Below are 144,179 nucleotides of genomic sequence, written 5' to 3' on the forward strand. Positions count from 1 at the left end.
GAGTTCAGACTGGCCTGGAAGCTAATAGTCGGGTTCACCTGGTGGTGGTGTTTCTCCATTCCTTAAGCGTGGGGACATTTTCTTCTGTCTTCTACTCGTGCTTCAAAGGTTAGCCAATAAACATTAATGCCCCACAAACCCTGACTCCACACCATCTCAAGGGTAGGTTACTAGATTTAATCTTATGGATCAGCAAGACAGGGCCCATTTCAAAGGGCTCTGGAAGAGGCTTGACAGACACTCCATCCTGTAATATCAAACTTGGGTATCGGTGGTACTCACATTGAGGAACGCACTGCCAGCCCTCAGTGAATGCACCGCCCATGGAATGTGCTCAGTGCAATGCCCAGGTCTTAGAAAGCACAGCAACAGCATTATCTACCAAAGGGAGCCCCTTTGAAATCTGAGGTTACTGAGTCAGACACCCCATGACTTGAAAACAAGCATCAGCTCTTAAGTTGTCTTTTTTTTTTTTTTTTTTTTTTTTTGTGGTGTCAGAACAGCACCACTATCCTTACTGATTTTTTTTTTAAAGACGAAAATTACCTAATCAGAGAACCAGTGATAGGACTGAACATGTAGCAGAGAAATCTGGGGCTAGTTATCCCTGCCTTTGCTTTATTTGCACAGTAAGACAGGGAAGGAAAGCAAGCACCAGAACTTTAAATGGCTTGTCTGTTAGCGACAGTGGCAAGACCTGGGCTGAATCTTAACTCATGCCTACAGACAAGAGGCAGCCACGGCCTGGAGATACTTACATTTTAAAACATAAGAGCTGGCAATCAGAGCTGCTTAGGGGAATGTCTTAACTCCATTCTTAGCCCAAATACAGCTGCATTGTACACCAGGAGTGGGGTCTCAACAATGGTCTCAGTGTGATGGGGACATTCGTGTCTGGCTACTGACAGCACACCAGACCTTTGAATTGCAACATACCCTGCAGTCACTGAGATTTTAACTGAAGCAAAAAAAATATATCACTTACAAAATCTATTTAATTAGCTTTCGGATCCTACATCGATTGAACATGAAATTCCATAACCATTGTGGCACTCAATAATACAGAATTTTCTGAAATGGGAGTCATTTCTTAAAATGGCTATAACTATCCCACACAGAATATGTACCCTAACACAAGTTGTACTTATTGGCATTTACCCTGATCCTCTCAAAAGCCTCACTTTTTCTTACATGTGTTCAAGATTTTATTTATTAATTAGGTAAATCATTAGTATTAAAAAGACAATATAATAGTTAGGTAACTTCACAGACTAGCTGCATATTTAATCAACTGCTTCTAAATTTTTAATCATTTGAGTCCAGGTTCTTGTCTTGCAGCTTAACTTGATAACAAACCTACCAACTGGTAGAACTAATTGGTGCAGAGCCAGTCAATAATTTATAAGGGAAGGGAAAAAACATATTGGATGTTACGAGGTACAAGACCACCAGCCAGTTAATCCTGAGAGGTAACAGGGAAAACAACACTTGGTTGCACAAATCCATGGCGCACTGGTGACATCCACTGGCTGTCCACTAACATCGCCTGGATTCTACTACAAGGACTGTAAAGAGAGCTGGTATGTTTTGCGTTGTGCTTTTATTTCTTCCCTTGATTTTAATTAACCACAGTTGCACCACCTGTGTATCCATTGCATTTAACGCACAAAATGTCTCATTTCAAATCCTTGCAATTCAGTCATAGATGGTGACTTTTCCGTGTAAAGTGGATCTGATAAAATGTCTCACTGTACTGAGTTTGAAGTAAGAAAACTTGAGTGAGCAGAGAAAGTATTTTCAGTTTTATGCAATGAACAGTAATATTATAATTTCACACCTGGGAGTTTGGTGAACTTCCTTGCTACTATAATTTGGATAAAACCAATAGGCCAGGAAACATCAGGTAAATTAAAATTCTCAACGTTTAGAACTCATTCTAAAGTTTAGTTTGACTCTCAATTGAACCAGAATGATCTGGAAAGCTCATTTCCAGTGGAAACTTGGAGTGGAGGGGCACACCTGTGGAAATATAGTAGAAATTTCTGAGGAATTTCTCCAGTATGTAGTTCACAAAGCACACCTCAAGGAACACTGCATTAGCACTGAGACTGTCGTCATCAGTGTTCCACCATCAGACTTTCATACGGAGTTGAGAACACAAATTTTCCATTAGAGGCTGCACAGAATAGAGATTTAACTTCATTTTGGAACCAAACTCTTCCATAACGACATATTTTATACTGTTCAATTTCCTAAAACTTCATGCACTATCAATCAAAAGTTATTAAAGGAGTTGAAGAGGAAATAAAATGCTTGCTACAGAAGCCTGGGTACCTGAGCCCTGATCCCCAGCACCAACGCAGTCCTTGTCTACACATTAGAGGAAAGCTACTGAGGGAGATAGCACAACACTGACTACTGGGTTCCATATGCATACACACACATGTGCACCAACACACACATGACCATCTCCACACATAAGACCCAGAGACAAGTACACTTAGACACAAGGATAATCTTCAAAAACTATTTCCAAATCTTTCAGGTTGTGCATAAAGCAGAGAGAGAGAGAGAGAGAGAGAGAGAGAGAGAGAGAGAGAGAGAGAGAGGAATCATTTATGACAACTTGTGAAAACAAGACATGTGCCACACATGAACTTAGCTTCTCTAGAACAAGGCTAACTAGTATGAAATGTCTAGGATTGATGAACCAGTCAGTCTCATTGCAAATACCAGTGCTTGCAGTATTGTGTCACCTGCAACTTATAAACCTCCAGGTGATTTGGCTCTGCTAACGTTATCTAATTTTTCACTCATGAAGGTATTTCTTTTTGTGTGACTTGTTTTAAATACACACCTTACAGCTCTCAGGGGACTGATGAGTGTGCGGGAGAATTTGGTGGTGTATTCAGCAATCTTGAGTTAACTGTTAGTTAGCTCATGAGTGGCAGCAGCATTCGCCCTCCAAACCCAGTGACTAAGATCCTAGTTATTCTGAAGCTTCACGTATGACTGCAGCAAATGCACAGGGTTCCGGAACTTACATGAAAGCAATTTAATAAAGTTAAGTTCATAATTGTGGCATGGAGTATAGGACAGTTTTGAAAGGTACCAAAGATAAGGCACACAAGGGCAAGCAAGCACAAAGGCTAGGATAAATCCCTGATTGTTTCATGGTTCTTCTTGCTGTATGTAATTTTTTATTTATGTGTAATAATATACCAAAAAAATGAAATGAAATCTTTAGAAGAAAAAAAGACTAGGCTATTTTCTATAAGAAACTAAGGGAAAAAACAAGACAAAGGGAAAAAAAGAAACTAAGGAAAGGCATCAGAAGACTAGTTCAGCAAGATGAAAGGAGACCACATCTCTAGAATTTAGAGCAACTTTTATTTTTCATTTTCTGAAGGAACTGAAAATTATCCCCATTGATTACTTATTCCAGTAAGTTGTCTTTCTTTAATATTGGTAAAATATTGTAACAGTGTGCTGTCCACCAATGAGACATTACTGTCCTTTCAGGAAGGTGTGTTGAAACAATCTTCAGACTCCCTGATCTTATTCATGTGTGCTCAAGATGCTATAGCTGAAATAGGCCTGGGGAGCTTCCTGTTGACGCACTTTGTAATCTTTACCAGTCTTCCAAGAAGAAAAGCTGGAAGCTACACTAGCCTCGGAAGTTAAAAGAAAGTCCTTTTAGTGACAATTCTCTAGCTCCTCTCGGTTATAAAGACCACACAGCTCAGAGGCTAAGAGCACTGACCGCTCTTCCCGAGGTCCTGAGTTCAATTCCCAGCAACTACATGGTGGCTCACAGCCATCTGTAATGTGATCTGCTCATGACAATCTATGGGAATAAATGAGTCTATGTGTTTTGTAAGAGTCCAGATTGGAAAACTAGACTGTTGGATTAAAAAAAAAAATATTCGAAATGTATACTTTAGAGAAAACAGTACAAGGTCAAACCTAGTAATGATGAACAAATATAATCAAATTCAGGAAGGTATCAATAATATTATTTGAATAATATTTTTATGCATAATATGTTCTCTATATGTAAATTTTTCAGATATTAAAAGTATAGTCATTCATTTAAAAACTATAAAATGACAAAACAAAATACCTTAACATCCCAGTGCTTTTAGGTGATAAGAACGGAGGTTTAACTGTTTCTGCTACTATAGTCATAAACATGCTAACACTGATGCACACTCACACAGAGATAAATATTTCTGCAAAGTTGGAGAAAATTTTCCACCCCAGTATAAGCATATATAGGATTATCCATTGTGACTATAGCCAATCACCTGTTTCTATGACTCAATTTTTTACTATTATACATGGCGCTGTTGAAGGCATCTACTCTTGCCTGCTCCCCATGCATGATCTGTGAAGCATCAAGAGGGGTCCTATCCTGACATAAATCTGATCTTGGTTCTTTAAAATCTATACACAGCCTTTCTGTGTTCCTCAGAACGGAGCCCAAATCACATTCCATGGTCTATAAGAACCTATGTCATCTGATGTCACCTGCAACTTCACCTTCATCATTCTCATGCACCATGCCAATGAGGCTGGCATACTTTCTCTCATCAGCATCTTTGCCCTCAGAACCCAACTACTCTGCCATTGTGCCCTCCCCCCTTTCTTCATGTTTGTCCTCTTATTCTGATCATCCAGTGAGAAACAAGTTCTCTATATGTCACTACTCCAAGACTTTGCCTTCCTGTGTGACGAGATCTACATGAAACCAATTTTTGTTCTAGGAATCTTTGATGTTATCTGTTAAAATCACTTAGCTCTCATCAGCATCAACATTCATTCCCCTAGTGTCCCTAGTTCTTTCTTCCTCACCACTCTCATGTGATCATTTACAACATCCTCCATACAATTCATTTTTCATGTGATAGCTCTTAAGCAAGCTTTTCTAATTATCATATATCCCATCATCCCTCTCATTTCTCTTCTCTTCTCTTTAGTCACCCTAACAATGATTCCTTTTCTAACTCTAGGCCATTAAGCCAACTTTAAGGTAGCTGTAGAATGTTTGTCTGCATATTTATTTTAGTAGATGCAGAAGAGAAATTAAAAGATGAACAAAAGAATCGCGCTTATTTATAGTGTCTAAAACTGAGCTGCCTTACTATGCTTTTACCTAACTAAGGCAAAAACTTGCTTTGCTTCACAGTGAAAGGCTTTCAAGTCCTATTTTTCCACAACTCTGTTATCTGTTGTCATAGCCTGTGCACTTCAGCTATATTGCAGCTATTATCATTTTTTGAAAAACTCTTAACTTCTATCTATAGTATTTCTATGCTGCCTGGCACTCTCCTTCAGCCCTCTGACAGCACGGCACAGTTCTTTGCCAGAGGCTTTGTATTCCTAACTGCTGCTGGCCTTCTGGGATCCAACTCTACTTTCCCCCTCTTTTCTTTAAGCAGAGTTAATGCCCCCTATTATTTAGAGTACAGCACTTGCTCTGCCTTCTAGGACAGATGTTTATAGCTCAATAATCAACTTTGTATGCCTAAAAATAGCCTTCATTTAACAGGCACTCAGTGCACCCAGGAGTGAATATAGCAAGCACATACATAAGGCAATAACAGCAACTTCTGTTCATAATTGCAAGAGCTTCTAAGGTTGGCAAGGCCCAAGCTGAGTATAGAACCAGGCAAAGCAAGGGTACTTATATACAGTTTCCTAATTTCTCAGTGCAAAACGAGGCAGTTAGGAAGAGTTCTTTTAACTTCCCCACCTAGCTTTGCATTCTCTTTCTTTACACAGTCCATGTAATATCTCCAAAATGAGATTACATCCTCTGTATTTTCCATTGTATCAGGCACTATGATTTGGAAAGAGGATGCAACAACTGAGAATGCCATTGTAGAAGGTGAAAGCTGTTATGGATTGCTGTAGGATCAGGTACAAATGGATACAGTCTAGCTGTCCTCACTGGCCCTATAGAAGGCAGGGGCAGGACCAGCAGAAGTGCTCATGGCTACTTCTATATAGGCTAGGCGGATGCCTACACCAGACATAGAGGCATACCATACAAAAAGCAATCCATTGCCCATGTCATGAAGGGAAAAATAAAAGTAACATAGCAACAGTACTGTTCAGAAAGAGGGATGTCTGGGAGGCAGTGGATCTAACGGTGGAGCCATTAATACACTATCAATTCTGTGTTGAGATTCTAAAGAATTTGGTAAGCATTTTACATGATGGATTTTAATTTACGGTCAAGAAAACTTAGGTGCTGGTGATGATAAGGATGACAATGCTGGTAGCATTGGTGGTATACTCTACAGAGTTGAAAAAACTTATTTGGACAAAGCTACATAGCCACTAGAAATGGGAACTTTGAAAGCTCAGTTCCTCACAAAGAACTGATCACATGGTTTTACAACAACACAAATGTACATTTATACTGGTAAGAAACACACCTGGGGACTTTCTGCAATATATTTTAAGATGATTATTTTTGCACACTCAGCCAATAGTGTGGTCTTTTTTAAAGGCAAATATCAAAGTTATAGGCAAAGGAACATTCAGGTGGAAACATTACTAGCAATACCCCAGTTATGTGCATTCCTAAACGTCACAGATGGTGAAAGTGGGAGCTAAGTTTGGCAAAGATGATACATGCCAAACAGAGTAGGCATGGACCTGTTAATGAACATTCAGGAGATAGGATCTTGCACCTAAAGGAACCTATTCTTCCTCCCCGCCCCCCCCCCCCCACTGGGAGCATGAGTGGAAGTGTGAGCCACTCACTGAACTTCCAGAGACCACAAGATAGAAGCCTTGAGCACACAGACTTGAGAAATAGACACCACAATGCTAGAGGTAGACACAGCAAGAGACTGCACATCAGGGTTTGCAGTGGGTGTCACCTAGATGCAGAAGTGTACAGAACTGTGTCTCTGCTTAATTAGCTCAAAGGCTGTCTCTTTTACACATTGCAACACATCCTATGAAAGTTGACCATAAGCATCACCTGGCTTCTGGATGGATCAAAAGCACCCTGAAGCTTACAAATGCCTGGCAATAGAGAGAACAGCTTTTTCAATAATGAGGCCAGCTCTGAGACCTGCTCTCAGTAACAACCTTTCCTCCACAAGAATACTATAATCTGAGGACTAAACATACAAATAAAATGTCTACAGTTATCACTGCTGGTGTTCAGAAGCCAGAGGCCATGGTGCAGTCCGATTAACTAACAGTAAGCACCCTGAAAGAGGGCTAAACCAAAATGCCGATCTAGTCCACTCATGCTTGCCAAGGCCTATACCCTAAGACAAACAAGCAATTAATTTTAGACAAAGCACTCCTAATAATTGTTAACTTGTTTTCTTGGATATTTTTAAACATTTCACAATAATGCCCTTCGGCATAAGGGGATACAAAAGACCAGGGAACAGATGGTCTACCCCATCCCCTCCTTTCTGAGAGAGTGGAGCACACTGCAACATGTGAACAGAGAAGAATGCAACCAATCCATCCTCACACTTATCCCAAACTGTACAAATTAAATGAACATAGGTAAATCAAAGAGGAAAATAATCCAAAAGTAATTCATATTTTCTGGGGAATATGTTGAAATTCTCTGTTATCTAGCTGTGTCTGATATCATCAGACTTAAGGCCACATTAAATTCACAGCCCACCACACACTTTTTCAGAAGGAATAAAACTAACGATTTCCCTTCACCAACCTTTCCTCAGTCATTTTTTGACTTACACTGTCTGTAGATTATGAATGCAGTCAGAGTACATAAATAACAAAGACAAACACAAATTGGTCAATTGATTAGAGTTTAGTATTGCAAACAACATACTTGGCTGTGTTCAAAATGGTAAAAGGCACTCTAACTCAAAACACAAAGTGTCTTTATAAATTGGAAATAAATCAGATCTCCTCAGACCTGTTCTGGAAAGTGAAGAGGGACTGATAGGCTTGAAGATCCTGTCCTGTATCTCTAAGTCTTCATAGAGACCAGATGGGATTTTTTTTAAAAAGATGAATAGCCTGTGTTTTAGGTAGTTCAAGAGTTAAGCTTGCAATGCTGCAGTAAGTTGGACATTTTAAAATTCAACCAATAATTATTTCTCAGTAATGATTGATTTTATTACCATCTTGGAAATATTTTCTATGCTCCATTACCAAAATACATCACTATTGTCTAAGATTAAAGTAGGCACTTCTGACATATTTTTAAAGAAAAATTTTAACTTTCCCATGGTGATGTTACAAAGGTCACTTAGGGGAAAAAAGATTTATTAATATTTCCTGGTGTTTTGTTTCTCTTCATTTAAAAAAAAAACAAGTATTATCATTCCTGCAAAAGGGGAATAATAGTTACAGAAACAGAAAGAAACAAAGGAGACAGAAGACAGGGGAGGAGGAAAGGGAGGAGGAAGGGGAAGGGGAGGAGGAAGGGCTGTCTTCTTTCCAGAAAGTTCCCCAAGATGATGATGCTATGGAGCTACTGTCTTGGTGTCTTAAGTTTGCAAACTGATTAGCTACCACAGTAAGAAGCTAAAGGAAAACACACTGAGAAGGAAACAGGTTTATCTATAGAGATATAGAGCTCTCTGCAAACCAGAACATGAGAGAAGTGTGAAAGCCTGAGGTGGTCATTCACAGAACCATAGATTATATGTCTTGAGGCACATGGTAATTTTGGCGACCTTTCATACATTTTGATTAGATTCTTAAAGATAAATCTTTCCACCCAAGCAAAAAGAATGAATGACAACACTTCAATAGTATGCAACTAAGGAAACACTACTGGAAGAGAGTGTGTAACTGGGTGACTTTAAAACATCATAAATTATCACAAAAGTAAATTTTCCTAAAAATAATTTAGCTACTACTTAGCAATGTGATTTGGTTGTTTTTGTTTGTTTTGTTTTGTTGTTGTTGTTATGTTATACTCAGATATACACGTAGTTCAAAATTAGTTTATATCAACAAGGTGTAGGCAGTTTCATTTAACTCAAGCTTTTACCATACTTTTTAATATTTTTAAGTAGCACAGCTGAAATACAGTGTGGAAAGGATCTTTCTGAATCAGTTTTTGTTTTTTTGCTTTTGGCTGTGTTGAGGACCAAACTCTGACTTTCAGTCAAAGGCAGAACCACTTGGCTACATCCAATGCCTTATTCTCTGAGACAGTGTCTCACTACATAGCACAGTTGGGCCTTGAACTCATGACCATTGTGTCTTTGCTGATCTGTGCTGATGCTATACGTATGTCCTCCCAAGGCCTGTGTATCTACCCCCAGTTTCTCTTTCATATTTCATGGTGTGAATTCTGTAGCCACTAAAGACTAGTCAGTGCTAAAGTTTCACATTAAACAAAATATTGTATTAGTGTAAAGTTACACAAGAATACAAGCAAGTCTGTTTTTTTAAACTAAGGTTTAATTTTAACTAATAAATTTTGAGCAATGAGTATAATATGAATCCAAGTCTTCGCTAATTTGCAATGCATGACCTCTTTTTGTAACCCACAGGTGAAATATTCTTTTCACCACGATTCATTTTCAGCCTTGTGATCTCTTTCTTTAAAGATTCTTCTTTGCATCCTTTTTCTTCTATAGTTTAAAGAGTCACAGTCAATTTGGCTAGAGAGCCATCCTAGTGCAGTAATGCTTCAGCTTGCAAGGAAGGACTCCCTTGTTGAGCTGGTAGAACTCCACCAGCTGGATGAGGTCTGTGAACTTTGTATGGCCTTCATCCAGAGTGTGGAACATCTCACCATCATCTTCCACCTTCAAGAGGAAAAGCAATAAACCAGTAAAAGGAAAAACTAAAGAACAAATAAGCAAAAAGTTAGAATAATAATAATAATAAAGGGATAAACTGCCCAGAACAGCAAGTACAGTCTTCTATATACTATGTTTTTATAAGCTTAAATCAACAAGTATATAAAACTAAAGACAATGGAAACAGCATCATGGTTACTCGCCCTAGTAATATCACTTGCACCTAAAAGCAGTATCTACTCTTTGATTAAGCAATCTGGCTCTTTCTCTCTTAATTTTCCCAGTTTTCTGCAGAGTTAGGATAGCACAGCTACTGCCTACCTGCAGTGAGGATTCTGTACTCTTTACCAAGTGGAAAACTGCAATGTTTTCACTTAGAGTTGTTTCCACTTAAAATAAAATAATCACTTCCTACTTGCTGGGGTCACTGACCACATAATAAAAATAGTTAAAGAAGCAAGGAGGACACTTTAGACAGCTGTTGGAATAATCCAGAAAGAGGCCTCTCAAGAGCAATCGCGGGCACTCTGGCAGTCCAACGAAACACCTTCCTAAAGATGAACCACACCTCTGCTACTCTGTAGGATTCCAGTGTTCACACAGAAACATGAACACAGACAGACACACAGCAGCAATGCAAGAGAAACATCGAAGCAACCTATGCTAAATATTTTTAAAAGATTATTTAAGTGCCCACTAGTTATGCAGCTCCTGTGATTCCATCGCAGCTATAGAGAACGTAGCAGGAAACATCAGCAGAAGCATATATTTTTTTTGAGAGGAGGGAGAAGGCACAAGGGGCTTTTAAGCATTGATTTTTAAAATCTGTTAGTGGCATTCAGGAGAAGGCCTTTTTAGTGGCCTTTAACAATAGGTGGCATGAGGTCTATGCAATATTGCTAAATCATATTTCGTGGAAAGGGGGGAAATTTAATTTTTACAATTCCTGTATTTCTTATATTAATTCAGGCTCATAAAGCCATTTCTGCCAAAGTTAACTCTAGTCAAAGCACAAGCTCCCAAATTCTATTTAATAAAAGGAACAAAAGAAAACCAATGTTTTCCAAAGCATATGCATTAAGAACATCTCCAATACACAAACCTGAAGTCACAGTTACTTACGGGTATAATTTGAAAGTGTTTTATCTTTTGTCCATGACTCATTGACAGTACAAAAGTTCTGGGGTTACTCTGACTATCCCGTACCAAGAAAACTCTAAAAAGAAAGAAGGAGTTTTATCTTGTTTCTCTATATACTGAGATTTAATAGAAATATACATAGAGTACAAATGCAAGAAAGCATACATACAAATGGTATAGTCAGGGCCTCCTTAATTAAGTGGCCAATGGGTAAGACTAGCTAGCTTGGCAAACAGCAGGTAATAAATTTATACTGTAAACCCAAAACTATCATTACACTAATGGAATGTAGAATGGTGAATACACAACCTTTCGTCAGGTTGTGTACTCACAACTGCCAATATAATGTTAAAGTGACATCAATAATTACTGCTTTGTCCTTTTCTCACTGAGAAAAACTAGGTACTTTCCCATAGCTATCCATCACAGAGAATGAACATCGCTATTTTCACTGACGGGGCACGACAGGCCCCTGAAAGGAGGAAATTATTTGGAATGAAATAGTTTTAGCTTTCTTCGGTAGTGGGTCCTCTTGTTTCTACCACTATGGACTTAAGTAATAGGAAATGATTATAGTATAACAAATAAATCTCGAAATTGTTTGTGAAACGTTTAGATAAAGATGCCTTAAGTAAAAGAAACACCCAAAACAATGTGCACTTTAACCTTGAAGAGTCCAGCAGAAAACCTTTATAATGTCAGGCTAGACAAGGAAGATGAGGCCTAATGACCTAAGGAGAAAACACTACCAGGCAGGGATCTGAATTTACTGGCAGTGCTGTGCAAAACCTGGTTTGTATTAATTATTGGCAAGCACACTGTGTAAATGTCCCTATGCTGACTCCAATACTAATCTCACTGTGCCTGGGCAAAGAGGCAGCCAGTGTCTGCTGAGAGCATCCATTTCATGTGTCCTGTGTGAGAATCAGTGATTACATCACTGGGGGATGGGGCAAAAGGGCATTTCAGTGGTGAAGAAAGATGTAGTTCTCTTCTCATCCCAAGAAGATCAGCACTACCACCTAGTGGGCTGCTTGGCGCCATCGCATCTTTGCAAAGAAATAAAGAAGAACAAAAATGTTTAAAGAAACATGCGTTATTCCTTATTCAATTATTTCCCTTAATTTACAAATGCTGGACACCAAAAGTCAGGGAATTGTAATCCTCTAAAACACTTATGTAAGTACTTATCATTTATTTTATTTCTTGGTCTCTTTTAAGTAAGTCTACAATTCATCAAATTTATAACCACAAGGACTTTGCTTGATGTAGAGAAACAGTCACATGTCTACATGGAGCCTAATGGATTGTGCAAATGTGCATCTTTATCTAAGCATCAGTATCAAAAAGAGCTCAATGTCGTTAACATCTTAAGCCAATCTTTGCAGATACAACATGTGAACAGCACTTGTTTAAACGGGCCTGCTTTCTTTCTTCTTCAAATACCAACACAACCCCCTCACTTATTCTGCATTTGATGAGGAAATCTGGCTGGAATTTATACTAAGTGGATGAAATATACCAAATGAAACAGAAAAGGCTGATTATAAATGTTCCATAATTCATTTTATACTCTAATATACCTATCAGAAATGATCACCAAAAAGTAATTTTATAGGTACACATTATTTCAGAGAAATAGCAATGAAGATATTAAATGAGGCAAGAATTCAAAATATACAAGAAAAAGTTTCTCAATTAATATATGTTGCAAGGAGCTGGAGACATGGCTCAGAGGTTAAGAGCACTGAGTGCTCTTCCAGAGGTCCTGAATTCAATTCCCAGCAACCAGATGGTGGCTCACAAGAATCTGTAATGTGATCTAATGCCCTCTTCTGACATACAGGTATACATGTATGTAGGCAGAGCACTGTAAACATAATACATAAATAAATCATTGGGGAAAACCAATTTAGGGCAACATCATGCTATGAAATATATTTGGATCATATCTATTATATATGCAAACCAAAGCGCTGAAACCTCAAACAGATTTGGCTATCCTCATTCATACATTGGTGTCAGAGATGATAGAATTCATACAAACAAAATGGCTATTAATGCTCATTGGTCCAAAATAAAGTATCCTGTTGTTTGGTTATTTATGTACCAATAGTAAACACTGATAGAATACACTGACGACCACGCATGTAGCACATAGGTAAGCCAACATTAAAATATTGCTAAGTAATTATCATTCATAGGGGAGAAAATCCAAACATGATCACTCAAAGTGCAAATACCAAACTTACCCATCCACAGGCCCCTGCCGGGCAATCAGCTGCTGAGCTTCATCGCGAGAGATTCTGTGGTGAAACCACGGCTGGGACCGATGGATAGCTGTAGAAGGACAAAGGTTTCTCTGATGTAATCACGGCTCTTCACTGTATGCAATCCCCATCCTGTCCCATGTGACCACAGACGAGGGAACTGATTTTCCATCACCTGGTTAATGTGAGAGCACACGTACCCATGTTCACAGCAGAGCTCTGAGACGGGGCAGTGGGGCTACCGTGATTCCCCAGGCGTAAACATCCTTTTTTCTGAGCAAGGAAAGGAACAAAAATAAAACTCAACCTCTTGGGTAAAAATGACTCAAATCATCAACACTTGAGGAAAAAAACGAAGCTATTGGTACCCTCCACGCGAGTCCCTCCTCAACAGCAACCGAAAGAGCTTCAGTGGGGTTGTCTATGACTCTGCTCTCCTGTCCTGAGAAGTCCATGGCTACGAGAGAATTCTCCGATATGCTTCTCTGAAAAAAAATACACACAATAGAGAAAGAAACATTTGCACGATCAATATATATTTTACCAATGAGATTCAATGTTTTCCCGGCCATATGTGTCAACTCTAGATGGGGATCCTATCAGGGACACTTCAAGTGTCATGCCCAGCAGGGAGGCAATACATGCAAGGTGGAGAATAAAACCCAAGTCAGTACCACTTTAGCAGGCACTGGGTCAAAACTGGCAGGGTCTGACCTCATGGTTTATTTCTCTTACACAGCTAAGCACGGTAACACTTTGGAAAGAGGTTACCAAATGACAATCAACCATCACAGCAAAGCTTTAGGCATGGCTACGTGGAAACGCCCTTGCAAAGTAGCAAAGCATCTGTGACCGTTTCAACAAAAATCGGTTCTATTGAGTTGATCAACAGTGCAAAGAACATGGGACTCTTTCATAAGGGTGGGTTCTGTTCCCTGAGAGACTAAGCTCAGGATATTGGGGGATTCAGGAGGGTTGGCTCCATAGGACAGCAGAAAGATCACAGGTCACTAGACAACATCCATTCCAGCCTTCCGGGTGACCAGGCGTCAGTCATTTTCTTTCTTTGGAGAAAATAGGCCCACGTGTTTAGTAAGTCTGCTTCCTCCAACGCTTTCTCTAAGAAATGCCTCCTACAGGATTCCAAGTGTGGCTAATCAGAATCTTAAAAGTTAAAACCTGCAGAAGAGGTGAAATGGTGAGTTAACACTCATTGGTCCAGTGGTTATCTGTCAAGAAAACTGAAGGAAATGCCGAATGGATGGGTTTCTTTATGCTTTCTAGGAAGATGGCAAAATGACTCCTGAGCAAAGAATAACTGTCTTTGTTAAGAATGATCCACTAGTTCACCTTTCTAAGCTTTAAGATTTGTCAATTAAATGTCCAGTGCAACTACTTATGAAATAGCCTATTGTTTTGTGTGTTTTGTCTGCATTTATGTCTTTGCAACACACATGTAGTGCCTGAGAAGGTCAGAAGAGGAGACTGGCTTCCTCAGAACTGGAGTTAGGATTTGGGGCGGGGGGGGGGGGGGGTCATCATCGTGCAGGTTTTAAGAATCAAACCTAGGCCCGATTGAAAGCAGACAGTGCTCTTAATGCCTGAGGCATCTCTCTGGCCTGGAATAGCTCTTTCTAAAAGTCATAGCTGTCCCACAGGTTGCCCTTTTCTCCACACATCTTTATTTGCAAATGTTCATTGCAATGAGTCATTGGTGTGATTCGAGGTCTCTGGCTTCTGCTACACTGTCAGTACTGGATTCTGACCAGGACTCCTCTCAGATGGCCTCTTGTTGCCCTGAGTCAGGGAGCTCCTTCTCCTGCACACACTCCAACAGTTCATAGATGGGGTAGATGCTGGGGTAGGCCAGCCCAAAGCCCTGGACCTGGGTAGTAGCTGAGTTGATCAGCCCACTAGCTCCCCTGCATCCACACCACCAGGACAAGCTCTCCAGCAGTGCCCCAGCTAGCTCATTCAATGCTGCAGTCAGCAAGAGACAGGGCGAGCTCTCCCACTCTCGTGCCCATCAGGCCAGCTCACCTGCATCCATGCCACCACAGCCAGCTCTATTGTGATGTCCAGTCAAGGTGTGGGGCCCACAAAAGGGTACACTGAGGGTCACACTGACACACAATACAGCTTCCACAATGAGATGTTTTCTATGCTTTGGTTGGTTTATTGTTTGCGGGAAGGAAGGTTGCAAGGGAGGAGGGCAAATATGAAGAGATGGGGAGATGAGTAGGACTGGGGTGCATTATGTGAAATTCACAAAGAATCAATAAAAAGCTATCTTAAAAACCCCATAGCTATGTAAGATGTAATTAGGTCAAGGCATATATACTTAGAATTGGTATTCATATTTTATTTTTACTACTAATTTTTAATGGAAATATTCTTTAACCATAAATTTAGCTATTAAAATATAATAGTGTAATGATTATTAGAAATACCCTTAAAATAAACACAATTTTGAAACTTGTGGGAATTCCAGGAAATAGTGATTTACTGTCCCCCAAGCCCATAGAGTACAACATCATGAATTTTAACGTACTGAGATACTTGTTTTTTATCATTGTGTGTTAAATTTCTAAAAATATATCATAGTTGTTCAATAAAAGTACTTGTGTTTTACAATGGAAAAAACCTTTAACATCTTTGCTTTTGAACATCTATTTTTAAGATTTAGTGCCTTGATTCTGGTTTTACTCAGAAAGTAAAAATTTAGTGGAATAGTAATTCAGATATTTCCATAAGACAGAAATGTTTATGTTTAATGCATCATCATTTTCTCTTGTGAGAAGACACATGGAAAAGTGGAAACTATGAACATGAGACTGAAGTACATACAGATGGCGCCACAGAATGAAGACTCTGCCATAAATGAATGAAAAGGCCATTGGGTTTTTTTGTTAATTCTTCTTTTTTTCATATTCTCTGAAATAAATCAACCAATGCTTTTATCTTAGTTTCATGTTGGGAGGTTTTTTTTTATTTTGCACTAAATCTCTTAAAAGTATGTCGCCCCTCAAAGTCAAGAATCCAGAAAAGAGAAATAGTTGTCAAACTCTCTAGTCAAGAGTTTGCATAAGTCGAGAAAATGATATAAAACTTTCCCAAAGAAAACAGCACAAAATGGAAATACTTAAGTTATTCTCCATTAACTATTGGAAGGATGAAAGCCAGAGTGGGGTGATGACGGTAAAGTCCAGCCAGGCTGCATGTGGGGACCTTCGGAGACTGCCATTTCTTACTCCTCTAAGGAGTCAGCCAACTGACGGTGATCACATGTGAGCTTCAAGCAAAGCTTTTATCCACAGGAAAAAAATTTAGGGTTCCTTTATCACTGCATCACATACCCCTACTTATTAGCATCTGATATTTTCTCTTCAAGACATGTGAGAGGAGCTGCAGTCTTATTACGGCTCGCCTCTACTCCTGAGGCCCGCATGCAATCTCCGGTTTGTTGCAGGACTTTTGATTACTGACAGCTGCTCTTTTCTGCCAGATGCTGTCTCTGTAATCTCTATTTGCTGTCACACTTTAGTTTGCCCTTCTCACCCGGTGATCTTCTGTGCTGGGCTGTGGACCCGACCTTAATGAAAATCATCCACCTGCCCCAACCACAGAGTAACTGGCCTCGATCCTGATGATAGCTTGATCCTTATAATATCTCTACCTCCACATGCCAAGATGGGTTCTGCCCTCTCAAGTTCCTGATAACATAAAAATGATGTTAGGCAAGAGACAGAAACACAATCAGGTTGTTTTTTTTTTTTTTCTTCCCCCACAATATGGCAGGCAAGGATGTAAAACAAGATCCCATGTTCTTAATTATCTGGCAAATGCAAGGAGACTGTAAGACACGCGGGGAACACTTTTATTTGCTATGGTAACTACACCGTGGGAGAACAGTAATACAGCAAATGGTTTCTACTGAATGGCAGTTGGTGGATGAAAAATTAATAGTTTACCTTTAGTGGACAAAGAAATAGAGGCAAAGCAGAGTTTGACAGACTGGAAAGGTCATTTTCAGCTCGATTTCCCTCACACAGGAAAGCAATGCTGATAACGTTCAGAACTGGTTGGGTTTCTCAAATAGTTGCCTCCTTTTCTCACACACTCCTCTTGGGCGATGCATGAGACGTTCCCCCCCCCCCCCAAGAAACAGTCCACGACTGCAACAGCCTTGCTTTCATTCCAAAGAACGAGAGGCCTGGGACTAACACGGGTTTTACAACTCACATTTTGAAATCAGATGCACCCTCTCATAGTGCAGTTTGCATACTGTGCCTGTCACTCTAGGAGTTTTAACTACCAGGCACATCGTAGCCACAATCCACCATCTCATCCGAAGGAGCTGGGTAATTTTGTAGGCCCCTCGTTGCAAAGAGGGCACAGAATTTCTCCTGTGTTGTCACTTCAGCTCCTTCCTACAGAGCCACAGGACAGTAGAGATATGAGAGTCCTCAAAGACTTATACAGTAATCCCTTTATCTAGCACAGTAGGAAACCAGTGAGTAGCCAAAGTCATGCAGACAGCTTATGGTGAAAGGGGGAACTGGCGTGCTGTGTCTCCTCTAAGATTCTTTTATTGACCACAAAGTAGGAAGTACAGGGAAGAATGTGTAGAATGTGCAGGTCAGGGTCAGAAGTGGAGAACAGAAGGGACACAGGTGGATTTCCCCTGTCTCCTCATTTCAGCTAGGGCCCTATCAACAGGCCCTACTCACAGGAATCCTTACTTTGGCCCTGTAAAGAACCAGGTATGTTTGGCCTCTGAAATGGCTGCTGCAGATTCTCATCTCAGAGCCAATGAGGGGTAGCTATATGCAGCTTTACAGCAATGATGTTCATTACGGTGAATGAAATGTTCACGTTTCATAATGTGAAAAGAATTATAGCATATGCCTTTAAATGTGTATCTTTTACACAAGACTTCCTATAAGTAGCCCCTGAATGAAAAGCAGCTAAGACTGGGCACAGGGCCTGGCATCTATTAAGCCTCTAATGTTTCCATAAAAATGTAGAAAGGTGGGATGCACCACAGCTGCCTATAAATAAACAAAACGCCTTCCACATCTTCTAAGTTTCCACCACAGGAATTAAAAACCACATACATAAAAGCCTTAAACACTGCCCTTTCTGATCATAACCCCACCCCACCCCCCACCTCATGAACAGGGGGTCCTTTCCACACCTGAGGACCTGAACCTCTCTCCTTCCTTAGTCACCATGCTGAACAAGAGTAATTTATGGGGTTTGCCTTCCTATATATAGTGATCAATTAGCACTGTAACTAAAATCTCACAGACACCTTAACCACCAGCTGTAGGTCCCCATAGTGTGCAAATTCCCGTATTACACCATTTCAACAGACAAAGGTAGCAGTGACCCCCATAGTTGAATGCTAATGACAGTGATGAAACTGCAAAAGGAGTTTGACTACAGCATTGTCCTATGACTAAAAGGATATTAAACAATAATTGCTTCCAAATACTTAGTTGCTGTTAACACACTCGTCCTAATCACTTCAGACTTTAAAAGAAATTTGGAGGGATTTAGGAAAGGATTAAGATAATAAAATTCATTATGCTTTTTATATACATGTGGATTGAAAGATAAAAGAAAGCTGACAAACTGTGAAAACATCCACGTTAAAGAGATTGTGTCTATAAAATTCATTATATTGCTTATTTTCTTATTTTAAGGCTTGTAAGAATATGAAAAGTTATTTATTTATTTTTTTTTAGCAGTCAAAGGAACATAACTACAGAATTGGGGTGGCTTTTCTCTGCAGTTCTACCAGGCACCACAATCAGCATCATTTCATGCCTCATTCCTAGAATGGGGCATTTCATCTGCTACCTGACATGGGAGACACCTGTACCCTTTTTTGGTCACAGCCATGAAAAATGTATTTTAACCTCAGTGGAAATGCATATTTCAAAATGTACACTGGCTAATTCGTACCATGGGCACATATGTTTGAATTTTGAACGCACTCAACATCAGGGAGCACAGCAAAAGGAGCAGAACGCAAACTTTATATGAGAAATAAAGAGTTTGTGTTCATGTACAGGAAACTGAAATTAAGTTCTAGAGAAAGCACAAAACATGTGTCTGTGTGTATCTGCAAACAAGTATCCAAGGGACAGTTGGAGAAGCAGTTCTGTCCTGATGTCATGCATGGCCTAGACTTTAGCTTCCAGTTTTGTGGTTTCCTGAAAGGCATCTGGCTTTTTAAGGGCCTAAAACCTACAAAAAAATTATTAATAAAAAGTCAAAACACAGAAAAGCCTAGATATTTATAATGTACCTTCAAATTTCTAAGTAACTATGTTACTTGGCAATAACAATATTAAATTAATATTGAAAGAAGTTTATAACTGTACAACCCAAACCAATAGTTGTTTAGGCATAACCCACATAGCGCCAAGAAAAAAATATTTTGCACATTATCTTATTATGACCTAATCTTCACATGTCATAATGGCATTAATAGGGTCACATGAGTCTTTCAATTCTTTTTACATTAACACATAAACATATTGGCTTTCATTGAATGCTTCCTGTTTTTTCTGTGTTTTATTTTTTAATTACAGAAACTGAACCAATACAAAACACAACTTCTTTATAACATTACATGAAAATGTTGCAGAATTACTGTACTTGACCACAAGGCAAAGTATAAAGGCATTATATGTTTAGTGTAATTCAGCAGTAAATAATGTAATTATAGAGACCAGATTGAAAACCTTGGTCCTTACCATGGGTGACATGCTCTGGGAACTGTAGCCACTTCTACCTTGATATGGGTGCATATAATTCTGGTAGAGCTGCATGCCATACTACAGAACAGACAGAAAAAAAAAATACTCTCAAGATACCAACTCATTGAATATTAACACTTTTATTACTTATATATTATCAGTATAAAAATTAAAATTATTTTTTCTTTCTAACTTTCATTTATTCTTCCCTTATACATACATCCCCTCCTTCCTCCTCCCAGTTTCCCACCACTTCCCCGCTCCCCAAAATCCACCCACCACCCCCCCCTCCCAGAAAAGAACAGGCCTCTCAGGGACGTCAGCTTAACACAGTACAAGATACGGTAAGACCAGGCACAAAGCCTCATATTAAGGCTGGGCAAGGCAGCCCAGTAGGAGAAAAAGGGTCCTGAGGACAGGGGAAAGAGTCAGAGACACCCACACTCCAACTTTTTAGGAATTCCTCTCAAAGCAACAAGCTGACAACTACAGTACAGAGGATCTAGGGTAGACTCAGGCAGGCTCTACAATTGTCACTTCAGTCTCTGTGAGCTGCCATAAGCCCTGCTTTATTCAGTCCTTGGGACATGCTCTCCTGGTGTCCTCTGGCTTTCACAATCCCTACTCCCCCTCTTCCAGAGGGTTCACTCCTCCATTGCTGATGGAAGCACAAACCTGTACAGCCACTATGGGCATCAATACTAAAGTTGCTCAGAAAATTGGGAATGGATCTTCCCCAAGACAAAGCTATATTAATTACTCTTGAATATATGCCCATAAGATACTCCATCCTACCACAAGGATACTCGATCAATTATGTTCATAGCAGCTTTATTCATAATAGCCAGAAACTGGAAACAATCTATATATCTCTCAACTAAAGAGTAGATAAAGAAAATGTGGTACATTTATACAATGGCGTATTACCCAAAAGTTTAAGAAAGTGACATTATGAAATTTATAGGCAAGTAGATGGAACTAGAAAAAAAAATCATCCTGGATGAGGTAATGCGGACCAAGAAAGTCATACATGGCACATACTCACTTAAGTGGTTATTAGCCATGTAGTACAGGAGAACCATGTGACAACTCACAGACCCAGAAGGGCTGAGTAACCAGGAAGGCTAATGTGTGGATAACATTTCCTTGAAACAAGCAACAACCAAGTTTTTAAAATATTAATTTTAGAGCCTTAAAAAGATACATTTATAAAGGCAGTGTTTTCTTTTTTTATTTATTAATTCACTCATATTACATCTCAATTGTTATCCCATCCCTTTTATCCTCCCATTCCTCCCTCCCTCCCACTTTTACCCTATTCCCCTCCCTTATGACTGTGACTGAGGGGGACCTCCTCCCCGTGTATATGATCATAGGGTATCAAGTCTCTTCTTGGTAGCCTGCTGAGTGCCACCAGGCCTCCCCATCAAGGGGACATGGTCAAATATGGGGCACCAGAGTTCATGTGAAAGTCAGTCCCCACTCTCCACTCAACTGTGGAGAATGTCCTGGCCATTGGCTAGATCTGGGTAGGGGTTCGTTGCTTACTGCAAGGCAGTGTTTTCATTTTGACCCAAAGCTTTTAGTAAACCTCACCGGAACAGAGATCTAAAATTCACATTTCTCATTGGTGCCTAATTGTAGTAGGATAAGCATTCTGAGTGATACACTGCCTAGTTATATAGCTGAGTTGGAAAAGATGTTATCCTTTGGGGAATAATGATACTTTTAAAACATTACACATCCTAAGCAGCACTGAGAAACTCAGTCCCTCTGATGTCTGACTGGTAGGCTGTTTTGTTGATTAAGCAAATTATAAATTTGGCCTTCTGTGGAAGAACCCTTAGGAGTGCGTTGTCCGTATGTGCATGCAGGCCTATGTCTGACCCATTCTCCGGTATGTGGGGGGGGGGGGGATCCAGAGATCTATCAACTTAAGGTGTCATTCCCAAGTTACCTTCTTTTATTTATTTATTTATTTATTTAATTCATTAACTTTAGCAAAGGGTCACATTCTGTCTAAGGACCTGCAGGCTTACCAGCGAGCCCCAAGTCTGCCTCTGTCTTCCTAGCGCTGGACCTACGAGTGCAAGTCCTCAAGCCAGCATCCTTTCACATGAGTTCTGGGGATACCATGAGTCTAAGTAACTCAGGTCCTCCCACTTGTAAATTCACTTCATCAACTGAGGCATCTCCCTAGTCCATTTTTCTGTTTGTTTTATTTCATTTTCAACGTTTCGGCTTTGTTCTTGTTTTCGTTTTCGATATTCTTAAGGTATTTCGTTTTGACTCCATGCGGCAAAGCAGTAGGGAGTCAACTGGATTTCAGACAGAGGGTCTCAATTTCCCAGAAGGTAAGTGATAGCAGTGTCTTTACTTTCAGGAGACAGTTTCGCATAGATTAAACGGGAAGGCCACCGTGAGAAAGTAGGCCAGGCTTATGAGCTCAGCAAACAAGCACACCAACTATGAGCAAGCCCACTCTAGAGATGTCTGCATAAGAATCTGCATGTTCGCCCCTTACATTTGTCACGTCACTGGAGAAAAGAAAGCACGCTAACCTCTCTTGCCTTCTCTTACCTCTCTTACCTCTTTCTCCTCTCTTGCTATCTCTATCTCTTTATCTCTCTTCCTGTCTCTCTCTTTCTTCCTCTCTGGGGTGCCCTTCCCACTTCCATGTTCTTCCATGTTCATATAATAAACTTCTCCATAACATAAAAATGAAAAGAAAAGAGAGCAATAGGATGGGCAGCTCTATTTAATTATCTTGCCACACTCTTCCAATATGGTGATTGCAAGGAGCTGTAATGAAGACCCGCTAGGGCCTAGCCCCTGGATGCTAGTGTAGGCCTCTACTTTCTTCCCGGCCTCAGCTTTCGTCACAGTAATCCCCACCTCTTACCAGCTCTTGCAGCATCTGAGGCCGCAGTGCTGGGCAGCGAGTGAGGATGTGGACAAGAAGGTGTAGACAGGCGTGAAATGTACAGACAACAGCTTTGGGGAAGTAGGATAAGCCCCCATCAGCTCCAAGGTAATGATCATCATTTCGTGTCGAAGAATGACCGACACCACATCCGCCTCCAAGAGAGGCTGAAGCATCAGATACACGACACCTGCCTCTTCAGCCTGGGAAGCCTTGACCAGGCCTCACCTTCACACCCCAGGGTCAGAGCACAGCTTCGGCTGTGGAAAAACCAGCAGGGGCCACTTTCTTTCACATACTTTGCCTGCCTAGGCCAGCTCCTGTGCCTTGTGCTGCCTCCTAAGGGCAAGTGTAGGCTTATGACACACTTGTCCGCCTGCACAATCCTTAGACACCTCTATCCTGCCCAGGTCACAGGGGTCACATGCATTAGATTGTTTTTTGAACTAATGGAAAAACAAGGGGGTGCTGTCATGTCCAATACGAAGATTGAATAGAAAACACGGGATCAAGGAATCAACTATTACTCTCAGGGTGAATCTATTTAAACATTCCAGAACAGCTATTTTTACACTAAAAACTATTTCCTTAAAGTAATTCTCACAAAGTGAATATATTTGGTAATTAGAAAAAAATGTCAGAGAGGAATAGGAGAATTACTGCTCTCAAGATTTTTATTTTAACATGAATATAAACCCATAATTGTGTAATAATCCTCTATGCTGACTCCTTTATCCAATTATTTCTCAATTCCTAAAATTTGGGTTTTTTTTATTTAAAGTTTGATTGACATTAATAGGACCTAATGAAACTTAACTTTAAGCCAACAGTAACTTTATAAAGAAAGCAGAGGAGCTTAATTCCTAGACACACTCGTTTTAGAGAACAGATTGTAACCTCAAACCAACACTTTCCCAAGAAACACGCTGCTTGGCCACCTCTTATTCATCAACATTGAAAAGCCAGCTACCCACTAATAAGACAGCTTTCTTCAAAGATGTATTGTCCTTTATCCTGTCAGTGCCTCTGTGCTGCTGGGGGTCTTTAGAAAGCATTTAACTCTGGCCGAGAGGTAGGGCATGGGTCACTTCAACATTTGCCTGTCCCATGGAGGGGCAGATGGGCACCAAAGTAGGCTAGAAAGAAGCTGGCCGAGTTCTAATTGCTGGGACCGGGAATGGAAAGAGCTGACACAACCAGGATACAGCACAATAACGGAAGCAATTGTTCTCTTTTCTAAGCCTCAGATTTTCTACGATCCTTTAAGGAACTAGAGTATTTTTCCAAAGAGAAAAAGAATATCACCTATGCAGTTTAGGTTAGGTGTAGGTGTATGTTCTTGTCTGCATGTGATTTGTTATGTCGATGAGTGCACATATGTGGGCACGCATGTGTTTGGAAGCCAGGGGTCCATGTCCGGTGTCTTCCTCAATTACTTTCCATTTTATTTTTTTGAGACATGGTCTCTCATTGGACCGGAAGCATGTAGACTGTGTAGGTCAGCCGGCCAGCATATTCTTATATGTCCTGTCCCTCCAGTGGTGCAAACACACTACCAGTCACAATATAGAAACAACCAAAATGTCCACCAGTGAAGAAGCAAATGTCAAGGTAGAGGGGTACATATATCCTTCCAATCACAGAATAGGCAGATTCATAAAGACAGCTCAGATCAGTGGCTACCAGGGCCCGGGAGAAACTATTTATTGAAAATATTATCTCCTTTTAGACCTACATGGAAGACATGGTTGTACAACAAACGGAATGTGACAAACATAAATTGTTCATATTAAGATAAACTTGATGAATTTGAACTCAAGGAAAGCATTTAAAACTACAAAATAACTAAGTGTATACTAAAGCCACCTCTTTGGTGTATTTAGAAATGAAAAATGAGAGAAAACTAAGTCTTGTTTGGAATATTCATGTATCTCCATTTTCCTTTTCTGAGGCAGAGGAGGAAGTAGGCTTCTTTCTTGGTTTATAGCTGATGCTCTGGGTCCTGTTTTCCTTCCTGTCTTTGTTATTCTGTTTTTACTGTCTTTACAATGTGTTAACATTATCCTGGCACCCAGGGTATGAGTGAGATCAGAATAAACACAGCAGAGTAGAGAGAACCGGACGGGTGTCATGTTAGGTGAAGGAGAAAGCTTTATTTTGTAATTTTCAATATTTTAATTGAATTCAAATTCATCAAGTTATCTTAATATGAATAATTTATGTTTATCACATTTAGTGTGTTATGCAACCATACCTTCCATATAGATGATAATTAGTATAACACATGGTACATGATATAATATAATATAATATGCATCATTTATGTATTGGCAAATCATACCAGTTCTCAGGTATGAATTATGAAGAGTATCTCAGAAATTGCTGAAACTTCCATTTCATAAGAAAGATTTAAGAAGGCGGTAAACCATGTATTTGTGAACTTCAGTCACAATGGGAAACTGACTAATACGGGCAAGCACATTCTTTGGGTTGTGCCCCTTTGAGTGAAAAGTATTTCTTGTAATTTCCAAAATTATTAATAAGAAATCAGTGTCTTAAAAAGAAAATGGTTGATCATTTTTATAATTAGACAATTAAGGTTGTAACAAATTTACTGGCATAAACACTTTAAAAATAAAAGTGCTTTTTAAGATTATTGCATGCATTCTATCATATATATATGATAGAATATATATATCCATTGTATGTTTGTCTATGCATTAGCCCATGCATGTGTTCTCATATGCATGTGGAGGTCATAGGACAACTTGTGGGACTAGGTTTGGTCCTTCTGCCACACAGGTCTCTAGAGTCAAACTCAGGTCATAATGTTTGGGACAAATTCTTTTAATTTTCAGTCATTTCAATGGCTTCCAACTATGTCTTTTCAACACAATTTGAAACAAGTCAGTTCTGTGTCTTCTGTGTTCTCGATCTACCTTTAGAACATTCTGACTCTTTTCAAATGGTTTGTCAACAAATTACACTTCCAGAGTTTTCAGTTCAACATGAAACGCAAGGGAGGCTTCAAAAACATATTCAACGTAAAATGCATGCAATGATTTCAATTGGACTTGTTGAACTAGAAAGCAGTTGATAGAGGAGGAGCTGCTGGGAGAGGCAGATCAGTGGTATTTAAGAGTGTCAACCTGACTCTGGTGGAAAGCCAAACATCTAAGAATACTTGGACAGCACAAATTAGCCTTTAGAAAGAGCGGGGGGGGGGGGGAGAGGAAGCATACAAAGTTGGGTTGGAAGAGAAGCAGGTTGGATCCAGAGTTGGGGGAAAGATGATGAATGAGCAAGAGATGTTTTAGGAAATTCACAAAGAACACACACACATACACATTGAACATGAAATAATTCCAATTGCAATATCTAAGAGGAAAACTTTTAAAAACAAAATTCCCTGTGGCTTTGGAGTCATTGTACAAACCCAGGCTAGATTGTATACAGGAGACATGCTACACAGGCTAACCACATATATAAGACTCCCAACAATAAAGATGAGTCGTTTCTAGAAACAGAATACTTCCTGCTCCACACACAAAAGACACAGAGATTAGGGTAAGCCACTCTGTTCTGAATGTTTATCTCTTGAACTAAAGATGGCCATGATTCTTCCTCTTCTTCTTCTTTCTCCTATAGCCACACAGATTAGCACAGCATCTTCACATTTGGAAATCAAAGTGTCTTTAGACACTTAGGGATGTCAGAGCATTTCCTAGGCACCCGTCCCGCCACCCCTGCCTGAGAGATTACCTTGAGCAATCTAATGGCCGTCACCCAGCACGTCCTGCTCCGCTCTTCTTCCGCACAGAGCATTTTCAGGTCCCGGGGCCCTCCTGCTTTGTTAGGCTAGAAGGCCACAGCACATTGTTTATTGTTAATGTTTATCTCGAAGGTAACACCTGTTGAAATAGAAGCCACTAAAATTCTCCTATACATAAGAGAACTCTATCTCTTTTCAAACGAAACGGAGGGAAACTCAAGCTTACCTAAAAGGCTGAGGCTTGCTTTACTCATCTATCAGAACATTAAGCCTGTACCTTAAAGCAGAATCCATAGGTAGTTGGCGCTCCATGTTTTTTTTTGCCAGCCAGTGACATGTAAACATTACTAGTGCTGAATTCGCTGAAAAACTGCAAATGCCGTGGTTCCTTTAAAAAACATATATGTGAACATTGAAACTAATGCATGGCTTCACAATATCTTTTGCATTTCTCAAACTACACAATTTATACCTCAGACCCAAAAAAAAAAAAAATTTACCTCAAACAATATTCCAGAGCAACATCACAAAAAAAAAAAAAAAAAAAAAAAGAAAGGAAATAGCCATATCATTAAATAACCAGGAGCTGCATACAGTTTCATTTAAATTGATATGTGGCAACTTGTCCATAATTTTACTTCTGGTAATGGACAAATTCCTGTTTTAAGTTCCCTGTTCTCCTTAGCCATCATGTCAAGAAGAGAAAAGTGAAAGCCTTTAAGGCCTTTCAAAGTGTCTCCCTGATCTCAGTGTCAAGTGCAGGTTCTGCCACAGCAAGACGTGTTTGGCTTCCTGAGACAGAAATGGGGGAAAGAGTAAGCAAGCGCCTGCTCCTTTCTGACACACCCATCCCTCGCATCTGTGTGCTGACAGCAGGCTGTGTGGCCATCTCGTTTCACAGAAGGAAAGGAGCCTGCACAGAGAGAAGACTGGGGCACGGATATTACCTGGGATGGAATGTGTCTGATTGTCAGGGCAAAGGGAGATCGTGAGCAGCTATTTCCTCTCTGGAAAATCTGAGAGATTGGGAGCTGGCCATAGGAAATCGGCAGGTCGTAGGACTCTGTGATAGGTTAATAACTCAGAGAAGTGCTTAATTCTGGGGTTGCCTATAATCAAAACTGGCCAAAAGTGCATTTGTTCACCAAATCCTTGCTACCAGCAGTGTGGTCACTGAACCACAGAACCTGTCTCACCTGGGAGCTTGTTAGAAATGCAAAATCTCAGGGCCCGCGCCAGGCCCCTTGAATCAATATCTGTATTTTAACAAGATCCCAGGTGTTTAGCAGGGGAGCATAGAGCCCGCGCATGGGTGTGCACACGCACACCTGTCAGTTCAAACGTCTTGAGCTCAGGTTGTTAGGCAGGCAGCGCCTTTACTCACTGAGACATTTCTCCTGCCTGCTATGTGGATTAGAAAAACAGCATGCTGTCAATTGACACCCAACACTTAAAATACTATTATCTTCAAGTCTTAAGGCAGATTTTGCCTGCCTTTGGAGACTGGTTATATAAAAGTGACTTTTAAAAAAAAAGTGTAGGTGCTGGAGAGATTGCCTCAGTAGTTAAGAGCACTTACTGCTCTTGTAGAGGACCTGGGTTCAGTTCCTAGCACCTATCCGGTGGCCCACGACTTTCTATAGCACCTGTTCCAGGAGACCCGACACGTCTGACCTCCACAGGGTCCTGCATGCATGTGGTGCACAGACACGCACTCAGGGACGGAACATACATACACGTCAAATGAAATGTTTTTTCAAAAGAAAAAGTGTAAATCACATTAAGTTTCGAATCTGAAGCCTCAGATGAGGAAGAAGTGGGAGGAATTTGTGATGGGAGTGAGAGCACCCGGAGTCCGGGAATGCTGTACAGAGTAGGCAGACTCCGTGTAAAGCAAGGTTGAAGACCTCTAAAAAGTCTAAGAGCAGACGACTGGGGTTCAAACAAACTTCTAACTCGACATCAGCTACAAGAGTAGTCACCATACCAAAGCTGAGCCTGCTATCTTACAGCTAATAGAGAGTTCCTAGCAAAGCCGGGGCACCTTGCCTTACCTTGGATGTGCCTTTAGTAGAAAAATATAAACCAGATCTTCTGAGAAAAAAGTAAGCTTTCTTCCAAGACTTCTTTCCCTGCTCCTTCGCGTGTAAGAATCCGTGGATCTCGGGATATGTGCTTGAGCTTAAAAACATCTGGAAGACACATGAGATGCAATGCTAATATTACGGAAGCAATGATACCTGGTGTCTTTTACCCGTCAGACACAAACACAAATAGTATCAATGGCATTTGCACTGCACAGAGATTACAATGCGTGTTTGATATAACTGTATCAAAAACCTGGTACGAGTGCCAGATTAAAGTTGTTCAGAAAATACACACTCAGGGTAACCAATAAATGAGTGACAACCAAAAATCACACCTACTTGAATTTATACTTAAAAGTGGACATTATCTAGAGCATTAAGTCCTGATATGTTTCATCTTTTTCTATAGGGTCCCACACAAGTAGTTGGTCTGTAAGGGACATTATGTAATGCAGTATACTGTAGGACCACCATCCTGATTGCCACCACTAGACAGACAGTTGAGTCAAGTTTACCTTCCCAGTGAGAGCAATGCCTGCAATCTCCCCTTGTCTCCTATGACTTTAGTTTTAGGTGGGCAGAGGAGGCTGGTGTTTTAAGGAGAATTTTAACAGCATCTTCTATGCCCCATGCTCTTTGGCATTGGGATCATGTGATCTTGGCACTGAGCCATGAAGAGGTGGAGTCTTCACAAGTATCTCACCCTTAGAAATTTTTACCAGGAGTAGCACCACCAGTTCTAGATGGAGACCTGGCTTGATGGTTTCCAGGAACTGACTCATGGAAGCCAGATGTCAGATTTAAAAAACAAACAAACCAACAAAAACCCTGTGGTTACCCAAGACAACCAAGGGCCAGAAGCCTAATAAAAGTGGGGAAGGGCCTGGAGAGAGACCATATGGAAAGACAGGATGAAAAGCCAGCTTTGAAGGGGATTCTCAGCCCCCCAGCCACTGAGCCAAACGGCAAGAGAAATATAGCCCAGGTAGCAAACTCCTCCCCAACTTATGCTTCAGAAAAATCACTGGTAAAACGTGAAGGTACTTAAGCCATCAAGACTGGGAAGAGCTTGCTACAAAGCAGAGGTGATTAGCTGAGACCGTGGGCATGTGATGGTAGGGAAAGGAAAAGGAAAAAAACAGCCGTACATTAGTGGCCACGCTGGGTCCTTATTATTAAGACAGTGAAAATGCATTAGTGCCTCCTTCTAAAAGAAAACAGAAATCCTTATGAGTACACAAATGCAAAAATGGAAAAACTTAAAGTAGCAGAAATCATTAACTAAAATGGGGTAAAAATATCCTGAGGCCTGTAATACATCCAGGGAAATGCTGAGAGGAGATATTTACATTTTTAAGTAAATCACTAAAAAAAAAAAAATTTTGATGCAATGAGCCATTAATTAATTGATATGCAAAGCAGGCAAGTAGGGCTTTAGTTTGAGTGCTTTCCAAGTTATTAAACCAAACCAATTAAATTTTTAAAGAAGAGTCATAGGGGTCACGCTTAGAGAGAGAAGAAACCTTTTAAAAAGTAGAAACATTGCCTCAGTGGAGAGGAGAGGTCAGGGTGTGTGCTGGGCTATCTGAATCTAAAGCCTGTGATTTTCCTTTTTTATTATAATTTATTAAAGCAAGACAGTTTAGGAAACGAGGTGGAAGAAAAACTCCTTCTCACTACAAATCAGTAAAGCACCCACAGGCAAAGCTTTCGGGTTCTACCCCTCTTAAGGGTGCCTCTGTGAGATGCTGCAGCATTATAGTCATTAAAAAAAATAAGATGTACCCTATTTAAAAATCCACAGGAAACATATCTGTGACAAACAGCCTTGTCTATACTGGGCCAAGGACTATTACTATGATTTGATCTTGTGGACACCCAGGTTTAGCCTAAATGGCACCAACGAACCTGTGCAAAACAACTGAGGATGCCAGGTTTGTTAATCTATCGAAAAGAACATCACCCAAAGCAGTTCACTGACTGCAAGCCAAGACAATGCCTTGGGAAATGACCATCCCAAATAACAGCCAGGGTGACAGAAATGAGCCCAGTAGTCGTAAGGTTAACTTCACGGAGACGCTAAGACTCTTTTAGGATTTCCCCCACAGCCACTGGAAGTGTGGCTTTCGGAATGGATCTATCGCATACCCCTTCTCTTCCATTCATTTAACTGCTATGTGTTTTTTTCTAAATTATTTTAAAGCTATTTCTTACAAAAGCTATACTAAGTATCTGCCAGTAAAATACCTGCAGTACACTGGGAAGTTGGAATTTCCCAAAAGATGTACACTATTTTTTAAAAGATTTATTTATTTATTTATTTATTTACTTACTTATTATTTATACAGTATTGTGCCTGCATATAGGACAGCAGACCAAGGAGGGTACCAATACCTCACTATAGATGGTTACGAGCCACCATGTGGCTGCTAGGAACCGAACTCATGACCCTTGAAAGAACATCCTGTGCTCTCAACCTCTGAGCCATGTCTCCAGTCCAACACTGTTTTGTTTTGTTTTGTTTTTAACACAAATCACATGCACGTTTTTTTCCTTACATAAAACCCCTTTAAATGTTGAAATTTATTTACAATCAGGAGGAAAAATGTTATTAATTACTTTAATAAATTATTTATTTACCCAGTATTTTTTTTTTTTTATCTTCTGGAAAAATTAATCAGGCATTTAAACCTCTGACCAAAAAAAAAAATTTTTTTTAAACTTTTGAAGTGCACAAAAGTTTTCATTTTTGTGTCCTTGCATATTTTAATGAATATATCTTACCTGCAGGATTTGTGTAGGGGATCTGTCACCATTGGTTTCGGTTGCAAAAGACACCATGTGCTCTGGAAAGAAATACTGGCCAAAGATACAAGTTAAATTAATCTCAAACCAATGCCAGGAAAGGCTCCGCAATGACCAATACAGCACCCTAAAGTGAAATATCTTTAAACCATGTCCTAAACCCCTAAAAAATGATTTGGAAAATGCTATTCCTAAGCCTAAACTATGTGGCCTACAAGGAACCTAGGTGGCAGTGCGTCCTAAGAGAAGACGACATTCCAACAATCACACTCACAGAGAATCTCTAGCCCTGGAGTTTAGAGTTTGCTCTTAGCACTTCAGTCCTGCCTTCAACCACGTCAGCAGGTACTGCAAGAGTCCTGACCCACCTCAGCACATCAAGACTTGCAGGAGTAAGGGGCAAAGGCTGGCTCAAAAGCCAAAGCACAGCACCTGTAACAGCCGGGGCTCAGCTGGGAAGCCAAGAGGCAGCTCATTTCTACCTACTGTCTTTCCAAACATATTCAATCATAAAATTCACCCCCAGGAAGCTGTTTAAAATAGAAATCCCCAAGCTTCGTTCTTGACTTTTCTGATTCAGTAGGTTTGGACAGTAGGTTTGAAGTCTGTGTTTTTAATAAGTCCCGGGGTTCCCCAAGGTAAATTTCAAGATAAGAAAAGTTTGGAAGCATATAGTCTCCTCTATTTCCTTCAGGAGAGGGGATGAAACAGCCATCTACTGGCACCGCGGTGGGAAAATTCTGCATTGTTGGGCTGACCTGTGTGTTAGAGATGTTTAGCAGCTAGCTTCCCAGCCTCACCCCGCAGCTGCTCTCCCATTCATCCTGTGCTGTGATGATTTAAAAAAAAAAATGCCACAACATACCCAAGTCAAGACACACTACTCAGATCTACAGAAATGAATGTCAAACTTAGATAAAAATAGATTTAAAAAAATTAGATAAAAATAAATAAACTAAGGACTGTAAACTAAGCCATCTTTCCTTAAATATAACTTTTAAATGTATTCCTTGATAAAGACTCTCAACAAGAAAATGCTTTTCCTTCTAATCTAATTCTATTTCATTTTTATTAGAACTCTCATTTTCTTTGTCAAAGCTCAACCCATTATGTTTCCATTAATAAGTTACAATAAAAGAGAACCTAAGAGGTCTTCCAGGGTTTGAAAATATTCTATTATGGTGTGTATCATATATTTTTCATAACGGATTGTTTCAATCCAATTATCCAAAACTTAGTGTAAAAATACACCACAGCTGCAGAGACAAAAAACAATTTAAAATAATGAGCTCAGAGGCGATTCTGACTTCTCCAGATCCGCACACTTCATTAGGGTAATAGGCATTTACTTTCTTTTAAAGAGAGCTGTAATGAATGTAGTGTTTACCAGGTAGTGCGCTGTTCTTTACCTCGTTTCTACTTAGTTCAGAAGTTACTGCACTGAAAATAAAAGAACTTAAAGAAAGATAAATATCGCTCTTAAATGTCTGGCAAAGCTACAGCACTCGCAACAGTTACCAACTTACTTCAGAAAACGCCTTACCTTCCCTAATTCTATGAAGTGTATTAAACTGTAATGTTCTGGAAAACACTTAGGGACCTACAGCAATTCATTTTCTAAAGCAAATCCAGAATTTCTCTGGCTTTCTGTCTTAAAGAGCAGAGAAGAGAAGCAACAGTAAGCATCTCCAAACTGGTTTACCAAATGTTCTGAAATTAAATAACCAAGTTCATCTCCATTCATGTTTTGTCAACAATGTTGAAGCACTTTATCTTTGAATATGAACGACCATGCATCATGTTAGCTCATCATCGTTAGAATAAGAAATCAGAGCCTCTATTTTCACTTATTGTGATGCTTTTCGGCACAGCAAAGCTAAGTGACTCAGTCATTTCCATAACCGTTAGAGGAGCGTCCACTCACCATTGGGTTCTTAAAACATTCATATTTGGCATAGTTTTTTCTAAGATACAGCTTATTTTCTTCTTCCATGCCCCAATGAGAGAGCACTTCAATCACCAGCTCATGGTCTTCTATTGTTCTTTCTGTGAGAATGTTTCAGTGAATGTGTTGACAGACGCATAAATAGTTCAACAGACAAACGTAAAGATACTCACAAATAACATCGGCATACAAACATATAAAGTAAATTATGTATCATTCACAATGCATTATTAAACAGCAAGTTTCATCACAGTTCTTAAGTATCTACACTGGCAAGGTTTCTATTCAGTTCTGAATTATTACATCAACTTCTATACCAAAGCAGTCAACTAAAAAGAGAATTACCATAAAATATCACAAACGGCATTTTTGCTAATTCTCAGACTCCTTTTATTGCTATGCAAATTGCAGTATAAGTTTGATAACAAATCTGTGGTAAGACATGAGAGCTATTCTTCCTTTAACTCATCATGGTGCCAAAATTAAAATATTTGCTCCAGGTTTGAACAATTCACCTCATTAAGAGATGAAGAATTTTGACAGGTTCACTATGCATTTAAGACACATAATCTGGGTAGCTGAAAAACTTAAATAGATGCTTTAAAAAGGAAATTTCCACTCAAGCGGATACAGGTTTTTTTTTTTTATGAAGCTCAAGTCCTCGTGGCACTTTAGACTTTCATACCTAATTTAAGAAAAATAGATTCTGTATTAACAATGAAGATAATTAAGTAAGGTAGGAAGGTACTTAGTAGAAAAGATATTAAATGAAGCAAGCAATGGCAACATTAAAGAATTCAAACATAACTTGTAAAATGCCTATTGTAATGGAAACAGTGATAGTGTTTGTGACTGTATTATTCATAATAGCCCCAAACTAGAAAATACCCATATACTTCTTGACATGAGAATGATTTTTATAAGAGCAAACAACAAGTATATTCTACAATAATCTCAAACAGAAGTATCTTAAGTGAAAGAAGATGTATACTACAAGATTCCTCTCACATAGGTTCAAAGGGCAGAAACTTCATCTATGTGTCTAGGAATAATAAAAATACAAGACGAGTGGGCCAAGTGGAAAGCAACTGGGGGAGCTCACAATTCTGTTTATTCCTGTAGATGTTCATTAGTTACTCAGGAACAGGCAGTGTCTGAAAAGTCACCATGTGGCCACCATGGGATGTTCAGCTTTCTTCAATAAAGAGTCAGGAAATTTTAATTAGGAATCCATCAATGCAGAAGAGAAAGTGAAGACTAACTAAAAATATAAATATAAATAAATAAATAAAAAGGAATGTGAACTATTCTGTTCTTTACATGTTCCTGGGACCTTTTGACAAAAATTAACATCTCAGAAATTCAACCCACAGACGTAAATAATCACACTGACACAGAAGCCTATTCTTCTGAATAATTTCATCTCAACGGCTATGGATGAGGTACAGCAAGGGCTCATGGGTAAGCAGACGTCTGCTCTTAGCTGGGTCAGTCACCTTTGCTTCTGTCTCACTGACTCGTTCCTTTTACTTCTTCCCTTCCCTAAAACTCAGTGCCTGGATTTGCTCTTTCCTTTCACTCTTGTTGCCACATCTGTCAAGTTCCCTGAAGTGAAATCTCTGCCCAATATGGCTTTCCCTGATGCTAGTAGATTCTTTGCCTCCTTGAACACAATTTGTTGAAAGCCAAGCTTCACACCCTAAGTTTTCAAAGCAGTACCCATGAAATGATCATTCAATGCCACTCCATTTTCCATAACTGGCTTAAAGTCCTGCGGAAGAGAAAGTTGAGATTCCAGAAGATATTTGTACCTAAAGGCAAAAACAACACCATGTCCATGCAGTAGGAGGTGAATATATACACAATTTAGAAAATCAACCTTAAAAGAAGTGAAGGTTTGACTAACGATGAACCCTAAAGACTCAGTGCTAAGTGAAATCAGACAGACACAAAAAGACAAAGATGATGAGGCCCCCTAGAAGGTACCAAGAACATCCAATGCACAGCAACAGAGAGGAGAAGGGCAGTTTCCAGGCTGGATGCGAGGAGACATAAAGCATCAATGTTTAACTAGTAAAGAGTTTCATTGTGGAAGAGAGAGTGTTCTGCAGAAAAATGTTGGTTTGGCGGGGCTATGGTTCTACGGGTCATAGGCTGCACATAAGCCCACTTAACTGCATAGCTACATTGGTTAAGATGATCAATTTTATTTATGCTATTCCACCACTATTTTATGGTATGGCTCATTGTCCTTACCCTTCTCCTTCTTCCAATCCTAGAAGTACCTATCCTTAGAATCTTATTTTTCTGACTGTTAATATCATTTGGCCAGACTCTCTCAAATAAATATAAAATTCGAAGTCCCTTCTGCATCTCTTTCTACCTCCCACTCTGTATCCTTTACTCCCTATATTCCCACAATGAATAAGAAGCTTTAAAAAAATAACATGGTGTGTGTAGTCACCAAGTAGAATGTAGCATGGTACTTTGTGGCCATGGGAGAGAGAGAGAGAGAGATGGGGGGGAGGGAGGGGGGAGGGAGAGACACCACCTCCAGGATATAACTCTGTAAAGAAAAGATAAGTAAGAAAGAAATACTTCAGGAAATTTCACAGATCTATAGTATTGAATGTTTGAATAATGCAAACAATGAAGTTGGAAAAATATCCTACAATATTAGGAAGAAAAATATTATTAAAGAGCTATCAAAATCTAGACTGTATTTAAAAAAGCAAAATACATTTGCTTTATTCATTTAAAAACAAAGATCTGGCTCCAGCCTACGGATAATTCAGATAATATAGACAAAACCAGTAAGACTTCATGGGGCTGAATGGGGCTGTGTTTTTTGTTAGTTTCTTTGTTTGTTTGTTTGTTTTTGTTTTGTTTTGTTTTTACTTCATATGTAAGTTTGACAATAAAGATGAAGTTTTATTAGCATGGGAATTGACTTTTAATAATAATATCACACTAGATATTCTTTATACATTTATAAATCATCACCTCAATTTAGATGCACCATTTCGCATACCATCCCCCCCCAAGTCAATTTCATCCCATTCAGGACTACAGTTACAGAGAGCAAAATAATCCCGGTGGAGACCACTGATGATCAGCTAATCACAGCTTCCAGTATTTGTTTTCTTTTTGGTAAAGATAGCTCACTAAATACAGACATGAATCGACATAACATTCAACAGAAAGATATAAGATGCTAAGGCAGATTCTTCTGAGAGGAAGACAGGTAATGAATGTGTAAAGGGAATGAAAAGTTGCAGAACACCAATATGGAAGCCTAGGCATTGCCAAGACCCATGTTAGCAAGACCTAAAATACAAAGAGAAAACCAGCAGCTTTTTTTTTTTGTCACCTAATGAATTCTTCCCATGACTGTCCTCCTTTAACTGAGCCCTAAAATCAAGCACATTTTAGTCAACTAAGTAATCTACGAACTCTATATTTTTCAAGTTAAAAAACACAACAACATTAATTCTCCAAAACATAGTTCTTTGATATTGTGTTCAAAACCCACAATGAACTCCAACCTTTGAGTAGCCATTCAAGGAACAGCCATAGGTGCTGTTCATATGAATCCATCTCGGGTATTTTAAAGACTTTGGTTTTGTTCCTTAACTTCATAAAATCAACCTCAATACTCTGTTAAAATGTTACTGAAAATGTACAGTTACAGCCATGCTTTGAATTATGAAAGGATCGCCACCGGTTCTGTTAGGATCTAGGTGATCTGCTGAAGAAAGACCGCAAGGCAGTATGCAAAAACAGTGTTTTTATTCTAGCATGCTAGGATCGCCTCTCTCCTCTAGAGGGGGATCCTGAAATGAGCACTCAGGCTCAATTTGTACACAGTTGGAGAGATTTGGGACAAGCTTTAATTGGTTGGGCCAGAATTGAGTCAGAGTGTACGAAGGGGATTCAGGATTGGCTGTTTGGTTACAGGGGACTTTTTGAGTCACTGAGGTTTTGGCTCTTACTCAGGAGTTGACCTTAAATTTGATTGGATGGGGCCAGCTGTGCTCTTCATCAAGGCCATGAAGTATAAAAACATAGTATCTAGTCATTTTGTTCTATAAGCTGATTAGCTGCCCATGAGCTGCCCATAACTTGTGGTTTTTCCAGGAATTGTTAGAAACTTGGCCTAGTTAGGCAGAGTGAAAACCTGAAGCCTGTCATGGAGTCGGTCTAGTCGAGCAAACTGGCGTCTTTGGGGGTCTGGGGTCCCTGAGTGACGTTCCCCTCAGTTTACAAGTTGAACACTTGATCGTCCAGGTGGTGGTGCTATTCTGGGAGACTTTGTAAGTATGTGTTAGAAAGTGGGACACAGTGGGAAGAAACAGGTCACTGGAAACAAGTGGACTCATCTTGTCTCTAGTTGCTTTCTGCCTCCCTTCCTTCTCAACATGCTCGTGTAACCATGAAGGTCCCCTCACTACAGCACAGAAACCTGGGAGAAAAGGATCATCAATGAAACCCTCCAAAGCTGTGAGCCAAAATAAAGGCCTCCTGCTTGAACTGGTTCTGTTGGGCATTTGGTCAGAGTCACACAAAAGCAATCAACGTGAACACATTTTTAAAAATCATTTCACTCCCAAAGGCCATATTGCCAACCTTATATGCCTAATCAACAATTGGTTAAGCCTATTTCAAAAACACAAAACAATAACAACAAAAAGCAAGACAAAACAAAAAAAACTTTCTAAAGTTAATTGTTAGACATTGGAAAGTGAATTGTATACATAAGTAAAAAAATAGCAGGTATGCCTCCTTAAATTATTTCAAAACAGCCACTAAGAAGGTGAAAAGGGATAGGAAGCTTTGAAGAGTTTTAAATGTTTACAACAAAAATGAGAACTTCATACTACTTTATTTTATTTTTGTTTGTTTCTAATATATCTTCAGGGTCTTGGAGATAGATGAAAAGCGTTACCAAATAATTCTGTTTTCTGTCTAATTTTCAAGAACTCTTTTCTTTAAGAGAAAAAGAAGAAAAGAAAAGTTTCTTCTGAAACTGTTGATTTAAGTTCAAAGTCTTTTAAGAAACTTCAATCCGCCAAGAATGGAAGTGCTCACCTGTGACCTTCTGCCTGGATTTGTTCCCTGAATCCACTAAAAGCTCCACATTGGGCTCAAATAGAAGCCAAGCCCCTGCTCTTCTCATCACTTGATAAGAGAAGAAACAAAGTGGCTTTTACCTCTAATGCACCCAGGAAACAGTCCTTCCTACACCATTGTTACAGGAAACTCCAGGCAACAAATGCCCCTTGTATTTCCCAGAGCTGGGTTGAAACCACCTGTATTTTGTCAATCTTATTTTCTAGATCAAAATGAACAGCTTCTGACCAAGCAAAACAAAACCTGAATCTGAGAAGCAAAGAATAAACCAGGGCTCAATTTCTAAAGGAGTCCTTAAACTGAGAACGCTACTTAAAACCACCAAGAACCCCCGGAAACCACCCCCCCAGGCAGAAGAACTCCCCGAGGAAAATCAGAGGAAGATTACGGCACTTTGCCTTGAAGGCTTACAGGGCCTTTAAACTCATGTGTTAGCAAACCACAATATTCTATGCATTAACTCAGATCCATAATGGCAACTTACACTCACAGAAAGACTCGTTTTTCTATAAAGGCTTGCAGCTATGCTATCTCCAGCAAACTGGGAAAGCATGCAAAGTGCTTACAAACAGCCTCCATAAACTGCAAGGCACCAGGTGCATCTTCAGAGACAGAGTGCCCTTCCCAAGCCTCTCTCTTTACCGGACTTTGTAAGGCACACTTTAAATTACTGGATATAAACACCTCACAATTCAATGCTACTGAATTCAAAACACATTTGCTTGACTTTGACCCTGGGTTACGAAGACATAGGCAGGAGGCAGCGCTATCTAATTTTAACAAGATTATTACTAAGATGGTTGCTTTTTTTTTTTTTAAATTGTTACAACAGCTAAGAAAGTGGTTATTCCCCACTGCTCGAGACTCCAGGAAGATGCTATAGGATATTGGTTACCATAATCAGTTTCTAAATATGCCAACTAAGGATAAGCAAAAACCATTCCTTCCTTGCTTTTTCCCAGGTCTATATGAGAGTGCATATACATTATATATATGTATATGTGTATGTATATATGTATATAAACATTTCTCATAAAATTTAGGGAATATTGCATTTGTACACGTTTTCTTCAAGCATCACTTAATCCTGTATTTGTTGAAATCAGTCAGTTTTAAGATTTATTTTTTAATTGTGTCAGAGAGAGAAAGACAGACAGACAGACAGACAGACAGACAGACCCTGAAGTCTAAAAGACAGGCAGGCTGGGCATGTGGAAAAAGCTGTTGTGACAACCTGCTCCTTCTCAGACACAAAGGATGTCTCATACCACACAGGACTGGGTGTATGGTGGCAGCTGCCTTCCTTAATCAGCTCTCCATCCTGGAGTGCGGTACTGGATTAGCTGCCCGCGTGCCCCCCCCCTCCCCCACCCCCCACCCCCCCCTTGCCCCCCCCTCCCCCACCCCCCACCCCCCTCCCCCCCCTCCCACCCCACCCTCCCCCACCCCCCCACCCCCCCACCCCCCCCATCCACCCACCCCCCCCACCCCCCCACCCCCCCCACCCCCCCACCCCCCCCACCCCATGGGCACAGAAGGTGAAGTCCCATGGTGCTGTGGAGAGGACACTTCTTGTGGGCTTCACTGAGGTTCTGGAGGGTAACCATGGTAGTTATAACTCTGAAACCTGCTCAATTATAAGCAGCGCAAAAAGTGCGACAGCATATCTGCTCCAGACGAGAGGAGAAATGCAGAGGCTCTTTTGTTTGAAACAAAAGGGGAAGAAAACGTGTGCAGTTGCAGCTTCAGAGCAGGTAGCCGGAAGCTGCCCTCTCTGCACAACTCCTCCTGGCTTTGAGAGATGGTATGGACACGGCTGCACGTGTTAAAAAAAACAAACAAACCAGTTTCATTAAAAGCCTCTGGTCATTCATTCTGCTTATTAAAGCCACTACACAGTAATATTGACAATGAGAATCTCAGCCACTGTAGCAATAATACTAAAACACAATTAATCCTTTTTCCTGAAGAGTGTGTAAGTAGGAATGCGCTCGAGGTATCATGTTAATTGCCACTGCCTTGTACCAGGGCTTCAATTAGGAATCCAAATGGGAGCAAGACAAACATGGCTCCCATTAAGTTCCTGAGGAGTTGAAACTGAAGCCACACCCAACACACACACACACACACACACACACACACACACACACACACACACACACACACCAGCTCCACTGAATTGTGACAACAGAGGGCTCCATCTGGGGAACTATAGTGACACCCAGTGGCTGTCAAGGAAACTACAGAGCTGGGACCACTATTACAGTGTGTTGATACCCTGACCATTTTAAACTTAATGACTGTAAAACTGCACTATCACAATCATGCCATACTATATTCCACCACTGGACAAATCAAAGACTTAAAAGCTAATGAGAGCGTGTGCTTTCTATCAATGATTTAGCCAATTAAAATTCTCAGGAGTATATATTTTGGGCACAGGATATTGAGGCCATGGTCCCTAGGGTGGAAGAACCTGACGCAGCAACAAACACAGCATCCCTTTCTTTGTGGCATGGCTCTTTTGTCCCCAAAATGAATTTCTATTCCTCCTGCATGTGGCAGGTCTCTCTGTAGCTGTGACCTGCCGAGAATCCTGAGAGCACCCAGTCTCAACCGAGCCAATCAGCAGCTGCCTAGAGAGAGTCACTCCCTGCCCCCCAAACAATGTTAAATGCTAGAGAAAGGGGTAGGAAATCAAGTGATGGGCCACTCTGAGTCCATAAGTCCAGATAAAATCCCAAGCCCCTTTAGACTCGGTAGTCCTCAGCTCTGTCTTTCAATTCTTTAACTGACAGAAAACGAGCCCACCTGTGACCCAGCACCAGCATGAGGCACGGATGCTGGGTTCAAAGTTGCAAGGCACAAACCACCCATGAATAGCTAGCTGGAGAGTGGTCAGGAGAAGAAATCAGGGGCAGGGTGAGAGTTCCTGACTGACAAGTGAAGGGAAGGCCTAAAAACTCCACAAAGCGCATTTCAGTGGACTAAAAGTAGTTTATGCAACTGAATACCAATAACAACTGTGCTAAATAACACAAATGTGGAGGAAGACCCTAACCCTAACCCTAACCTTAACCCCTAACCCCTAACCCCTAACCCCTAACCCTAACCCTAACCCCTAACCCCTAACCCCTAACCCTAACCTGGGTTAAGTAGTGAAAATGAGGGGATGCAGAGAAAAAATACCTACAGTCTTAAAATGTTAGTAGAAGCCCTCTTGATGCTGTGACAGTCTTTATATTTAATTCAGAATCTCTTTCTTTGTCGATTATGTACAGGGAAGCTGATTACTCATGTGTTTAATAATATTTTTCAGGATTGGGGTGACTTCTCTGGGTACAGGATTTGCCTAGTGAGTATCAGGTCCTGGTTTCCTCAAGAGAAGCACAGATTTGTTTGTTTGGTTGATTGGTTTGGTTTGTTTAATGACAGATACCTACCTCCTTCCTTTTACGGCCTTTTCAGGGAACAAACATAAACATCTTTCACCAACCACTATTCGATGCATGGAATACATCTCAAACATGACCAAGAAATATCCGCCTGCCTTGTATGCTGAGGAAGACCACAGTGCTGCCCCGCCTCATCAACAGCTAAGTCATGTGGTGCTCAGGTAAAAATCAGTGTTTACAACTGCTTCATTTGGATATATAACCTGAGCACAAAGCCAAAGGAAAATCAACACAGGGAAGGACCAAAAGGGAATGTCTTTTTCATGGTCTTTGGCCTGACATGTGGCTGATGCCATGTGGAGATGAAATTCATGTGTTCTGACTTTACTTCAGATATATCTAGAAAATGCATGAAGTCATGAAGAAATACATTCATAACAATATGCAAAAGTTTGAATTTAGTGAGGTGTTCACAATTATTTCAAAGGTTCTATCTTAAGTTTTTGCATTTAAAATGTGTTTTATTTCTCAGCATAAATACTGAATAAGTTTTCTCTGAGTATGGCCCCCTTTGTTTACAGAATAGATTTTATTTCTGAATTTTGAAGTTGTTTGTCAGGTATAAATTGTTTTGACTGTAATACAAAATGTTTCCAAAGTTCCCTAAGACGAAAGACAAAGACGATAAGAATATAAAACACAAAATTTATATGTTATGTTAATTAAGAGCTAAATAAGTAATGAAATTGTCTGAAATATGGCAAGTATCTACTGAGACTTAACATTGGGCTTCTTGGGGATTAATTATCAGGAGCCGAAGCCAAGCTCTTCATAAGTGGTAATGGACAAAGGCAATGTTCAGGGGAGGAAGGAGATGCCGCTGGCCAGCCTAGCCCACTTCGCAATCCAGGCCTCCTCAGGAGGTGTTTCATGTTCCACACTCGGTTGTTACAAAGTGAAAATGAAGCAACAATGCAGGTGTCTGTCCTCAGAGAGGCCTCAGGGACACTGTCGTGCATTCTTTGAAGTTTGGGCACATGCCACAACTGTCTTCACCTCCAGAAAGTCTACCAACACTTTCTAAGCAGGTGAACTGAAGCAAACCAACTTTTTCAGAAGTGGTGAGGAAGCACCTGTTGTCTGTCTGTTTGCCTGCCTGTCTGGGCCAGTGTGTTGTTGCACAGCAATTTCTTCCAGATCGAAAGCTCCCCTCCTGGAGAGAGGCGCTGGAGACTTAGGAAGTAAACAACTGACAAGTAAACGTCTGGGGAAGTTCCTAAAGTGTCCAAGATGCACACCCTGCCCCACCTCTTGCCCTGCCCCAAGGTCTGAGAAGCAGTAAACAACTGAAGAGAGCCAGAGCAGCTAGGATGACAGGAAGAGACTGACCAGCTTAGCTGCCTAGACCGTACTCTCTGATCTGTCAAGTTCCTTGCAAGTCACAGAGAGAACGTCATGGCTGGAGGCTTTTTTGGTTATGCATCTGCCCATGATTTACTCACATTTCTGCCCCTGTAAGTAACCCCTGACCCATAGTGCTGTAAGCAATCACAACTCTTTGGACCTCCCAGTGCAACTTTGGTGGAACTGTTACTTTGTGCCTGTCTCCCCAGAAAAGACACACAACAGAGGATGTGTATAACCACACTGCACACATGTGGAGGCAAGAGGTCAGGATCTGTTCCTTTTTTTTTTTTTTTTTTTTTTAATGATCTCTTCTTGGTACCTAAAGCTGACAAAATAAACTAGGCCTGTAGGCCATCAAGCTTCGGGGATTTGCTGTCTTCACAAAGTCAGGAATGGGGGTTACAAATGCAAGCGACCACATCTGGATTTCTAAGTGGGTGCTTGGATCACACTCAGATCCTCATATTTATACCCCAAGCACTTTAGAAACTTAGCCATCTCCCTAACCCCAGAATCTTTTATTTTATTTTATTTTATTAATTTATTCATATTACATCTCAATGGTTATCCTATCCCTTGTATCCTCCCATTCCTCCCTCACTCCCATTTTCTTTTACAAGCAAGCCTAACAAGGAATTCTGTTGTCATCATCATTAATTTTTTCCTCCAATTCCATCTCATGAAGGAAAGGCGAAGCTCACTTCAGAACTGGACCTGACTCTGGAATGCTGCTTTGGTATATAAACCCCAGAACAAATGAAACAAGGGTAAAATTTTATACTTTGGCAGCTATGCCGGAAAGCACAAACTGTCCTGATTGATATACAATTCCTCTACTGTTCTCTAAATCATTGGAAGCAATTTGGCTGTTCATAGTAAGCTATGAGAAATCATTTTGATGATTGCTTAGTAACAGTTATATGATAAAAAGAAAAGCAATTTGTGGCACACTGAACACCTGCCCTCAAAAGACAGCCGTGAGACTTTGCAGGTGCGATTAAGTAAGGAATCTGCAATGATCTCACTGCTGCAGATGATGTAGGAGGTCCTAAACATTGCTAGGACAAAAAAAAAAAAGGGATGCGACACACACAGAAGAGAGCTAGGGCATCTGACCAAGGATGTTGAGCAGAATGATGTACCTTCAAGCCAAGGAATGCTAGGAGCCCGTGAGGAGCTAGAAAGAAGAAAACAGAGAATATTCTATCCTAGAGCCTTCTGAGGAAGCACCCAAACCTCAATTTCAACCAAAGGTATTGAAGTGTGAAACAGTAAACTGCATTGTTTAAGCATCTTACTTCATGATAGCTTATTATGGGAACCACATGAAACTAATGCAAAGTTGGATGAATGAAATAGCTTGTCATAACTCCCTCCTTTCTTTCTCATCTACTTAAAGACAAAAGCATATTTTTCCCACCTTAGTACCTACAAGAAGAAAGTAGGGAATAAAATTGTTGTCAAAGTCAATTCCCACTCTAAGGTCTAATAAATTAGTTATATTTAATTAAAAGAAGGCTTTAAAACTCGCTCCACAACTCACGACCCAGAGATGCATCCCATTAAATATTTTGAAAAAGATTACTATTTTTTAAGTCTTGAAAATGTGAAGGAGCCACTTTATTTCTTCAGCCACAGTTTAGACCAACCAAGTCACAAGCAAACCCAACAAAACCTACTTCTACTAACTTCTCAAAAGGTTTTCCTGCTATTATGAAATTTGTCTATGAAATTTAGCTCCATGTTTTGGTTTCAAAACGGATGCATCTCCACCATTATTTAAATAATGGTGACAAATTTATAGCATTTTTTGTTTCAATCTCGTGCTTTCTTTGTCTGCAACCAATGGCCCTCAAATAAAAATAATTTGTCTGGTTTTGTGCACGAGAAGAATGGCTTCGCCATCTGGTAGGTGTGTAGCCTGGAAACTACTAGACAGTGATCCTGTGTCCTTACCTACACCTGTGTGAGACAGGTACTCAAAGAGGGTCCAGCTGTTGTCGTCCACATAGTGGTTCTTCAGGATCAACAGCTGGCAGACATCTCGGGCCGTTATGTCACTGGGCACTTCTAGCGCCCTGCTGGTCTCATCCTCGCTGTAGACTTTAATCACCTGCGTTTGTGAGAAACAAGAGAAGGTGCTCAGATCTTCATGCTTACATACCTTGGTTACTTTTGTGTGTGTGTGTGTGTGTGTGTGACTAAGCCCCTCGCAAAAGCAACTTAAAGAATGAGGGGTTTAGTTTTGGTTCATCGTTTGAAGCGATTTGCACCATCGTGCTGGGATGTCATGGCAACAAGAGCTTGAAGCAGCTGGTCACACTGCATCCACATTCAGGAAGCAGAGAGAGAGGGATGCTCATGACCGGTTCACATCTTATATACTGAATCCAGGGCCCAGCCCAGGTAATGTTGCCGCTCACATTTGCATAACTCTAACCATGCCAGTTATCACATTAATAATTCCTCAGACATACCAAAACTTTTTTTAAAAATTATATTTTTATTAATTTATTCAGATTACATCTAAATTATTATCCCTTTATTTGTATCCTCTCGTTCCTCCCTCCCTCCTTCCCTCTTTCACCCTATTTCCTCCCCTAGGTCTGTGACAGAAGGGGACATCCTCCTCCACCATATGGTCACAGCCTATCAGGTCTCATCTTGGTAGCCTGCTTATCTTTTCTCTGAGTGCCACTTTTGTTTCCGTGGTGATCCTAAATATCTGAGGTATTAGGCATAAAGTTATGAGGTAGCCATAACTAATAAAATGGTTACTGTAGAAGCAAACTACTGTGTCAACCTTCACCTGATTAGCCACACCCTGCTTGCTGCAAGAGTGTTGAGAGCAACAGCTCCGTTGCGCCCCACGTAACATCATCCTACAGGCCTGGTGATGGACTTTATAGCTGAAGACTTTCTCCTCTCAGTCATCTGCTAATTTGTATATTTAGCTACACCTCCCCATGTCCCTCCTAGATGTCACCCTTGTGACCTGTGACAACTGCCTCATCCTGTATAACTAAAGATTTGACAAATTTTCCTTAATAAATGAGATTATGGAATTTCTCCATCTGTATCTGCTATTTCACTTAACAAAATGTCCTCCAGGTTAAGACATGAGGCAAAGAGGATATTTTTTCCTTTTGGCAAAAGGTCTTACTCTGTAGCCTGGGCTAGCTCAAACTCATTTATTTAACCGAGGCCAGCCTGGAGTTTGCAACAGTCCTCCTCCTTTACTCTTCCAAATGCTGAGATTACAGACAGAAGTTACTATAATCAACTCAGGATCCCCTCCTTTTAAAGAGTTAATAATATTCCATTCTGATCATATATACACATAAACACCACAGCTTCTTTAAACATCTGTCCATCAGAGAGACACACTTAGGCTCCAAGTCATGGAATTATTAATAACTTTACAATGTGCATGATGTTACAAATCTCTACATGAGGTAGTGACTTCAGTTCCTTTGAGTATCTGTCCACTGGGTCATGTGGTAGTTCAGTGTTTAATTTCTTTAGAAACATCTGTGCCAATCTTCATAATGCTTACTAGCATGACCTTCCTCCTGCATCAGAATGGAAGCCTTTCTCCCTTCATCTACATCAACTCTGGTGCAGCATCTTCTGGTCTCCAGGAGATGGCACCTCATAGTGTTCTTGATTTATACTTCTCAGTGCTCAGTGCCTTCTCACATGCCTGCAAGGTGACCATGTGCCTTTAGAGAAATGTATGTTTGATACATCTTATTTCTTACTTTCTGCTTTTGAGTTGTAAAAAATAGATAGTAGCCAGGTGATAGCGGCACATGCCCTTAATCTCAGCTCTCAGGAGGCAGAGGCAAGTGGATATGAATTCAAGGTTAGCCTGGCCTAGAGAATGGGTCCCAGGACAGCCAGGGCTACATGGAGAAACCATGTCTTGAAAAAAACAACAACAATAACAACACACACACACACAGAGAGAGAGAGAGAGAGAGAGAGAGAGAGAGAGAGAGAGAGAGAGAGACAGAGAGACAGAGAGAGAGAGAGAGAGAGAGAGAGAGAGAGAGAGAGAGAGAGAGCACCAATGTCAGATCATGGCCTTCAAATATTTTCCATTCTATAGGCAGACTTTTCATTCAAATGTCATTCTTTTTAGTCATCAAATTTGTGGGTTGAGCATAAATTCCCTGTACAATCCCTTGTGTATTTCATCTTCATTTCTGCTGGCTGAATGCTGTGCAGCCACACCTTCCTTGGATGCCAAAGTTACTTTATTCAACAACTTCTATCTTTTCTGCAGTATCTAAACTAAGTTCCATTTGATTACTACTTTTTCTTTTTTAAAAAAAACATGTATTTATTTACTATGTATACAACATTGTGCCTGCATGTGAGCCTGCCTGTCCGAAGAGGGTAGTAGATCTCCTTATGATGGTTATTAGCCATCATGTGGTTGCTGGGAATTGAACTCAGGACCTCTGGGAGAGCAGACAGTGCCCTTACCCTCTGATCCATCTCTCCAGCCCCTTGATTACTACTTCTTCATTTCTTCAATTTTCTGATATTTTTAAAAGCTATCAGCTTCTTATTAATATTCTACATTTCCCTTTCCTTATTACAGTTTTATAAATAATATAAGATATATGGGTGCTCTATATCAAATTATGATCATGAAGCCCAGAGTACCATCGGACTATCTGGAAAGATATTCCCATTTCAGATATGGAAGTTTGGTTAAGGTACCTTAACCAATGGTAGTTTGGTTACTCCTTTATTTATAGAGTAATAAGGAAGTTTGGATAAGGAAGTTTGTCTAGGTATTCACATGTCCTCCAACTCTCTTTCTCTCTCTTGCCATCAGTGTGGCCATGGAATTGAGTTTTAGTCAGCAGAACACAAGCCCCTGGAACAAGGAGCCTTCAGATCTGTCCCATAAAATTCTACCACATGCCCTGATTGTCTTTCACCACCCTCCCACAGAATGAAAACAACCACACAGGCCTTGAGGACAGGAAGGTCATAGACAGAAGGAGTCCTTGTCCCTAAATGACTTCAAGGACAATGCCCCACTAGGAACATCCATGGGAACAAGAAGCAGATTTACACACTGCAAACGCTCACCCAATGTCCACCTTAAATAAAACAAGTGAGAAGTTTCCACAAAGCAGCCACTCAAACTCGCCAAGCTGTGCTCTGGATGAGAATGTCCAGTATCGATTATTATCGGTATTGAGTTAATAATAAGATAAGCAGACACATGGCGATGCAGGCAGAGTGTAGAATACCATACATACGCATACTGAAGTGAGAAGCAGGACGATGCTGTATAGAAAACACGCCTAGCACAGGAACATCAGCATTCACATGTGGCCAGTAATTCAAACAAATGCAGCAGAGAACAATGCACCAACTCTGTCTTATCACTCTATGAAGTACTATTTATTACATCAAATGAGGCTGTTTCTCTCTTCCATGGGGAGGTAACATAGAGTGAAATTTTATTCTGTGCACTGTTGGGAGGATATTATTTTTTTTTTAAAAAAAGTCCATTCCTTTGACCCAGCAATTTCACTTCAAAGCTAAAATTCTCAACAACAACAACAAAAAAGTTTCGTTTTTTGCCAACTTTAGAAAATGGTTCTTAGGAAGAGACATGGCCAACAAAGCATTAATATGCGGGCCTTAAAAACATTACCAAAAGAAATTATATAAGAATATTTAGATCCAGGCATGGTAGCACAAGGCTGTAATCCCAGCACTTGAGAAGTAGAGACAGGCGGATGCAATTTCCAAGGCCAACCTTAGATACAGAGTGTGTTTGAGGCCAACCTGAGCTGAGAGGGGAAGAGATGGAGGGAGGGAGGGAGGGAGGGAGGGAGGGAGGGAGAGAGGGAGAGAGAGAGAGAGAGAGAGAGAGAGAGAGAGAGAGAGAGAGAGAGAGAGAGAGGGAGAGAAAGGCAGAGACAGAGAGACAAAGACAGAGACAGAGTGCAACTTCCTTACTTCCTTAGCCTTGGCTTCCAGCTCCCTGCTCCTCTTCTTCAGGCCTTACTGTTTATTTCAGAAGCACTCTCTCCCTCCCCAGTCACCAGCTATCTTTGTAATATGGCAACTCCCCCTCCAGCTCAGTGATAATGTGCTGGAGTTCTGGTCCTGGCTTTGGTGGAACCCTAGAAGCTTGCAAGCCAGGCATCTTGAAATCAACCATGACAAAAGTAGTTATTCAGAGGCCAGTGTCTTAAGAGCCAACAGAACTCATAGAGATATCTGTTCAATAGTTGCCTGGATGGGATCTCTTTTCTTCAGAGCTGTGGATGAGGAGATGTAGGGCAGAGCTGGGATTGGTCACAAAGACACTGGCCTTGGGCAGATGCAACCCATATCGAGGAAGGCACATGGCAATATACTGAATGTTTGTGCCCAACACAACTCACACATTGAAACCCTAATTCCAGAGTGATGGGATTACCTGTGCTGCAGACTTTTGTGGGTGGGGTAGTGGTGATCAGAGTATCCCAGATGCAATTATGGTTTTATAGAATGGTTCACTCTATGAGCCTAGAAAAAACATGACATTCGCTCTTGCAATCCATCCTTCCTGTCACATGTGAATCTCAACCTGGAAATATCATCTGTGTTCTACCCTCAAAAAAGAATGTTTATTTTGAAAAACCTGTACTTATATTCCACCTGAATTCCAATGAGATCCGTTTCAGAAGGCCATCTTGATGCTCAGGGCTTCATGATCTCTCCTCCCCACTTGTGCTAGCATACACCCCCTGCCCAGGGAAAATTTCTATTTCTATATATTCAGTATTTACACTTATGTCCCAGAAACCCTGCTTTGGTCATCCTGGATTAACCCACCAGGGCATTCAGCACACAGTAAATATTCAATACATCTTCCTGACATTTCATTTGCAACTATTTTCTACCATGGTAAATATAATTACTCCATAATATCTCTGTTTAAGAAAGTTATTTGTACATATAATTTCTCACTGGGGGAAAAATCCAAGTACAAACTGATTCCATATGACCACCTTGAGTAAGAAGCCATTGAGGCAATCATGGAGTGTCTGACAGCACATGCTCAAAGCCAGTCAGGACTGTTGCAGAAATTCCCTTCGTATCATCTATCTGCTAGCAGTTCCCTATAGAGTAATTGGTGTGGAGTCTCACTGTGCCATGTTATCATCTAGAAAGACTGCAGCTCATAAGGCCATGCCTCCTACATCTGAGTCTGAGAAAGACCGGGGCTGACTTTCTAAGGATGCTTTCACTGTGCCCATGCTACTCTGGTTACAATGGACTAGACCAAACTCTATAGGGCATGCCTGCCAACAGCCATTTGAGTATACCGTTAGGTGAGCATCACAGTACCAGACTCAGTAGAGCAATGGTGTATCCTGGAGCCAAAAAATACAGCTAGAGTGACTGTGAGATGGAAAGGCCCCACTACCTCCTAACTACTATATGTGTTTTCTTATAGCAAACTCTTATCACTGTGTCAAAGAAAACTGCTTCTTACTTTTCATGGCCCTCTTTTATTTCAAAGAAGCTACAAAAATGCAAAAGTTACAGATACTCAGGAGCTTTGCCAGATTGCAAATGAGAGCAAGGACTGTACAGAGCTGGAGGAAGGCTGGGAAGGAAAATTTTAACCACGCATGCAGGAAACACCACTGTTTCACACAACCTCTGTTGTTACAAATTTTGAAGATTATCAAGACTTGAAACATGTACAATTATATCTATCCTTAGCACATAAGTACCAGAAAATTAAATTTCAAAAGCAAAGTCAACAGAAACTTTCCTTGAACAAAGCCATAAAGCCAGTCGAGGAAGGATAGCAGGCTACCAAGAAGAGACTTGGTACCCTATGAGCATACACAGGGGGAGGAAGTCCCCCTCAGTCACAGTCATAGGGGAAGGGAGTAAGGGGAAAATGGGAGGGGGAGGAATTGGAGGATACAAGGGAGGGGATAACAGTTGAGATTTAATATGAATAAGTTAATAAAATATATTTTTAAAAGGCAATTGAGATTTATGGAATGCTATTGATTTTTAAAAATAATATGTACTGAAAAGAAACAGTACTTTGATTTGAACTTCATTTTAAGAACTGATTTTATAAAAACATTATTTAATGCTGATGTTTTTGTAACACACACTTCTGTATATGTGTTTATGTGCATACATGTGTGTGAAGTGTATGGGATAGCATTCATGCATGTGTGGGATATATGTCCCTATATGTACATCAGTGGTGTGTGTGTGTGTGTGTGTGTGTGTGTGTGTGTGTGTGTGTGTGTGGTATGTGTGTGTGCATGGACAGTGTGTATGTGTGAAATATGTGTTGGGTGTTCATGTGTGTATGTGTATGTACGTGCGCAGGGCATATGTTGGTATGTGTATGTGTGTATGCTCATGTATGTTTGTGTAGTGTGTATGCAATGTGGTGTGTGTGTGTATGTGTGTGTGTGTGTCAGAGAGAGAGAGAGAGAGAGAGAGAGAGAGAGAGAGAGAGATTTATGGGTTGTGTGTATGTTTGTGTGTGATGACATTTTACTTAGGTTAGCATTCCTTTGCAGCACACGCCTGGGATCTCTGGGACGCACTCAATAAGAGAACGTCTTTATGCCACTGGCACAGAAAGGCCGTTAGGACCTCTGTTCTGTCTATTTAGCTCCTTTAAATATTTGAAGACAGAGAGGATAATCTAAGTTTCAGCTCTCAAGTAGAGTTAGGCCTCTGGGGAAAAAAAGCACTGTGGCACTAAAGCCTTCCTATAGAAGAAGAAAGGAGGAGGAGGAGGAGGAAGAGGAGGAGGAGGAGGAAAAGGAGAAGATGTCAGCTCCCCTCAGAAGCCACAGGGCTGGGGTGGGTAAACCTCAAACTGGGACTGTTAAAGATCGTGGGAAAACAAATAGCACACTGTTCTTCAGAACCCTTAGAACATAATATTAGTATCCTGTTTCCTCTACAGCATGAAAGATAAAAAGGGCTGAAGTTTATATGACCATGCTATTTATTAAATCGATAGTATACGTTTCTAGCTAAGTGCCCCCCTAATTCTCAGCTTGCCTTATAGTGTGAAGAAAATAGATGAGAAGACTAATATCATTTGAAGTTGTCCACCAAAAGAAAGAAGTTTCGCTTGAGTCCAAGACTTTGCTTAGCAGTGGATTGGACAACAGAGTAACAAGTGAAACACAGCTCCGATAAGGTCTGTTTACGCCATCTCCCTCGCATAAACCGGCTGCCCAATGGTTCATACAATGGCTCTGATGAGAAAGTCTCCTATTTCTTTGTGTGGGTGGATGACTGAGAAACTGAGTAAACTGAACCGTCTTGGCCTTCAGAGCAGTTTACAGCTTCCAAATCTGCTCTGACAACACAAGCTAGAAGCCTGAGAATCACTGGTCACGGTGGCATAGTCCTTGAGGGGGCACAGTCTGGAGTGCGGACGAGTGTATCCATTTACAGGGGTATACTAGAACAACTTTAGACCCTCTATCCATCAACTCCTGTTCTGACATATAAAGTGTGTGGAGGAAAGAGATTTCAAAATCCACCTTTCAAAAAAAATAATGAAAAAAAAATGAAACAAGAAAAGAGAGGAAACAAAAAAAAATGGTTGATCTCAGGAAAACATTTGAGGGCCCTATAACCTCTAGACATAAAGAGACAAAATACGCCAAGTGTAAGCTGAAGGTTGTGTCTAAAAGAACCAAAATAAGAAGAAAGATGCAGAGCGTGGGCAATACACGCTGCCTTCCTCTCAGAGCGCTCTGCTGATTTCTGGGAAATGACCTGGAATTTGATTCTAAGGATAGATCATTATATGGAGAAGCCCGGGAAAACAGAGCACACACTAAGTAAGGCCCTCTCTCAGCAGCTGAGCACGGTAGTGGATGCCTGACGCACTGAGAGCAGTGGGAATGAGTCAGGATTGTGCACTGAGTGTTCGGCGAGGGCTTTCCAAACTGCCAAGGTGGGAAACTGATAAAAGCACCACCACCACCACCACCACCGTGCTGCCATCGTTGTCCATTGTCCTCTGCCTCCTCAGAAGACAGTAGAAAGAGCATGGCTTGTTATGGCGGGGGAGGAGGGAGGGGCCGTGTGAGCTTAATCATTAAAACCAAAAATCCACAGAATGGAGTGAGAGGGGGGGAAAGGCAGGGCAAACATGGAGGAATGGTGTTGGGGGGTGGGGGCAGGGGTGTACCTAGCTTTCTCCTGTGCTGAAGTTTCTATTTAAGGAAAGTACTGAGCTCAATTAATATTAGCTAATATTGAATTTTAAATAATTTGATAAGCATACATTAAATGGATCTTACTACAATTATAAAAAATGTTTGGCTCATTATCACTAACATATACTCATTAAGAGATTGAAGGTGAGGGGGAAAGTCCACGGAAGATTTCCCTGAACTGAGACCCAAAGTGGAGCTCAGTTTCTTTCTATGACTCTCTCAAAGTTATTAGCAACTGAAGTCAGACTATAAAACATCTTCTAATGGCTCAAGATTTCTTGTTGATTTTCAGCAGATAGGAAATGAACTTAAGTCATACGAATATTTTTATAGCAAGGTCAGAGCGGCCTTGGATCGTCACATTCTTCTAAATAAGGAATGTTATGGCCTGAGATAGGAGGAGACAGTGTGGGGATTTTGAGTTAAAACAAGCCTGTGTGCTTGCTTAAGGGAATGGAAATAATGCATTCATTAGTTCTTACTTCATATCTCTGCTTTTCAAACAATGAATCTCAAAAACAACTCCTGCTCCAGAAACTCCACCCCACCCCACCCCCGCCACAGTAACTCAAAAAAACTCCACTCCCTTCCTGTGTCCGTACTATACTCATTTCTAGTGTGAAGTACTGAAAGCAAAAGAGGACACGGCTTACAGACACCATGTAATAACGTCTTAAATTGGAGGGAAATATTTAACAGTCACTGTACCTGAGCACAAACTGTGCATTTTTAATTGGTTACAGTAATTCAAACCATGCTAATGTCACCAATATTGACTTTCAGGAGCTGACATGACAAGGACCATTCCTTATCCTTAGTCTGCTTTTCAGCTTCCTTCCGCACAGCCTGCTCCTTCCTCTGTGACCCCAGCCACCTGCCACCAACACCCCTCAGTTGCTTACAAGTCTCAGGCTCTTTCCAGAACACAGAACCATTGCACTAGTGCACTTACTCCTGGTGCTATCTGAACCATCACCCTGAAAACTGCTTTTCTTCCCTAAAGTCTCAGATGCTCCATTATTTCTATGAAGAAAATGCCAATGACCTTTCCAGTGTGAGGTCAGAATACCTATTCCGTGTGTGGCATACCTGTCCCATCGAGTTCCAAGGCCAGGGCTACTCAGAACGCCACATGACATCAGTTGTAGCTGCTTCCCATCCCTCCAGCAGCTAGCAGAACACGGAGCTAGCTCACAGTGGACAATTGAAACCGTTATGCCATGGTGAATAGAGTCATTGTCTGTAGCCCCATGTGAGACATTAGGGATTCCACAGCGGCAGCATTGAGCCCTCAAGTCTGAAACCACAGCACACATGCAGAACAAAGAGAAAATACTAGCAAGCTTTCATGGAACTTCTCAGCTGAGCAAAGATCAATCAGGGACTTGAGGAGGCCTGTCGTCATATTTGGGTTTGCATAAAAAGTTCAAACATATCATAAGGAAAAACCTGAGAAGAACATATATTATGAGAAAATGGTATGGAGGAAGAAAAAGATAATAATAATAATAATAATAATAATAATAATAATAATAATAATAATAATAATAATAATAATGATGCCAGGCATGGTGGCACACACCTTTAATGCCAGCACATGCAAGGCAACACTAGGCAGATCTCTGTGAGTTCAAGGCCAGCCTGGTCTACAAAGTAAGTCCTGAACAGCCAGGGTCTGTTATACAGAAAAATCCTGTCTTGAAAAAAAAATAATAAATGATATAATAATATTTTTGTAGAAAAAAATCCGAATAGCAGAGACTGGGGCTGCCTTAGCAGGACTAGGGAAGCTCTTCAGCAGCTAGCTGACCACGGAGGAGGGTGGCCTCACTCAGACCTGCTGAGCACCTGGTTCCCTTGGGACCACCACAATGGAGAACCAAATCTACAAAGTACCTCTCAAAACTGTCTGGGAGTATAGTAATATGACTTAAAATAGAAGTTTGGCTTTTCTCAGTAGGAGCAAAAGGCTGGACTGTTGAACAACCCCGTGGTGATGGAACCGTCCGGGAAAGCGTTTAACTACTGATAGCAGAAGATCAGGCCCAGGTCTTCTTCTTCCTCTTAAGTCTGGAAGATCAGGATTTGAGTACGCAGGTCCCTCAAGTTCCTACTAACCCAGAGTCTCTCAGTTCATCCCTAATGTTTTTTTACTTTGAAGACTAGGGATGAATGGTTACCAGCTTCCTGGCTTAGCACTCATTTGCTTGCTGTTCTTCATTTGGACAGTTATAAGGAGTGCCTGGTCAAAGAGAGCAGACTCAAGATTCAAAGACCTGAATAATCAGGGATCTAGGTCTGCATACAGATCCAGAATGTAATAGGAAAGGACTTAGGATGTTACAAATTAATCTGTATTCCTGAATTGGGCGAAAATAGCCCCATGCAGCCTCACTAGTGGATATGTCCTAACGTTGACCTAGAAAGAGATTTCTAATTGCCATGTATGAGAACCTGCCGCATATATAGCCTTCCATCCTAAGCTACCCCCACATACATACGTGCATGTGTGCACAGACACACATGCACGTATGTGCACATACACTCTCTCTCTCTCTCTCTCTCTCTCTCTCTCTCTCTCTCTCTCTCTCTCTCTCTCTCTCACACACACACACACACACACACAGTACATTTCTATGCCTTTGAATCCAATGTGTGTTATAGAGGATCAAGTGACAAATCCCACACTAAGTTCCCAATGACCTCATCCAAGGCATGTCTCCGGATGGTCAGTTTTAAGATGCATGTAACTCATCTTGGGCTAATTCCCCTCAGCACAGTTCTTACCTTCTCAAGTGCTAACGCTCATACTTAAGGCAGAAAAACCACTGGCACAATGTTATCCTGATGCCTCCTTTCAGCTTGGAAGTAATCATTTATTCCCAGAATAACCACTACACACGTCTAAGTGAAGAAATCCAAAATCGGTCCGCACGGTGAGAAAGAAGAACAAGTGGAGAGAGGCAGAGGGAAAAGAGTATAGAGAGAAGGAGACACACAAGATGAGTGCAGATATGACACCTCTGGCTCCAGCACATGTGTTGAGACATATGGCCTGAAGCCATGCTCTGTTAGGGACTCTTTGTCATCATTGAATTTTTTTTTTTAAATTTTGTTCATAATTTAATGTTTCAGAAACTCACATGAAGCATGCCATAAACAGCCTGTTGTAGTTTAATCAGAGGTGCATACAATAGCATCATTACGTAATATATAGTGCCAAACAGCCAATGATATAGTTATATATCATTGTGATATTTCTGTGATAAGTCTTTCTGTGATATTTGATTAGTACTCTACAGACTTTAAGTAGCACCAAGAAAATCACTTTCCAGATCCTAACATCCACGTGCTGCGGCAGTTCTAGTGACAACCAATTTATATTCCACGCTATAATTCTGGGGTTTGTTGTTGTTGTTGTTGCTGTTGTTGTTGTTGAACCTTTAAATATTTCTTATGTATCAGTATGCACATTCCTTTTTTTTAAAGTAATGTTGTCAGAATAATAATATAATAGAAGTTAGAATAATTCAAGCTAAATTGTGAAAGGAAGAAGTCAAGGAAGCAAGGAAGATGTGCCCTGGCAGAAGCCACGGAGCCTGCATAGGTTCCAACCAGGTGGTGTCTGAACCCCTCCCCCAGTGCTAGTCCAGTGTCTTTGAACTGCTACTGCTACAGGACACATTGTACAAAAAACATTAGCTAGCTAAACATTATGCCAGCATGTAAAGGCAATGTCTGTCCCAAAGCACATAGCCTTGGAAGTGCCAAAGAGTTGTTTGCTTTTAATCTTTTTTTTTTTTTTCCTGAGTATGTCAGAAAGTATGCAAATATAGAAACAGCCAGCAGAGGGAGTCTTTATTCTGAGTTGGTACAAATACAGACCCTGAAATAGGTTTCTCTGTCTGGGGCAGTGGCTGGGCCTTGCTGCCAAGTCTGCATGTCTAAGTGAAACCATTTGGTCCCAGAGTAGAAGAAGAGAACCAACTCCCACCAGTTACTCTCTGGCCTCCACCAAGATGTGCATCCCACCTCAGGCACACACAGACAGTAAAGAACGAAGGGAGGGAAATACATATCTTGAAAGTTACAACCAAAAGATTGTTAACTGCATGAAATTCCTTCCTGATATATTTATAATCTTGTATCAAAGCAGGTTTTTTTTTTAATTCTTAACCATTCGAGCTTTTAAGGTTAGTTATTTTTAGATTAATTTTGATAAAATGTTCTGTGATCATCTATACAGGCATATACACACGTGTGTACACACAAACACATGTGTGTGAGAGAACATTTTGTGAGGCCTTGTGATTTAGAATACTGATATCAAAATTTCTCTTCAAATATTAACTTGGCTGCAGGGGCTAATTTGATTTCAAAAGCTACAATGTTCTTGATATTTTCGAAAATATGGAGACACAGGACGGATCTTGAAGTTATAATCACTTTCCGACAATGTTATGATTACCAACACGATTTTTTAATTTCTCTTTTGGAACTGTCTGAAGACTGAGCATTTTTAATACCCTGCTGGCATGGAAATCTTTATATTTTCTGGGGGAGGTAGTATCTGAAATTACCAAAAGCCCTACTTATTTCCTTGCCAACAAGAGATTATTATTTTTAAATTCTGGCTCAGGGGACTGGGCCACAGCCAAGAGAACCAGCCCTTCAGACTGCCCCAAGCAGGAGTCTGAGACTGTCCATCACCCCAGCTATTTTTAATCATCCTTCTCTGCCAGGCATGAACCAGGCATTGTGGTTTACAAAATAACGTGCGGCTCGGTGCCTGTTCCCATGGAGTTACAGCCCAGGTGTCTACAGTGATGAGAATACTGGAATTTGATCTGGGTCAAACTGGTGACCATCAACTGACCATCTTCTAAAGCTTAGACTTCTCGTTCTTTAAAATTTACAAAGAGCTATCAACACTCAATGTTTTCTGTTGCATAGTAGCGGCAGTACTATAAATTTTAAAGGAAAATAAGCCTCTGTGTCTACAACCCAAGATTAACCCTTATTTCCCCGGTGTATTCTAAGGTGTTCTGACATGCTAGCTTAGTCACTGACTTGGAAGTTAGACTGAGGACACAGCACGGAACACTAAGTCAGAGGGCAAAAGCAGATTGGCAAAAGAGGTGAGAATTGTCCCATGTGAAGAGTACAGGTAAGAGGAGAAAAGTATCACATGCTGTTCTGTGGAGCACGGCCATGCAGTGTGTGTACACGGTGTTCTGTGGAGCAGGGCCATGCAGTGTGTGCACAGGCTGTTCTGTGGAGCAGGGCCATGCAGTGTGTGCACAGGCTGTTCTGTGGAGCGGGGTCATGCAGTGTGTACACAGGCTGTTCTGTGGAGCGGGGTCATGCAGTGTGTACACAGGCTGTTCTGTGGAGCAGGGCCATGCAGTGTGTACACAGGCTGTTCTGTGGAGCGGGGTCATGCAGTGTGTACACAGGCTGTTCTGTGGAGCGGGGTCATGCAGTGTGTACACAGGCTGTTCTGTGGAGCAGGGCCATGCAGTGTGTACACAGGCTGTTCTGTGGAGCAGGGCCATGCAGTGTGTGCACAGGCTGTTCTGTGGAGCAGGGCCATGCAGTGTGTGCACATAGTGTTTTGTGGAGCAGGGCCATGCAGTGTGTGCACATAGTGTTTTGTGGAGCAGGGCCATGCAGTGTGTACACAGGCTGTTCTGTGGAGCAGGGCCATGCAGTGTGTACATAGGCTGTTCTGTGGAGCAGGGCCATGCAGTGTGTGTACATGGTGTTCTGTGGAGCAGGGCCATGCAGTGTGTACACAGGCTGTTCTGTGGAGCAGAACCACGCAGTGTGTGCACAGGCTGTTCTATACAGCAGGGCCATGCAGTGTGTACACAGGCTGTTCTGTAGAGCAGGGCCATGCAATGTGTGCACAGGCTGTTCTGTGGAGCAGGGCCATGCAGTGTGTACACAGGCTGTTCTGTAGAGCGGGGCCATGCAGTGTGTGCATAGGCCGTTCTGTGGAGCGGGGCCATGCAGTGTGTGCACAGGCTGTTCTGTGGAGATGCACAGTAAAACCCATGCACAGGGGTTTACAGTATCTGCTCAGGATGTTGTGCAGAGCAGGGGTGTGCAGTGTGTGTGCCCAGGTTATTTTGTGGAGCAGGGTCATGCAGTATGCATTTCTCAGCTGGAGTGTGCAAACATGTGTGTCCAGGTTCCTCTGTGACCATTTTCTGTCAGGGAAGACAGGCATCATTTATTAGTAAGAGCTTTAGGGTGACCTTTCTCCAACCATTTTTCCTCATCCAAAATGGCTTTGACCATCAACCTTGTGAGGCTCTTATGAACACTAAAGAGCATGTGTACTCGATGCTAAGCAGATCACAGGTGCTTTGATTTCTACTGGTCCATGGGTGGGGATTGGGGGGAGTCTTCCAACTTGCCAAAGCCCCAAGTTGGAGCAGGATAAAAATAATGAAAAGGCCGGGGACTATGGCTTCTCGTCCTATGGGATAAAACTCTTAAGAAGAATACAGAGAAACAATAATGTTGAGAAATACCAATAGTAGGCCAGTATCTTCCCCAAAACACATTTACACAAATAATAGTAATTGTCAGCTGAGTAGCCTCTGTTTGAAGTGCTTAAGTGGAAAATGCATCCGATTTCTTTTCTCCTCGCCCCACTTGCCTCTTTCTTTGTGGAGTATTGCGTATACAATGAGCTGTCCTAAAGAAAGAACCCATCTGTAAACACAGAATTCATTTGTGGTTCATCTACACCTAAGACAGAGACTATGGACAATTCTATTTAGTGTCTTTGTGGCATCATATGGTTTCACATAAAAGCTTTAAATTTAGGAGCATTTCACATTTGAGATTTTCAAATTAAATATGCCCCTGATTTGATCTAGAGGAGGGGAATAGGGCAGAAGAGAGAGAGGGAAGGAGGGAATGGGAAGATACAAGAGGGGATTAAAAATCAGGATGTAATCTGAATAAATTATAATAAATTAAAATTTAAAAAATAAATAAACAAAATTAGGTTACTTCTTTCATTTCCAAAAAAAAAAAAAAAAAAAGTATGCTCACCTTGAATAAACTAAAACTATGCCTTTGCTGTCTATGTCATGATCAAAGGTGACACAGCCCCACTGTCATACAGCTAATTTGCAAACATTGCCAACATTTTTGGTCTTCGTACAGTTTTACATCTCACAAATATGCAGCCTGCCAGTCAATGACTAACAACTCCTAGGACACTGAAAGGAATGATAATTTAACTGCATACCTTGTTGAATTTCAATGTATGCTCCCATAAAAGATAGGTGATAGGTACAGAGATATAAACTGAGCATATTAATTATTTGTGTTTTTAAGTCCCAAGGCAGTCGTAAATACAGTTACAGAAAGCGAGCAGTGTGAAAAGCATCTGAGAAGCATGGCATTCCTCTGGTCCTGGTGGCATGATATGGAGGGCAATACTTATTTATTAAATTCATTTGCCACAATAAAAGGTTCTTAATATCTACATTAGTGGGAAATTTAAATTCCATCTCTCAGAAATCCAGGCAAAATACCAATGTACAGAAAAGGAAAAAGAAAAAAATCCTCATACAATTTAAATTGCTTATGAAGTTAATGCAGTATGGCATTTTGAAGCCATGCAGAGTGGTGTGTCCCTGAAGAAGCTCTACCTCTCAGGGGCTGTAGAGGAGAATGTAGTATTTGAAACTAGTCTGTATTACACATAGGGACTGGCTCTCAGCAAACACACACACCCTCAAAAACAGAAGATTTTAAAACCCCACCTAACAAATGAATGTAAAACATACCACATGCCTTTTCTTGAGTCAGGGGCATAATTCACACACTCTGGGCTTCTACTATGGGTTAACACTTATAAGTGTCTATTTCATGGTCACTATTGGTCCAGGCAAATCCAGCAATATGAGGAACATAGAGAGAGCGGCTCTTGTGTAAGAAAGGATACACCTAAAGTCACTTCATAGGTTATGGAGAGAAGTGAGCTCAGGTGCCATGCTTTGTACCTTTAAAACACACACTGTCCACCAAGAATGTTTCCTGAACCCTTATTTCTTGACTAAGGAAACACTGGGTAAGTATAACCCAAACCATGTTCTAGGTGGTCTCCCTTCTAGGTTAAGAAAATAGTTAAGTGACCCTAATAAAAATGACACGAACAGGAAGAAAAATCAAGGTTTAGCAAGAATGAGTAGGAATGTTACCACCTCACCCTCTAAGGCAGTCATCTGCCTGGTTGTCTGCCTAGTATCCCCACACAAGGGTAAAATGCATTTTCCCCAAAGGACAACGTCAAACTTGGCACACGGGCCATAACAATACAGTATTTTCTGCATGCCGAGGAAGGCAGAGGCACGTGTAGTGGTGATGGCTTAGCTTTGCCTCATGGCCACCCTTCACATACTCATCTCCTAAGAATCCTGACATCTGAATTGTTAGAAAAATAGCGTCCTGTTCAGAAGCTCCTATCCCACACCTCCGTCTCATAGGGTGTTGCCTGTGTTTTCTTCTAGAAGTTTTATGTTTGGGGTTTCATATTAAGGTTTTTGGCCCATTTGAGGTTATAGTTTTTGGCTGGATGACAGACACAGATCTAACTCCATTCCTCTACATATTGACACACAGTTTTCCCAGCACTATTTGTCAAATATGAGAAGGCTGTAGTTACACGTCCTCATGTTTGGGTATTCTATTTTGTTCCGTTGATTTTCGTGGCTGTGGCTGTGCCAGCGTCACACTGGCTTTGTTGCTACAGCTCTGTAACACATCTCGAAATATAAAAGTGCCATCCCTCCAGCGTTGTTCTTTGTGCTCAGGCTTGCTTTAGAGTCTTTTTTGTTACATATGCATTTTAGGATGGTTTTGCATTTCGGTGAAGAACGTTGTGAGAATTTTGATGGTATTGCACTGAATCTGTAAATTGTTTTTGGTGGTACATACAACACACTTCCCAGATCTCAGGCTCGGGAACATCACAAAAGAGAGATGAGAAGGATTGTAAGATCCAAAGGACCAGGCTATCTGCCATGAAAGAGTGGCTTCTATATACAAAAGGGAAGCTGTACCCACAAAAAAATTTCAACAATATGATCTCCTAAACAAGACCTTAATAATGATAATGGCAGCATCAGTTAACAAGCCATCACAGATGGGAGAAATCTCAGGGGTCCCCATGCCCAGATAAAGAGCAACAGGAAATTAATGACTGCTGAAAGAAAAGGGATGAGCCCTCCAAATGATTATCCAATTCCAAGTGGTCAGCCCTATACACATAAGCAGAACTAAATGGCTCAACAGGTTGCATGTATATATTTATTCCTCCGTGTGTGTGTGTGTGTGTGTGTGTGTGTGTGTGTAACAATAATTAAAGAAAAAGAGCTCATGAGCTTGAGATGAAACAGGAAGAGAGAGGAAACATAGGGCCTTGGAGGAGGAGAGGGAGAAAAAAAGATGCAACTACAATACACATGTATAAAATTATTAAAATAAATTTAATTTTAAATGAATCCTGGTGCTAGTGAGGAGAGCAGTGTACTGAGCTCCAAGCCTGCTCTCCCAGCATGCTTTGTCTTTGGTTACCCACAGTGTCCAGGCGCAGCCAGTAAGCATATGCTCCTGTTTGTTCCAGACTGTCACATTAGCATGAGCTAGCACTGGCCAGCTAGCCTGCAGGCCTGCCTTGTGCATCCATCCTCAGTGCCAAGACTGTGAACAGGATGCCTGGGGATACACATTTATCACTCCATAAAAAGGAAGGGTACCCACACCAGGGAGCATATCATAAGCAAGAGAGAATTTGGTTGCCTGAGGACATTGTGGAACCGCAGGACGAGCTGTGGACTGATCTTTACTGCAAAGCATAAGAAAAAAAAATTGCTTCCACGTTCAATGTCTTTGGTCTTTTCTCACTTCATAAAGTTAAATTCTGCTTATAATCAACGACGTGTTAAATTACAATTACGAGATAAAATATTAAACCTCAATTGCGAAAAAATATTGGAAAAACAAATACTGCAAAAATAAAAAAATCAATAAACAAAACACATAGAGAAGACTGAAAATACAAATCTAAAACATTCAGAAGCATGAGATAAATACACATGATGGCTACTAAGGTTTCAGTATTATAAAAGGCAACAATAAAATGATGTCACAGGACATGGTTGCTGGGTAACAAAGACTTATCCATTCATTCAGAATTAAGACACGGAGGAGAAAAGCAAAGAGAGATATCCAGAGGACTAGAATTGGTCTCCAGCTTGGGCAGAGACTTAGACAATAGCATTTGGGAAAGAGAGGAGGGGCAGTGCAGGCCAGAGAGCCAGCCCTGGGAGCTGGAACACAGCAGCCACAGGGTTAAAGTCATTGCAAGTGGGAGGATAAAAGGCTCCCTCGCAGGCTACCTGCAAAGCTGGTGCTTACTGAGCAGCTGTGAACCCGCTCAAAACTTTGTGGGGAAAACAGTGCTGTGGTGATTTGTAACCACAGACGTGACTGGCTGTATGGGAGCTGTGACTAGAACACAAGGTGCTGCCCTGTCCCAATGCAGAATTCCCACTTTCTAATGAACGGCCACAGGTGTTAAGGAAAAGTATGTGGTTAAAAACTGGGTTTTCCCTTGTCTTTCATCTCTGAAACTACTTTAGTAAGCTGTGTGCTCATTATGAATGTCTCCTACAAATGTAGGCTGCTTAAAGAATGCAAAAATAATTTGCAAGCACAAACCGAAAAAGCAGCATTAATTGAACATAGGCATCAAAAATTGCAACCTACAGAATTAAAATATGGTATCGGGTCTTCTGATCTTACAGGCAATTTATGTTTCCTTTATTTTATACATTATAATATTCAACTGATAATACTGTGACCTTAAAATGTTCTTTCTTGGTGTAATTAATATGCCAGTCTAGAGTTTCTTCAGTTCAGGTAAAAGTATGCCGTACCCTTACCCAGTGAGGTGTGTGTGTGTGTGTGTGTGTGTGTGTGTGTGTGTGTGTGTGTGTCTGTGAGTGTGTCTGTGTCTGTGTGTCTGTGTGTGTCTGTATGTGTGTCTGTCTCTCTCTCTCTCTCTCTCTCTCTCTCTCTCTCTCTCTCTCTCTCTCTCACACACACACACACACACACACACACACACACACACGCACGTACGCACGCGCGCACACACACACACGCACGTACGCACGCGTGCGCACACACACACGGAGGACATAACAACTGCTTTCTACATAAAATATGTTCTGCACTAGAACATATGGGAGTTGGTGGAGGTGTTGCAGAGAAAGATGTAAGGATTTGTCTTCACTAAACACAGAACTGAGGTGGATGGCAACTGTGCACACGATACATAAGGCAATTCATTTACAGATGGGCTTCAGGACATAACATGCGTCTAGAAAAAAAGCACCATGGAAGTCACAAAGCCTGGATTCTATTTTGAGTGTTGTCACTGACCTTCTGGGTGACCTTGTACAAGGTACTCAACAGAGGCAGAGAAGAGAGGGGGAAAAGAAACTACCTAAGTAGTTAATCTGGAAAAAAAATGCTAAGATGGAAGATTTAGTCAGAGATCTGATGCAACTTTTTCTTCATTAAAATTTTGATTTCCTGGAATCAACGAATTCAAATCCTTATAAAATTAGAGGAAGTCAATTTTTTTCTCTTCAGTCTACTAGACAGAATCTACCAGACCTCTCTGGCTCTGCTCTGTAAAAAGGACCATGTTTAAAATTTAGCCTCTCGTCATTCCAACCAAATCCCAGAGCCACCTCAGAAGGGCACACCAGCCTATAAGAACCCCCGCCTCAAGTGCTTTTGGTCATTTTCAGAAATGTTCCTGGCTTTCCAAATGATAGGGATTCCAGCTGCTCAATTGTCTGGCAAGGACCACTCACCCTGGCTGAGCAGCTCTATACAAAATGTGTGAGCAAAGCCTTCTGGGAAAGAGGAGAAATTGTACTACCTGGCAATACTCTAAGGTGTTTGTGTTTATTTGTAAGGTCTGTTGGGGAGGCAGTGCTCAGGACCAAGTGGAGACTTAATAAAATACATGCAAAGTGTAAAATGATTTTAAATTTAAGGGCATATGAAAAATGACAAGTATGGGAGATTTTCATATCTTCAAGGAAGGAAAAGAAACACTTAGTTGTTTTGTGACCATAGGAGTTGAATGTCTTTTACTCTAAGAAAAAAGAAATTTTCTAAATTAAAAAAAAAAAAATCCAAGGTTTTCAAACCAATTGAGTAAGCAAAATACATCCTTTAGGGGTAAAGTGGCAGGAGAAATGGCCTAAATATGTTCATAAAATGAGCGAGCGTGTGCTGCCTTGTTTAAGTGTACACTCACAGAACTGGCCTTTGGGAATTTTGATGCCCACAATTATTATAATGGCAACCTAATAAGAATTTATTAGAAAAAAAAAACAGACAAAATTACAGTATCCCAAAGCTGCTTTGTTTTTCTCTTCAGCATACTATACTAGAAACTGTTTTCCAGCCAGGCTTTTCTCCTAACAATGCCACCTTTGCTAGCAGCTGAGGGTCCTTGAAAAGGATGGCACCCTTTTCCCATTGTTTTATACTGTTTGGTGAAAAACAGGTAACTTAAAATTTTAACTAGAGCTAAAGCAAGATGAAATTTACCTCTCGTGTCACAGAATAACCTCCCCTAAATCCCACTGCAGATGTTAGTTACCTACACCTCAGCTTTCCCTGCAGAGGTCAGAATGTGAACTGATAGCGTGTGCCAACGTGGCTCAGCTAATGAGAGAGTCCAGACAGTAGGTAACCAATCCCATCAATGGGCCATAAGATAAAGCACACGGTAGGGTTTTGGTGACCCCATACAGCAACGTTAGCTGCGTAAAGAACTCAAACAGAACATGGATTGGATACACATCAACGTATTTATCCTACATGCATACCCCTCAGAGAACCCACACTGCCATTAAATGGAAGCGAAAATCAAGTTCCAAGCTCAAAGCAAAATGTTTTAAATAAATTTGCTTAAAGTTTAAAAAAAAAGGCATCAAGAAAAATAAAGAACACACAATGGCAAAATTACAGTGTAACTATCTCAATGCCAAGTACAATGGACTTAGTAACTAGTAGTTGACTGGCTGGGAAAAAAAAAGCTGAAAGCTAAAAATTAAAAGCAATAAAAGAAACACTTTTCTTTAAATTTTTTTTAGTTGTTCAATTTGCCCTATTTCAAGTAAGTTAAAACATGACCTTTGATTTAATGGAATGCGCTAATAGTTAACAGTTAACTTTTAAAAGGTTGAGTAGAGAAACACTACACTTTCTTGTACCACTAGAACTGTGCAGAAAGGGTTTTTTTTTTTTTTTTTTTTTTTTTTTTGCGGTAATGTGTCTCTAGGCTTCCATTCTCTACAACACAACTGTGATTCTGTAGGTTTGGAGGGCCCAGGCATACTGGCAAGAGCTTATTGCAGATATATTGCATGGTACAAATACCATCTTACCAAAGGAAATGTCACAGTAAGACACGAAAGTAATCTTCAAAAAGAAAAAAAAAAAGCTATTTTCACACATGTGCTTCCCCAGATTAATAATTAATAGAAAACCCTTTCCTGGGAAAACTTTCCTTGAGCAAACAGAAACTCCATACAAATGGGTGGCCACATGAAGATAATCAGTTACATTCTCGCACCGTCCTCCCAAACAATGAAGAGGTGGGTGCATTATGAATTACACACAAAGAAGCCGTCCCTTCACAAACACAGAGCGCAACAGCCAGTGATTTCCTGCTAAAGGCAGAAATGCCTGAAGTTTCAGAAGAAAAGAATAAAGGGGTGAAAGCTCATTGTATGTACTCTAAGTCACAACGGACAGTAGGTGAGACCAGCAGCTTTTATACAGAGGTATTTTTTAACCACAGAAATGTTCTGGCAGCTTTCCCCCCTGACTTAAATTCCAATACTCTGTCTTTTTAAATACCCTTAGTCTCAATGTACTCTAGTCTTTTCTCAGTCATTCGAGCTCCAAACTTGTTAGTAAATAACATGGTATCAGAAAAATATAGGCAGAAAAAAAAAAAAGATTGCAAGGGTAGAAGAAGCAGAATAAACCACCTACCCTCTTTTGTAGAACTAGCGGTGTTATTGCAGGCAGAGTGACTCTTCTTGCACTCAAACTCATGCTTGTCCTTCTAGAATGATCCCTCTTAGAGATCATAGACAAAATGAAAGGAGTCCTTGACGGTGGTTACTCCTCGGGAATCTCAAGGCTCAGTGCAAAGAAACTCTAGGGAAGTAATAAATGTCACCCTGCTTCTGTGATCCCAGGCTACCCAAAGCCAATTAAGGATGGCTGCGGACAGGGCAGGGCTGCAGCCAATCACAGCTCCCAGAACCCCGCCTTCGTCCTTGGAGACTCATTCGGATACTTTTGTTTATGATATTTAAAGAACCAGATTAACAGGCATCTAGTTCCCTTCATTTTTTTTTTCCAAAACAGTGCAATTCAATGCCATCTTTGTTGACTAAACAGCTGTTTCGCTAAAGCATTTTAATGCAACCCAGATGAGAAACCCCTTATATTATTTACATACATTAGTTATATACATTGAAGTATGTAACTATGTACGTGAACCAAATTTACTTATGCTACTCACAAAATTCATAAATGCTTCAACTGCAGCGTCAGCTATGTGCACAGAAAGAAGCCCTTGCCTAAAATTGGCGAAGCACTTTAATTTGTGCTATAAGTTTCAATGCTACTTTTAACATAAGCAGCTAAAATGTTTCTACTATGAAACCTCCCACCACTCTGAAGGTCATATCCTGTTGAATATTACCTATTAAGCATGAGTCTAGCAATCAATATAAATAATGTTAGATAGAAAAAGAAGAGTTCACGGAATATGGTCTGATCTGACACATGTTTTCAGGAAAGCAGAGGTTTGCATAGTTTAGCACACTTCAGCATATTAGAACACTTAAAAGCAGCTGCTGTCCAAAACTACCCTAAACCTTTAATATTTATTTTTTTGCATTTGTCTTACGATAACTGTAGTTTTTATACTAATAATTTAGGGGTTCAAGGGAGTCCACAAATAGAGCAAAACAAAACAAAAAAGAGCAATCCTTACCAAGGAAGTTTCCAATAAAGGATAAAAAAAATGTTCATAGATGTCCAAAAATGTTGCATATTAAAGCTAATCTGCATTCTCACAATGGTGAAATCAATCTGGACTGTCACACTGGCAAAGCCTGCTGGACCTTAGTGTTTCTCAGCAGTGACCCACAGACTAAGCACTGCCCCCAGCCATGAGGGCAATGCCTTCTCCAGAGAGTGACAGAACTATTGCATCAACAGGGCAGGTGGAGCAGTGTTGGCTGTGCAGACACACACTTCCCGTGTCGCTGTGCAAACTGCTTCTACAGGAGGAGTGCCTCGCTGCTCCGCTTGACTCTGATGTCTGCACAGGCTGAGCTCATTTCCCTTAAAAAGGCTTCCCTACTCTGAATTGCAAGCCCAGTATCCCCTCAGCTCAGTGTATGGGAGATGGGCTTAGTGTGCTTAATGTAAGTAATTTCAGACATCTCAAGTTTAGGGATATACTTATCCAGTAGGTTTATTGTGATAAAAGTTATCAGCATATGCTCAGTATGCAGAGTAATGGTTTCACAGTAATATTTACGTTCAGTTATACCATATACATTGACCACATTCACCCCATCCCCCTTTCACACCAGACCCTTCTTTCTCTTAAACTGCACCCCTTCTAATTTCATGACATTTATGCATCATTTATTTATTGTATATATGAGATATGTATGAGCACACACATGCCACAGCACATGTGTAGCAGTCAGAGGACAACTTGTAGAAGTCAGCTGTCTTCGGCAACTGACTAAGTGGGTCCCAGGAATTGAACTCAGAACATCAGGCTTGGTAGGAAGCACCTTTACTTACTGAGCCATCTGGTGACTCCCACTTCAAACCCTCATGTTATCCACATGTGGTGTGTGTGAGTATGTGTGTGTGTGTGTGTGTGTGTGTGTGTGTGTGTGTGTGTATGTGTGTGTGTACTTTTTAAAAAAATTTACTAAAGGTTCTGGTATAATCTTGAGCCAACATTGGCAAAGTCTCCAGTATCTACATAATTTCAAGACTATTATTTATAAATTTTACTTTGATGTCTCCTCAATTTCATTTTAAATTTTGCCAAGTATTATTTTTAGCCTGGGCAGTTTGTATGCCCCCCACCCCCCATCCCTTCACACACACATACCACACACACAATGTTTGTTTATTAAGGCAGAGTCACACTTTGTAGCTCTGGCTGGCCTGGTACTCACTATGTAGACCAGACTGGCCTCAAATTCACAGAGATACCCCTCTCTCTGGCTCAGAACTGCTGAGATTACAGGCATGCTCCACCACAGCTAGCAATGTTTGTTTGTTTGTTTGTTTGTTTGTTTTTGTCAGTATTTGCATGGCGCTGGTGTGAATGCTCAATCAGCACAGTGTTCTAAAAACACGAGAGAGAGCGCCAACACTTTCATGCGAAAAACGATGCCACAGCTCCAGAGAAATTCATGAAGGGCTGAGAAGCACTTGAGGAAGGGGATTCTTGAGGGCTGAAAGGAGGAAGTTCTCAACCTCTCCTGGCCCCAGGATAAAAATCCTGGAACCACTCTCCAAAAACAATCTGGAAGTAAACGTAACAGAGTGAACATGCAGTGGAGGCAATCCAGAGCCTCCACCAGAGGTCCACTTTAAAGATGGCTAAGTAAGTGACAGCACATTGGGAAAATAGTAGCCAAAAATATGAAATTTGCACAAGCAGAGCATGAAGATTCAATTTCAGTACATTAAATTACCTAAGAAAATTGCAATTACAGGCAAAAATATGACAGAGATTAAAAACAGCCAAAGTGAGAAGAAAAATTACCTACTTGTTTAATTTTTTTTTTTTTAACGTTCAAATGTAAGAACCGGGCTAACAGGATGACTCAGTGAGTAAAGGTGCTTGCCACCAAGACTGGCACCAAGTTTGACCACAGGACCCAGAAGGCGGAGAGAGAAAAAACAGACAGCAAGCTATCTACTGACTTCCACATGCACATCATGGCACATGCCTCACCTCCAAAGCTGAAATATTTAAAAGACACATCTTTACAAAAAACAAAACAAAACAAAAACAAAACACACAAAAAAAGCAATGGGAAAAGATAAACATACAAGCTAAATATAAGAGAAAATCTAAAAACATAATCGTGGCATAAACTTTGAACACTTGGTCAGGGAGGCTCCTGAGAACCTCTAAAATAATACAGGCAATTGCTACTACTGTGGGTTACATACCAGAACTGTATGGGGGGGGGAACCCTACTGCTGAAGAAATCATACAGAAGAATAAATAGAACAGTCAAGCTCTAAGTAAGAAGTGTCTGGTCTGCTGGCTATCCCTACCAGGAGGAGCTGTGCAAGCTGTCTGTTGAGAGAGAATTGGCTTCAGTAGTCTTATTCAGCTATGGACCCTGGGCACAGCATTGACCAGGAGTCAGGCAAGATGTGCCCACTTCAGCGATAGTGGCAAATATGCTAGGGAGGTAACCAATCACGTTCCATTAAATTTGACACTGGCTTAACAAGAGGGAATTTATGTATAGTACCCTAAATCTAACCCAAACACCAAGGGTGAAGAAATTATATGCAATAGTTGGGCTGCTATAGATTCGATAAATGACCATGATAGCCCTGTAAAATTGCCTTCTAAATGACTGATTATGTCTATACGTTGGTGTGCCTCTTTTTACAGTGGGTAGAAGCGACTGCAAATACTCATTCCTGGTCAAAAAGCTGAAAATAAATGACTGTTGAATGCTCACCTATATACGAGACATCTATGTCACACCCTGCAATGCTCAGGAAATATCAGAGAGGAGGCAAAAAGAACATTACAGAAAGAGGAAGAGGATAGAGGTGTAACGTAAAGTACTGACTTCTAATACATGACATCATAGCTGTTGCCCTCTTAAACATAGAGCAGCTACCATTACCTGTGAGATCTACATAAGAAAGACCTTCAACCATCTATCCAGGAGCAGACGGGACCCTATCCCTATCCCTTACCCAAGATTTATACCCAGTTAATGGCTTATGAGTTTGGAAGTATAGCCACTGTTAAGATGATGCCCAGGCTGCTTTAAGTAAACCCTCACCCATGCTCCTAGCTGCTCTAATAAAACTTATTTGGTTATAAAGCAAAGTAATAAATAAAAATAAATGGAGAAAGTAGAGGGGGCTTATTTGAGAAGAATAAGGGGGGAAAAAAGGGGGCAAGAGGGTAAAATTATCAAAATTCATTATATGCATATATAATAAATATATGCTAATAAAAAAGCATTAATAAAAAAAAACACCTCACATAGTTTCCCAGAAATTTTTCATGTTATAATACTTCCTCCCAGAGTTAAACTCTTTGGATAACCAGCAAAAATTTTCAGATAGCCAGTAAGAGGATGGGGAAATCCTTCCATTGCATATTGGATGGATTTATCTTGATAACCTTGACAGACTCATTCTCATGGAACACAGGAAGAAAAAAATATGGAGGTTTATAAACAGGAGACTCATTAACAACATATGCAACAATGCTTAAAGGTTTACAAAACATTAAGGCTTATTCTCTTGGGATCTTGAGTATGCTGAAAGATAAACTACAGCCAAAAAGAGATGGACAGAACAGACATGAATGGGCCAACAGCTCTGGAATGAACAATGACACTGACGATGATACTAAGGTTCAATCAGTCTGTGATTGTGTTGACATAATATAAATGTAAATAATATAGACAATAGCAGTATAGAAGTGAAAAAAAAATGTTTTCCAAAATAAAGAACTAAAGTTGAAGGAGGAAGGACATGGCATGCAAAACATAGCTGACTCTGTTGGTATATAAGATCAAAGAGATGTAAAATGGTAACTCACAGGGAAATCTTAAACTGTGCCTAGGGAGCGTTGGGTGGATTCTTTCCCACCAATTTATTTCAGAATGCTAAAATAAGCTGACATAAAAATAAGGGATAAAGAAAAAATTTAACTTTAGTATTGATCTTTGGAAAAAATGATGATTTTAAAAGTTATTTAAGAATTTCTCTTTAAATATCCTATAATTACTAATATGAATGTAACAAAAATACTAAAATGTGAACTTTATAATTAAAATAAACACAAAGTTCAGATAAATATTTTGATTCTTTAAGAATCTATGAATTAGCCGGGTGTGGTGGCGCATGCCTTTAATCCCAGCACTGGGGAGGCAGAAGCAGGCGGATCGCTGTGAGGTCGAGGCCAGCCTGGTCTACAAAATGAGTCCAGGACAGCCAAGGCTACACAGAGAAACCCTGTCTCAAAAAAACAAAAAACAAAAAAAAGAATCTATGAATTGTAAAACAATAGTAACACCACACTTCCATGTTTTCTCAGAAATATTACACAGCTAAGCTTACCTGCTGAAAGGAAACACATTTCAGTTTAATCACAAAGTTCATTCCACTTTATTCTTTGGGAAAGTGAAGCCCCTGTGAACCAGTGATCCACAGAGTCAGAAAACAAAAGAATAACAAAGACTTGTAGGGCAAGAAGGAGAGGAAAGAAGGAAGAAGGAGAAAGAAACAGTCATAAATCTCAAGTGATAGTGAACTCAGGATAAAAAGCATTCATGGGCAGAGAAGAAATCACTACAGTGCTGAAAGATGTAGTCCACAATAAAGAGAAAGTGAGGGTGAATATGTAACACATGTTTGTTTAAAAGAAAAGCAGATACAAAGAGAATCAGATTGCAATAATATATTACTAGTAAAGTCTTAGCCAGCCCTCTCCAAGGGTGAATCACAAGGGAATTAAAGACAGACATAAATACAAACACACACCAACAGGATAACATAATAAAATAGACTGAATTGCTTTATATTAATCTGCAAAGAATATATGTATATACTCAAGAAACTGATTTAAGAGAAAAAATGTTCTCATACGGCATCAAGAAGGAAACCCTCATAATTCTAAAAGCGGAAAGAATCCACCCAACTCTCCCTAGCCACAAAATAATAAAAGGAAAACTCACTAACAAAACCTAGCTGCAATATTAGCTCTTGGCATCAGAAAATCTGACTTTTATCATAGCATAATTAAAACATAATGCATTTATCATATATTGATAAAGGTGTTCTAAGACTATAATTTATTGTTATAAACTATTTCTATTGAACAAAAATGAGAATAGTTTATACCAATCAAGCACAGTGTACTCAGACTATAGATTGCTAGGCAGCAAAGAACAGAACTAAGGGTTAGCCCAACAAGAATGTGTGCCAACGTATGGTGTTAAATAGAAAAGGAGTTGATTAGTTAATTAACTAAAAGAAGATGTTTAGTATGACCATATTTGCATAAAATAAAACAAAGCAAAACATGTATGTTGAATGGATACATAATTATAAATAAGCCTGTAGAAAAAGACCTAGGGGAAAAAAACAAAAATAAATAAATAAATAAATAAATAAATAAGAAAAAGACCGAAGAGAACCATGCCAACTTTTCTTAAATGATCTTATTCTCCAAGGAAGACAGTAAGATTGGAGGAAAGAAGATCATGTCAGGGTTATACTTTTATTTATTTGGCATATATTTGCATATGATATACAAAATAATATAACATTTCCCTGTGTGACTATTTTAATGTATTCATTTTTGTGTCCATACTTTTATGTCATATGTTGGGCTCCTTAAGTTGGGAGGCAAGTACTCAATTAAAAAAAGGGCCATGAGATCTGACTGCTCAAAACTTAGCAATGCCTTATTTTTTCTTTCTTTCTTTTCCACTTTTCTTTTGTATTTATTTATTTATTTTGTCTTCTGAAATGGTCTTCCTATGTAGCCCTGGTTGACTTGGAATTCACAGAAACCCACTGCCTCTACCTCCTGAGTGCCACCATTCCTGGCTTGGCAATTGCTTCTTAAAAATCCACACTGCACAGCATTTGCTCCTGAATGGTTGTCTCTAGTGTTTCCATGCCACGCGCCCTGTGATCCCATCACCTGTTCCTTTAACATGCATTATACCAAGGATGACAGTATCACAACACCGACAGATTTCAGAGCTCTGTATGGTGTCATCTCATTTAACTTTGGACCCAGGACTCTTGTCTAGTCTTTGCTTTTCAACCTGTCCTTTAATGGCAAAAAGGCAAGCATCATGCTGTGATGGGAATCTCTGTGTCCCTGTACCACTGGGGTCCTGGCTCACAGCAGGTTTGTGGTGAGTATGATAAGAGGACTCCTCCCGAAGTTTCCTCCTTCAAACAAGTAGAAGAGACTACACCTTGACTGAACAAGAACAAGAGATGCACTTCCTGCCTCCAGATAAAAATCGTCGAATTGCAATAGGCCACGTACCACAGGAAACACACAAGTAACTCACAGAGAGAAGCAGAGTATGGAGTTACAGTGACTCCCAAAGCTTTGCCTGGGAGGAAGTCTCAGAGTCAAGTCAAAAGAAAACAATCTCCTTTGTATAAGGGGAGGTAGCATCTCAGAGAAAGACACCAGTGAAGCCACACTGGTCCAGGAAACAAAGTAATGCACTGAGGAGCTCCGTAGAGAAAAAGGGACCCAAATGAAACATTTCCCTAGAGCCAGTGTTCTGCACATCTTGAAAGACTAAGCTGAGGTGGCATGTTAGCACTGTACACAAAGGATCTCACGAACACTCTAAGAAGGAATGGACCATGACCAGAGCCATGCCTCTGAAAATGTTAGATGAATCTATGTAGGAATATTATAGATCCCACTGTTTATTTCATAGATATCTTCCTTAAAGCAAGCTCTAAGGGTAACCCTGGCAGACAGTATTCTTGCCCCATTTGCACACACATTTTTATCTTCTCCTTGAAATTTACCTCTGTCTTTGCCACATAACCCACTGACTTCACTATTCAAAGGGCTTTCACAAATAGTCAGTGCTACCTTGAAGACCTGAGTCATGTCCAGTAACCTTCATGCTAAAAACAGCCTAGCCCATCACTGTAGGAGCTTGAGGTCTATATTTAGATTTGAGTGCCTTGATCAAAAGGGTAGGCTCAGAGCTGCACAGCATCTGGGGGAGGGAAATGATTGACATAGTGAGTCCTGACCCCCCCTCCTCCCAGACATTATAATTTCCACATTATAATAATGCAACTGATGATCAAAGATATCAGAGGTTACGATTTCAAAACCTCAAAGCCAGCTAGCATAATGTTTGACAAAACTTGGACCCAAAACAGAAAACAAAAAATAAAGCAACACACCACGTTCTTTGAGCTGAATTGAAGACTGTGGACTTGTGTTTAAATGAGTTTACCAGTGTAGTGAGAGTGTTGGTTTCTTTAAAAACACAGAAATGCTATGGGAATGTGCTTTTGTTTCCATCCCGGATATGGGATGTGGGGCTGATTCAGATTGTCCGCAGCGGCTGACTATGATTTGTTTTGTCCTCTGGCAGGGGTGTGATTTTGCCAGCTGAAGTTAGTTTACATTTGTAATTCTGAGGACTCTTCAGAGGGTATAGAAGTACCAGAGCTCTGAGAGAGGCTGCTGCTGCTGCTGCTGCTGCTGCTGCTGCTGCTGCTGCTGCTGCTGCTGCTGGATTGGCAGTTGCTGGTTGGAGATAGCCTGACAATGAAAACCAAACTTATCTCCAAGGAACTTGGTGCTCCTAATCAACAGGAAGCCATCTAATTATATCAATCTTCCCCTTCCTCTCTCTCCTTCTTGGGAGGGATGGGGGAGGTGTAGGGAGGTAAGAAAAAAAAAAAAACCAATAAAGTAGCCAAAAGTCTGGTTACATACCAAGGACAAAGGGGGAGTCAGTTCTGGTTCCTCTAAGAAATCTTAACATGTTGAAGGAAAAATATCATAACCCCAACAAGTGAAATCTACAAGGCTTCTAGAGAAGAGTTTAATATCCAGTAAATAAGTCAAAACAAAAAGTCTTACAAATAAACAAGTCTCACATTGAAAGGTTTTTTTTCTTTTTCTTTCTTTTAATCGCCTTCAAAATTGAGTATCAGATGACAACATATTCATAACTTCAAAGCTCTGAAGTCAAAATTATTTTGAACTTGGAATTCTATACTCAGCCGAACTAAAAAGATTCATCAAACAAAGGCGTCCTTTAGAAGAACCGCCTCACTACTGAACACCCACTCTGTCTCAGGCACTGTGTTAGGCACGCATCATGTCAGAGGGATAATTTCTCAAGTCAGCTTCTCTCTCTATGTAAAAGATGTGCCTTTTCGCTAATCGTAATAATAAATTAGTTTAATGGGTTACCATATTCACTAACACATTTGGGGACAACATCTCCACAGTAATTGTCTTAAAGATACGGTAGCATCATAATGACACTGTATTGCTTGTATATGCTAACTCTCTTACTATAAACTATTTAATCATACCATTAACCAAGGAAAGAGAAAAAAGAAACGGGAGCCTATTAGTGTCTGTTAATTAGTTTGAACTCAATTAAGATATTCCTCTCTCTCTCTCTCTCTCTCTCTCTCTCTCTCTCTCTCTCTCTGTCTCTCTCTCTCTTAAAGATCTATTTATTTATTATGTACACAGTGCTGTACCTACTTGTACCCAGGTAGGCCAGAAGAGGGTGTCAAATCACATCATAGATGGTTGTGAGCCACCATGTGGTTACAGGGAATTGAACTCAGGACCTCTAGAAGAGCAGTCAGTGCTCTTAACCACTGAGTCATCTCTCCAGCCCCCAAAATGGTTCTCACAGAAGTATCGGGTGGGAGGATAAAGAATCTTTTTTGCAGCAGAAGAACACCAACAGGGCATTCCCAAGGATGGTGTCTGTCACGACAGCTTCTGAGTAGATGCCCAGTCCCAAAGAGAACCTTGCACTCTTCTGGAGTCCCTGCTCGCTCTTTCCTACCCTCCCACAATACAGGCATGATAGTTTTATTAATTATTCTCTTCCATAGCTATGAAAAACACCTGATAAACAACTCAAAGAAGGCGGGTTTCTTTTGCCGCCTCATGGTGGAGAGGTATAAGCACCTGGAGCAACATAGTCAACTGCAATGGTACCATGAAGCAGAAGCAGACATCTCATGTCTCACCACATCTTAGTGTGTCAAGAACTGGGGATGACTAAGAACAGGGGTTGATCACCATCTGGACTAGGACCAGCTGGACTAGGACCATCAGCTAAACTCTTCTCGAAGATTCCACAACCTCTCAGCCAGTGCCACCAGCTGGGGAACAAGTGTTCAAACTCATGAGTGACATTCCATTCTCAAACCTTCGCACTGTACCTGAAAATGAAGTCAACTGTGACTCTAGATTAACTTTCATAGTCATTTGTTAAAAGAAGAGTCTGGTTCTGGTCTTCTAAAACTCTCTATAGGCCATAGGCTTTGTACATAAAGATACCTCTCTAAAATATTATGCCATGTGGGAAAAATGCAGTTTTATTATTCAAATGATTCATTTACTGGCCCTACTAAGATAAGGAAAATAAAATCAACGCCCAGCCAAGGGAGGATAGGAAATGCAGAAATGTTGCCAAAGCACCTTGCCTTCTCAGCAGTGTCCTTATGTTCTCTCATTAGATGCTCCTGGGCAGATTGAGAAGAACTACTGAATTAAAACAGGGGCCAAGGAATGGCTGTACTCAAATCAGCGGACCATCTGGTCTGTTAGGCTGCTTCTGCCAGTGGTCACAGCAGAAGCCTTGAAGCAGCAATGTGGACATCATTCTAGAGCCGTGTGAAGGTAGAGAGAAGGGAGTGTTCTCTATGGTGATTGTGGGAGATGACGCATTTTTTTTTTTACCTCAAGTTCACATATTGTTGAGGTGTGACTATATGATAATGATGCTGATTTAAGAGATATGCCAGAAGATCTAGATGCAGTAAGTGAGTAAATTCTTCAAAAGTGACTGTCCCAGATGTTATTCAAGGGTCATCCTCTGAAGCTTCATACAAAATTGTTTTAAAAACACCTATATTCTTATTTTCAGTCATCCTTCTCCAGCTGACCAATCATTTACAAAGTAATGTGCTGTAAATGAGGAGGAATTGCCAACCCTTTTTAGCAAAAAGGTTTTAAATTCAATGCAATGACTTTTGAAAGTTCAACTTGATGCAAGGAAGGCTATTTTAAGAAAATGATGGCTTCTGTTTAAATATCCAAGGCTCTTTTGTTAGAATTCCTTATGCAGAAAATTCATTCGAGAGACTTCTTTGAGATAACGTTCAGTGAGTGGTATTTCTGACTTTCAGGCCAGTACACTATTTGCAAGTGAAGACTGATGGAGGAAATGTGCACTTTCTATATGTTCAAATTATTCATCATAGTCCACAGAGCCTTCCCATCGTCCAAGCATGCATTCACGGGGTTAAAATGCAAAATTAGTATCCGGTTGCCATTCATAGAGGTGTATGGTCTTTAGACTTACTTAGAGGAAACCATCCTCCTGGGAAGTACTGAGCTCAAATCACAACTGTATTCATGCATTGACGAAGCCCTATTCTAGATAAAGTGCCACACATCGAGTTCCACAGAAAGATGTGCAGGGTCTACATATATTCTCACTCCAAAATGCTTCCTATCTTAATCAGTTTGCATTGTCACCATAGACAGGGCACCTGGTAAACAAAAAAAAAATGTTTTTCTTAGCAAAGCATCCAAATTGAAGATGCTGCCACAGTCAGGGTCCACAAGAGCCTGCCTCTTTTTGCTGGGCCTTCACTCAGCTAGCTCCCTAGGACACTAATTCTATTCATGAGGATCCTAACCTCCCACCTTCTGACCTAATGGTCTCGCATGGCCCTCTCTTCTTAACTCCATCACATGGGAATACAGATTTCAACCCACACCGTGGAGAGGCCCACATGTTCAGCTGATGGCTTTCCTCTGCAGAGGCATGCTAATGTTCTTTATTTCAGCTACTGAGCTCTACAAGGTCCAGAAGGGCTCCAGAGCCTCAGCCTCATCTCAATTCCCAGAATCGGCTCTCCACAACTCTATATGTTTTCCCTATAGGAAATGCTCTTCACACATCGAAGATCAATCAACAATGAGAAGTTTAAAACTTGGTCACTAATCTCTAAAACTCAATTACCTCTTCCAGAGTTACTGGGCAATAACACTGACCCTAGAACCAAAGCCCATCACCAGTGTTTACCTTGAGTGGGACTGTCTTTATCCAAATGTGTCTTTTCTATCATAAGACAAATAAATTAATAAACCACCGACTTTAGGTTTCACTAAAATAAAACAAGTCTAATAGTTTAGAAAAGTGAAAAACAACCTGACTGTTGTATTAACATCAAAAAATTAGCACAAATTGACATTTGGGTAACAAATTGACAATCAGTTATATAACAAGCTGTCAGCACTGGATGAACCATACAAGACCATCCGTGTCTAATGTACTGTGACTTCACTTGTGTGGCTTTGACAGCACTTCATTCTACAACAAAGACCTAATCACATTCTTTGCCTAAACAGAAAATATTATCTCCATTATTTTGATTTACTCTTCTAAGTACACAGCTGTACCAATCCCACATTCTAATCCATGTTTTCCGATACCCACTTTGATTTATTTTTTAAAAAAAATGGCTATATGGCAGATGGAGTAGCACTCAACACATGGCTGCAAGCCTATATCAATTACATAGCTTGTTAAGACATCAAGATTACTTGGACCTAATGAATGTCTATAAACCCTGAGAAATTGCTTTCAGTGCTAATATGTAGCTCATCAAAGATAATAATGCTTAGGAATCACTTTCTGTCTATTGTGAGTTCCTACCAAGCCCAGCAGTTAGATACTGTGGCAATTACAATTTCCCTCGACCATCAATTTAGTGGTAGGGGGGATTTCTAAGAAGGACTAGGAATGGAAGAAGAGCACAGGGGACAACTACCCATGCGCTTACCTCCCTTGCCATCATAGCACGGTATTCCCCGTCTGTTTTAGCACCAACAAATTATCCACGGAGTGCAACGAGCCCACCAAAGCTTCAAGGCCACAGAGAAGAATCTCCATTCCACTTTGGATCATGCAACTAAGAACATCTCTTTCAGAGCCTCAGGCCCAAGGTTCAACAGCTGCCTTTATTTTGCCAGTTAAAAAAAAAAAATGGTATGCCATGGGCTAGAGAGATGGCTCAGCAGTTAGGAACACTGACTGTGCTTACTAAGTACCTGAGTTTGATTCCTAGTACTCACAGGGCGGCTAACAACCACTTATAACTCCAGTTTCAGAAGGTCTGCCACCCTCTTTTGGGCTCCAAGAGTATCAGGCATGTACACGGTGCCTAGACATGCATAAAGGCAAAACACCCAGACACTGAAAATAAAGTTACATACACACACACACACACACACACACACACACACACACACACACACACCAAACAAAACAAAACAAAAAAACCTACCATGTTTGGCCTGGCATAGTGGTGTACTCCTTTAATCCCAGAAGTGCCAAGTTCTCTAGAGAAGCTCCATAGAGAGACCCTGGGAGACTGAGACTGCAGGGTCAGGGAGGAGTAGCTGGAGGACACAGCAAGGTCCCATCTCAAAATCAAACAAAAAAAGTCAAAGGTCTTACCAGGTTCAACCACACCCCCAGCTGTTCTGTAATTCTCAGAGAACAGACACAGAGAAAGCCAGCCTCCTCCAAGCCCAGGGACTGTATATCTGCAATGGTCTCAGACCGCTATGTGGTCAAACTTGGGAAACTCTGTACCAATTCTGTGAGCTCACTGCCTTCACTAGCACAGTGTCCACTTTCTAGGAGTCTGAGCAGATATGCTTCATATACTTTCGGATAAACTCCCACTCTGCTTCATACTGGTTCTTTTGTTTGGTTGGTTTGGCTTGGTTTGGTTTGGTTGGTTTTGGTTTTTGGGTTTTTTGTTTGCTTGTTTGTTTGGTTGGTTGGTTTTGGGTTTTTGTTTTTGTTTTTTTTTGTGTGTGTGTGTGTTTTTGTTTTTGTTTTTGTTTTTGTTTTTTGAGACAGGGTTTCTCTGTGTAGTCTTGGCTGTCCTAGAATCACTTTGTAGACAAGGCTAGCCTCAAATTCACAACAATCGGCTTGCTTCTGCCTCCCGAGTGCTGGGATTAAAGGCATGAGCCACCACACCTGGCTCATACTGGCTCATCTTGAAACTTTCTTCTGCAGTGAAGTAAGAGATCTGGTTCTACCTGAATTGGGGGTGGGGTTCTCAAACAGTTCAGCTGCTCAAGGCTCTGGTCTACTTCCTATCGCTTCTGTAAAAGGATACTGGCTCTTAAACTGAACTGTTGTCTAATATTTTATGGCCTCATTTTAAAACAAAAATGAGTAGTGACCCTTGCTATCTCCACTCAAGAAGTAAAGGACCATAGCAATGGACAGAAACGATGAAAGCAATAAATGGGACAGAGGTAACTTCAAAGAAGCAATCACTAATTTCCTGAAAGAGTTGGCAATACAAGAGTCATATAAATAAAAGAATATTTAGAAATAAGTAAAGTTATTTTCTTAGATGATAGACACATAATTGCTGAAAACAAAAACTTTATCTCAAAGTGAAAATGTGACCTAATACCTAAAAAAACAGAAAAGAATATGAGGGAAAAATGATAAGATTAAATCAAAAAGCCTAACATCTGATCCATGCAGTTTCAAAGACTAGAAGGAAAAGAAGGATGGTAGAAATATGCTGCAGAAAAACATAAGAAAAATAGAAAGACAGAAAGACAAACTCTAGATTAAAAAGGTCATAATGTTCTCAACACAACGAATTCTTGTAAAGCCTCACACTAAGCTACAGAATGTCAAAGATAAACAGATGGCCCTAAGAGGGGAAAAAAAAAACAGGTCCCAAAGAGAGCTCATAACAACATGCTAAGGAAGGAAGGAAGGAAGAAAGGAAGGAAGGAAGGAAAAGAGGAAGGGAAGGAGGGAGAGAAAATAGACAAAGGGAAGGGGAGGGAGAGCAGAAGGGAGGAGGGAGGGAGGGAGGGAAGAAGGGAGAGAGAAAGATGGAAGGAAGGAAGGAAGACAGGTGGGCCAGCAAGCCAGGCAGGATCTAAAAGGGTAAAGAATGGTTACAGTCCTAAACTCAAGCTAAACTACTGCTGACTTCAAAAAGGTAAACACTGGGAAATAAATGACCTCTTGGTTTCCTCTCAGCAAGGTACTCCAACACAAAAAGAGAAAAAGGAAGAAATCATGAGATTCAGGAAATGGAGACTCTAACATAAGAAAGAGGAAAGGGGGATTCTAAGAATAAACACAAAGCAGACAGCCAAAGTGAGCAGTGCTGGAAAGGACAGGGGAGGTGTGTCTATCTGGAGAAAGAGTCTGGGATAGAGGAGGAGCTGACGGACGGACGGCACAGTGCCCCTTCACAAGCCTGTTTCCTTGGAAGGATTTGGTGATCAGATGAAAGAAAAGGAAATAGATAAAGCAACAGTGCAACTATCAACCTTAGGAAAACAGAAAGATTCCACAGTGGAAGCAGTACAATCTTAACGTGCTGAGCAATAGTGGGTAATGCGTACAGACTTCTGTTCATGGAATTATAGAAAGGAAAATGATGTGAGCACATCAGAAGAGATGCCAAGGAGCAAGAAACTCCTCAGTCACCATCATGTCACGGTCCTGAAGACAGTCTTGGGGAAGGATGGTTGGTCTCTTTCTTCTTCTTTTTCTTTTATATTTTATTATTTATTTATATGTGTATTTATGTTTTTAAATGTAGGAGTGCTCTGTCTGTATGTACACCTACACACCAGAAGAGAGCATCAGATCCCTTTATAGATGGTTGTGGGGCCACCATGTGGTTGCTGGAAATTGAATTCAGGCCCTCTGGAAGAACAGCCAGTGCACTTAACCTCTGAGACATCTCAATAGCACCTATTTATTCTTCTTAATGTAATTACATTAAATAAATCTTCCTCTGCTTTTAACTACTATGCATCTCTTTTCTTGGTTGATTTATGACAGGGTTCAGGCATAGCTTATTATAGATGCCAGGACCCAGGCTCTGCCTCTGACAACTCCAATAACTTCCTAACAAACAACACAGTATTGATTTAAACAGTCCCAGTTAAGTGTGGTATGCACACCTATAATTCCAGAATTTGGGAAGCCAGAGAAAGCAGATTGAGAGTTTAAAGCCATGCTAAGATATGTATCAAGACTTTATCTCAAGAAAAGGAAAGAAGGAAAGAAGGATGGAAGGAAGAAAAAAGAAAGTGAAATTCTTAAGTAACAGAAAAAAGGGCTAATCATTTGGCAGCATTTTTTTTCTATGAAGTAGGAAAATAAAAGGTCTCTCTTTTTATAAGGTTTTATTTATGTGCTTTTGAATCATGGGTTGCTTTGATATAAAACAACTCCATGTGTACACAGGACTATATTATGTTTAATTGTCATGGTACAGCAGGAGATAAATGGCCTCAATGTCATCTATATGCACTTGATACGGAAGTCCAGAATATGTCTGCTGACTTGCACTGTGAAGTCCAGCTAGTAAACCTCAGAGCCACATGTGAAAAGCTTACTGTCTTGCTTCTTGTCTACGGGATGCATTTTTCCACTGTGCTTGTCATTGTAAAGCATAAGGGTTGCATGGGATTGTTTTACCCAAGACCATTAAGTAATGTTCGTATCCTACTTTAGGAGCCCAGACAACTCTGCACTCATCTGTAATCTAACCACTTCCAGGATGCTAAGTCACCATAATCCAGGATAGGAAGAAGCAATTGATTTCTCCGTAAGTAATTGTACAGCTGTATTGTTGTTGTGTTTTTCCCCTACTGAGACTACAGTGCACACATTTCAACTTCCCCAATGAAAACCCTCCTTGAAACGTTTATGGCAGAAGGATATTTATAAAAATTAAAGTAGGGCATACACAGTCAGGCTTCATATAAAATATCAAATTTAGTTCCTGCCAGGCCTCGGGTAATGAGTCTCCATGAAAATAATTTTATTCCTCAGCTGCGACATTAGACTGTTGGACACTTTAATGGGTCCACATTAGTTCCACTTACCTTAGTTCAGCTCGCTGTCTGTAGACAGAAGAAGCAAAGCATTGTTAGACAGGTCAGTAAAGTAAGAAAGAAGGCCCAGAGGAGCAGATGACTCCAGAACCTGAGAAGGCGTTCATAATAAACCAGTGTGCGTGTACTCAAACAGAAAACATAGCTTTTCAGTTTTGGGGGAAAAAAAAACACTTTTATTCAATAAATGCTTTTAAATCCCAGGGACCAGTGCTGTGAATGGCTGATATCTAACACCACTCTTTGATGATCTGCCAATTCAAAGGAGTAGACAGATAGATAGATCTTAAGGACACAAAGACTGTAGGCACTGAGAAAAACAAATGCAATGGACACCACAGAGAATGTGCTCAGTTTTCCTTGAGACTTTCAGGAGATGCTCTTTAGGAAGGCTAATAATCCATTCAGGGATGGTAGACTACATGTGAAGGGGCAAGAACGATGTGGGTCAAATGAGTCAACACGCAGGACTAGTCTGTTATAGATCAGATTCCGGCTGCCGGGCAAGCAATGAGAACCTTGCGTTCCACTGGATAGACAGTGAGGAGTGACCGAAGTGTCTTGGTTGGTTCTTGTCAACATGACACAGCCCTGGACTTACCTAAGAAGATGCCTCCATCAGGTTGCCTGTAGCAACACCCAGACTACTGTGAGCAGTGCCCTCCATGGCCTGGTGGCCATGGGGTTATGAAAGCAAAATGAACAAACCAAGAGAAGCAAGCTAGCAACAGCATTCCTCTATGGCTTATGCTTTAGTTTCTGCCTCGGACTCCTTCCAAGATGAATTGTACATGGAAGTAAAAGATGAAATAAACCCTTTCCTCCCTAAGACACCAGGAATCCCCACAGATGATGGTACACTAAGAATTAAGTGTTCAGACAGAGTATCAGAGTACTAGAGCTGCATCCTAGGGAACATGAGACAGACAGGATCTAAGCGCAGAGCAGAGGCTAGCACTAGAGACTGCAGCAACGATGGAGAAAACTCTTGCATCTAATTCTTAGCTGAAATTTGTCTGGTGGGAGAAACGTGGGCTTGCATTCTCTGTACCTAGATGTGAACTTCAAACTTCAAATGTCCTCCATTTCACTCAATGGGCAAATGCACATCAGCCTTTCTCAGAGGCAAGAGATTCTGCCCTGGCACAAAGAACAGAAGCTTCTGTTTGGATGTGTAACAAACATTTGCCAAGGAACAATAGGGTTGTCTCATCATTTTAAATACGTAGTGCCTAAGTAATTTGTCCCATAATGAAATGTGAACAATCCCAAAGTCAAGTAACATGTGGAAATTTTAATGAACACCCCTCGTGTCACTGAAATGCAAATCTCCCTTAAAATGGGAGCAGGGAAACAAAACTGTAATCCTTGACACATATTTTCTTGCATCTTCTAAATGTCTCCTAAAATTAGTATGTAGGATTCTCTCATAGCTCCATTTCCCTTCTCTGTGACTTGAGGAATTATTTGAAGTATATTTAGTCTAAGAAGATAAAAATAGCAAACACTTTACAATGGCTAGAGCAAAATCCCTGATAACTGCAAAGGAAGATAACACTTTGTAGAATGATTTACTCTCCACTTGGGACTCCTTAGAATCTTATTCTTACACTTTAATCAGGCTCAAGGCAACATAAAATTCAAAACTTACCTTGAACTTTTCCAGCAAGCATTATCCTATCCTTGGCAAAACCTGCAACTGTCACAGTGTACATTACTCTACTTGAGGAAAGAACTGTGGTTTGTTATTTCAAAGAAACTACCAGGAGAAAATGATCCCTATGTGGAGTCTTTAATGCTCAAAGTCACATCCAAATTTTTCCTTTACTTCTTCTTATTGTGACTAGTGAAGTGTCAAGTTTTCTCCTGGCATTGATGAACTGTCCAGTGCATTCGCCTCGTCATATCACAGGCATAGAGATACTTTCACACAGGAGTCATAGCTTTAATCTTGGCTTAGCAGAACTACTTAGTATCGCTAAGTGTTAGCTGTTATAATGACACATTAACTGTACTCCCTCTTCTTATAAGTTTGCAGCCTAGTAGAATATTTGTTTAAGCTGTGGGCTGGAGGTACAGGCTAGTGAAAGAATGCTTGTTTAGTATGAGGAAGATCCTATGATTAATCCTCAATCATAAACACACACACACACACACACACACACACACACACACACACACGCATACACACGCATACACACACATATACACACACCATACACACTACACACACACACACACACACACACATGCAGGTGCGTGTGCACTACACATATACACATACACTGTACACATACCACAGAGAGAGAGAGAGAGACTTGGTTTTGCCTAAGTCCATAAATTATTTGTCATAAGCAGTGAAGATATATAGCTGATACCCCTCACATTCCCTAAACCCAAAAATAAACTGAGGAGTGCAATTATATCAGCCAACACCTCCCAATGCATAAAAGGAACTGTTGCTTTTAAGAGAAAAAAAAGACAATGAATGAGGATGAAGGAAGAAAGGCAGAAAAGGAGAGGAAGAAAAGGCGGGGAAAAAAGAAAGAAAAAGGTTGGAGGAGAGGGGAGAATGGGGAGAAGGGAAGTAAGAGAGAAAAAAGAGAAGGAGAGAAGAATAAAGAAAACAATACCGCCCCCCACCTACCCCCAGCAATGGGCAAAGAGACACCTTGTTGGTGTTGCTCTTATATCAGTCAGGGCCAGAGCAGATAGCAGTCCTTTTGTTCATTCTAGCTTGATGCTTGGCTTGGTGGCCAAACCTGTCTTATACCTAGGACACATTCAAACACACACACACACACACACACACACACACACACACACATACACACATACACACATACACACACACACACACAAACACACACACACACACACACACACACACACACACACACACACCACAAACACCTGGCCCTGCCCCTCACTGGATATAGTACTCTAGAGAGCTTGCCCCATCTTTCACCAGCAGCAGCACTTGGGAGAGTGGGCTCTGTACCCCACCCAGGCAGCACTGTGAAGCTGACCCTGATGGCAGGGGTGTGGGTGAGCCAGCCCCGAGGGCATTAGTATGACAGAACTGATCCAGCTACTGAGCAAGCACTGAAGATGCAAGATTGGGAGTGTTGGCCCAGCCCTTCACAGGCTGTAGCACTTGGCGGGATATGGCCCACACCTTGACTGGGCAGCACAGTGGAGCTGGCTCTGGAGTCCTGGGTACTAACTAGTGATCCAGCCCTGAGGGTCTGAGAGCAGGAGAGTTGACAGTGCCTCCTGCCTACAGTGGCATTGAGTAGCCTAGCAAGAGCAGTGCAGCTCACCCTGGGTGAGCTGGAGCTCACCCTAGTGGTACAGACAAAGGAGAACTAGTGTGCTAACCATCTCAGGCACCACTACAAAGGCCCAGATCCAGGGCTCTGAATCAGTTCAGCCCAAAATCTATACCATCTGCGAACGGTTGAGACATGTGAAAGGGACAGTCCTTCTGTATCAAAGCTGCAGGGTGTCCATGACAATGGGACAGCAACAGGATAACTGGAAGGATTCCTGGTGAGGATCCAATACTGATGAGGTCACAGGATCCAGGGATCTCGAACCAGAGATCTTGCAATGAACATTTGCAAGAGGAGATGTGTGGACAGAGGAATATACTGTGTGGCACACAGTGACATCCGGCAGCTCCACAATGAGATGTTTTCTAAGCTTTGTTGTTGTTGTTGTTGTGTTTATTTGGAGGAGGAGGATGCAAGGGTAAAGGGTGGATATGAGGGGATAGGGAGAGGAGCAGGACTCGGGGACACGATATGAAACTCAGAAAGAGTCAATTAAAAGATTTTAGAAAAAGAAAGAAAACAGTTTTCCCTCCAAAATCAGCAACATACATCAAATGGATAAACTTCATTCTATTTCCCTTAGGAAGAAGAGAGAAAGAACAGGGAAAAGGGGGAACACACCAACAAAAGAGCCCTTACAAGTTTGAGAATTAAGAGGAGAGATGGGAGCCAGGGCTTACTTGAAGCAATGATGCCAACCACAAAGGAGATCAGAACCACAGTGCTGTGTTTCCCCTCGCCATGACGTAGAGCACATCTGTCTACACAGAACTCATAGAGACAGTGATTATTTCTAATGTCATATTTTAAATATACCGTCTGCTACATTCAAATCTGAACTAGTGCTTCTATGGGAAAGTTCATGCAAAGTTTTCAAAGGGATGTCCAAAATAAGAATTACACAACACCTGTTACTGCCAACATATGAGTGCACATACCACGAGCACATATATCAGGATTATACATTATTTGTGTGCATTGTTCTTGTATAGCTTTCTGTCATTGAATGTTGAATAAAACCAACACAGGAGGGGCTCTTTCTACGAGAGCTTATAAAAAACACAAAACAACTGGACTGTTCATGCCTATGACAAATTCTGATTGGCGGCCTGTCTAAGACTAGCAAACTTCTTCCTGACATGGCCTTTGCTCTTTAGGTGTCCTTAAGCTACATTTCTGTGGCTTCACTCTCCCTCCAGCTGCAGCAGGCAGAGTTAATGAACATATGAACTCTCCAGCACGGAACAAGTGATGTAGAGAGGCTCGGATGAGGTAGCTCAAAGTTCCAGCACCTGTTCCACAGAGCAGCAGAGAGGAAGATGTCAGCCTCCCAAAGCCTCACACCAGAAACTCACACGGGTGCTTCCACTGAGTTACACTGTTCAATATTTAGTCCTCCAGACTCCAGAGGAGATTTGGGCTCCTTCTCTCAATGGGAGATTTAACAAAGGGTCCCTAATCATTTTTAGCCCACCAAAGCCTGCACCCAGGTGTTGACACCAACAGTAAAATTTGCTACTCTGTCCAGTTTTCACAGGAACTAAAGCGACTATACATAAATATGGAGCGGCCCCTTCTTCATCCCAAAGATTGTGAACCAAAAAGTTCACAGCTCCAAAAGAACACTACAAAAAGTAAAATAACAAAAAGGTATTCATTTTACAATCAACTTAGCTCAAGGCTTCTTTTTCATCATAATTAACAGAGAATTGATTTTTTAAAAAGCATTTATGGCATGATGTTATATGAAAGAGACCACTAAGTTATAAATAAAATATCTGCATATGCAGTAAGTCTAGACAAAAAGGTAATGTTGACATGATACAGCCTAATGATATATCAGTTCTCAGGCAAAACACCACAAAACTTTTATTCAAATAATAATCTACAGGAGATATCTGCCCATTATAGTTTCATACTCAAGGAGGTAGTTATACACTCACAATTAAAAAACGAAGCACTCAGCCTCAAACAGATGCTATCTGGGGCCAGTGTTCATAATATGATGTGAAACCATGACAAGAATAAGAATTACTTAAATACGTTTTTAAAAATACTTTTCGTCAAAAAATTAAGTTACAAGAACTTCACATAGTCCTTTATTCAACAGACTATTTGTTTTAACAAATTATATTGTTCTAATGACCGAAACAAAGTGAATTAATAATGTTATTTAGAAAGGTTTATACTGGAGGAAAAAAATCAAATGAAATCAGGCAGTAGGCTCCCTGTGTCATTCAAAGCATGTGTGTGTCTGGAACTACCCAGGCCAAAGCACATTCACACAGCGCCCCTGTGTGCTCAACAGCCACTCAGCAGGACTGGAGAAAAGACAACTCCCATCTGCCAAACCACTTTCTTATCCAACAGTGCATACACTTTCATTTTAGAAGTGACCTCATTCAAAACCCAAGCAAAAGCTAAGCAGTTTAAGATGAAGTAAAAAGATTTAGGCAAGAGTTATCCATCAAAAACTTATAGATGCACAAAGCTGAAACACGCACATGATAAACAAGAAAAACATTTCCTCCTGTGAGGATGGCAGATTGCCCAGTGCTTCCTAGAAGGGGAAGTGTTGTCTTTCCAAACCTGCAATGGCCTAAGACAGGCTGCATCAGAAGTAGAGGGTTCTTCTGGCAGGTACATGTTCAAACTCCTAGTACCTGAGCCTAAAGACACAGACTCTCCAGGATGATGTGTAAGGATGCGTACTTCTCACCAAATGCTCCGGGCCAGTGCTTGTTACTGCCACCATGAAGCGCCACATATAAGATAACCTGTGGAAGACTGATTGTATTGATAAGTAAAGGACTGTCAAATACTTCTCTAAATGGAATTCAATATAATCTCTTATGTACCTGAATGACTTCTGAAATTTTGTGCTTTTAATAACATTGTGTTTATCTGCAGTTCATACCTACAGACCTGCACTTATTCTAATGATATGTGTGTGTGGCTTGTTAGCGACTGCCATAGATTAACAAGACAGGTCCGTTGCTAGATAGTCACTCTCTCTGCAGGTGCCCTCCCTGACTTTGTCCAAGGGTCTCTGTCCTCTCCACTTCCCCTCATTTGTCCAGTTGGATTTTTTTTCCTGACATAAATCTTATTTAAATCTAAGACTATTATCTGTCAATGAAAATTAATTTAACAATCCAGAGCACAGCTATTAATTCAATACGAATACATCCTGATCTTAAGATAATCCAGTTTTTCGTCTAGTTTCTGAAAAAAAAAAATCATTCGAAATCCTACACAGCATAAAATGATGATAAAGGTTTCTGACGTTTCTTTAAACAACAAAAAAAATTCATATTTCTTAAAAGCAATATACTTACTCCACAGGAAAAATAACATGGAGAAAGGCTAGGGAGCTAACCTAGTCAATAAAATGCTTGCCAGTGTGCATGGAGACCAGCATTTTCATCCCCAGAGTCCACATAGACAACAACAAAAAGCACGGTGTGAGGAGATGCCTGGAGAGAGTCATAGCAGTAGCAAGAAACAGATCCCTGAGGTTCACAGGTCAGGAGACCTACCTGATCGGAGAGCCCTAGATCCCCATGAGAGGTCCTGTGTTATGAAACAAGGTTGACATCCATGACTGTTGAGAAGACTAGCATCTGAGGCTATCTTCTGGCCAGCTCATACATGTGTTATACATACATAAATGCACATGCACACACAATGAATAGAATATATATACATATATATATGTATGTGTGTATATATATCCTTCTATTAGATATCTTGGAATCCTACTCACAGCAGAGTTTTGTGAACCTCCTGCTCATTCAACAGGTATTTACAGAGGGCCTCGTCTGTTCAGGTACAATGGTAGAGTCCAGAAATATATTGACGTCAAAGGTAAACATGACTGCTGTAGCCTGGGAATGCTTCCCAGATCATGGGATACTGGTAAGTAAATAGACTGATAGTGCCATGTGGCTGACCAGGTAGGCCATCTCCAAACAGGGTAGCTCATGATCATTTGTCAGGGAAAGAGAAAACGCTCTGAGCTGACACTCCAAAGAGATGCACTTCATATAGATGCTTAAAGATGACGGGGTAAAGGAACACTAGAAGACTGAGCATCAGCTTCATGAGAAGACTTGAGCCCTGCCCCACATGTCAAGGTGTGGCTGGATTTCCTTATTTTATCAGAGATGTTGTGTAGTAGGAAACTGAAGACGTCTAGTGTGGTCAAAACACGCGGTGCAAATAAGAGGTTAGAAAGAAAATTAAGCAGTTGGCCCTGCCACATAGCATCTCAAGGAGCTCACTGAAATCATCACTTGAACACAGGCTAAGGATTCATGAAATGAGTTTAAGAAATCAATGTTATACTGGCATGGTGGTGCACACAACTTTAATCCCAGCACTCCGGAGGCAAAGGCAGGGAGATCTCTGTGAGTTCGAGGCCAGTCTGGTCTACAAAGCGAGTCTAGGACATCCAGGGCTGTTACACAGAGAAACCCTGTCTCGAAAAACCAATAAAAAAGAAAGACAGAAAGACAGAAAAAAAGAAATGTTATAACTACAGTTGTCTTCAAAACTATTACTTCCATAAGGAAAAGTGATCAGGATGAAAGAGCATTTTCAAAACTCTGAAAAATACATGAGGTGATTACTTTAATATATGGTGTATTAGTGCTAGTAGGAGAGAGTATTCTTTTGAAAAAAATAAGAATTAAATAATGATGTCTTAAAAGCCCTCCATGCTAACTCAAATGTTAAACTGGCTAGATAAAAATATATTTATGAACAGAAAGTTAATTTTTCTCAAATAAGACACACAAAAGTAGACAATAATCTGTACCATGAGACACTGTAAGCACATTTTCAGCAAATCACAATTACTGAGAAAACATAATTGTGATGGTTTCAACTATTAAAAGCATATATTACTAACATGACTCTCACAAATCATTCTGAAGAGAAAAATAACATAATAGAAGAACATAGCGACTTCACAAAGAAGAGAAATGAGTAAGCAGAAGCTAGTGAAAACTCTACAAATAATCAAGGAAATTCAAATTTACACGTTGACTAAATTTCTTTGAATGTACCAGATTGAAAAAAAAAATCTTAAAATTGTGAAATGCCTGCTGTTGACCAGAAAGTGTGGAAACAGAGACACATATAGTGTTTTTGGGCACAGCTACTCAGGTTGGCCATTTGGCAGAATCTAGTAATACCGAGCAGCTAACTGACCTCACATTCCAACAGTTCCATTTCCGATAAAGAGAGAGAGAGAGAGAGAGAGAGAGAGAGAGAGAGAGAGAGAGAGAGAGAGAGAGAAACACCTGCACGTTTTGTGATGGAAATTTTCTAAGGTGTAAAGACAACAAATTATGCAATGTGCAATGAAAATAAACCAGATATATAATCTAATCATGGATGGATTAATAAAAAAGCACATACAATGTACTTTTCTTTATAAAGTGTTATACTTGATTATTTATTATGGGAGGCAACATATGGGGGTGTACACATACACACACATACACACAAAGAGATCAGAAGGCAACTTGTGGAAATCATGTTTTCATATGGATCTTAGAAATGAACCCAGGTCATCAGACTTGGTAGCAAGTAACTTTACCCACTGAGCCATGTTGCCAGGCCCATTGCACTTTTATATAAATCAAGGCGTGTTGTGGTGCTCTATGTTCTTAAGGTATAAAATAATGGAAGGAAAAAAGGTTCCCTCCTACCTTGAATTTTTTTTTCCATCAAAGTGGAAAACAAGGAGCAACGGGGATGGAGAATAATGAAATGAGCAGGAATTAGTAATAATCTCTTATTTATTAGAAAGAGAGACTAATTGCATCTCTACAAATTGAGAATTGTCTCATGGGGTGAAGCTATTTTAACACATTACAAAATAAACCCAAATAGGCTGACTGTAAGAAACAAGACTCAGAGAGTCACGTGGTATAGGAGTCTGGGTGTATGAAGCATCTAGGATTTGTAAAGTTACAGAGATGAAGCATGGATAATGCCTATCCATCACTAAAAGGGAGGAAGAGATGGAGTGACAATTTTATGGGGAGAGGCTTTCTTTTCAGTGATGAAAATGTCTTGAAACTGCATGAATACAATGGCAGCATTTGGAATGCATTAAATGCAAGTAAATCAAACACTGAAAAACAACTCTTTTGTTGTTGTTGTTGTTCCTAATCTCCTGCTACTGTTTTATTTTATTAGTTTATTTATATATTATTTCTCAATGGTTATCCCATTCCTTGTATCCTCCCATTCCTCCCTCCCTCCCATTTGCCCCTTACTTCCCTCTCCTATGACTGTGACTGAGGGGAACTTCCTCCCCCTTTATATGCTCATAGGATATAAAGTCTCTTCTTGGTAGCCTGCTATCCTTCCTCTGAGTGCCACCAGGTCTCCCCATCCAGGAGATGTGGTCAAATATGAGGCACCAGAGTATGTGTGAAAGTCATACCCCACTTTCCACTCAACTGTGGAAAATGTTCTGTCCATTGGCTAGATCTGGGTGGGGTTTGAAGTTTACTGCCTGTATTGTCCTTGGCTGGTGCCATAGTTTGAGTGGGACCCCTGGGCCCAAATCTGCCTATCATAATGTTCTTCTTGTAGGTTTCTAGGACCGTCTGGATCCTTCTACTTTGCCATTCTCCCATGCTTCTCTCATCTAGAGTCCCAATAGGATGTCCTTCCCTCTGTCCCAGTTTCCTGGTAAGCCTAAGTGTCCCTCAGTAGAAGAATGGATAAAGAAACTGTGGTACATTTACACTATGGAATACTACTCAGCTATTAAAAACAAGGAATTCCCGAAATTTGTGGACAAATGGATTGAACTAGAAATAATCATAATGAGCAAGTTAACCCAGAAGCAGAAAGAGTCAAATGGTATATACTCATTTATATCTGCATACTAGCCCAAGGGGCATGTCCCATGAACACTGCATGAACTTGACCTCCACAACAACAGCAGCAACAGAATTAAAATATATTTTCTTTCTAAGAGCAGAAGATGACAACAGAGTAACTAGTGAGAAGAGCCTCCAGATGCTTGTAAGAGCAATGATTTGGCCTGAGCTACTGCTGTAGAAGACGAGTTATAAACATTGGATACCCCAGGACTTGTCTTCTCAAGGGGACTTGGTAACCAATCAGACAATCAGACAGATAAGCAGAGCTAGGAAGAGGGAGGTTGAAGATAAGCTGAGAGCTGTGATTGGCCAATGTGAGTGGAAGGTCTTCAACTTCCATAGAAGGGGAATAGATGAGAAGGAGCAAGTCCCAACAGAAAATAATTGCATTAGAAATATGCTGAGCTGCAGCCATTTCTGGGCTGCACTAGTGAACACAAGGAGCAACTGGGCCACGATAAAGTTCTAGCTCCAACTCACTGTACTGTAATTGCAGCCATGGAAACCAATGAGATCACATTGGCAGTTAAAATGAAAACAAATTTCAAGATAAAATTCTAGATAATACGGACATTAAAATCCTACAGCATGCTCTTCAAGACTCAAAAACCAAAACTGTATCTCAAGAAGGAAAAGGGAACCAAACTCAGAGCCACTGAAATCGGGGCAGAGAAGCTGCCTGCCAGGATTACATGGTCTTCAGACACATCACTGAGAGCCATTTTCCCATCACCATGAGGAAACACGAAACAAAAACTACTTTTCAAATGCAACAAAACCCAGTAGCCTCAACACTAATGACACAGATGTTAACTAAATTAAAAATCTGGAAGAAGAATTTTGGCCAGAGGAGAAATGAACAGAAAGAAATAGAGGTTGCAAATGGGCCCTTCTCCCAAAACTGGAAGCCTTGGAACTTTTCAAATGTCTCTACAAGAACCACCCAACATGGAAGAGAGACTAGTTGCTCAGCCCTTAGCATCTCAAAAAAAGTACTATTTCTAAGCAACTTAATTTGTGCTTGAAAGTCCATGCTGTCATTTTTTTCTCAAATGCATCCCCAAAGAAAGATGTCTTCTTCATATTTTCAATTAAAATTAATTTCATAATCCAGACTGGGTGCGGCAGTACATGTCCCTAGTTCCCACACTTAGGGGAAGGGACAGGCAGAGCTCTGTGAGATCCAGCCAAGGAGTGCTATATAGTGTGAGTCTTTGTCCTCAACATTCTTCATGCCCATCTAGAAGGCTCCTTATGTTTATCATGCAGCTTTTCCTCATATGATGATGATCCTCTACAAGTTTCTCACACAGCCTGTGCACTCAGAGCACACCAGAGGTCCTACTATACGGAGGATATTCACTCGATGTATGCCTCACCCTGCAAATCTCCTCAGACCGATAGAAGATACGATCGATCCATAACCAGCTGCTGGCACTGGGAACATTTCTTTCTTATAGTTTTCTTTAAACCATGTCTTTCAGAGCTGAGGAGACAGCCCAGTTAATTAAGTGCCTGCCGGGAAAGATTCAGGACCTGAGCTTGACTCCCCTAGAAACCTACATTAAAAAATCTATGGCTATGTTGGGCATCATGGCACACACCTGTGATGCCAGCACTCTGGGAGGTAGCAGCAGGCAGATCTCTATGAGTTCGAGGCCAGCCTGGTCCTCAAAGCGAGGAACAGGACAGCCAAGGCTACACAAGGGAAACCCTGTCTCAAAAAAACTAAACCAAAACAAGCTACAGCCAGCAGCATCATACACCCAAGCATCGGAGATAGGAGCCTCCCCCTCCCCCAGGGGCATCAGTGGCCACCTATCCTGGTTTAACCAGACAGCTCTAGGTTCAGTAAGAGACCCTATCTCGAAAACAAGATAGGAGCAATTGAGAAAGACACAGGATTGACATCTCACCTTCACGCCACACATGCACAGGCACTTACAAACCAGTCTTCAACTACGTCTCCAAGATCACCAGACTGGGTGGCCAAAGTCATGTTGTGGGGACTTTCTGCCTCTGTTTCATCTTTCTCAATTATATTAGCATGTATTATGTAGTCCATACTCAATGCTGACCCAAATATCTTGCACTATTAAGTCGTTTTTTCTCTGAACCCCTCTCATATCTTTCCCGAGTTGTAGACGTGGTTTTGTAAAAAGAGCCCTTATGCTTTGGGGACAAAGGCAGGTTCAGCCTAAATGAGGTCATCAAGTTCCCAGTTCCCTAAGAGTCCAAGCCAAAGACCAACACAGTGTTCCAGCTGATCTTAGTTTCCTTGGCGTAGCACAGTCAGAGTACTGTAATATAATGCAAAATGGCTCTAAAGAGAAACCAGACACTAACCAGAGTCTTGCCAAAACACAGTTAAATAATACCAAAGTGGCCCTTTCATCTGAATACTGAGCCTCTCGCGCCCGTGTCACCCTCCCCAAGAATGAAAGCAATCTTCCACTGTGAATGTGGGTTGGCTGAAGAACATACCAGACACAGCCCCATAAAGTAGATGTACTTATGAATTGGCACACGTGTGCTGGGAAGGATGAAAATGCTGACAAGGAGACCAAGAGACAAAGAGCAGGACTTACTCTGAGAGCAAGGGTGATCCAAATTTAGAATACGCTTATAGTGCTAAAAAAAAACAATAGTCAACTGTTTATCCTGACCAGGATCTATTTCAACATCTTACCTTACCCCTAAAAGTAGACTTAACATTTCTAACTTTCATTGTAGATTAAATTCATTAATATTAAATTATCAGTGTGATCTCAGATAGACTTTTACCTGCCCCCAACAAATCAACACTGCCCTGTTTCTTCGTCCATTTATTTATTCATTAATTTTTCCATTTATTAAACAAAATTTTCTTGAGAGTCTATTAGGAGCCAGGAATTTTTTTTTTTTTTTTTTTTACCTTCTAGAAACTTAGTATAGAAAACGTAACACAAGGGGTATGCTCTCAACACAGTGGTTGAAAGCATACTGATCTTGTAAAGGAACTGAGTTCCTAGCATCTACAAAGAGTAGTTCACAATCACCTGTAATTCCAGTTCCAAGGAATCAACATTCTCTTCTATACTCCATCCACATTCCATGGGTACCTTCCCCCATCACACATATACATACACGTAGAAATAAAATAAAGTTTAAAATATTAATGCAATAGCATTTCTGCCTTCACAGAACTTCTCTTTAGTGAGTAGAGGCAAGGAGCCAACACAATATGTGAACAAAGAGTACAGGGATAACAAGTACTAGGGAGAAAGATTAGGCTGGGTAAACACAACAGTTAGATCTTGAATGTCTCCCAAAGGCCTGTGGGTTAAAATCTTGATCCCTGACACATGACATCATTGAAAAGTGGCAGAAACTGAGATGTGACAACTAGGAGGAGGGAATGAGTGGAGGGCTCTGAAATGGACCCTGGAACATGGTCCCTTCACCTTTCAGTGCAACTTTGCAGGTACCAAGAGGTGGATCACACTGTGTTGCATGTGCTCTGCACCAACATATGCTGACCCCACCACAGACTCAAGACCATGATGTAAAAAAAAACCTCCCGAATTGTACGGAAGAGTTGGGGGATGAAAAGGTGGGGGAGGAAGGAATTGTCAGGAGCTCCAAAAGGAGACTATCAAGGCCCCAGGTGGGGGCTGCACAAACGGATGTACCAACCAAGGACATTGCAAGCAGAGGACCTAGACCCCCTCCCCTGTTCAAATGTAGCAAATGGAAAGCTCATTCTCCACATATCAAGGTCAGTGGCATACTGCCTCTGACAAGAACTCTAGTGCCCTAGATTTGATCACTGCCTCTTAGGGGAGAGGCCCTGTGGGAACACAGAGGAAGGGGATGTAGGCTATCCTGAGACCTGGTAAGCCGTGGTCAGATGGTAGGGGAGGAGGACCCACCTGTCAGAGGTCCAGGGAAGGGGAATAACATGGAAAAGAGAAGGAGGGTGGGAACAGAAAACAAAAATGAGGAGATTACAATCAGGATGTAATATGAAATAATAATAATAATAATAATAATAATAATAATAATAATAATAACAATAATAATAATAATAATAATAATAATAATAATACAAGAGAGAATAAACCTCCCTAACTGTATCCAAAACCCTTTTAATTCTTAAGTTGGTTATCTCAGATACTTTGTCACAGTAATAAGATTTGAGCAATATAAAAGGGGAAAGAGGAAGCTGAAGGCAATAAAGACAATGTCAATCTTCAAGTCCACCTGAGATAAAAACCATCTTTGTCTATCAATCAACTGGAACTAATCAAGACCTCCTAAATTCATATTGACTAGATTGAAAAAGACATGTCATCCAGTAAGACTAACTCATTTTCTTAGTTTCTAGATATTTTACTAATACAGCTTTACCAGTATTGACTTACAGTCTTTTACATAAATACAAATTTTTTCAAACTAATATAAATAGAAAATTCTGGAGGGAAGTGGATACTTTTAGCACATGTTGACCAAACCAGTACATTCATTAGGCTCTTGAATGAATTTTTCCAACCTTTCATTTTCATTATATGCTTTTGTCTTTTGTTTTAAGTGTATTTTCTTCAAAAGCTTAAGACTTTAGATTTGGTTCATTCAATCTGAGGAAAAATGTCAACCACATGTGGTAGTGCATGTCTATAATCAGCACAATCAGGTAAAGGTGGGATCAGAACTCTGAGGCCAGCCTGGGCCACATAGTAGAACCCTGTGGAGAGAGAGGGGTTATGGAGAGAGAAGAGAGAAAGAGAGAGTGACTGCCCAACCACATACTTGGAAGTCAATCCACTCAGTTAAAATTAAACTTTATTGATCACTTATATAGTGATATCAATCTCATTCTGAGTCAAAACACTAAAAAATTGACAAAATAAATTATTGCTTAGACTGAATAATAGAAACTTGATACCCTATGAGCATATACAGATGAAGTCCCCCTCAGTCACAGTCATAGGGGAGAGGAGTAAGGGGAAAATGGGAGGGAGGGAGGAATGGGAGGATACAAGGGAAGGGATAACCATTGAGATGTAATATGAATAAATTAATAAAATTTTTTTAAAAAGAAAAAAAAGAAACAGCTAAAAACAGTCAAACTTTAAAATAACATGGGACTACACGACACATTGGTCCATGCTTGTATTTCCAGCATTTAAGAGGTATAGTCAGGAGTATCATGTCATGAGTTCAAGGACAGCCATTGCTACGTAGGACATCTGAGCACAGCCTTAAAAAATGAGAACCTGTCTGATCTTTTACTCCAAACCATCATAATAATGATGATGAAGGGGTTAAGACTTCTGCACATTATGGTGAAATCCTAGGAAGTGCACAGACCTGCTCTGTGAACTGTGTTAGAGTACATTTCACCTATGGTTGCAACTTTGAATGTAATCAAATAAAAATCAAGTTATAATATTAGAAATGTATAAACTAAATGTCATACTAGTCACGGTAAATTTTTCTTATGTTTTTGATGACAGCAAACAATGTATTCTGCAAAAATTAACCCACCCACTAGTGTGTGACTATTTTAGGAAATAGAACACATTTAAATATTTTGTGATGAGATAGGATGGGGACTGAGCAGAGTTAGAATAAACAATTCATAATATAACTTGTTCCTGTACAGTTAATCACAATGTTGAGATGCATGCAAAATTTTAAAGAAACCACACATAGATTTTTATCTTTGACTTTTAACCAATGTATCCTAAAAACTTAGTAGCTGCAGAAAAAATATGTTGCATTTAGAAGAATCAATCACTAACTGTATTGGATGCTGGCAACCACACAAACCCACTCTACTCAAGACCAAAGTTCTCACTTTCTGAGTAGCAGCCAGTAAGGCATTGTGGTTAAGACTTCCTTCCTTGCCATTGCGCTCTGCGACAGGGAGTTTCAATATCCGAAGCCAGGCATTTCCTGGGCAGCCCAGCTGCTGTGCCTTAATTCTTAACAATTCCATAGGTTCCACCTGGCTCCAGAGTGTCTAAGGAATGGGTTGAGGGCTTTATCACAAGTGCACCATAGCCTGGCTTCTCTCCTAGCCTTTCCCTATGGTACTGTCCTAGTTTGCTTTCAATTGCTGAGATAATGCATTAACTAAAAGCAACTTGGCAAACAAATAATTTATTTTAGCTTATGGATGTAATGGTTAATCATCTAAGAAAGCCAAGGCAAGAGCCTGAAGTAGAAACCACAGACAAGAATTGTTCAGCATGCCTTCTTCAGCTTGCTTTCCTACACAGCCAGGGACCACTTACCCAGGGCATGCAGGTTGGACTAACCCACATCAATCAACAACCAAGAAAATGCCCCCACAGACATGTCCAAAGCCAGGCTGACGGAGGCAATTCTTCAGATGAGGTGCCTTCTTCCCAAGTGACTCTCATTGTGCCAAGTTGAAAAAAACTAACCAGTATGGGTACCGCTTTTAAGTGCACTCTGCAAAAAGCTTCCTGCAAGCAAGCCTGTGCTTGAGATTCTGAACTAAGTACTAGCCTATACCACAGCAGGTATTTTTAGGCACGTTTTCCCTCAACTGGCAAGATCCTATAAGTATGTATTAAGTGCAGTAGGAAATATGTTGACATCCATGACAAAGGCCATTTAAGTACTTAAGTGCTTCTCTCTGATGAGCTCTTTACTTTGTCCCTTGAGGCTTTTGTCTTCTAACAGTCTAGACACAACACAACTGAAGCTGAAGATGGAAGATAAAGACTGTCACTAGACCCTTCATATCCTCATATGACTCAATAAACATTTCAAACTGGCCTGAATACTTTCCAACCATGATGCACTCTCAAAAAACCTGTTTTAAATGCAGGCCAAGACATCTGATGTCTATAATACCCGTAATGTGGAAACTGAGGCCAAAACAATTGTGTCTAGGCAGTCTTGAACAACACGGTGACTTCCCCATCTCATAAAGAAAACAAAAATAGCTTGAAATGCCCTAAAGGATTCCTACACCAAGGCAAGGAGCAAAGCAGAGAGGCTACTGTGAGCATGGTATATTCTTAGAGACGTAAGATTTAGGTAAATATGTGTGTAGGAGATGAAGACTTAGATATTAATTCCCTCAAATTTCTGAGTTTGCCTTCCCCTGGGAAAGTATTGGCATGTATCCAATGGTCTGTATCTTTCTTCTCTCATGTGATAAACTCTGGTCTATATAAGTCACCAGTGATACGAATACTTAGTAATGAATTACTCAGAAGGCAGAAGGTAGCATATCTCTGAGAGATTGAGGTCTATCTAACAGAACACATTCTAGGCTAACTGGAACTAAGACCCTGTCTCAAAAATAAATAGAAAAGCCAAGAATTAAATAGAGCATTTGCTAGTTTTTCCTCTTAGGCTGAGAGAAATATAGGCAAATGACAGTTGCATTTAAGTGTATCTGTGCAGACTTTGTAGATAGAGTAAGGTAGAAGACAGTCCAGTAGTCCACTAAGCACTTGTTTCTTATGAGTATAACAAATAAGAATAATACATAAAATTAGAAATGTCTCCACTAATTGCATTAAAGATGACCACAAAGTACTAAGAACTAGAGTACAATATTATAATAAGTCCAATTAGTCCTAATATATGTCTGTTTTTGTAAATAGAATATTCTAATAAAACTGTGGTTACTTTTAAATTTTAGTGAAGATAATTGACCATGGTTGGACTGTGACATGACACAATATGATCAAATTGGGTTTCCATTCTGTATTACCCTTCAACAATCCATTTCTCCGTTCATTTGCAACAAAAGAACCTAGGAACAATGAACCCAAGGTAATTCATGTGGATGGAAAAAGAGTAAATCAACCAAAAAGATAAAAAGACAAGTTGGATCATGGAAGTGCAGCCAAGAAACTCAACTGAGAAATGCGACAGGGTAGGGGGGAAAAAGGAAGGCAAGTCGCGTCATGTACACTGTGGCAGAAGGACCATGGTGATGGCATATGATACCTAAACCTAAATGAGTAGAGTCAGCTCCATCAAGAGCTAAGGAGGAGTCTCCAACACAAAAATCAGTCACTGAGACAGAAGCAAGGAGCTTATCCAGCTCACAGCACACAGGACTCTCAGTACAGTATAATGAGCAAAAAGGAAAATGCAGATGAAGTGCAAGAGCCACTGGACAGGACCGACCACATACAGTACCGTAGGCCAAAGGAAAGGATGTTATCTTTATTTTAAGTAATCAAGACTTTTCAACCAAAGAAAGACAATATGGTCTGTTCTGTTTTTCTGTAAATGTTTTATGTGTATATTTAAGCTCCTAGGCCTAATTTGTATTACGTTGGTAACCTATCTTGATAGCCTATCTCGATCCATTTCTCTGAAGTAGCCTGGTCTGTAATTTTCAAAGTTCCTAGTAACAAAAATCATAGAGGACTGGATCAAGATAGGCTAATGTAGAGCCAGGGCCAGTTATGGTCTCTGCTTAAAATAGGACAGTAGTGGTAGAGACAAAGAGAATTATGTTGATTCTAGCCTGTTTGGTTCAATGATATAGTCAGTGATAATTAAGAAGAGAAACTGGTCTCCTTATATTTGCATATTTAGCACCCAAATGAAGGGCTTGAGGGTGAAACAGGAGGAGTTTGAAGAAGAACTTGGGCCATAGCCAATCCACAGCCAGGCAGCCAAGCAGAGGGAAGTGCAGACTGGGCCTATGGCAACCTCAAATATTCACATCTGATTCATTTCTTTCTCTCTTAGTCTAAGTACTTGTGCCACACCCCTTTGCCTCTCCAATGTAAGGACCTCCTGGTTCTCTTTTTGATAGTTGATCCTTGACTTATTGTGCAACGATTACTTTAACCAGACCTTCCTGTTCCCACTCTCTCCATGGACCAGGACCTGCTGCCCTTTGCACTATCTCACCACAGATGTACACTTTATCAAAAGAGGTGCAGTGACCATGGGAGAAGCTCAGAAAGGAGACCAAGGGAACAGAGAGAGAGAGAGAGAGAAAGAGAGAGAGAGAGAGAGAGAGGAAGAGAGAGGGAGAGAGAGAGAGAGAGAGAGAGAGAGAGAGAGAGAGGGAGGAAGAGAGAGAGAGAGAGAGAGAGAGAGAGGGAAAGCATCATCTCGTAACTCTTCCATCTACTACATGGGAGTCATGAATGACTTAAGAGCCATAGGACTTCCCTGCCCTGGGACCAGAACAAAACTGAAGAGCTCCAAGGCCTGGGGAAAATGAAAGATGTAGTCTCACATTGCATTTGCCAGAAGTAGTAGGATGGTATTATAACATAGACGTGCTGGTCCCCACTCTAACGACTTTCAATCACAACACACTGACTCACACCATCCCACAGATACAAAACTAAACGTGGTGCATAGAAGGTTGTAACTTCTCTATGCTTTCATGTTCCAGGGATCCCAAAACTACTACAAACAGCATTTCATCAATGGAATAAAGTATGTGGATAGCCCTCATACTTTTGACCTTTAAGAATAGAGACGTTTGATACCCTATGAACATATACAGGGGGAGGTAATCCCCCTCAGGAACAGTCATAGGGGAGGGGAATAAGGGGAAATTGGGAGGGAGGGAAGAATGGGAGGATACAAGGGATGCGATAACCATTGAGATGTAACAAAAATAAATTAATAAAGGAGAAAAAAAAGTAAAAAAAAAAAAGAAGAAGAAGAAGAATAGAGACGTTTGTAAGCACACTAGGGATCTCCAGTCTTAAGTCTGTGTTTATTTTACTTATGGCTTTGAAAAATATTGACTGCAAGAAAGCAGAAGAGGCAAGTCAGTCTCTTTCTGAGTTCACTCTCATTTCACTTAACTCAGAATCCTTCTTTCTGTTCCTTTGCTGGGGCCAAAGCCTATGATCACTTCCTAGGTTCTTCCTTGGTCTGTCCGTTAAGTTTCATAAAGAAATTTGCTCAGTTTCTTAATCTCTACTTAGAAGTATATATTAACACAAAATGTCTATTACTGTTCTATATAAATTAGCATTCTCGCTAAAGAAATACCTGAACATCTGAGGAATTATTCTATTAAGATTGTTCAGAACAATGATTGACTCCAATTTCCCCTCCTGTGATAGAAGATAATCTATACTCTGAGGAAAAAAGCAAAAAACAAAACAGAAGCCAAGCTTTCAGATAGGGGAAAAAATGGACTGCAAATGTGGCCTCAACATTAAACCAGTGTTGGAAATGATCTTCAAACTAGCTGAAGTAGCTGATGTGCCAGAGAGACTGTAGAGCGTAAAGAGGCATCTGCATCTGTCTTCTGCAGTAAATGAAGGTAACTTACACAAGGTGGAGATGACGCTGTGTTGATAGCTCCCATCACCAGAGGCCAAGGTGCTTCCTGAAGCTTGGAGACAAAGTCACTGCAGCTGATCACCTCAAAAGAGCGACATCAACTGAAACCACTACTTAGAAAATGAGCTTCATGTAAAATACATGAATTAAAGCAAACAACTGGACACCAAGGGCCACACACAAAGTCAGACAGCTGATTAGCGGTCACCGCCTGTCACACATGTGAGCTTTGGTGTGCTCCCAACAGCACACTCTGGTGCCGATCACGTTGGCACCTGGGGTGGTTTTCACCACACCTGTTGAACCTGTCCATCTCCCTCCCACGTCCCTCTGTGCCCTTGACCACGCTGTTTCAAAGCTGGATACCTTGGGATAATATCTCTATAGGTACAGACTCTTGTCAGTTGTCACTTACTGAGTCACCACTAAAATAACCAAGGGACAGCCTTTGGTAGGCAGTAATATAGAGCGGAAGAGGACAAAGTGAAGTTGTAAGAAGCACAGGCTAGTTTATGCATTTAGAAGGAAAGAGATAGAAAACGTGGTTGCCCTGGTTTTCTTGGTTTTTTCGTTGTTGTTGTTGTTTTTGTTTGTTTGCTACGTTTTGTTTTTTGTTTTGTTTTGTTTTGTTGCAGATTTTTCCATCTTCCAATTCCAGTCTTTCATAAGACCAATGAAACTGTTTTTCCTTTGTGTACTAAAACATAATTTCCCAGGACAGTTCATGTGAGGCTCTGTTTCCCACAAAGAATCAATAGATGGCTAAGATACCAGCCAAAGTCCATTTGCAATATCCCCACCTTCTCTCAGCGGAAGGGATTTCTTCACAGTTTTCCAAAGTCATATTAACAACGCCTAAAAGTGGCAGAGAAGAGAAGAGCTGATTTTGTGCACACAGCAAAGAAAGCTCATAAGGAATACATTTCTTCTGTCCTTCCTGGGGAAATTATTCTTCGAGGACTTCAGTAAGAAGTCCAAATTCTTGAAGGAAGGTGCTATTGTGAGCACCTGTTGAGAAGCCTTGGCTCTGCCAGCCTGCTTTAACGGGTCTGCACAGTCTTAAATTCCACAAAATAACAGTGATATTCATCAAGTATCAAAAATAGAAAATGGCTCTTACAGAGGTAGATTTGTTTGACAACCCCCCCCAAAAAAAACAAGTATTGTTTTGTTTATTCTTCCTGAATATGTGTGTGTGTGTGTGTGTGTGTGTGTGTGTGTGTGTGTGTGTGTGTTTCATTTCACATTAAATGGAATTTTGTAGAATAGCTTGGAGAGTTGCAGGACCTAAATATGATTTTTGGTGTTGTTTTCATCTGAAGATGAATTCAGACTTCCAAAGGGCTAAAACTTTCAAGACTTTTGAAACATAATCAATATGTAATATGAGAACTTCATGTGGTGTTCCAACTGAGAAAATTTGATTAGGAGTGGTTTCACATAATATCAAGGAATTCTTTTTGTTAGAAAATAATATTATTTGGGCTACAGGTTTTAAATGTATTTTTCTGGGTTAATATATAACAACTAAGTAGGGCTACAGTGACACAATGACTGAAATTGACTCCAAAATATTCCTTCAAAGAAAATAATATTTTTAAAAGAATAGATGAAGTAAATTAAGCAAAATCTTGGTACTCACTGAGCCTGGACACTAAGAACATCAGAGTAGATTTTTTTTCTATCTCTATTTCTATGCATGTTAGAGAAATGAAATAAGGAGAATATACATATAACCCTTGGACCATATACACAGGCTTGACACGTACACAGTGGGATAATTATTAGCATCACAGTGAAATAAGATAAGTTTTAATTTGGAGACAGAGATCTAGTTATTTTTGAACATCATTGACACATTAGAGGAAATTTTGTCAGGAAACCCAAGACAGAGAATATGAAAGACTAATGACTTAATTATTAGAGAGACATTTTTGTTTTCCCTGATATAAATGTTAAAAGGCTGCAGGGCTAAGGATTGTGGTGCTCATCACTGCTCTCAGAGCCAGGGATGCAGTGGCTCTGTGTTCAATATCAGGATCCTCGACATAGAGAGTTCCAGGTCAGCCAGGGCAACATAGTGAGATACTGACTCAAAAAAAAAAAAAAAAGAAGGAAGGAAAGAAGGAAAAACAGAACAAAGGGAGGGAGGGAGGGAGGAAAAAGGGAGGGAGCGAGAATGGGGAGGGAGGGAAGGAGGGAAAGAAGGGTAAAGGAGGGAAAAAGAAAAATGGTACAAAACAGACTGAAAATGGAATGTGAGCCAAAAAGCACATGAAGATATTATAATCTTTTTGATGCCCTATGCACGCCTGGTCTTGAAGTCACAATTCTTCTGACTCAGCCTTCTAAGTACTATGACCTACTATCACATTCTAATATTCATTTGGGACCATGAACTGCATATGAAAGTTGGTTACTCACAACACTAACAAATATGATTTATGTACCTAATTATTTTATAATTTTTCCTATTGATTTTAGCAGATAAAAAACAGAGAAAATCAGAGAGTTGTGATTAAGAAAAGGGAGAAAAGGAAAGAGATATGCCACATCTTTAGATGAATATGAGCAAACAGCACTACTCAGGCCTGCTATGTTTTTTTACAATTGGGGTTATAGCTAGGAATATTTGTAAGAATTTATTGCCTGCACTAGTTATGTGGTCTTTGTTGTCTTTGGAAATTGTACCTTCCTAAAAAAATAAAAAATTAAAAAAAAAAACTACTATCAAATCCTCAAGAAATACAAGTGCCAAGTCCTAGTTACATCACTTTTAAGCAGCTAGCATCACTTAGACACAATTTACAGATCTGCGAAAGTAGGGCAGTAGATGATGTCAAGCATCTCTCCTGGATCCAGCAGACAGTGACACAGTTTTTCACTGTGCTGATTCTCTAAAATGTCCAGGTATCTTATCCCACACTAGACATCCTAGACAGTCCTGGGAGGCAACTCACCACAACCCCCACACAAGCTGTGTCTACGCTCAAAAATTACCTAAGGCCTGAAAAGCAAGACAAAAAAATAATTCTTCAGTGAGGACCTCAGTAATGGGTATTTAACATCTATAAGTAAAGAATAATTTCCTAGCAAATGTCTATGATAAATGAGAAATGATATTTCTTTACATAATGAAAATCAATTTTAATGTAAGTAAATTTTCTAGATCACACATTTTAAAGGAATGGATACTTCAACTAGCTATTGTCAAACACAAAATTCATTCATGATTTCACATTATGAACATTTAAAAAGAAAAAAGAGGGATGGAGAATAAAGAAGCAGTTTTCATCCTAGCTCTCGTGTTAAAATAATACCAAAATCACACAACACTATAGGCTTTGGCACATCTTCCTTGCAAAAGAGACAAAGTCCACCGTATTGTGGCTCCAGTGCACTGTACCAATCCCACATCGTGTAAGCATCTCAAGATGCTGTTTAAAAGCATACTTGTGGCCTGGAAAGTGATTTCGACTGTGGCTTTGAAAGGCCAAATGAAACTTAACATTTCTAGTCTGGATTCTTTCAAACATTCTGGACATTGGTTTATAAATCATAAGTAACAATTCTTCATTTTCCTAGGGAAAGAAAAGAATTTTCTAACATGTCTGGAATGACTTAACAAATGCTAGAGAATACGAAGAAAGGAATCGTCTTCCAATGTTTCAACCATAAGTAATATTGAGAGGTGCAACCGAAGTCTGCAGACACTGGAACCAGAAATACTGTCTTATAATGAGGGGGATCGGGGTGGGGGTTCATGCATGCATGTAGTAAAGATATTGAGCCTAGGGAAATTGCTGACACAGACAACCATGAGTTCTCAAAGCCTCCTTATTCCAAAGAACTGAGAACGCACGAAATAGTTAAAAATAAAAGGATCAATTATCGACATAATGTCTAAGTGAGATAAAAAGGAAAATGAGAAAAAATAAAGAGAGAAAACAAATGTTCTTCCTCAACATGAAGTTGTCAATCCTGGGCCTAGGAAGGGATTGACAAACTTGTCTGTGTAGGTAGGACACCTCTCAGGGATTGGCCCCGGTAAGGCAGCCAATACTAGCTCATAAATAGGCTCAGCTGTCTGTATGTGTGCGGTGTTCTCTTTCACGCTAAATACAAGCTGCAAGGAAAAAAACAAAAGCTGTTAAGGTGAGGGACTTGTCATCTTTTCCCTATTGTCTATCCTCCTAACGTGAAAACCCACTGCCTTTCTCTGGTCTGAAGGCACTTCCTACTTGGAGCTGAGCCCTAATTACTCTCTTTCTCTTCTAATCTTAGTTATATATATATATATATATATATATATATGTATTAGATAACATATTATAACGAAGTCACAGTGGCAGGGCTTGAGGTAGTCAGCCACATTGCATGCGTAAGAAGGAGACCAATGGATGAATGCACGCCCGCTTGACTTACTCACTTTCTCCACCTCATAGAGTCCAGAATCACTGCCCAGAGAATGGTCGCACCGACAGTAAGTAATCTTTGCACGTCAACTAGACCAAATCAAGCTAATCCTTGCAGGCATGCCCAGAGGCCCGTCTAGATTTTGTCAAGTTGAAAATCATCACTAACCGCCCCACCCTGTGAGCACGAACGCACCAATATCTATTCCCCCGTTCTATTTTGAACCCAGCTTGCTCTATAAGTATTTTTTTAAGACAGAAGCATCCTGTATTTATTCATAAAATTAAAGAGAAAGCCTTTCCATACCACTCTTTCTACTGTTCTTCTTCTGCAGAGTCTACCCCAGCCGTACACCACAGTCCTGCTTTGCCAATCACTCCTTGTGGGGCATCTCTGCCTGACTAGGTGCGCACGTGTATTCACGCATACACACACACACATACACACACACACACATACACACACACACACATATATACACACACATACATACACACACACACACATGATTAAATATATAAATAAATGTAAAAGCAGGCCAGAGAGTGTTTGAGGAAGACTCTTGCCATAGACTTCTGGCCTCTAACTCACACATCACACAGTGCTTGCACACTTGTGAAACTCTTGCACACACACTTCCTACTATATCTAGTGCTGCATTGTAATAAAAACATGTCTACCATATTTTTTGGACCATAAGACGCACCTCCTCACACTAAAATAGTAGGGAAGGAAATTAGGGTGCACCTTATGGTCCAATTGCTGTTTTTACTATTTTTGTTGTTGTTGTTGTTGTTGTTGTTGTTGTTGTTGTTGTTGTTTCAATGCTCTAAAAACTGGGTGCATCTTATGGTCAGGTGCATCTTACAGTCCAAAAACTACGGTGCTTCCCAGAGTCTTTCTTCCCTTCTCCTAAGTAAAGCTACATCAGGAGCCCATCAGAGGTTGCGGGGGGGGGGGGGGGGGGGGGGCGGGGCATGGAGAATGGATTGGAACATGGCCACCTGCCTTCTCCCCTCACCTTACCAGAGTTATCTGGGTACTGAATTTTACTGTTCCTCTCCCTAAAAGAACAGGTGGATTTTGACTACTGAAGCTGTTCTTCATTTTGTTGGTTAAAAGCTGGAATAAATCTGTGAGAAGAGATAAAGAATTCTAGGACGTATCGCTCTCTCAGAAAGTATAGTCATGACATAAAAGTCTCTTCGTGACTTGGACTTTGCAATCCAATTTGTGTAAGTCCAACTAAAACAAGAAAGAAGGTCATGAAAATAAAATCCATTTACTCATCACTGCTTCCAAGCCAGACATCTCCTGCAACTTGAGCCTCCAAAACATAGAACTTACAGAACCCATGAAGATTGAGGACAACTTTTGGGAGTCAGCTATCTCCCTCTACCTTATGGGCCCTAGAAATCAGGCTTGGTAGCAAACGCCTTCACCTACTGACCTATCTCCCTCCCATCCCTGTCTCCTCACAGCACTTTCCTTCAGAAACATGAGGCTAGCATTGGATGAAACGTGTATAAGGAAAGACACTGTAAAGAACAACCACATAGCCAATCCTTTTCTCACCCAATACTGCTGTCCCACACCTCCAATTAAGACTGAAATTTGAAATTGACACATGCCATCACACATAACTGCCCCATCTACCTGGTGAGTGACAATGGCAGACAAGGACAGTCTTTCAACTCTTTTCTCTCCCAAGATTCTAAGAGGGAACCTCTGATATTCCCACCACACAGCTGAGGAAACTGAGGCCTCAAAAGGAACTCCATCTCAAGAGAGTTCTTCAGTCAAGGCTAATGTCTCATGGGCCAAGCAAATTCTCCTTTGATATTCTCTCTCTCTCTCTCTCTCTCTCTCTCTCTCTCTCTCTCTCTCTCTCTCTTTCTCAAAAGTCTTGAAGTCTGTGGGCATAACCTCCAAAGACGTTAGAATTTCACAAACCTACATACCTGCTTCTTCCTTGAATTCGATCTGGGAAACAGGCCTGCTGACAGCACAGATGTAAGTGGAGAGCAGCAAAGCTCAGGAAAGGGGTTGGGAATTGATGGCATTTCCAGAACATCCAGATCTTTCTTTTTTCTCCTACACCAAGAGAACATAGGACATCATTTACATAAAACAGAATATAAAATATAATTGCTGTCAGGGGACAGAGTGCCGTTAAGGCTGAGGCCCCACTCTGTGACAATGGTCACACTATGTAAGTGTATAGGAAAGGGCTATAATAGTCTATCTGTGAATCAAAAGAAAATATGCCAAATAGCACAAATAATTCTATGGAATCCCCTCTCAAAAAGAAAAAAAAAAAAAAAAGCAAGCTCAGTCGACATGGACACTTCACTTCCTGCACTTAGGGCTTCTTGAACACCAACACGGCTACATCATGATTTATGCAAACATTACTGGAGGAGCGCGCCATTGCCTGGCGCCTTTTCGATTGACAAAAATCTGTAAGTCACATCCAGTGAGCTCATCCCCAGGAATTTTTACTCATCGCTGCTGGAAGTTATGATTTATTAAATATAGATGTGGTTCATCTCACTTCAGATTTCATTCACAGCATTGCCCACACACAGTTTGTTAATTTTTCAAGTGCTTATAAGAGACGGAACATCAAGGCAGTCCTTCTGGGAAGGTAAGTCAATAGAACGCTGTCAGCCTGGAATGCACGCTAGGCCACTGGGGAGTTATTTTAACTTGACTGAAGTCAGAGCACTTTGCAATCCTAACAAAGAAGCGAGAGCGGTATTTACATGTGTGCCTGCAAAGGGCCACAGATATTTTTATGCTGTTGTCGCCTTTTTCTTTCCTAAAGTATGACAACTCTGAAGGCATTTAGTGCTCACTGCTGTGGAGAGAAGAAACCTTTGAAAGCCTCTGCTCTTTCCTGTGGAACATAAAGACTTCTCAAATGTCAGTCTCTGCTCTGCCTCTCCAGGGTCCTTGGAAGACTCTGCGTGGGAGGTGAACGCGTTCACGCCTCGGCTTTTGAAGCCTATAGTTTAGTATGAAAAGGGCCACCCAGCAGCCGAGTGTGGTCAGTCTGGAGTGTGACCTCCTCCTGCCAAAGGGCAAAGGTGAGACAGACCGCTCTCCACCACCCCGTGAAGCTATTTATAACAGGGCACCTGGAGATCGTGATGCCCTGCTGACCCCGAGGGAGCAGGCTCCAAGGGAATTGTCTTCAGACACTTTGAAAACTTGGTCGGGCTCTGGGCACACACTCACCCCTGGGCCATCTCCCTCACCCCAGCGCGGGTTACCGACCCGGACACCCCCAGGAAGCTGCCTACCTGTCTGCCGCACCGCGGCGGGTCGCATCGGAGGCGGACGACACCGCGTGCAGTCCGGGGACCCGAGCCTGGTCCTGGGCGGCGCCCCTGCCCTGGGCAACGCGGCACACCTGCACGGACAACGGCGAGTCCTGGGCGGTCGCCCGGCCCGCGGCGCTCAGCCCATCTTGCAAGGAGGTGGTCATGGTCGTCGCTCAGGGCTCTAGAGAGTCATCAACCGTGCGGCGACAGCAGGAAAGGACTCGGGGAGAGCAGTGCAACCCCGGTGCAGGCAGCGAGCGCCCTGCAGGTGCGGTAGCAAGGCAGCCTTCGCTCAGGGCCAGGGCGGCTGGGACGCGGTGGGGCGGGGAGCGGGGGAGGGGCGGGGGCGGGGGCGGAGGAGGAGGGTGGGGACGTGGAGGGTGGGGACCGGGAGGAGCGGTGCAGGGGGCGGGGAGGATGGCGCGCCAGCCTGGCGGGCCCTGAGCCTGGCCCGGGCACTCGGGGGCGCTGGCGTCACTCTCCCGCCGCGCGGGGACCTTAGCCTCTGGTTCCCGAGGCCCCATCGTCGCCTTCCCAGGTGGGCAACACAGCGAGCGCAAGGCTGAATCCTGTCGTCCCAGTCTGGCGGGCCCAGTGCCACTCTGAGCTAGGAGGACCGACTGCCAACCTGCGTGGGTCCCGGCAGAACTGATCCTTAGATCCTTCCGTGCCTGTAGGGCCACCTGAAATCACTTAAGCTCTGGTTGGATTGTCAGGTCAGACCCCACAGCACTGGCAAACCAGGGGATCATAGCACCAGCTTTACTCTGGTCCTCCTCACCATCCCACTTCCTTTCTTCCAAAACAAGAGATGGAGTAAAGTGAGGAGACCTGTGAAGGAACGGGGGTTGCTGTCTTGGAAAAACTCATTTGAACTGGTGAGAATTCTAAGGAAAAACAGAATAAATCTGAAGGTGTCTGGGCTTATTAAAAGGCTTAATTTTTCCTTCCTTTCTTCCTTTCTTTCCTTTTCTTTTATTAAATGAGAACATTTTCCTCATTCTGCCTTGTTCTCTACAACTCTACTACTTGTTTTATTTTATATGTAAGCATATTAGGGCCCCAAGCTCGTGTTGCTTAGCCATTAGTAACTGGTACAGCCAAGATTCCAACCCATAAACTTCCATCTCAAAAACCCAGACAGTGGGATAGCAAACACATTGTGTCATCCAAGTTACAGCTGCCATACACTGAGCCTCTGCCCCTGCTTTCATCAAGTGTCACACATCCTGCGCACTGTGGAGGATTTCCAGATATTTCACACACTCTTTGTTCTTTGACCAAATTAGAAATCATCCGGCCTGTTTCACTAAGCTAACTTCCAACACCTCTGCCCATGGCAAAATAAACATTGCTCCTGAAAAACTGAACAGCCTTTGTTCCCCTGCCTGGGCATCCTCCTCCTTCAGGACCTCAGCCTCAAACACTGATGACAACCAAGGGGGTCACTAGCTTCATGATTAAAGCCTGGAACTCCAAAAACTGAGAACACCTGAGTTAAAAAAAAAAAAGAAAGAAAGAAAGAAAGAAAGAAAGAAAGAAAGAAAGAAAGAAAGAAAAGAAATATCCAAAGTCTTCATTTTCCTAAAGTTAAAAATAAGAATAAAAAGGGAACATGAGTGGTCTGGGCCATGTGGACGCTGAGATTTCCAACAGGCCTTATAAAATGCAGGAGCCAAGCCTAGAAGAAAACAGTTGCTTTCTTGGTTGGGTGCGGGGAGCTAACCCTGATGGTCATAGCTACACCTTATCAACCATGTGTGCCAGGCAGATCCTTGCTCACATCTCACCATCTATTTATGATCTGGACTACATGTGTGGATTTTAAGTACATTGCAGGGCAGTGCACTCTTACATAGCAAAGCTGTTGCCACTAAATCAAAATGAGGTTTTGGCAGATATCATGAGCTAAAGAAGGAAAAAAATAAAATTTGCCATTATTATTGTCTTAATTTTACCCCAAACGTTTTGCAGCTGTTTCAGAGAGCTTTGCATAATAATAATAATAATAATAATAATAATAATAATAATAATAATAATAATAATAATAATAATAATAATAATGATAATAATAATAAGTGAATATTGTCACAGCAGAGTTAATCAGTGACTAAAGTTTATCCCTTCCTAATAGACAGACACACATAGTCTCTCTCTCTCTCTCTCTCTCTCTCTCTCTCTCTCTCTCTCTCTCTCTCCTCTCTCCTCTCTCCTTTCTCAGCAGGAAGGCATTCTATTTTTATCTCCTGAACCAAAGACTACAGAGAAACTGCATATATGTCTTAACTCAGTGGGAAGGCCACCATCCAACAGTGAATTCTATTTAACGTCCCAGGATAACTTCTTGACCTGAGAGAAGAGCCTTTGCTGATTCAAATATGTCCTCCTTCTCCAAACATCCGTAGACTTAGTGAAAAAGAAAGGAAGGATCCACTTTCAGACTCTGTGTTCTTCCTGTCATTCCCCATGGGTAGAAATTATAAGGCCTTTACAAGGCGTTACAAGGAGAAAGGGAAAAGAGAATAAATCTCTAAGAATGAGATTCTAAATGCTTTGTCTTGTGTCTAATTAATTACCTCTAACACCTTGAGTATTTGTATGAAGAGTTATCCAAATACATTTGAAGAAAAATGAAGTTGTTCTTATTTCTAAGAAATTATCTTAAACCAAGGGCTATGTGTTATAAAAGATATAGGACACTGCCAGAACTACACATATTTTCCTCCAAAAGGGAAGCAGTGAGGAAGGAAGGGGGTGGGTATTATACACTTTTTTTCTCCCTATAACTGACAAAGATGTCTGGGACAATACAACAGATATGTTGGTACCAAAGAGCACAAAGGCTGATCTGGTTGGATTTGGCCCTTTGGACTCAAGCTTGTCAGGTTGCAGAGGCAGCAGTCTGCCCAGTTCCTCCCCCACTGGAGGAACTTTTACACTCTCTGTCCTCCCTCCTGCCTCCTCCCTCCTGCCTCCTCCCTCCTGCCTCCTGTACCTCCTGTGCTAAGAAACTCCTTAGTGAAAATGTATTGTTCCCCTCACTCTCCTGTTCCCTTCTTCTCATCAATCCTTTAAATAAGGAAAGGCAATACAATCCCAGAAATAAATATGCCATCCCAGTTCTCCAAGTGCCCCACTCCTTCTCCTATCAAGGTTTTGATGGCAACCAGTCCTGAATTTTGCTTTAACTATCTAACTAACCATCCCTGTATATGGTCAGTTAGGTTGTTCAGGTATGACCTTTACACAGACTGAACCGTATTGCACCTGACTCCATTTCCTCAGCATTGTATTTGTGATGTTTCTCTATGTTTGCGTGTAACAGTAGGCTTGGACTTCTTTGCTATGAAAATAACACAATGGAATACAATGCACATACCTATGGTAATGCAGATAGGCATCTAGGCTCTCTGCAGTTTTGACTATGATTAATACTTCTACAGAGTCATACTGTACCCTTGGTGTGCATATACACACATTCCAGGAGACATACATGGAGTAGTGGTATTTTAAGGTTATGGTGTGTGAGGGTCAGCTTTAGTAAATACTTCTGGTTTCCAAATTGCAAGACTGGTCATCACCATTACAAGCTTTGTTGATTCTTCACAGCCCTTGACAGACATAGGGTGTACTATTAGAATTTGCATAACAAACATTCCCATGAATCTTGTAGCAATACTGGTGAGTAGGGTTTGATGTTAATACACACACTTCCCACAATGGGCAAAGAGGAACCTTGGTAGGGATGGAGTTCTTAGATCAGTCAGGGCACAGCAAATGTCAGTGTTTGTTCATCCTAGCTTGACGGCTTGATGGCCAATGTATTTTTATGTCTAGGACACATAAAAATCCAGTCCAATCCCATCAAGCCAAATCAAATCCAGGCAGTAGAAAGACAGACCTGCAGAGACCTCCATACCTGTCTTCTAGTGCAAAGCACAGGTGGGCCTTAACATCCACTTGGAGCCACCATGGCCAGCCTGTGGCAGGAGCCACCACAACGTGTGATCGTCAGATGGAAGAGAAAGAGAAATGGAGCAACTTGAGAATTATGAAGAGAGATGTGCACCGACCACCTCAGCGACCACCAAGGCCCAGGTTCAGGGCTCTGAATTGGCCCATCCCAAAATCTATGTCATCTGCAAATGGTTAGGACAGGTGAAAGGGCCAGTCCTCCTGATCCAAAGCTGCAGAATCTCCATAACACAGGGAAACAACAGTAGAACTGAGAGGAGGCCCAGTGAGGATCCAATGAATACTTGCAAGTGAAGATGTGTGGACAGAGGGGTACACTGTGGGACACGCTGTGACATGCTATAGCTTCCATGATGAGATGTTTTCTATGCTTTGTTTTTTGGGTTTTTTTTTTCCTTTTTTTTTTTTTTTTTTTTTTTTTTTTTTTGTCTGTCTGTATATTTTTTATGTTGTGGGGTGGTTGCAAGGTGAAGGACAAATATGAGGGGACAAGGAGATGAGAGAGACTGGGGTACATGATGCGAAAACTCACAAAGAATCAATAAAAAGTTTTCTTAAGCATGCTACTGAATGATAGATTTAAGTGTCTTGTACATAGTCCAACTAATTTAGCAGTTTACATGAAAAAAAAATAACTACTGAAGTTTTCTTGTGCTTAATTTTCCATTTGGATTCAATTCAATTCTCTTGCAAATTTCTGCTGTTTGGTTATTTGTCTTTTAACAAAATATTTTATTTATTTTATATATGGGGCTATTTTGTCTGTGTATACATGCAGCCCTTGTGTAGTTAAGTGTCTTCAGAGGTCAGAAGAGGGAATCAAATATCCTGAAAATGGACTTAAAGATGATTGTAAGCTGCCACATGAGTAATGGGACCCAAACCTGGGTCCTTTTAAGAACAGCCAGTGCTCTTGCTCACTGAGCGGCCACTCTTTATCCCCAATTATTTGTCTCTTTTAAAACTCAAGTATACATCTCTTTGAATTTCAGTTTGTTAGTTCCGAGTTTTCAAAGCATCTTCTTCCACACTGGGCCTAACATTTTAGAGCAGTGGTTTTTTTTACCTTCCTAATGCTGCTACCCTTTAATACAGTTCCTCATGTTGTGGTGACCCCCCAACCATAAAATTATTTCATTGCTACTTCATCATTGTTATGCATTGTAATGTAAATCTCTTCTATGCCGAATATCTGATATGCAACCCCTGTGAAAGAGTCCTTTGACCACCAAAGAGGGTTGTCACCCATGGGTTGAGAACCACCGCTTTAGATCTTTTAGGTACCTCATGGTAAGGATAAATTTTAAAATACAATATAGCCAAAACTAGTCTATGTTGTGACTATATTTTTAACTCACGGAAAGAAAGTTTACCCACATATTTCAGAAAATTATCGTTCAGCTTTGATGTTTAAATATAGCATTTTTCTTAAGTTGAATTGTTTTGTTTTTCATTTTGGTGTAAAGATGAGATGAAACAACAAAGATTTTTATTTTTATTGTTTTCAACATAAATATACAATACCACAACCATATTCACTGAAAGAATAGTCTTCCATTTCAAATGTCAGTGCTTATCTATCCATAAATCTATTCTTCTACTTGATTCGTTATCACATTTTTCAATATCATATTATCCTGACCTGCTAAGTTTCAAAAACAAATCTTAATAGTAGTTAAAGGAAAACGTTTCATTCTGTTCTTTCTCAAAAACTGACTTAGTTTTAGATGAATTTACATGGGCCATTTGGGATTTTCATAGGATTGCGTTTTGTCTTAGTTTGGCTTCTATTGCTGTGAAGAGACACCATGACCATGGTAACTCTCATAAAGGAAAGTATTTCACTGGAGTCCGTTACTGTCACGATCGTAGTCAGGGCAGCATGCAGGCACATATGGTACTGGAAAGGTAGCTGATAGTGCTACCTTTGGGTTGGCAGGCAGTAGGAAGAGGCAGTGATGCTGAGCCTGGATTGAGCATCTGAAACCTCAAAGCCTACCCCCAGTGACACACTTCCTCCAACAGGTCACACCTACTCCCAACAGGGACATGCTTCCTTATAGTAGCACTCTCCTTGTGTCTATGGCGGGCAGGGGTCATTTTTATTCAAACCACCACACCTTTGATCAGTTTGCTTACAAATCATATTTTTAAATCAATTCCATCTTTAATTAGGGTTTCTGTTGCTGTGATAACCACCATGACCAAAAGCAAACTGGAGAGGAAAGGGTTTATTTCACTTTACAGCTTCCTTGAAAGAAGTAGGGATGGAAATTTAAGGCAGGGAACTCAGAGGCAGGAACTAAAACATAGATCACAAAAGAATACTGCTTACTAGCTAGCTCACGTGGCTTGATCAGCTGCTTTTTTGTATCACCCAGAATCATCTGCCCAGAGATGGCCCTATGCACACTGAAAATTAAAAAAAAAAAAAAAAGCTCCACAGACTTGCCTACGGGCAATCAGATGGTGGTATTTTCTCAAGCTAAATTCTGCTTTCTTGATAACTCCAGTTTGTGTCAAGTAGACAAAAACTAACTAGGAGAAGCACCTACACAAACATCATTTTGTCTTTATATTTCTTTATGTCTTCAATTTGTTGTAGTGATTTCTGTGGCTTCAGAGTAGATATGAATATTTATTGTTGACTATACTGTTTCTTAGCTTGGCTTGGAACTCACTCTGTGGTCCCATCACGTGGGATCCTCCTGCCTCAGTCCCCTGAGTAGCTGGAATTACATGCCTGTGCAACCATATGCAATGATAGTATCATCTCACCATCTTAAATAACTTTTAAAAATTAGTTTCTGTGGCTTTCATAATTAGATACATAATTGACTTTGGCATATTGATGTTAATCTACATAATCACCTTCACATATGGATTCTAAACTTTTACCTGTAAACATTTGTAGGATTTCCCAGTACAAAATGCTATCTGAATAACAGCAGTTTTGTCTTTCCAATTTTCCCTAGCATATTTCACATCTTTTTCTTAATCTTTCTAAAACTACCTAGAAATTTGAGTAAATTGATGAATGTCAATAGAAATGGTCATAATTGCATTCCTGATCTCAGGTACTTATTAAATATAACAGTTTCATACATTTATCAAAGGTAGGCCTGACCAGGTGAAAGAAGAGGGGTTTCTCATTTTCCCTGTTAAGACTTTTTATAACAAATGGGTATTGAATGTTACAAAACCACTTTTCTGATTGCCAGATTCATCATATGATTTCCTCCTTCATTCTATTCAAGTAATAAATTATGTTGACTTTTTAAGTGCCAAATTACATTTAAACTTACAAATAAACACTACCCATTCTTTTTAAATATAGTTTAATGTTCTCTGATATATTGTTTAAAACATCTTGTCCCTTTTTATGAGTGAGACCAGACTTGAGTTCTCCTTTTTCCTGTTACCTTTCTCAGAGGATAAGGCAATACAATGAAAGACCATAAAAATAGGGACTGTTCTGGGCCCATGCTGCCACAGAGGGCTATGTCTGGGTCCCTAGCCTTACTGTGGTCAAGTCTGAATTGAAGTCCTTGGCCCATGCTACAACTGAAGACCAGGAGCATGTCTGTGGTCTATACTGTATCCTGAAGCCATGTTGATGTTCATGGGCCGTTCTGCTGGAGGCCATACTGATCTGAGTGGCCTGTACTGTCACCTAAGGCCATGATAACTTCTTGATCCGTGCTGCTACAGGGGACCATGTCTCGATCTGTGGTCTTACTGTGGCTGAGGCTACGTTTACATCGATGGCCCAGAATCTGTGTTAATGCCCATGTCCTGTGATACCACCAAAAGTCATAAGGATGCCCATGGTCTCTGCTGCAGCCTGAAACCATGCTGATATTCATGCTGGGGTCATGCTGGTGTGGATGCCCTGTGCTGCCACCTTTGGACATAGTGATGTCCAAACTCATGCTGCTAAGGGCTACGTCTCAGGTCATGGTCTTACTGTGACAGGTCTGTGTTGATGTTGGTGGCCCGTGTTGTTACCAAAGGCTGGAAGGATGTCCGAAGTCTATGCTGTGGCCTGAAGCCATGTTCATGTCCTTGGTCCCAGCTCCATCAGAGGACCTTATCTGGATCTGTGGCCCTACGGCAATGAGGAGCCCTGTTTACAGTCTGTGCTGAATGCCAGAAAGCAGGCGGAAGCCCATGATCCATGCTCCCACAGACCAAAAAGAGCAAGTAAGCTACTTTGGCAGTGGTATTGATGACTGCAGAAACACAGTTGTGAAAGAGGGACATGGAAGACTTCTGTGACAGCTCCACTCTACCTGCAACTTCCCCCTCAACCACCACCAAATAGTAGCAGCCTAGACAGGAAGCCATCAGAGAGAACTGTTCAAAACAGTGATAGGATTGCCCTCCACAATAGGTGGCACCCAGCAGGGATGTACAAGGAGAAGGATTAACTATTTAAGGAGCAGGCCACTGAGAGTTTGATCCAGTAAGTGTATTGATAACACAAATTGAACTTTCATTTTCTTGCTTGCGGGGGTGGGGGTGGGGGGTTGGGGAGGGAAGGTCATAAGGGGAGGAGGTGGACAGGGAAGGACTAGGAAGTAAATGTGATAGAGTGTGTGGTATGAAGTCCCCAAGAATCAATAACAATACTGTGTTAGAAACAAGTAGAGACTGTTTCCCTGTCTCCTTTTATTGTGTTTACTTTCATATATATAGTTGATGAAAATACACATATGAAGTTATCTGACCTTATAATATTCTCTATAGAAAAGTTTTAATAAATATCTCAATACATTCAACAGCTGTGTGTTCTGACTCCTATGCCAACAAATGGCATCTTCTAACAATTTATCTAAACTTTTAATGTTTTACCAGAAACTTATATCTGTTTTTGTAAGAGAGAGAGAGTGTGTGTGTGTGTGTGTGCATGTGTGTGTGAGTGTTATGCATGGGTTGGTGCCTGCAGAGGCCACTAAAGGGTGTCAGATCCCTTGGATCTGAAGTCATAGGTGGTTGTGAACTGCCAACGTGGGTGCTGGGAACTGAATATCAGTCCTCTGAAAGTACAGCCAGCAGCCTTAAGCTCTGAGCCTTTTCTTCAATTGTGTTCTACTCTTTTGAAAGATTACTTAATTATTCCAGGTCCTTCAAATTTTTCATGCATTTTCCAGACCAGTTATGCAATTAGCATGAAGGAGCCAGCTGGTATTGTGATACGAATCACATTGAATCTGTGGTTCAAGTAGCACAATATTTTCTTCTTATTAATATGAATTCTTACTGTTAAGTCATGGAATATATTTCTTTCTTTAGTTATTCTTCGGATTTTTTTCAATACTTATTTTTATTCTCCAAGTTTTGAATCAACATTTATTCATAAGCCTTTTGCTATTATAGTGTCATTATAGATGGAATTGAATTTTCCTTGTTTAATGTGTATATGTGCATACATATTCATGCATGTAAAGCCACACACACAGGAGCACAAGCACATGTGTGTGCTTGTGCATGCATGTCAAGGCCAGAGTTGGATATGTCAGGTGTCTGTGGCCCTTCCCCCCCCCTTTTTTTTTCTCAACAGGATTCCTAGTCAAACCCAGAGCTCACTGATTTAGCAAGATTAGCTGCCCAGAGAGAGTCGGGATCCTCATGTCTCCATGTCTGCAGTGCTGGTGTAAGAGGCAAGTGCTACCATGCCTGGCTTTTTAGGGGGTGTCAGGGATCCACATCTGGATTCTCATGATTGACAACCAAGAACTTCAGCAGACAAGCTATACTCTCAGCCCTCAACTCTCATTTATTCTGAGAACAATCTATGCCCCACCACAGTACGTGTAAGGTTCCCATTTCTCTTGAGCTTTAGCCGGTTTACTGCAATGTGCCTAAGGCAGACCTCACTTTCTTCTTGTTGCCAGTAAGTGCACTTGGATCTCTGATGTAATGTTCTCTGTCCGTTTACAAATCTTCTCAACTATTATCAGCTTAAAGAGCATGTCTTTCCCAAGTTATTTCCCAGTTAAGCATCTTAGAGCCTTCCCCAATTCCTCTTTGGTTTATGTCCTGAATAATTGTATCCTCGTTTTTAATTTTTCTTACTTTGCCCTAGTGTTTTTCTAATATATCTTTTTTTTTTTTTTTTGGCCAAGTCAGATATGATTATAAGGCTTCTCAATGGTGTGTGAATTGACTTTTTCTGTTTGTAATTTTTAAAGAATTGCAGAAAATCTCGAGTTTGTCTCTTATCTCTTGAAAATAATAGTGTTCTTTAAAATATGGAACCACAGGCAGGAAGGCAATTGAAAATTGGATACTAGTAGAGTCTACGCAGTGAGTTCCAGGCAAGCCAGCTACAAAGTAATACCTTGTCTTGAAATAAATGTATATTTTCTATTATCTACTAATTATGATAAATTGTACCCAGATCTAGCCAATGGTCAGAACATTCTCCACAGTAGAGTGGAGAGTGGGATATGACTTTCTCACATACTCTGGTGCCTCACCTTTGACCATGTTTCCTGGAGGGGGAGACCTGGTGGCACTCAGAGGAAGGATAGCAGGTTACCAAGAAGAGACTGGATACCCTATGAGCATATACAGGGGGAAGTAATCCCCCTCAGGAACAGTCATAGGGGAGGGGAATAAGGGGAAAATGGGAGGGAGGGAAGAATGGGAGGATACAAGGGATGGGATAACCATTGAGATGTAACAAGAATAAATTAATTAAAAAAGGAAAAAATAAAATAAAATAGAATCTCAAAAAAAATTGTGTTCATGTCAAGTTTCTCAAAAACTTTTTACTTATTTGAATTCCTTGTCTGATATGGATGTACAAAATAATTTTAAAAATAATTGTAGACCTAGAATGGTGCTAGCTTCCTTTAGAAAGGATGGCCTTCGCTTTGACAGGCTTGGGAAACCCTAGAAGTCTACAGTTTCTTCACAACTTAAGACTAAACTTTTGGTCCTCTAATAATATATCTACTTCCTAGGGCCACCAGGCCAAGGTTTGGTTTTAATGGCATATTATCTATTGAGGATCCAATGAATTAAGTGGCCCTCTATCACAAATCAATAATCTTATCATAGGAGCAATAACTGACAGGGAAAGCTACCTTCAACTTTTAGACATCCTTCTCATCGTATAGCCTTCAGCTGGTCACCCTGACTGTAGACACTGCAGCATAGTTACGAATTCTTATACTGCACCAAGCAGGCTCCTTAATTATTTCACACATCAAGAATATTCCATCAAGTTTGACATTTTCCTGCTTGAAAGGCTCTTGTATTGTAGGAATAAGAAATCTGAGGATCCACACACTGTCAGTCTGACACTTTTCGTGAAGAGAAAGCCACAAGAGACTGCAGGGAGTCAGCTTTGTTCAACAGTGGCATGAGCACAAGTTTTCATGAACGTGTGTCGGCCCATGTGTGCCTTTATCAGACGGAAACCACACGTGCTCTCAGACCCCTGCACTCCAGATGGCCGCCAGTGAGCTTACCAGCCACTTTGAATTGGAAATGCGAAATGAACTATTTAACAGCTTCTATCACATTCAATGGCTAGATCTAATTCCCCTGTCGCTGATTTTTTTTTTTAATTCTTTTATTTTACTAGCAGTGCCAGTAAATCCAAACCTTAGTATTTCGATGGATGTCTTAAAGGAGCACACAGATTAGGTTAGATTTGAAAGGCGGGCAAGAGTTGGGGAGGGAGGAAGCAAATGCAAAAAATGGTCCGATTAGTGGCAGAATAACAGGATAATACAGACTAAGGAGACATTCTGCAGGAACATCTGCAGAGGTTGCTAAAAACAGTCAGTGTAACAAGACCCAGGAAAACAGGGCAGCACTCCTGAAGAACTCTAGGGAACCTCAGAGTCTACTCAAGACACCCAAGGAGGAAGTTCTCAGAAAAAAAAAAAGTGTTTATTTGTCCCAGTGGGAGAGAAGGCAGGGATAAGGGATAAAAAACAGGAGATAGATGAGGAGGAAGAAGAGGGAGAGAACAAAGAAGAGGGGAGAGACAGGCCAGGAAGAGGTGAAAGAAGCATTGGTGAGGGAAGCAACAAAAGGCTGCCTCTGGATAGAGAGGAGACAGAAAGGGCCCTTAGACAAATGGCAGTTACTAAGGAGAAAAGGGGAAACCTTATGTTAGGAAGAGGTGTTTAATTTTAATTAGGCGTCTTAATTAGGTGAGCCAAAGGGGGCTTTTTGATTGCTGGACTTGACTACTTTGATAGCTGGAGCTTGGTAGTCAGCCTCAGGAGGAGGAAGTAGCCAAATGAGGGACCTTGGTGTATCCTTTTAGGAATACAATTAACAGGTTTTTAGCAAGGAAGAGGTGGGGGGGAGGGGGGGCAAGCCACAGGCTCTAGGGGGCTAATGTATTTTCATGAACTCCTCACACATTCCTCCCATACAGATTCTCTTGTAGCCTGATGTTCTAAGAAACTTCTTTTTCTTTTTCCTTTTTTTTTGGGGGGGGGGGCAGTTCAGATAGGATTTCTCTGTGTAGCCCTGCTGTTCTGGAACTCTCTCTGTAGACCAGGATGGCTTTAAACTAAAAGGCCTCTTCCTCTGCCTCTTGAGTGCTGGGATAAAAGGTGTATACCATGACTGAGAAACAAAATGCACCTTCAAAGATCCGATACGTATGTATGTATGTATGTATGTATGTATGTATGTATGTATGTATGTATAAACCCAGTGTTGAATGGTTCCCTCGGCTTTAATTTGTTTTCCTTCCCTTACATTCAGATCTTGACTTCTTGTGTTTTGTTGTTGCAAAAAAACAAAACAGGACAACAGCCAAACCAACAGGAACAACAGGATTGGCTCCTAGTTAGACCAGTAGGGAGGGTTACCCAGTTTTATGTCCAGCATAGCTAAAGAAATTGTTACATTGGTTCTATAAATCAGTCACAAAGGAGTCACAGGCAATGGTCAGACCCATCAGTCCAGTCAAGTTTCAGTTACGTTTCGAGTTCTGGAAGTAGACTGGCTTAAATGTCACCTTCAAGATCAACAGGCAGAAAACAAGGAATATCATTATCTTGTTCCTTACTTGCTATTTTTAATTAAATATTTTTACATGTACATTTATATTATTACACAGATATACAATAAACTACCTACAGCAAGAAGAACCATGAAACAATCAGGAATTATAAATGTTACATTCTTAGTGTTTTGGCTATTTGTATTTGGCTACCTTGAAGAAAACATCTTTCCTATCTTGCTTCACTTAAAATTCTGAATGTAAATCAATATCTATCATATTTCATCATTATCAACTTAAAACATCTACCTAAACCTAAAAACATCTTAACCCTGAAACAACTAAGCTTAATTGTAAAACTAAACTATCTGGTCTTCAACCCCATCTGAGACTTGAGAAGGAATAAAATTAATTACCTGAATGTACAAAGAGTGCAGGTTAGTAGCTTTCCAAATGAGAAGATGACAAAGACAGTTTGCTGCCTGAACAGTCAACCAAAACTCTCTATAACATTGGAGCATCATCTTCAGCCTTCGGGCTCAGTATGTATCACAGACATATTTGTGAGGCAGGAACGATTGAGGACTTGCTTACCCTGTCTTGGCGGAGTTTGGCTGTCAACTCTGCCTGCATCCAAGCTGGAGGAACTTTATTCACTATTTTTAAAGTACTGGGTGGCACATGATATTGGATATTTGTAGATGCCTGAAAATTCTGTTTTCTTAAACATGTTATATACAACTCTGTTGGCTGTCTACCAGTAACCTCAGTCACACTGCAGAGTTCCGTTTGAACTTTCTGATAATCTACATCATTTCAGTTCTGTAGGTAATGAAACCAAAATCTGATTGTAGACAGTATCGAATTTCAACTTTAATATTTAAACTATAACTTCTAAGGTAAATGGAGAACTGCTTGGCAGATTTTATCATCTTCTCAAACATTAGCGAGAAGAGTCAGTTGCGTCTCTATGTAATCAGAACCAAGCAGACGTTCCAAAAGATCATTTGAAACACAGTGTGAGCCAAGCCTTAGTGTGAGGAAGCAAGCTGACCCATTCTTCAATGGGAAGCAAAGAGACAAGGGAAGGATAGTTGAAAATAGTACTGTGATGAGAGTGAGGCTGGAGCACAGAGGAAGTCTAGGAATTTTAAGATGTTCCATGTGTCCAGATGAGGTAGGTAATGGGCTGGGGAGGGTCTACAAAACTAGATGAGTGACTTAGGATGTGGGAAGTTTGGGGTTGGCTTTTGCATATGTGAACTTTGGGGAATGCCCAAATGTCTGAGCAGAAAGTAGCTGAAATTGCCACGTAAGACTGTAGTGTGAAGTCCCAGCTACCATTACTTAGTTGAGATCCTTCTGCAGAAAGGCCATATTTGCAAGAATAAAGTAGAAGAAACTACCAGACAAAAGGTCTGAGGAGTAAAGACTTGAGCAAATGTTAGGCAGGAGTTTGTGGTCAGGAGAAGAAGAGGCCCCAAAGTATACAGAGAAGGTGTAGTTAGAAATCATGGTAGTCATTACGTCCCTCAGGGGTTATTTCTGCTAGCTTCAGGGCTGAGTACTATTTTCTCAGTTAATGACAGAAGATGAAGAAAATAGCTAGGAGAGAAGTTGGTAAATATGGATTAGGCCAAAGCAATTCAATAGACTGGATAGAAATTATTATTTTTTGTTGTTGTTGTTGCCATTGGCTTTCAAACTTCCTTTTTACAATGTTACTTCAAACTTGGTTTATTTTTCCAGCATCCTCATCTTGAATAAATCTAGGTTGGCTAAATCTAGACAAATATACCCAGTTCTAATAAATCATTACTATGTAACATTTAGGAATCATCTAAGCCATGTTTCGGGCTAAACTATTAAAAACTGAAGCTATAATGGACTTTAAATTGAAAATAATTAATTGCATACATTCATCTCAGCTATTATCGCATAATTTATTTTTCTAATGGTCCTTGACTCAGGCATTTTCAACATTAAGATAGTGTGAAGCGATATGCATTAAGTGGGAGCCATACATCAAAGTTTGAACTTTTATGTTCCCCTGGCTAAGGAAAGTAGGTTCAGCTTATGTCTCTTGTCTGAGCTGCAGGCAGCAAGCAATCCCAAGGGGAAATTATATAGTGTTTCTACTATTGTGCACTTAGATTCTATGATGCTCAGAATGTAATGTGCACTAAATTCTTGTCTGATTTAAGCCATTTTCATCTTTAAATGAGTTTATTAGGTTAAAATCCTATTGGGAGGGAGGAGCATCTGTCTGTAGAGTTATACTTACTTCTGTATTTCCATAAAAATGACTATAGTGCTGCAACTGGTTTCCACATTTTCTCCTGCTATTTTTAAAATAAACTTCAACATTATTTGAAATCTTAAAAAGTGTCGTGGGTCATAGCTACTACCCCCACTGTGCCATAACTGTTAGCTAAGGGACCAATACCACAAATAATTTAAAGAACTTCTGAAAGGCTCCCCATCACCTTTGTATCATGGCAGAGAAGCCAGAAGTAAGGGCAGTGAGTGCTTGTGAGGAGAAGCTAGTAAACAAAGGCATATTTTCTTCAAATATTCCCCTAAAGAAACAAAGCTATCCTGCTTGAAAGTTGGTCAGTCCTTGAGAAGAGTACTCTGTGAGACTGTGGGCCTAAGCCCACTAAATAGCAAAGTCAGAGAAGAGAGGAGGTGCACAAACTATCAGAATTGGCAGAGTGAGTGGAGGGCGGTCATCTCCAGTAAAGCCAATGTGCAGATTGGTGACTGTCCAGTCTGATGCCACATCATTCTCTCTTCTCTCTCCTGTAGGCTCAATTTTCTTAACAATTATATTTTATTATGAACTTATCAAATGAGCATACCTCCCTTATAACCTGATCAGCATAAACCTAAGGAAAAGAAGATTAAAGAAAGCAAAAATGAAACCTTCTGGGTATTAGATCCCAGGAACGACTCTCCTGGTGCCGTCCACAGGATTTCTTCTGCTGGAACCTGGAGCAACTGGAACATGAACCTCAGCTGGAGCACAGAGGAGCAGCCAAAGCCCGGAGCCCAGAAGCCTTCACTGGAGCATCTCAAATGCCATCAATGAACAGCCACTCAATCCCAAGTCTCCAAAGACCACGCCTCCTGTTTTTGCCTCACATTTATATCTCCTCTCAGAATTTGTTCAAGGATGTTTTTCAGCTGGCAACAGCCAAGCTCCCTCACAAAGTGGTTCGACTTCTAAGGAGATAAACATTACCTGCTGTCTCACAAGTCTGATCCTCATCCCACACCGGGGATCTAAACAAAAATACGTTTATCTCTCCTTCACTCTCCCCTCCTTCTTCTCTGTTGGCATGCTCTCTCATTTCTTATTTTTCTTCAGACACACACATACAAAGCTCACCCCAGACTACAGATCTGTACTGGCATGTTTTCCCCATACTAGGGCAAAGCTTTCTCCTTGGTGTCACTTGGTTTCTGCTCTGCTTACATCCCCGGGAGCCTTTGGTCAATGACTCTTCCATGCCGCTGTGGTAACTGCCATTTTATTTTCTATCTAGCCTTCTAAACTGCTTCAGGTTACTCATTGCTTACTGCTTTCTGTTTACTCAGTCACAGAAGGCAAGTCTACTTGCTTCTCCTGTTGCTCCTAGCACTTAGCTCAGTGTGTAGCACTCAGGAAGTAGGAGTCAAATGAACGGCGGACTCAACTGGACATATCCCTGATAACTCGATGCTCCCCTGCTTTTCTTTAGCAGCTCAACCCAAGGCTCTTACACTTCTCCATGGTGCTTCCTTGCACGAATTCTAAATCTAAAATGGCTATTCTAGCATGTCAGAAAATAAGTAAAAAAAAAAATTTTTTAAAGGAGTCTTCCTTTACCAGAGACTGATTTTTAATTTCAGATGCTAGTTCTTTCACTAAAACCACACGATTCTCTTACCCTGATCACAATTACATATAGAGCTATAATCCAATGAGCCGCCAATTATTTATTTACTAGAGAACTGTGCCCTATTGGACACTCAACTTTGTTTACAATGACAAATACCAGAGAAAAGTAAAAAACAACAACAACAACAAAAAAAAAAAAAACAAGAAGAGATTGATTTTGACTCACAACATTGGCACTTTCAGCTAAGGGTCAGCTGAAGCTTGTGGCACGGGTGTTGGCTTCAAAAGTGGGACGTAAACTGTCCCCTTCATAGCTTGGAATTAAAGGTGGACAGGAAAATATAGGATACACAGTTTCCTTCAAGAGTACACACCCAATAATCTAAGAGTTCCCAGTGGCCTCCACATCTTAAAGGCTCCCCTACCACCCAGGAGCATCATAAGCCAACAGTCAAGCACATAAATCATTGAGGAACATTCAAAATACAAACTGTCACATAGAACCTTCGAGATATGTAGGTGAAGTGCAAAGACCTCATTTTTTTTGTTGTTTTTTGGAGTGCTTATAGTTCAGAGAAGACATTGAATATATAAAAACCAGAGGAGAGTGTAAAATTCCACCTCTATACCTGCAAAGTTCCATGAGACAACAACCATGAAACAGAGAGGGGGCAGGAGTGTGTTTTTGAAACCTAAAAATTGGCCCCAGTGACACATGTCATTCAACAAGGCCACACCTGCTAATCCTTCCCAAACAGTTCCACCAACTGGGAACCAAGCATTCAAGTAGATGAGGCCTATGGGACCCATTCACTACTACAGACAAATCAAAGACTCGGTCTTCTAAGAAAGAAAAGCACTTTAGGCAAATTGAACTGGCTTAAGAAGGACAAGTGTATCTTGCCTGTTGACTTTAAGAAGGACATATTAAAAAAGAGTATATGCTAGATGAAAGTAGAAGTAAGATTGGTTATCAAAATTGAACATATGAGGCACCAAGTGATCAGCAGAAAGGTTGTTGTTTGAGCAAATGCATTGAAATTATATGCACAGTCATCTTTCTTCCCACATAGATCTCCCCTATTTGCAGAGAAAATAAAGCCTTCTCCTGTTGACTAATGCCTTCCAGAGCATCTTCTTTTTCTACTAATGACGGTCAAAGCCCTCTGAAAGTATGTTCAGATCAGTTCTGAAACCTCAAGCTGAGATTTTTAGTATTTATATGTGTTCCTTTATGATGCCTTTCTGCTATTTTTGACTAAAATAATTTCGTTTTGAGGATTGAGAAAAATTATCTTTAGTAGGTGGCTTTCTGACCATGAATGGATCTTTGTGCTAGCTCATCTTAAGAAACTTACTTTCTTAGCCATCAATTGCACCTTTTGGGTTGTCTCAAGGTTTGCAAGAAACATTTATAATATGCAGTCTGGCAATATATGATTTAATTTTATGTTTTTACCATAAAGATTATTTCTATGTCCCTATCTTTCTTAATGTTAAAGGAACAAAGACATTTTGTGGAGTATGCATTCCAGGCCAGTTAACATAGACTGAATAAGTGCTTCCAGAGATTTACTTTCAGGTCTCCATGGATTAACAAAATAAAGCTATCTTTCCATTACGGCATCAGAAGTCCTGTAACACATAGTTTTTCAGGCTCCCAACTGATACAATGTCATCACTTACAACTAAAGCATCTACAGCATATGGCCTTGGCCTATATTAGGGAAGGGAGCATAAAAATCACACCCTGTCTATTGTGAACTTTCACACATTTGGCAGAACTGGTCTCATAATTCCATATAACTGTGATATCTAGGAAATGTAGCCTTCCATGCACACAGAGTGGGGAATACAGCCAAATTCTAGCAGACAGAGTTGAGTTTCACTGTTACCTGAAAAGAATATGTTTTCTGTTAATATCCATAAAAAATTTAGGAAGTAATATTATTAGAAGAATAAAAGAGAAAAATGTATAGGAAGGACAGCATGTGAAGTCCGAGTCGGAGATTAAATGATGTTTTAGCAAGCTATAGGTTGAATACCATGGAGTGTTGGTACCATTATAAGCCAGGCAAGAGGCATGAAAGTCTCTCCTTCAGAGTCCACAGAGGAACAAGATACTGTGGTCTGTTCTTGTAACTAAGCAATTAAAAAGCAAAGGCAGGAAGATTAAGATTTTGAGGCCAGCCACAGCTACATAGTAGATTCCAAGCCAAGCTGGGATACATAGCAAGACTGACACTCTCTCTCTCTCTCTCTCTCTCTCTCTCTCTCTCTCTCTCTCTCTCTCTCTCTCTCTCTCTCTCTCACACACACACACACACACACACACACACACACACGTGATCAAAAGACAGGAAAGAAAAAGAAATAATGAAGCAATATGTTCACAATTTTCAGATCAAACAGAAAGGAGACAGGGAGCGGGAGGCAGTGGGCATGGTAGGAAGAGAGTTTGTTAACAGATAAATATTCTTAAGTCCTCATCTCAGTTCTGGTGCACACTAGCTGTCAAACAAATTAACTGACATTTCAGATTTTCAATGACAGGTTTTCTCAGCCCTCTTGCTAGTAGGCAGTCTGTGCTATTGTCCCTCCTGGATATACAAGAACTATTATTAAGGTATTTTCCTGAGGAAATGCATTTTTATTCTTAATTTTACCTCCTGTGCTTCATCCAGCCATAAGCTTCTGATAGTGTGTATTAGAATACTTAACTTTCCAGATATCTTTTGGGATTGCAGATCAAGTGATAGTGCTGTTGAAATTGACACCAAAGTAACTTGCGTAGTTATAGAAACAAAAACATACCTAAAACAAATACTTTTACAAATTCTTGGGGATATTTAATCCAGAAAGTTACTGAATCATAGGTATCTTTATTAACTCTGGTACTAATTAATAGAAATGAAAGAAAAAGGTGCCACAAATTGGGAAGCCTCAAACCAAAATGTATTCTTGTGCAAATCTGGTGACTAGACCATTCACGTTGCAGCTGTCAGTAGTTCGGTTCCACTGTGGGATCTGTTTTACATGCCTCCTCTTTGTCTTTGTCTAGAGGCATTAATGATCTTTGACAGTCAGCATTTTTGCTCGATGGCACAACATTCTAATTTTGGTCTCAGCATTCACAAGATGCTCTGGCTACATGTACTTTTTTTCTTATCTATGAATGATGCCAAGTAAGTTGAATTATGGCCCACTACCGTGATTTCATTTTAAGTTGACTGTATTAGCAAAGACCTAAAATCAAAATAAGGCCCCCTCATAAGTACTGAGAGTTAAGTATTCAACTTACATTGAAGGAGGACTATTTAACCCAGGTCAAACCTGGATTGGTTTTGTTGTTGTTGTTATCTTCAGTTTGGGTTGTTTTTTTGTTTTTTGGGGGGTGTTTTTTTGTTTTTGTTTTTGTTTTTGTTTTTTGTTTTTTTGACATGGTTTCTCTGTGTAGCCCTAGCTGTCCTGGACTTGCTTTGTAGACCAGGCTGGCCTCAAACTCACAGAGATCCACCTGCTTCTGCCTGCTAAGATTAAAAGCATGTGCCACCACACCTGGCCCTGAATTGTGGGTTGGTTTTTTTTTTTTTTTTTAATGTTTTAACCAAAGTTGATGATGTTAGATTTAAAATCTTTTAAAATCAGATTTCTACTTGTCTTAAAAATCACATCCCCTTCCGTCTTCCTCAGAGTAAGCTGCTGGCTTATAAACTGTCTTCATAGTGAACTAAATGAGAAGATGCAGGATAATAAGGAGAGGATTCTACTGTCAAAACCTCAAGCAAAAACAATGATAACAGCAGAAAACAATGTCTTTGCTGATTAGCTAGATCTTATAATTTCACAGTGGATTCATGCTTGAAATACAATATTGTAGATAATAAAAAGTTACAAAGTTTTTACTAATTAGAAATTTTAATTTTTTTGTGTATGTAGATAAAGCAAAGCTCCAAGTTTATTTTTTATCCCACAGTTACATATCCCAGCAAAATCCTTTAATTATATGAAAATCACAATGTGGTTACATTCTATTTTTCTTTCTTTTATTTAGTTATTATAATTTATTCACATTACATCCTGATTGTTATCTCCTCCCTCTTGTCTCCCCATTCTGACCCACCCTCCATCTTCTGCCTTTTCTCCTCCCCTAGACCTATGATGGAGGTCTGGCAACAGGCTATTAGGTCTCATCAGAATAACCTGCATCCCCTTCCTCTGTGTGCCCACTAGGCTATCTTGCCAAAGGGCAGTGACCAAATTGTGGGCATAAGAGTGCATGTCAGAGGTTCAACGGCAGACTCCTCCCAACCCCCCGGCATGGAGAATCAGCAGTCCATCAGTCACATGTAAACAGGGGATCTTGGATCTCTGCATGCATTGTTCTTGGCTAGTGCATCAATTTTTGCAGGCCCCCCTGTGTCCAGATCTGCAGGCTTTGATGGTCTCCCTGTGGAGCTCCTACTCCCTCCTAGACCTTCCATTCCCCCACTCTCTTCTCTACAACTCTCAGCACTCTACCCAGAGTCCAGCTTTGAGTCCCAGTATCTGTCCCTTTCAATCCCCCAATCTAAAACTCTGAATGTAAATCAATATCTATCATCTCTCATCTCTATCAACTTAAAACATCTATCTAGACCTAAAAGCATCTTAACCCCTAAACAACTAAGCTTAATTGTAAAGGTAAACTATCTGGTCTTTAACCCATCAGAGACTTGAGAAGAAATAAAATACTTAGAATAAGGTCTTCAGAAACCTCAGAAGCATACAGAACATTGCATTTAAATATGTTTTGTATTATGTTAAAGATTCATTGACAATGAGACAGGTTAACTCCTAGCAACACCCAGCCTACCTCAAAGAAGATGATGAGACTCAAGGAACCTCCATATGGAGATGGCTTCAAATGTGGCTAACAAACTACTGGGCAAAATGTCCTCATTTATACCACAGACAGAAGTCTTCTTAAAAATGGGCAAGCTTGCATGCAGAGTCAATGGTCAAACTTTGCCAAGACAGGGTAAGCAAGTCCTCTATAGTTCCTGCCTCACAAATATGTCTGTCAGATATATTGGGACAGAAGGCGGACGATGATGTTCTAACATTATAGAGAGTTTTGGGTGACTGTTCAGGCAGCAAACTATCTCTGTAATCATCTCATTTGGGAAGCTGCTAGTCTGTCCTCCCTGTATAGTCAAGTCCTCTTCTTTAGTGAAAAAAAAAAAGGCTTTTCTTCCTCCTGTCCATGTAGTTGTCCTTGAGTTTATGGACACAGCTTGCTTGTGGCACTTCAGCTCCTTAGTTTATTTTTGGCATCATCATAAAGGATTTGAGGACTGTTTGGTGTTTCAAAGCCAGTGATTTTTGTGGGAGAGCAAGGTTAGAGGCTTCCTGTTGTGATATCTTCCTGGCATCACTTCTAACACTATTAAAAGTAACAACAGACTAGTTTAAAGAACATAAAAGGAGAATTTATAAACAAGAAAAGAAATTTCTTAAAGAGACTCATAAAATGAGGGCACAATGTTAATTATTTCGCCAAGTGGTTTTTTTTTATTACTAAAAATAGAAAATACAAATATATGCACCATTCGAAGATAATTAACTTTAAACCGAGAAACAATGCCAGGTTTTTAGATCATGACTTAGCTAGTTTTCGGTCACTCTACCAAGATCACCTGAGATTGTTAGTTTATAAAGTGAAAAGGTGGTTTAGGAGGAGCGGACTCACAATGTGGTCTTTGAGGTCCATGATTAATTGGTTTTGAGTCTATGGCAGTCCCACACACAATAAGTAGATGGCAGATTAACCCTGGTCACCCCTCCTTGGTCCTAATGCCATCTTTTGAGTCTGCTTTGTGGAGCAGGAGGAAGTTATATCTATCCTAACTCATTCACACCAAAGTACATGCCTCCATTTCATGGGAGACTCAATGGACATGGGCATGAGAACTGTCTTTTTAATTCTGAATATAAAATACTTTTACTTTAAGGTAGATAGTGATAAAAAGGAGTACCCATTATCACCAAGAATGGTCAGTTGAAGTACTGGGGCAAAAGATGAATTATACATCCTTGAGGCAGAAGCAATGAAATATGAAGACAGTCCAACTGTCCAATTAAAATAACACTGGCAAAGGTGAAAATATGTACAATCACTATTTCCCTTGGGGGCTTTGAAATGACAATACCTTTGATCTTCACGTTAAAGTGTGGCTTGGGGCCCATGTATATGACTGAGTAGTGCTTAGTAGCTGTGAAGGAAGATGCATAGGCAGAAGATGAAGTTAAAGAGGATATAGAACTATTTTTATTAAAAAATAAATAAATAAAAAAGAATGTCAGGGGAGAGATGTGCTCTTGGAAGAGATAACAAGTTTCCGCAGAAAAAGTAAAACTAGATGAAGATGATGATGACAATGACAAAAAAAAAAGAAGAAGAAGATGGAGGAGAAGGAAAAAGAGAAGGAGGAGGAAGAGGAGGAAACAGAGGAGGAGGAAAAAGAGGAGAAGGAGGAAGAGGAGGATGAGGATGAGAAGAAGATTTTGAGAGGGAGGAAATGAAAAGCTTGAAAGAAGAAATTTGTATGAGAGACTCTAGTGAAAAGGGCACAAAAGTCAAATAAGAGTAGAAAAGCCTTTAATCTATTAATACTAAGATCAAAAAGTCAGGAATCCACCAAAACAAAATAAAAAACAAAACCCGGGGGTAAAACCTGAAACAATAAAAGGACCAAGTTTTATAAAAGACATTAAGGCAAAAATACAGGCAAGTATAGAAAAATATGGCTCCCTTCCCAAAGTGGAAGCCAGGTTTAGTAATTATCTAAAGAATTGCTTCCTGGTGACTGGCCAGAAGGCTACTTGAGATCTCATGCAGTGGAAAAATTTTCTTTAACAAAAAAATTTAAATGCCCCAGTAGTTAAGGAGACTGCCTGCTCTTCCAGAGGACCCAGGTTCAAATCTCAGCACTCACATGGCAGTTCACAACTGTCTTTAACTGCAAGATCTGACACTCTCACATAGACATATATGAAGGCAAAAATACCAATGCACATAAAAAATTTTAAAGGTAAATAATTTTTTTTAAAAAAATGGACAGTTTGAAATATTCCATTTTACTTCATTGCTGTAACAGTTGATATCTGGCTGTCTGTTTTATAAACAAAATGAGGACTTTCCATACTGTGTTTGATAAATATTGTCCAGTCAAATGCTAGAGAAGTGCCATCTAGATGGCGGTTTTGCAAGGATAAAAAATATACCCTTTATTTGGTTTTAAATACATATGGAATGTTATGCTAGGTCTCAGTAACAGTCGCAGTCAGATGTGAGAAGCAGGGTGCAAAACACAGAGGTGAGATAAACTCAGTATTTTGCTGAAGAAAAACAAAACCAAACCTGCTCACACAGAATCAAAAAAAAAAAAAAAAAAAAAAAAAAGAAGAACCGTGGTTCCATTGAGGACATGTCCTGAGTGATCTAAACACCTGTCAGTGGTCACCACTTTCTCGAGATTCTCACACTTCATGCGATCACTATTCTGAGTACCAGGTCCTTAACAAAAGCACACTTAGGAAACATTCAACCCCCACACTAGAGTAGGCTTTGAAATGTCATGTAAATGCACTCTTCTGTCGTTGGATTTTACATGAGCTCAGTCATTGCATCTTCTTACTCCTTCCATGAAATCTGGTCCTTTTTACCATTGCTGTGCCTCCCTCCTGAATAAAACAACACTCTTTTCCTGTCACTTGAGACAGAAACATCCCTAAATACCTTCTTTGACTTTAATAAGAGGCAATAGGTAATCTACCCTGTCTTTCTTTCTTTTCTTTTTCTTTTTTTTTTTTAAAGAATGAATGTGTTTGGAGAAATCGATCTCCCTTTATTCATCCTTATGGCCCAGGCCTTCAACACATCCCTTTTATACAGCTCCATTATGAGTACTTAGATGACTACATTCCAGTAGGTCAGGCCTTAGCCATCTCTCACTCAGACTTCCGCTCTTCTGCTCCCAGTGTGTGATCACTTTTGCACATCTACCCTATGTCTATTCACACCTGTGTACTGTGTGTGTGTGTGTGTGTGTGTGTGTGTGTGTATTCTTTTTACTTAAGTGTACTTTAAACTTCCTTTACCACCATGAATGCCATTTGTGCTCTAGCAGCAAGGCGCCATCTGTGAACCAGGAAGGAGGCCTCCAACAGACACTGGATCTGCTAGTGCCGTGATCTTGTATACTGCAGCCTCCAGTACAGTGAGAAATAACGCTTTGATGCCTGCAATCCATGCAGTTTGGGATATTTCATCTTAATGCTCCGAACGCACTGAGAGCATACCAATGGGTATCTAGTAAAAAATGACTTCCTCCGCTGGTTTGCACTATAGAAAAGCCTTTGCCGGGGAGATGAGTACAAAGCTAAAGACTGAGTGGATTTTGGTCAGTCGAACTGTGCAAGATAGCATACTCAAGATAGAAAAAGAGTGTGTTAGAAACTTGGAGAAGTAGGTCTGTAGGATAGACTAGGGCTTGGCTGGGGCTTTAGACACAGTGACGTGAGATATAACAAAGGTGAAAACGAGGTAGGAACAAGCTGCAGAGATGGCTCAGCAATTAGGACTCTTGCCACTATTGCAGAAGACCATGGGTCAGTTCTCAACACCCACACGGGGCTCACAGTGCCCTGTAATTTAAATTCCGGTGGGGCCGATTCCCTCTTTAGGCCTCTGGGGGTACTTGGAATGCATGCAGTACACATACATACATACATACATACATACATACATACATACATACACTCTTATACACACAAACACAGAACAAAAAAAATCTTTTAAATGAAGAGAGATAGGAAAGCAAAGGAGAGCCTGTCAGTGTGGATTACTTTCTGGAGGAATTTGAGCTACATTTTACATAGTGACACTAAAAATTATGTCGCATTTTTCCTAGGGCTTACTGTGAGTCTTCATTTTTCTAATGATGTCTCTCTGCTTTCATAACTACCCATATACTCTAGGTATTGCTCCCAAGATTGTAGATTAAAAAAACAGGCGTGGATAATATAACACATGCCTAAAGTTGCAGAGTTAGGTAGCAATCGCTGCGTTCCTACAGGCAATGGGAATTGCATGACGTAATGTTTGTTTTGTAAAGATCAGGCTGGCTAAAGTGTGAAGCAAGAATTTAAAAAGGCATTTCAGTAATCCAAAAGAAACAGGGTGAAGGTCTGAACTAAGCTGAAATATAGAAGGAACAAAGTGCTGAAAAGAAACCTAAGCATCTGGGCCAGGAATTTGGTGATGGGCGGAGTGAACCTCTGAAGCCAATATGAGCTTCTTCAAACAGAGCCTATGACCGCAGATGTGGGCTGAAGATAATCAAATGCATTTCTCTGGAATGATTTGCTTTTTAAGAATAAAGCAAAGCTGTTTAAACATGTACTACGAAATAAAAATTCTCAGAAACCCTGAAAAACAATAGAGAATAGCAAACGGTAGAAGAGTCTATATGATAGGGAAACCACTTCTGCCATAGGGAAGAGCATCCCTTAGAGGTTAATGTAATGGTACTTTCAAAAGTCATATGTATTTTTCAAGCAAGAATCACAGTAGGCTGCTCTTGACCCCTGTTAGTAGAGGGCATTGAAGCAGTTCCTTCCAAAATCTACTAAGGGTTCATGGCTCTTACACCTTAGTTTATGCCTTAGAAAGTAGATTTATTAAATCAAGAAAGTAGATTTCATGATAGCCTATGGTGCAAATAACATATATGTTAAGTTATTACTTCGATGCTATTTTCTTATGCATGGCCCTGTGAGAAAAGATAATTTTAACTTTTTATTGAAAATACACTTTTTAATACTCTGATTATGGTTTTTGCTCTTCCATATCTGGTCAGATACTCCTCATCTCCCCACTCATCCAAGCCCACACCTTCTTTCTCTCTTTTATTGGAAAACCCACATGTATAAAATAGGGAGGGAGAGAGAGAGAGAGAAAGAGAGAGAGAGAGAGAGAGAGAGAGAGAGAGAGAGAGAGAGAGAGAAACAAATGAACAAGAAAAAACAGAAGCCCCTAAAATCACAAGAATCACTTATAGATACATAAAGATACATATTTGCATACACAGAAATCCCATAGGAGTAAACATCAAAACCATAATATATAAGCAGAAGAACTGTAGATGGAAAAAAAAGCCCAGTTGAAGCATTATGATACAGACAATAACAACAACAGCAACCCTTCCAAAACCCTCATTTTGTATTGGTTATCTACTACTACTGCAAGGCATGGAGACTTTCACTTGAGTGTGGTTTGTATACCTAGTCATACTCCATTAGAGAAAACTCATGGAGAAAAGTAAGTAAGTAAATGAATAATGAGTCAGCATTTATAATCTTTATTTTTTTTTCTCTATAAGCTTATAAAGTTGGTCTTTTCCCTGGCCAACTTTAGGACAATCCTTAGGACATTAAAATAATCTTCTAAAATCGTGGTGCACCAAGAGAAAAAATAAACACTTTCAAACAGCATTGTCATACTTATGAAATTTACCTGTGCTCTTATCTGCAATAAATGCTCAGCTAACCAATAATTGTCAGTTGTTCCAGAGTGCTAACATACAGCTATTATGAGCTGCCATTATTTTGGGAACTAGTGTAACTGATTGAAAAGCAAATTCTGAGTGTGGGTGTGTTCTGCTGTGTAAACGTTCCTGAAACTGCAGTGCTAATCGCTCAGCATATTTGTGGTGCTTGGTTGGACCCTAGGCTTCACTAAATGAAGTTCTGTTTTGATCTGATGGTGGTTTGAGAGGATTGGAAAATATCCAGTGGTCAAATCCAGCACCTCTCTGAGAATTTCCCTTTAGCACAGACAGACATGACTCAGGAGACTTAAATAAAATCCAAAGTTCTTGCTGAATGTCTGTCACTGTATGAGCAGTCTGTTGTATGAGTTCTCTGTCATAATCCTGTTTGAAAATTTGGATCCACTATGCAGCAAATTGCATAGCAAACTGTGGAATTTTTGGCAAAATACAATTTTGTCCAAAAGGCAAGCATTCTCCTCTGAATTCATGAAACGTGGCTTTGTTTTGAAAGTACTGTGTCATTTATGGAAGAGGTCTGTGGAGGCTACTCAAATTAACATCTTTAAAGACTTGGTTTTCAGTCGGTATTGGTCACCACAAGATTGGCTCAGGGGATTTGCCATAAATATCTCCCCCATAACAGATACATTGTGAAGGGGGATGTCAACCAACCAATGAGTCACATCACCTCTCCCTCCAAGAATATTTGTAGTCTTTCCCAGGAGAGCGGAAAGATCCTGTGTTGGCTTGGAAAGGTTGGATCACACTCAGAGGTAACAACTAGGTTGCTGAAGGAATGACTCAGTTAAGAGGGATTCAGCAGAAAGGCCAGAATTAACTCCTAAGTAACCTTGGAACTAAAATTCTCATGAAAGGACTGTTTTTGTTTTTGTTTTTGTTTTAACCCAGGGCCTTCACATGATGGGTAAGCATTCTACCACTAAGTTACACCCTAAGCCCCAGGAAAAGATTTCTGTACCAATCTTTTACATGCTCAAGAAAAGACTGAGATTTCTATTCTTTACTCTGGTGAGCTGCTTCCTGATAGCCAAACTGATGGCTTTAAAAAAGAAAAAATAAGAGCAAGTTTAAAATAAAATCGAAATTTTCATTCTTTAATGAAAACGATGAGCATAACCATTGAGAGTTGGTTATTTTTCCCAATCATCTTTGATCACACACACTTGGGGGTGGCGGGGGGGAGGAAATCCACTGAGACTTCAAAAAGTTAAAGTTCACCAATTTAGTTCATTAAAAGTTTCTCTAAAGCCAAAAAACTCAACACTTGGGACTTGATGAAATTTAAAAGGCTCCTGTATCACAAAGGAAACTGTGACTTGATGTAAGAGGCACCATACGGGAAGAATTTCTGCCAGCTATGCATTTGACAAGAGATGGGTGTCTAGAATATACAAGGAATTTTTTAAAAATGAGAAACACAAAACCAAAAACAAATGAAAAACAAAACAAAACAAAACAAACAAACAAACAAACAAACCAAGCAGCCCAATTAGAGAGTGAACTATGTTACTACTGATCAGAGTTCTTGAAAGAAATACAAATGTCTCAGAAATAGTTTTAAAGTATTCACCATTCTTAGCTGTCAGGAAAATATGAGTTAAGACCACTTTAATACTTTACTGTATCCCAATCCCATTGGCCGAGATTAAGAAACAAAAGACAAATAAATAAATAAAAATGCTGGCAAAGATTGGGGAATTGGAACCCCCCCCCCAAGGAAGTTGAAGTAGCCAGTGTGGAGATCAGTGAGGTGGTTCCTCAGAAATACAGAAATAGATCTCCCAGGTGAGGCAACTATACGAAATATCCAAGGGATTGTTTTCTACTACACGGACACAGGCTCATAGCTGTTCTACTCACAGCATCTAGTATATGGAAATAGCCTAGATATCAGTCAACTAATGAATGAGTAATGAACAACGTGTACCTGTAGGTATTGAAAACTTTATGACATTCACAGGAAAATGGATAGGGCTGCCAAGCATACTGTGTGAGGTAATGCAGAGACAGGCAAATGTTACTGCCAAGCATACTGTGTGAGGTAATGCAGAGACAGACAAATGTTACATGTTCTCACACATATGTACACTAGCATAAATTTTCAATTTGGAGTGCTTATATAATCCAGGAAATAGAAAGGATTGGTACAAAGAATGAAGAAAAATCTTTAAGGGAAAGGGCATAGTGAACACAGTGGTAAGTAAGGAAAAGAGTGAAAAATGGGGAGGAATGTTTAAGTTGATAAAGAGATGAAGGTTAGTGCCCACAAGAGGGTTGAGGTAGGGATAACTAAGAATCTTTGAAAAGGCTATATACAAACCTACTACTGTATGACTTTCTTATATATACAAATATACAAAATAATTATAATATATAAAGATTATTATATATAATATAATATACAATATAATTATATATATAGTATATATACATATATTGTACAATATAAAATATACAATATCACATATTGTATATTATGTTATATTGCATTATATAATGATTATTATATTATATTATATTATATTATATACTATTATTATATTATGATTGCATAATATATAACATTATAAATATATTATATTATATAGCATAAATATATAACATGTTATATTGTGTATGTTTATGTATAATATATAAACATATTGTATATTATATAATAATGTATATTATCTACTCATATAAAAGGGTTTAATTGGAGTTGCCTTTCATTGGAGATTATGCTTACCCCCAAAAGCCATAAGCTGCCAACTAAATAGCCCAATGACATATACAGAACACTTCCCTCAAGTTACTAGTCGCAGGTGTCCATGAGAACTCCCAAGAAATACAGATTATTGCTGTTGTTCTTGGTTGCACAACAGAACTTCATGGTAAGACCCTATTGTTGAAGACACTACACACATTGGTCACAGGACATGGAGAAATCAAGTAGATACTAGACCAATGACTTTCCTCCCTGATATCTCACACACATAGTATTAGAAGGCGCAATGTTGGCTGCTGAGTGAATAAAAGCAAAGCTGTCAATGGTCTTACCCTGTTGTGTCAATGTCTGAGGTACATATTACTACTACAGAACATAGGGACATCCCTGGTCGAGGCAGCTGCTAGGAATCATGTGGCTGTCCAGGGGCTCAGTGCAACCTGCCCCTCCCCTCACTAGCTGTGGTGCTCCAGAGAGCAACAACTAGATCCAATCTTGATGGTGTCACTGAAACCAGAGATCTCAAACCAGACCAATGATTCATTGCAATGAACATTTGCAAGAGATGTGTAGACAGAGTGATATACTGTGGGACACACTGTGACATACTACAGCCGACGTGATGAGACATTTTCTATGCTTTTTATTTGTTTGTTTTTTGTTAGGGGGAGGTTGCAAGGGCGAAGAGTGGCTAGTAAAGGACAGGGAGAAGAGGGGAACTAACATACCTGCTATGAAATTCACAAAGAATCAATAAAAAACTTGTTTTTATTAAAGATGAGCCTTCACAAATAACTTTTTAAAAGAAAGTGGACCTACAAGAAGAACATTATGATGGACAGACCTGGGCCCAGGGGTCCTGTTCAAACTATGGCACCAGCCAAGGACAATACGTGCAGTAAACTTCAAACCCCTACCCAGATCTAGCCAATGGACGGGACATTCTC

At 40.4% G+C, this 144,179-nt stretch overlaps 1 protein-coding gene across 4 annotated transcripts; it reads right to left on the reverse strand.

Annotated features, from left to right (window-relative positions):
- Positions 1-9,404: 9,404 nt before the first annotated feature.
- Positions 9,405-113,395, reverse strand: GRB14 (growth factor receptor bound protein 14). Of its 4 annotated transcripts, XM_084800059.1 has the most exons (14): positions 113,054-113,395; positions 111,710-111,842; positions 45,371-45,527; positions 33,462-33,583; positions 31,517-31,591; positions 28,700-28,837; positions 26,923-27,033; positions 26,636-26,731; positions 19,948-20,028; positions 13,549-13,665; positions 13,381-13,453; positions 13,163-13,250; positions 10,893-10,986; positions 9,405-9,776 (listed from the first exon to the last, which is right to left on the reverse strand). In XM_084800059.1, exons 1-14 carry the CDS (start codon positions 113,236-113,238, stop codon positions 9,630-9,632), a joined length of 1,617 nt encoding a protein of 538 aa, XP_084656185.1. In that variant the 5' UTR covers positions 113,239-113,395; the 3' UTR covers positions 9,405-9,629. The 4 variants fall into 4 exon arrangements, with proteins under 4 accessions (XP_084656185.1, XP_084656187.1, XP_084656188.1 ...); XM_084800061.1 differs by lacking the exons at positions 111,710-111,842; positions 113,054-113,395 and adding an exon at positions 67,780-68,018; XM_084800062.1 differs by lacking the exons at positions 111,710-111,842; positions 113,054-113,395 and adding an exon at positions 54,754-54,841.
- Positions 113,396-144,179: the final 30,784 nt, after the last annotated feature.

The sequence above is a fragment of the Acomys minous genome (assembly GCF_964271855.1).
Source record: "Acomys minous genome assembly, chromosome: 10".
Classification (NCBI taxonomy): Eukaryota; Metazoa; Chordata; class Mammalia; order Rodentia; family Muridae; genus Acomys; species Acomys minous.

Excerpts from the sequence above, each read along its gene's own strand:
- GRB14 (XM_084800059.1), bottom strand. The coding sequence starts at position 113,238 with ATGACCACCTCCTTGCAAGATGGGCTGAGCGCCGCGGGCCGGGCGACC. Across the intron at positions 26,732-26,922 it reads CCTATGGATTCTGCTTTAAG|CCTAACAAAGCAGGAGGGCC; the intron begins GTACAGGCTTAA and ends GTGGCCTTCTAG. Across the intron at positions 20,029-26,635 it reads CGGCCATTAGATTGCTCAAG|TATGGCATGCAGCTCTACCA; the intron begins GTAATCTCTCAG and ends TCTGTTCTGTAG.